This window comes from Oncorhynchus mykiss, chromosome 6, assembly GCF_013265735.2.
Source record: "Oncorhynchus mykiss isolate Arlee chromosome 6, USDA_OmykA_1.1, whole genome shotgun sequence".
NCBI classification, from domain to species: domain Eukaryota; kingdom Metazoa; phylum Chordata; class Actinopteri; order Salmoniformes; family Salmonidae; genus Oncorhynchus; species Oncorhynchus mykiss.
The window spans coordinates 24,034,004-24,178,182 of NC_048570.1; the positions used below are offsets into that span (position 1 = coordinate 24,034,004).

General features: G+C 43.3%; 6 protein-coding genes and 1 pseudogene across 10 annotated transcripts in view; 3 read left to right on the forward strand and 4 right to left on the reverse strand.

The window, feature by feature from the left end:
* The window catches only part of LOC110525567 (splicing factor 3A subunit 1), a 9,852-nt gene extending 1,935 nt beyond the window's left edge, over window positions 1-7,917 (reverse strand). The window contains exons 1-9 of one of the 2 annotated variants that reach the window (XM_021605784.2): window positions 7,676-7,917; window positions 2,575-2,684; window positions 2,270-2,477; window positions 1,874-2,125; window positions 1,439-1,513; window positions 1,181-1,331; window positions 850-1,049; window positions 568-682; window positions 121-428 (exon numbers count right to left, since the gene is read on the reverse strand). In XM_021605784.2, the coding sequence (XP_021461459.1) occupies window positions 121-428; window positions 568-682; window positions 850-1,049; window positions 1,181-1,331; window positions 1,439-1,513; window positions 1,874-2,125; window positions 2,270-2,477; window positions 2,575-2,684; window positions 7,676-7,723 (1,467 nt within the window). In that variant the 5' untranslated portion in view covers window positions 7,724-7,917. Of the gene's footprint in view, window positions 1-120; window positions 429-567; window positions 683-849; window positions 1,050-1,180; window positions 1,332-1,438; window positions 1,514-1,873; window positions 2,132-2,269; window positions 2,478-2,574; window positions 2,685-7,675 lie in introns of both variants that reach the window. The other variant, XM_021605783.2, reaches the window with a different exon arrangement.
* A 108-nt stretch (window positions 7,918-8,025) lies between these two features.
* LOC110525570 (coiled-coil domain-containing protein 157) lies at window positions 8,026-8,356 on the forward strand. The gene has a single exon (XM_021605787.2). The coding sequence runs from the start codon at window positions 8,105-8,107 to the stop codon at window positions 8,354-8,356; it is 252 nt and encodes an 83-aa protein (XP_021461462.1). The 5' UTR covers window positions 8,026-8,104.
* A 160-nt stretch (window positions 8,357-8,516) lies between these two features.
* Window positions 8,517-12,199, forward strand: LOC110525569 (coiled-coil domain-containing protein 157). Its single transcript, XM_021605786.2, has 10 exons — window positions 8,517-8,610; window positions 8,701-8,743; window positions 8,919-9,448; window positions 9,588-9,665; window positions 9,781-9,950; window positions 10,100-10,276; window positions 10,451-10,619; window positions 10,845-10,996; window positions 11,190-11,287; window positions 11,458-12,199. Exons 3-10 carry the CDS (start codon window positions 9,196-9,198, stop codon window positions 11,711-11,713), a joined length of 1,353 nt encoding a protein of 450 aa, XP_021461461.1. The 5' UTR covers window positions 8,517-8,610; window positions 8,701-8,743; window positions 8,919-9,195; the 3' UTR covers window positions 11,714-12,199.
* A 13,708-nt stretch (window positions 12,200-25,907) lies between these two features.
* On the reverse strand, window positions 25,908-37,702 carry LOC110525572 (cationic amino acid transporter 4). The gene is made up of 5 exons (XM_021605788.2): window positions 37,583-37,702; window positions 35,355-36,411; window positions 34,440-35,158; window positions 30,743-30,851; window positions 25,908-28,781 (listed from the first exon to the last, which is right to left on the reverse strand). Exons 2-5 carry the CDS (start codon window positions 36,334-36,336, stop codon window positions 28,564-28,566), a joined length of 2,028 nt encoding a protein of 675 aa, XP_021461463.1. The 5' UTR covers window positions 36,337-36,411; window positions 37,583-37,702; the 3' UTR covers window positions 25,908-28,563.
* Window positions 37,703-38,610: 908 nt separating this feature from the next.
* On the reverse strand, window positions 38,611-45,045 carry LOC110525317 (annotated as a pseudogene).
* Window positions 45,046-46,287: 1,242 nt separating this feature from the next.
* On the forward strand, window positions 46,288-88,596 carry LOC110525573 (rasGAP-activating-like protein 1). The gene is made up of 21 exons (XM_021605789.2): window positions 46,288-46,403; window positions 46,716-46,772; window positions 48,661-48,774; window positions 49,228-49,289; window positions 55,544-55,673; window positions 57,426-57,507; window positions 57,631-57,771; window positions 57,949-58,040; window positions 58,732-58,849; window positions 59,284-59,437; window positions 62,061-62,125; window positions 62,379-62,491; window positions 66,779-66,971; window positions 67,136-67,273; window positions 67,792-67,930; window positions 77,267-77,442; window positions 81,445-81,582; window positions 81,747-81,882; window positions 87,110-87,230; window positions 87,560-87,633; window positions 87,777-88,596. The coding sequence occupies exons 1-21, from the start codon at window positions 46,294-46,296 to the stop codon at window positions 87,923-87,925; spliced, it is 2,502 nt and encodes an 833-aa protein (XP_021461464.2). The 5' UTR covers window positions 46,288-46,293; the 3' UTR covers window positions 87,926-88,596.
* Window positions 88,597-95,396: 6,800 nt separating this feature from the next.
* Window positions 95,397-144,179, reverse strand: part of dtx1 (deltex 1, E3 ubiquitin ligase) — a 54,970-nt gene continuing 6,187 nt past the window's right edge. For all 4 annotated transcript variants that reach the window (XM_021605794.2, XM_021605792.2, XM_021605790.2 and 1 more), the window contains 8 exons: window positions 113,118-113,898; window positions 106,279-106,340; window positions 105,942-106,103; window positions 101,816-101,877; window positions 101,516-101,665; window positions 101,035-101,196; window positions 99,489-99,578; window positions 95,397-99,054 (listed from right to left, as the gene is read on the reverse strand). In XM_021605794.2, the coding sequence (XP_021461469.2) occupies window positions 98,830-99,054; window positions 99,489-99,578; window positions 101,035-101,196; window positions 101,516-101,665; window positions 101,816-101,877; window positions 105,942-106,103; window positions 106,279-106,340; window positions 113,118-113,898 (1,694 nt within the window). In that variant the 3' untranslated portion in view covers window positions 95,397-98,829. The remainder of the gene's footprint in view (window positions 99,055-99,488; window positions 99,579-101,034; window positions 101,197-101,515; window positions 101,666-101,815; window positions 101,878-105,941; window positions 106,104-106,278; window positions 106,341-113,117; window positions 113,899-144,179) is intronic.

The following is a 144,179-nucleotide window of genomic DNA, read 5'->3' on the forward strand; positions in this document are numbered from 1 at the left end:
CATAATGACAACTAAATTAAGTTAGAGATTATAACCTAATGACTAGTAATCGATTCCTCTTAGACATTTATTTTACACAAAAAGAAAACAAATGGCTATTCCCTCTCCACTTGCACTCACCTTCTCCTCAGGCTTCTGGATCTCCTCTTCTCCAATCTTCTTACCGATGGCTGTCTCCTCCACGCCAAAGATATCAGTACGCCTCTCAGCCAACTGTTTCAGGCTGCTCTCAATGTCCATGCCAGGGGCGTAAACCTCGTCCTCGATTTGCCTCTCTCTGATGCCCCGGTCCCTCTGCTCCAGCCAGCGGGGATCCAGTAGCCCAATGCGCATGTGCTCCTGCATCTTACTGGCTTGGATCCTCTCACCCGTGATGGGAGAGATGAGGTACTCATCCAGAGTCTTGGCTGGAGGCTGTGGCTTGGAGGCTACAGGGCAAGAAAAATGTATCAAATGTAAGGGCAAATGAAGAACATGCATGTATTTTCCTGACCTTTATTGTCATACATGATATTAAAACATCTAGCATAAGGGGTGTTTAGGTCCTGATGATGGAATCTCTCTCACCTTTGGGGTCATAGTCCTTGCGGATAATGACCTGGTCTGGAGTAGGGGGCAGTGGGGGTGGCATGGGGTTGTCTGGGGGCAATGGTGCCTTGCCATCTTCCTCATCATCAGAACCCTGGGCAGAAGGCATCAAAGACTCATGTGACTCTACATTGATTACACTATTTCCTAATAATAGTAATATTACATTCATGTTCAATCAGTAACTCTGTTAAGGAGTAATAAGCTGTTAATGACTTCCTACTGTTGTGTGTGTATACTGAAACAGGTCTGTCTACTAACCTCATCCATGTCTTGCAGCTGTGTGTCCTGATCAGGCTGTGTGGGACGCCCATCATCCCGCTCCTCCCGCTCATCGTCCTCCTCATCCTCACTTTCAACCTCCATCTCCACCTCCTCACTCTCTCCAAACTTGTCATAACGCTCCTGGGTCAGGATGCGAGCTCCCAGCTCCTCAGGTGTGGTGGGTGGGGGGAAGTGGCCTGTTGGAATACAAGTCATAACACCATCATTACAAAACTAGTGACACAGGCGGTGGAAAACAATCTCTCAGGAACCGAAAATGAACTATCTATTCATATTAATTTGTCTGGCTGACAGTTCATTTCTCTACCTTGTTCATTAGGCTGAAAGTCCACGGTCTCCACCACTACAAAGTCATGCCAGTCAATTTGGGCGTAGGACACACGTTCTTTCTCCCGCTCCTCCTCCTCCTTCTTCCTTTCACGTTCCTGGAACTTCGCCCATTCAACACGGTACCTCACCTGTTGGTAAAGCCAGGCGATAAACTGTTAATGCATGGAATTATAGACTATGGCCATTTTAAGAGCTTATGGTCTGTAAACCCTACATCAAAGCTTCAGGGACATACCTGGTCCAGCACCTCCCTGGGGTTCTCAGACTCTCTTTTCAGCTTTATCAGAAGTCCCTTGGGAGGGATCAGAATCTAGGTGGGAAAAGACCCAAGACGGGTGGGCATCACAACACAACCAGCTGAAGACATGTTATCCTACAAACAAGCCAAATTATTATATGATGGGCGGCAGGTAGCCTAGTGGTTAGAGCGTTGGACTTGTATCCGAAAGGGTGCAAGATCGAATCCCCAAGCTGACAAGGTAAAAATCTGTCGTTCTGCCCCTGAACAAGGCAGTTAACCCACTGTTTCCTAGGCCGTCATTGAAAATAGGAATTTGTTCTTAACTGACTTGCCAAGTTAAATAAAGGTAAAAAAAATAAAAATAAAATGTAATGATATATTTCAACAAGGTATATGCCACAATCAATAATAATTGGTATGACGCTGTACCTTAGTGTACTGCTCCACCAGCTTGGTGAAGTAGTTGAAGAGGCTGTGTTGAGGTCGCAGGAAGTCAAACTGGTAGTTTCGCTGTTCTTTCTGCATGAGCTGTGTGAGGAACTGGCGCCCGTTGCGAGCAACAAACTGGGCGGTCAGCTTGACAACATCCAGGTCGAATGCTGAGATTGAAGGAGGGTCAGCAATGAACTCAAACTCAGGTGGAGGCTCCTTTGGCACCACTGTCTCATGAATCACTTGAGCCTGCACCTACCGGTAAAGGAAACCATAACTTAGAATAGCTCTTTTTAGGCATCAATCATGTCTTACACTTTACAGTGAACAAATGACAATCAGTGATTTATAAATCGATAGATAAAAAACCAGCGAATGCCTAGGAAGGCACACCTTTTGAGGAAGCTGCTGTGAGTTCTGCAGGGCCTGCTGCTGCATGACCTTTGGTACGGCCGCAGACGGCTCCTGGCCCTTGCCCTCCTTGAATTCATTGACTTTGTGGCGGTAGTAAGCATGGTATGGGTCGTTAGGGTTCAGGAAGTTAAACTTTGGGTTGTTGATCTCATTCTGACGGATCCTTGCCTCGAACTCTGGTCCATTCCTGAGAATTAATGGAAGGAAAAGGATGCATGACCATTGCAATACGAGGTCGTACAATTTTATAAAAACCCGACTGAGAATGAGACTGAAAAACCAACCTGGCTACAAAACTGGCAGTCTTGTCGACGATGTTTCGGACCTCAGGAGGTGGATAGATGATCCCAACTATGGGTTTTGTTGCTGGGGTTTCCTCTGTTGACTCATCTGCCTGTTGAAACAATATATAATGCAGAAATTACCTGTCTCGTGAGGCTTTACAAACATTGTCATGTTGAGGCTTCCTAGGCTACCTGGCTTATTAGAGAGATGTATTTATAATGAGATGATCATGTCTCCAATCTAAACATGAGTCATTGTCCCAAAGGCGGGCAACAAACTTAGGTCCAAAATAAGCCCATAGAAAACACATTAGGCTTATTTTAGACAGATTTTGGCGAGAGGTTCACCCCTTCCTTTCTGCTGCCTTGCACAGGTCGGCTGATCCAGCAGCAGGAAAGGTAAGTGATTTTATCACAGCATATGCAGTGATGTAAAGTACTTAAGTAAAAATAATTTAAGTACTACTTAAGTAGTTTTTTGGGGTATATGTACTTTACCATTTATATTTGACAACTTCTACTTTTACTCCACTACATTCCTAAAGAAAATTATGTACTTTTTACTCCATACATTTTCCCTGACACCAAAATGTACTCGTTACATTTTGAATGCTAAAGCAGGACAGAATTATGGCTCCTGTCATATAATGCGTTGTCATCCCTACTGCCTCTGATCTTGCGGACTCACGAAACACAAATACTGTGTTAGCAAATGATGTCTGATTGTTGGAGTGTTCCGACAGAGATGGCCGCCTCACTTCACGTTCCTAGGAAACTTTTTTTTAAGTGTTATTTCTTACATTGGTACCCCATGTAATCTTAGGTTTCATTACATAGTCAGGAGGAACTACTGAATATAAGAGCATTCTTTAACTCACCATCATTACGACCAGGAATACGACTTTCCCGAAGCGAATCCTCTGTTTTGCCCACCACCTAGGACAACGGATCGGATCCCAGCCGGTGAACCAAAACAATGTCGCCGTAAAAGGGACAAACGAAGCGGTCTTCTGGTCAGGCTCCGGAGACGGGCACATCGCGCACCACTCCCTAGCATACTACTCGCCAATGCCCAGTCTCTTGACAACAAGGTTGATGAAATCCGAGCAAGGGTAGCATTCCAGAGAGACATCAGAGACTGTAACATTCTTTGCTTCAAGGAAACATGGCTCACTCAAGACACGCTATCGGAGTCGGTACAGCCAACTGGTTTCTTCACGCATCGCGCCGACACTCAAGACACGCTATCGGAGTCGGTACAGCCAACTGGTTTCTTCACGCATCGCGCCGACAGAAACAAGCATCTTTCTGGTAAGAAGAAGGGCGGAGGGGGGGGGGTATGCCTTATGATTAAAGAGACATGGTGTGATCATAACAACATACAGGAACTCAAATCCTTCTGTTCACCTGACTTAGAATTCCTTACAATCAAATGTCGACCGCATTTTCTACCAAGAGAATTCTCTTCGATAATAATCACAGCCTCATATATTCCCCCCCAAGCAGACACATCGATGGCCCTGAACTAACTTTATTTGACTCTATGTAAACTGGAAATCACATATCCTGAGGCTGCATTCATTGTATTAGGGATTTTAACAAGGCTAATCTGAAAACAAGACTCGCTAAATTCTATCAGCATATCGATTGTGCTACCAGGGCTGGTAAAACCCTGGATCATTGTTATTCAAACTTCCGCGGCGCATATAAGGCCCTCCCCCGCATTCCTTTCGGAAAAGCGGCCCACAACTCCATTTCGTTGCTCCCAGCCTATAGACAGAGACTAAAACGGAAGCTCCCGCTCTCAGGTCTGTTCAACGCTGGTCCGAACAATCTGATTCCACGCTTCAAGATTGCTTCGATCACGTGGATTGGGATAAGTTCTGCATTGCGTCCAACAACAACATTGACGAATACGCTGATTCGGTGAGCGAGTTCATTAGCAAGTGCATTGGCGATGTCGTACCCACAGCAACTATTAAAACATTCCCAAACCAGAAACCGTGGATTGATGGCAGCATTCGCACAAAACTGAAAGCGCGAACAACTGGTTTTAACCAGGGCAAGGTGACCGGAAACATGACATAATACAAACAGTGCAGCTATTCCCTCCGCAAGGCAATCAAACAAGCTAAGCGTCAGTATAGAGACAAAGTAGAGTCGCAACTCAACGGCTCAGACACAGGAGGTATGTGGCAGGGTCTACAGTCAATCACGGATTACAAAAAGAAAACCAGCCCCGTCGCGGACCACGATGTCTTGCTCCCAGACAGACTAAACAACTTCTTTGCTCGCTTTGAGGACAATACAGTGCCACTGACACGGCCCGCTACCAAAACCTGCGGACTCTCCTTCACTGCAGCCGACGTGAATAAAACATTTAAACGTGTTAACCCTCGCAAGGCAGCAGGCCCAGACAGCATCCCCAGCTGCGTCCTCAGAGCATGCGCAGACCAGCTGGCTGGTGTGTTTACGGACATATTCAATCAATCCTTATCCAGGTCTGCTGTTCCCACATGCTTCAAGAGGGCCACCATTGTTCCTGTTCCCAAGAAAGCTAAGGTAACTGAGCTAAACGACTACCGCCCCGTAGCACTCACTTCCGTCATCATGAAGTGCTTTGAGAGACTAGTCAAGGACCATATCACCTCCACCCTACCTGACACACTAGACCCACTCCAATTTGCTTACCGCCCCAATAGGTACACAGACGACGCATTCGCAACCACACTGCACACTGCCCTAACCCATCTGGACAAGAGGAAGACCTATGTGAGAATGCTGTTCATCGACTACAGTTCAGCATTTAACACCATAGTACCCTCCAAACTCGTCATGAAGCTCGAGGCCCTGGGTCTCGACCCCGCCCTATGCAACTGGGTACTGGACTTCCTGACGGGCCGCCCCCAGGTGGTGAGGGTAGGTAACAACATCTCCACCCCGCTGATCCTCAACACTGGGGCCCCACAAGGGTGCGTTCTGAGCCCTCTTCTGTACTCCCTGTTCACCCACGACTGCGTGGCCATGCACGCCTCCAACTCAATCATCAAGTTTGCGGACGACACTACAGTGGTAGGCTTGATTACCAACAATGACGAGACGGCCAACAGGGAGGAGGTGAGGGCCCTCCCTCAGAGTGTGATGTCAGGAAAATAACCTCACACTCAACGTCAACAAAACAAAGGAGATGATCGTGGACTTCAGGAAACAGCAGAGGGAGCAGCCCCCTATCCACATCGACGGGACAGTAGTGGAGAGGGTAGAAAGTTTTAAGTTCCTCGGCGTACACATCACGGACAAACTGAATTGGTCCACCCACACAGACAGCGTGGTGAAGAAGGCGCAGCAGTGCCTATTCAACCTCAGGAGGCTGAAGAAATTTGGCTTGTCACCAAAAGCACTCAAACTTTTTACAGATAAACAATTGAAAGCATCCTGTCGGGCTGTATCACCGCCCGGTATGGCAACTGTTCCACCCACAACCGTAAGGCTCTCCAGAGGGTAGTGAGGTCTGCACAACGCATCACCGAGGGCAAACTACCTGCCCTCCAGGACACCTACACCACCGATGTCACAGGAAGGCCATAAAAATCATCAAGGACAACAACCACCCGAGCCCCTGCCTGTTCACCCCGCTATCACCCAGAAGGCGATGTCAGTACAGGTGCATCAAAGCAGGGACCGAGAGACTGAAAAACAGCTTCTATCTCAAGGCCATCAGACTGTTAAACAGCCACCACTAACATTGAGTGGCTGCTGACAACATACTGACTCAACTCCAGCCACTTTAATAATGGAAAATGTATGTAAAAAATGTATCACTAGTCACTTTAAACAATGCCACTTAATATAATGTTTACATACCCTACATTACTCATCTCATGCCTATGCCGTTCTGTACCATCACTCATTCATATATCTTTATGTACATATTCTTTATCCCTTTACACTTGTGTGTATAAAGTAGTTGTAGTGGAACCATGTGTATGTGACAAATACAATTTGATTTGCCTCTGTCTGTAATAAAAAAAAATAACATGCAAATGGTGCCGTCTGGTTTGCTTAATATAAGGAATTTCATGTATAGCATTTACTTTTACTGAAGTATGACAATTGAGAACTGTGTCTACCACTGTACTTGAGTACATTTAAAACCAGATACTTTTAGACTTTTACTCCAAGCAGTATTTTACTGGGTAACTTTCACTTGAGTCATTTTCTGTTAAGGTACCTTTACTTTTACTCAAGTATGACAATTGAGTACTTTTTCCACTACTGAGCATATGAACATCATATCAATCTGTTGTTTCACTAGCTCTACACAGAATGCAATAATATTTAATGTAAGTAGATTAACTAGACAATACAGTGTTTTTTACAGTGATTGTAATATTTCTACAAAAGCCTTCGTGTATTTTAATTACATTTATAATATCGCAGGAGGTGCATTAGAGGTGCATGCGCACTTGCTAAAAAAAACAATACTTTAGATAAACAATAGATTATTTCCAGACAAGGCAACCGAAAAAATGCCTTGTCTGGAAATAATCTATTGTATATATATATATATATATATATATATATATATATATATATATATATATATATATATGTTTTACTTTTTGGAAGTACCAGCCGGGACGTCAGTAGTTGCTCAGCAAAACTCTTTGTAAGTACCGAACGTATTTTTATATTATTAAGCTTGAAAAGCTGGTGAATGGCAAGTTGAATGACTGCTTGCTGGGATTGGAGAACGTCTCCTGTTAAACTCATCTACTGCTGTTCAGTTGCCATGTTCATACCAGTACCATTCTTAGTACAATTTGTGCAAACTCATCCGGTGTACATGCTTATTGATTCCATTCGGATTACTGTTAGTGCTATTTGGGTTGTTGATTAGCTAACGTAGCTAGATTAGTGCAGACGTTTCTTGATCTTTATTTATTTACTATTATTTTTGTGTACTCGATTGACATTGTAATGCATTGTTAGGAGCAGTAACATAAGCATTACGCGGTTCCCGCTATAACATCTGCTAAATTGTGTATGCAACCAATACACTTTGATTTGATAAAGATAGATTGAATGTACCAGATCTTACCCTGTTGTTGGGCTCCAGTTGAACCATTTGTACAGGCCCAGGCGGCATGGCTGCGCTAATTCCTTGCTTGGCTTATCTGTTAAAACGTAAAAAGTGAGGTTCGTTCTCTTCACAATTACACTACTAAGTAACAAGTCTTGTTGTGGTACTATAGCTTTGTCTAGAAACTGATTTAATTGCACAAAACTATTTCCAAATAGGACCGTTGTTCGTCAGTTGACCTGCCTGGAATGGAGGTATTTTACTTCCGGAAACACATCTAAGCATTATGGGATTTGCAGTTTTACTACCAGGTCGCTATGGAAATAAAGTGACAACATCCAACTCAGCACTGCTCTCTGTCACAGCATCTTCCTGAAGGCACAACAACAACAAGTGCCTTGAGACAATCCATGAGAGAAAGAGTGCAAGATACTAAGGTTTGTCAATATGACACATCTCTTAGGACGTCAGGACTGCGTTGAAAGTCTCCGGAGAGATTTAATAGATCTTCAAGGTGCTGTTCTCGATGTCTTCTCTCGGACAGGCCCAGTTCGATTCCCCTCCTGGAAGTTCCCAGATAAGCTTTCATGCAATCTGGACCTGGTGTCGCTATTAGAACAATACGACTTTGTTGATGGGGAAGAGGAATTCAATCAGCATTCACATATTGTTTTGCTGGAGTTGGTGATTGACAGGTAAGTTATTGTACGTTATGGCTTATTGTAAAGATCTGATGTGGCTATAGGGAATAGTTGGAAATGATTATACATGACTGTAATCCATTTATTTCCCCTAGATTGCTGCTCCTGCTGCAAAGTTTCAATGCCCATGCAGAGCAGTTGAAGTTAGGACAGAAGAGAGAACACATTCAGCAAAAAGGTCCATGTGTATCAATTGGCCTTGTAGTCAGACACTATTGGAATAACTTGATCCAGGTTGGCAACCTGAGGGCGGTGAGTTTTAAAGCACACCTGGTGTTTATTTTTCACATACAATAGCTAAATGCATATCTTATGACCATGTTGTTTCCCTCTCCTATTCAGTGCATGAAGCAAGATATTCAAGAAGTGATCAAAGCTCCAAAATGTGAGGAAAATACAACTTTTTCTTCAGAATCCTCACTGCTGAACACAAAAAGTGATCTTTGTTCACAGTCTCCATCAATAGTGTCTCAGCACTGTACCTCAAGAACAGCAGCAAGCACTCCATTGTGTCCTCCACAGAAAATATTAAATGGCTCCCTCTCCTGTCCCACTCACAGAACTTCAAGCAGCATCCCCTCCTGCCTTCCCCTTATATCCACGGACACTCGTAATGTAAGTTGCCAGACAGTAGTGTCATCCCTTGTCCCCTGTGATGCATGTGCTCAGGTCCAGTCCAGTTTGAGGGAGACTGGTGATGCTCTTGTGGAGCTGTGTCTGAGTGAGGGCCTTCCCTCCTCTCTGCAGCGCCTTCTGGTGGCTGTGGATGACACCCTGGAACAGGGCCGTCTGAATGCAGGAGATGTGTCCCAGTGGTCCATAGAGCAGCGCAGGGACATGGGCCGGGTGGGTAAGCATCTGCTGGAGGTGCGGTCCACAGTGCAGCCTCTCAGAAACAGCCTTCAGGCAGCGGAAAGGGAACGGGAGGAGTTCAGGGCTCAGCTCGGTAGAGCACAAGAGGAACTGAAGCGTGAAAGGGCAACACACCAAGCCAGCAAAAAACAGCTGGAGCAAAAACTGCAGGAGGCCCAGGTATCCAGGGAGGAGACAGAGAGGAGACTGCAGGAAGAACATGAGGAGCTAAGGAGAGGTACAGTAGTACTCAACAAGTGAGGACAGAGAGGAAACCTTGCTGACAACAAGATATTTGAAGGGAGACAAAAATAATAGGACATTTCAAGAGTAAAGGTGCTTTCATCATATTCACAATATAAATGTGTCCCTTTTAGGCACCGTGTCCCTGGAGGATAGCAACTCCAAACTGAAGGCAGGGATTAGTTTGCAAAAAGAAAGGTTACACAAACTTGGTAAGGACATACACCCCCACACCATGTCTGATGTTTTAGGAGCAGAAGGAGAGAGCCCAAGTTATCTAATTGTTGTGAACAGAAAAACTGCGAAACATTGTCCTTTCTTTGTCAGAGTGTGAGAGAGATGAGCTACATCAGGAAGTGAAGACCATGCAGGTAGAGGAAGAGGCACGGAGTAAATTAGAGGAGAAGACACAAGTGCTGGAGGCTCAACTGTCCACTACTCAGCTCTTACTTGACAAGGAGAAATCCAAGTACCAGAATGCTTGTCGCCAACAGGAGGTCAGTATAACAATCATGTATGGAGTTGGGTACTCATGGGGGCAGTCTTGAAAACCAGACCTGGGGCAGTACTAGTAAATGTTCTAAAGACACTGATTTGTGTCTTTTAAGTGAGTTGTTACTGCACAGTCTCACTCTGTCTTCAACAGTCACTGCAGGCCAAGCAGAGGTCTCTGCTGGAGCGAGTGGATGCTCTGGACCAGGAGTGTGAGGAGCTTCAGGAACAGTTGGGGAAGAGTGAGGACCGACAGACAGACCTACAGGAACGACTGACACACATCTCAGAGGAGAAGGACCAACTTGAAACCCAGCTCACCCAAGAACAGGTATATTACTACCTGACAGCCCGCAATGCAATGTTTCATATAGTTCATTTTATAGTGCTGCTTGCATACATTGGGCAGATACATATTTCAGCATAGCATATATATTACCTTATTTCATTTCCAAAGAACAATCATTTGTGTATAACTAACTGCCTTGCCTCTGCATTCCCTGAGGCCTTGTGTTCTGAGCTTCAGCAGGAGAAGCAGAGACTGGAGAGTCACGTGAGTGAGCTGAAAGACAGTGTGAATCAGTTGAGAGGAGAGGTGCAGGAGTTAGCCCAGAGGCAGAGGCTGCTGGTGGCGTTCCCGGAGCTCAACCCCCTGCCTCAGGGATCTCCACAGAGTATGTTCATTTCCCTAAATAACCCAGTGTTTTCCGTGTTGACCCACCATGTTGACTTTGTTGACTTCTGTATTGTTTGCCAGTGTGGGTTTACTTACATTTGGTTTTGAATAGTTACCACACAGACCTGGTTACAATTACAGTATGTTGACTATGCTATCACCATGTCAAGCTGCCTGTCACAGCTCTGTGCATATTCTAATCTAAGACTTGACTCTGTCTCAGGCACAGGGGATGTGTTGGGGGATATGGAGCAACAGTTACAGGCTAACTATGTTCGGATTAGGGTTCTGGAGCAGGAGAATAGCACCCTGCACAGTAGCCTGGTGAAACTGAGGGATAGAGCCCAACTAGGGGCCTCCATGGTGGAGTCCAAGGTAGGAGTCCAGGGGACAGTTCTACTCCTTTAGTGTAAAGTGTGTTGACCGTGGAAACTGATGAAAGGGGCTAAGGGGCTAATACTTCAAAACTGCTGCTGGAGAACTACTGCATGTTGTGATCCATTGAATACACCTGATTTGAACAATGATAAGGGCAGTTGTAAACATTAAACACATTGCATCTCTACAGATTACCTGTCCCAGCAGCTGTGGATTCACCCAGTCTCTGCCTGACACACCCAGCGAGAGCCAGCTAAAACCCACCCCCTATGTACAACACAGCCCTTTGTAAGTCAACACCACATAAATAACATATCCATTTATGTTTGCAGATAATACAGGGACAACAAAAATGGAATCCTACCTTAGCATGTAGGTTGTATTATTAATTCTAGTAGTGTTTTCATAAATACATCCTGACATACTCTTTATCTGTTCTCTCATTCTGTCCATCCCAGTCAGACCTCCAGTGCAGGATTGTTGAAACATGGAGTGAGGAAGAAGGGAGCAGATGAAGGGGCCGTCCCTATGGAGATGAGGCCTCGGGATCACTTGTCCACCGCTACCTCGCCACTCTCTGCCACCTCCACTACATCTCTGGTGCACCAGCAGACCCTCCGGCTCTCCCCAGACACCAGTGCAGCCAGAACCTACACAAGGATACGCCAGGCATCCAGAACCCGCTCTGTTTGCATGCACCAGAGGAAGAAGTGAATCCAGCACTTGGTGATCAACATCATGGTGACAGTTTTTTGAGCATAACAATGCTCAAAGAGGCGGGGGCTGAAAGAGGCTGTTGTTTAAAGTGTATGTCAGGCATCTCCATAAGTAGACTGTGATAAGACACAGATGATTTGGGTAGAGAAACAATACAGCTAAGCTGTAGAGTTCAGGATCTTTGTCAACATTGATCTGGCTTGAAGTCACTATTCACTTGAAAATTAATTTGCATTCATACACAATACAACTGTGGTGTCATGTTTTTTATTTCTTGAACTGTTGTGTTAATCATTTTTTCTGCACTGAATCCAGTGTTGGGGAGTAGTGCATTTTGTAGTAGCTTGGTGGTAGTTGAACTAAATTCTAATCTTGGTAGTGTTTTAAGTAGTATTTAACTTTTCCCCCCATGTAGCGGTGTAGCTAACTACTGGAACTACCCACAACTTTTTTGCAAAAATAAACTATGGGTGAAGTAGACAATTTTCTACTTTTTCGGCATCAGACCTTCCTAATTCTCACTTGAAACACAGTTTGTGTTTAATTGGCTAAATTACAAATTCTGTTAACATCTGACTAGAGTGATCTGTTCTTGCAATTTGTCGTCTTATGACATTTCAAATTTAGATATGATAATTTATCACAAAGTAGTTTGGATGTAGTTAACTTGTAAGTGAGGACTTGGTGGACTGTATATTCTTTAGGTTAGGTTTTACTTTATGTGTTCGCTACCGTGTGAAGGTAAGGGCACAGATGACAGACAGGTAGGATTCCAGTTGAGGTGGTTAAATAACACTGACGATGCACAGGCACGAAACTGCACCGCACAGTGTATGTAGTATAGATGGGCTAAGGCACTTAGTGATCTGGCAACTTGCTTCAACCAAAGTGTGTGTGTGTGTGTGTGTGGTATGTCAACAAGGACACACACTGGCCTTGGCTAACACATTGAAAGCTAACTGGTGGGAAGAGACAAGGATGGCTGGAACTTTCTCTCACTTGACTACTCTCGAGCTGATCTCTGAGCTGGAGATCACCCAGCATGCTCTGCTCCACTTCACCGGTGGGCGGAGCTACAGCTCTGATATGACTAACTAACATTACTGATGTGATTAACTAAAATAATTCACAGCCTTTTGAACATAACTAAAGCTACTTTGAAAAAATAGTTAAGTAAACTATATTTTTCTAAAGGGTAGCTTTAGTGTAGATTAACTTATACCATTGTGAAGTAATTGGTAGCTTGGTAAACGATATTTTCAGAGTAGTTTCCCCAACACTGTTTGAATCACAAATTTGTATATGCTGACTTCTCCCAAAAGCACTTAGCACAATTATCCACAAGGAGGTAGTGAAACAGTTATCTGGTTTGGAAGGTAAAGCAATAATAAACTGAGCATAACAAGCCCATTAAAGCCCATCAATTATTTAAACTCATCAATAAAGAATGTGCTCAAGCACAACCTGCAAAAATAATTTTAAATACCTTAAAATTGTCAGTCTAAAACAGGGAGAGGCCTCCTAGGTAAAAGACAAGTCATGGTGACAACCTGGTGTGGCTCTGTGTGTTTACCTGACTGGGAACTCTGATTGGGAAAAATACGTGCTCCGTCTGGGATATATTTTTGAACGGTCATCCAACTCGGAATTCCAAGTCGGAAACTCATTTTTGGTTGGAGGTTGGAGCTCCGACATTCCAACCTGAAAATCACTGACGTCATGATTCGATTTAGTTTTTTGATTTCCCAGTTGTCTTGAAAGCACCATAAGGCCTTCTAAAGCCGGTATCACTTTTTTACAAAACATTTGAGTGTGCTGTCACTGACCAACTGTCTCGCTATCTCTCTTAGAACGATCTTCTTGACCCTAACCCGTCAGGCTTCAAGACAGGTCACTCAACCTAGACAGCTCTTCTCGTTGTCACGGAGGTTTTCCGCCCTGCCAATGCTGGCTCTCTTCTGTTCTCATCCTAGATCTATCTGCTGCCTTCGACACTATCAACCATCTGATCCTCCTCTCCACCCTCTCAGGGCTGGGCATCTCAGGCTCTGCACACTCTTGGATTGCATCCTACCTGCAGGCTGCTCATAGCAGTTGATGTGCAGAGGATCTGTGTCTGCACCACGTCTTCTCACTACTGGTGTCCCAGAGGACTTGCCTCTAGGCCCTCTTCTCTCTATACACCAAGTCACTTGGCTCCATCATATCCTCAGATGGAGAATGAAAGTATGCAGTTGAAAGTATGATGTTGACATGATCAGTTCAATCAAAGTTACTGTAGATATAACGTGATTTGATGTAATTTTATCTGTGGCCAATGACCTTGAGCCTTCTTGGATGGGAACTTCTAATGTAACGCTATGGCAGCACCCAAGGGGCTTGAATTGTCGAGCTCTCCCAGTAGATTTTCGGGTGACGTAGTTTCCCCATGAGTAACAGAACTCTGAGCCAATCACGGCGCAACTAGATAACGCTGGCTGCCCTACCACCACAGAAAGCGCTGAGCTAGGCTGAAACCTACATTTTGGAGCTGCCTTACTCAAGAAAGCAAAAAAGAGAACATGTTTGTATTCGGCTTTATTAACTCAATGTTATCGTTTTTTAAAATTGTTTGCTCACTGATATGTGACACGTATTAATGCCAAAATAACTTGCAAAACAGGCAACTAAAAAAAAGCTCTGCCTCACATGCCATGAATGACAGGTCGCCACTGGCTGTGAGTCTTTATGGGTAAGTCTCTAAGAGCTGTCCGCACCTGAATTGTGGAACATTTGCCCATTCTTTAAGCTCTGTCAAATTGGTTGTTGATCTTTACTAGATAACCATTTTCAGGTCATGCTATAGATTTTCAAGTAGATTTAAGTCACAACTGTAACTCGGCCACTCAAGAACATTCACTTCCTTGTTATGCAACTCCAGTGTAGATTTGATCTTGTGTTTTAGGTTATTGTCCTGCGGTGTGAATACTTTCTGAAGGAACTCTGTGTTTGTGTTGCAGCATGTGTGGTGCATACAGTGCATTCGGAAAGTATTCAGACCCCTTGGGTAGTTTCCACATTTTGTTGTGTTATAGCCTTATTCTAAAATTGATTAAATGAATATAAATTATCATCAATCTACACACATTACCCCATAATGACAAAGCAAAATCAGGTTTAGAATTTTTTTCAAATAATACAAAATAAAAAACATATACCTTATAAGTATTCAGACCCTTTACAATAAGATTCGAAATTGAGCTCAGGTGCATCCTGTTTCCATTGATCATCCTTGAGATGTTTCTACAACTCACACACCTGTCTACATATATATTTTTTACATTTCACCTTTATTTAACCAGGTAAGCCAGTTGAGAACAAGTTCTCATTCACAACTGCGACCTGGCCAAGATAAAGCTAAGCAGTGTGACACAAACAACAACACAGAGTTACACATGGAATAAACAAACGTACGGTCAAGATACAATAGAAAAAAATCTATATACGGTGTGTGCAAATGAGGTAAGATTAGGGAGGTAAGGCAATAAATAGGCCAAAGTGGCAAAGTAATTACAAATTAGCAATTAAACACTGGAGTGATAGATGTGCAGAAGATTAATGTGCAGGTAGAGATACTGGGGTGCAAAGGAGCAAAATAATAAACAACAATATGGGGATGAGGTAGTTGGATGGGCTATTTACCAGATTAACTATGTACAGGTGCAATGATCTGTGAGCTGCTTTGACAGCTGATACTTAAAGTTAGTGAGGGAGATATGAGTCTCCAGCTCAGTGATTTTTGCAATTCGTTCCAGTCATTGGCTGCACAGAACTGGAAGGAAAGGCGGCCAAAGGAGGAATAGGCTTTGGGGGTGACCAGTGAAATATACCTGCTGGAGCGCGTGCTACGGGTGGGTGCTGCTATGGTGACCAGTGAGCTGAGATAAGGCAGGGCTTTACCTAGAAAAGACTTATAGATGACCTGGAACCAGTGGGTTTGGCGACGAATATGAAGTGACGGCCAGCCAACAAGAGCACACAGGTCGCAGCAGTGGGTAGTATATGGGGCTTTGGTGACAAAACGGATGGCACTGTGATGTCAGAGCAAAAACCAAGCCACAAGATAAAAGGAATTGTCTGTAGAGCTCCGAGACAGAACTGTGTCGAGGCACAGATCTGGGGAAGGGTACCAAAACAATACTGCAGCATTGAACGTCCCCAAGAACACAGTGGCCGCCATCATTCTTAAATGGAAGAAGTTTGGAACCACCAAGACCTTTCCTAGAGCTGGCTGCCCGGCCAAACTGAGCAATCGGGGGTGAAGGGCCTTGGTCAGGGAGTTGACCAAGAACCCGATGGTCACTCTGACAGAGCTCCAGACTTCCTCTGTGGAGATGGGAGAACCTTCCAGAAGGACAACCATCTCTGCAGCACTCCACCAATCAGGCATTTATGGTCAATCAAATCAAATTTTAATTTGTCACATGCGTCGAATGCATGTGAAATGCTTACTTACAAGCCCTTAACCAACAATAGAGTTTTAAGAAAAAATACCTAAAAAAATAAGAAATAAAGTAACAAATAATTAAAGAGCAGCAGTAAAATAACAATAGCGAGGCTATATACAGGGGGTACCGGTACAGAGTGCAATGTGCAAAGGCACCGGTTAGTTGAGGTAATTGAGGTAATATATACATGTGGGTAGAGTTGACTTATGCATAGATAATAACAGAGAGTAGCAGCAGCATAAAAGGTAGAGGGGGTAATGCAAGTAGTCTGGGCAGCCATTTGATTAGATGTTCAGTAGTATTATGGCCTGGGGGTAAAAGCTGTTTAGAAGCCACTTGGAACTAGACTTGGCATTCTGGTACCGCTTGCCGTGCAGTAGCAAAGGGAACAGTCTATGGCTAGGGTGGCTGGAGTCTTTGACAATTTTTAGGGCCTTCCTCTGACACAGCCTGGTATAGAGGTCCTTGATGGCAGGAAGCTTGGCCCAGTGATGTACTGGGCCGTTCGCACTGCCCTCTGTAGTGCCTTGCAGTCGGAGGCTGAGCAGTTGCCATACCAGGCAGAGATACAAACAGTCAGGATGCTCTCGATGGTGCAGCTGTAGAACCTTTTGAGGATCTGAGGACCCATGCCAAATCTTTTCAGTCTCCTGAGGGGGAATAGGTTTTGTTGTGCCCTCTTCACGACTGTCTTGGTGTGCTTGGACCATGTTAGTTTGTTGGTGATGTGGACACCAAGGAATTTGAAGCTCTCAACCTGCTCCACTACAGCCCCATCGATGAGAATGGGTGTGTGCTCGGTCCTCCTTTTCCTGTAGTCCACAATCATCTCCTTTGTCTTGATCACGTTGAGGGAAACGTTGTTGTCCTGGCACCACACGGCCAGGTCTCTGACCTCCTCCCTATATGCTGTCTCATCATTGTTGGTGATCAGGCCTACCACTGTTGTGTCATCGGCAAATGTAATGATGGTGTTGGAGTCATGGCTGACCATGCAGTCATGAGTACAGGAGGGGACTGAGCACACAACGAGGGACCCCCGCGTTAAGGATCAGCGTGGCAGATGTGTTGTTAACTACCCTTACCACCTGGGGTCGGCCCATCAGGAAGTCCACGATCCAGTTGCAGAGGGAGGTGTTTATTCCCAGGGTCCTTATCTTAGTGATGAGCTTTGAGGGCACTATGGTGTTGAACACTGAGCTGTAGTCAATGAACAGCATTCTCACATAGGTGTTTCTTTTGACCAGGTATGAAAGGGCAGTTTGGAGTGCAATAGAGATTGCATCATCTCTGGATCTGTTGGGGTGGTATTCAAATTGGAGTGGGACTAGGGTTTCTGGGATAATGGTGTTGATGTGAGCCATGACCAGCCTTTCGAAGCACTTCATGGCTACAGACGTGAGTATTACGGGTCGGTAGTCATTTAGGCAGGTTACCATAGTGGTCTTGGGCACAGGGACTACGTTAGTCTGCTTGAAACAGTTTGGTATTACAGACTCAGACAGGGAAAGGTTTAAAATGTCAGTGAAGACACTTGCCAGTTGGTCAGCGCATGCTCGCAGTACACATCCTGGTAATCCGTCTGGCCCTGCGGCCTTGTGAATGTTGACCTGTTTAAAGGTCTTACTTACATCGGCTGCGGAGAGTGTGATCACACAGTTGTCCGGAACAGCTGGTGCTCTCATGCATGTTTCAGTGTTACTTGTCTCAAAGCAAGCATATAAGTAATTTAGCTTGTCTGGTAGGCTCGTGTCACTGGGCAGCTCTCGTCTGTGCTTCCCTTTGTCGTCTGTAATAGTTTGTAAGCCCTGCCACATCTGACGAGCATCAGAGCCGGTGTAGTATGATTCAATATTTGTCCTGTATTGATGCTTTGCCTGTTAAATGGTTTGTCAGAGGGCATAGGGGGATTTCTTACAAGCTTCCGGGTTAGAGTCCCGCTCCTTGAAAGCGGCAGCTCTGTCCTTTAGTTCAGTGCGGATGTCGCCACCTCTGGATGAGCGCTTTCCTGTTTGCTTATGACGGTATACAGCTCATTGAGTGCTGTCTTGGTGGTATGTAGACTGCTATGAAAAATACAGATGAAAACTCTCTAGGTAGATAATGTGGTCTATAGTTTATCATGAGATACTCCACCTCAGGCGAGCAATAGCTCAAGACTTCCTTAGATATCGTGCACCAGCTGTTGTTTATAAATATACAGTGCCTTGTGAAAGTATTCAGCCCCCTTGAACTTTGCGACCTTTTGCCACATTTTAGGCTTCAAACATAAAGATCTAAAACTGTATTTTTTTGTGAAGAATCAACAACAAGTGGGACACAATCATGAAGTGGAACGACATTTATTGGATATTTCAAACTTTTTTAACAAATCAAAAACTGAAAAATTGGGCGTGCAAAATTATTCAGCCCCCTTAAGTTAATACTTTGTAGCGCCACCTTTTGCTGCGATTACAGCTGTAAGTCGCTTGGGGTATGTCTCTATCACTTTTGCACATCGAGAGACTGACATTTTTTCCCATTCCTCCTTGCAAAACAGCTCGAGCTCAGTGAGGTTGGATGGAGAGCATTTGTGAACAGCAGTTTTCAGTTCTTTCCACAGATTCTCGATTGGATTCAGGTCTGGACTTTGACTTGGCCATTCTAACACCTGGATATGTTTATTTTTGAACCATTCCATTGTAGATTTTGCTTCATGTTTTGGATCATTGTCTTGTTGGAAAACAAATCTCCGTCCCAGTCTCAGGTCTTTTGCAGACTCCATCAGATTTTCTTCCAGAATGGTCCTGTATTTGGCTCCATCCATCTTCCCATCAATTTTAACCATCTTCCCTGTCCCTGCTGAAGAAAAGCAGGCCCAAACCATGATGCTGCCACCACCATGTTTGACAGTGGGGATGGTGTGTTCAGGGTGTTGCTTTTACGCCAAACATAACGTTTTGCATTGTTGCCAAAAAGTTCAATTTTGGTTTCATCTGACCAGAGCACCTTCTTCCACATGTTTGGTGTGTCTCCCAGGTGGCTTGTGGCAAACTTTAAACGACACTTTTTATGGATATCTTTAAGAAATGGCTTTCTTCTTGCCACTCTTCCATAAAGACCAGATTTGTGCAATATACGACTGATTGTTGTCCTATGGACAGAGTCTCCCACCTCAGCTGTAGATCTCTGCAGTTCATCCAGAGTGATCATGGGCCTCTTGGCTGCATCTCTGATCAGTCTTCTCCTTGTATGAGCTGAAAGTTTAGAGGAACGGCCAGGTCTTGGTAGATTTGCAGTGGTCTGATACTCCTTCCATTTCAATATTATCGCTTGCACAGTGCTCCTTGGGATGTTTAAAGCTTGGGAAATATTTTTGTATCCAAATCCGGCTTTAAACTTCTTCACAACAGTATCTCGGACCTGCCTGGTGTGTTCCTTGTTCTTCATGATGCTCTCTGCGCTTTTAACGGACCTCTGAGACTATCACAGTGCAGGTGCATTTATACGGAGACTTGATTACACACAGGTGGATTGTATTTATCATCATTAGTCATTTAGGTCAACATTGGATCATTCAGAGATCCTCACTGAACTTCTGGAGAGAGTTTGCTGCACTGAAAGTAAAGGGGCTGAATAATTTTGCACGCCCAATTTTTCAGTTTTTGATTTGTTAAAAAAGTTTGAAATATCCAATAAATGTCGTTCCACTTCATGATTGTGTCCCACTTGTTGTTGATTCTTCACAAAAAAATACAGTTTTATATCTTTATGTTTGAAGCCTGAAATGTGGCAAAAGGTCGCAAAGATGTCCTAACAACCCCTCCCCCCTTTGAAAGGACTGATGATAACTCATTTACACCCCTGAACGTCTCCGGACCTCTTCATAATCTGATCTCTCAGGGGGGTTAGACTTTTGAATGACTTTTGAATGACTATGATTCAATTCAATGAACTTTATTTGATAAAATATGCAATATGCAATATGTGACATTCTTGAAACATTTGACGTGAGCATACGCCTTGATTACAGGGTCTTAAAGGACACATACTTGAACACTTTTGATACTTTCTAACAAAACAAGCTACAACGCTATCATTACTTCTTAAATCATCATTATAAAGAGACATAACATCTTCAAAAGAAACTCCACAGGCTCCTTGGCATGGGTAGAATACACAGCGTTGACCACATGTAGTGGAAAGGTTATCTTGTACTTGTTTGATGCTATAGTAGATCTTTGAACCATTTTTGGTCAAAAACTGTTTAATAGATGTGGGGAAATGTGAAAATCTGGGGGGAAAGCCGTAGGAATAAAAAAAAGTTTATATTTTTCTTCCTCCTTCGTCTTCTAATGTCACAGCTTGCCAATGTTCACCTGGCATGTGTTTAGGATGGGTATTGACAATACACATGGCCATTTCTCAATAGGTAATTCATCACAAGCCCACACTCCACAAAATTGTTTTCCAATCAAGCGGCTCATGAGCCCTTCTAGCTCTTGGGTATTCATGTCTTTGCTCAATATTCCTTAATAATAATCCACTAAGACTTGTCTTCGGGCATTCACTTCCAAGATTGAATCAGAGCATGCATAAACAATCATGCTAACTGTGCAGGCTAAAGGTGTACGGAAACACATTTCCAGCCTGAGGTTACCTTGGGACACCACAGAGATATCCTGAGGTGTCATCATCAGGTGATAAATTGAAAGCATACAATGTGTAACCCTCTGCAAAATCATTTCTGTCAATAGGTAAAGAGAGATCTTTTAGATGCCTCCCGGTAGCCAGGAATAGATTGTAAAATTCTCGCACAGATATGTTGTTATTAAATTGTGGTTGGAAAGCCTTAGCAGGGGACTGACGTCCGTCCTGACAGAGAGCTACATACTCTGCATTGAAATGTTGAAAATGTAAGTTTTTTTTTAATGTAAGCTGCCCGTATTAGAGGTGTGATCAACCAAGCCTATAACCATGTAGCGGGGTAAAGGGCCTAGAAAAAGGTTTTCTTGACTACAGATTCTACTGCCCACCGGTATGCTAAAGGTTTCCATGGTAATTCTTTGTAGAGGGTAAAGGGCATTTCCTTTCATCAAAGCCTGTGAATGACCCAGACGAACGGCCGGAGATACAGATACTTTTTTAAATATAAAAAGCGTTGCCCTCAACACTTTTAAACTAAAGTCACCGCCTAGCAGATGAATCTCTCGAGATTCGGCACAGTAGCGAGCACGTGCCTCCAGTCCTTTGTTTGCACCGGTGGAAGGGTCTATCGATTCTATAGAGACTCCTGCCGTATCCTTGCTAAACAGCCCGGCGTTGAATTGTGTCTTGAGAGTGTTTCGGAGTAGTTTGGTAAACATTCCAGGATAGCCCTATAAGGGTAGGTGGCACTGTTTTGACTGATAAGGCGTTCACCCAAAGTCACATCCACTTGGGAGAAGATGGTCGCCAAGGGGTAATTAATGAGACTCACTTTGGCATCGTTTGCAATATTAGTACCATCTCTTTTGGTCACTTTGAGACGTAAATGCACCAAGGTGTTGTTGAGGTCCATATAGTTGTCACCGTGGCCTGGTATGAAAAATTCTATAGGACCGTTGTCTGTAATGGCGGAGAGTGGGGCTATCTCCACATAACTGGACCTCTCTATTGAATGTTGGGTTAAGGAGAAACCCTCTATAGGACCGTTGTCTGTAATGGCGGAGAGTGGGGCTATCTCCACATAACTTGACCTCTCTATTGAATGTTGGGTTAAGGGAGCCGTGAAAAGATCGAGCTCTGTCTTTATAGCTTCAGAGGACATGCGGTGTAAAAGAGCCATGTTGCTTGTTCTTTTAGAAAATACTTCAGAGTATTCTTTTAGACATTTTTGGTCCAAACCTCCACACTTTACCTCGTCTTTGACTTACTGAGTTTCTTTTAATAATTAACCTCCGCTTTTTAGGGGCTGGCCTGCGACTTATAGCTGGAGTTCTCTTTTCTGGTCTTCGAGACAACAGCATAAGCCCCGAGCCTTCTTGATGCTCGGCATCTGATGATGCCCTTCTGGTCATAGCATTGGCTACAACCTCACTTACAACATTTTTAGCCACTGATTTTAAATGTGGTTTGGCTATGCTGAGGCCTCTCTTCATAAACGGTAAAACCCTCCTAAAGAGGTTACGAAATATAGCGCCTATCCCCGAACCGTACATGGTCGGGGATCCATAATAGCCGGGTAATCCATTACCCACTTGATCAACATAGTATGAGACATAACGGTTAGGGTCAAGATGGTGGTTGTGTTCCATAACCATTTTAATTTATTAGTATTATGTTTATAAAAATATTTATATAATACTAATAATTTATTAGATATGTAGAGAGGTTTTGGTGTGTCTAAAGTGGAGTTTTACAATCGTTTTACCATAAGTAAATTCTATGTTTTCGTTCTGATCCGTTTGAAGCTCAACCAGAATGTTTTCAATATATTTCTTGCTTACAGGTACATAGTGTGGCTTGTCATAGTTAACAGTGACTACATCACCATCCTTTCCCTCTATATGAACTGTTCTCAGGAGGGGCACATAACTGTCTCCTACCCTTTGATAGGATATGATGTCGGTATACAGAAATATGTTGTAAAACATGTATATCTGCAGGGAATGGGAATAATTTATCTTTCACATACGTCCATTTTTTGGCACCCATCCCAAACATGTAGGCTAAATTTCCGCTGGTCTTTATACCCCCATCAGCAGACCCTGAGATTTGTACACATTTATGAATAGGGTTATAGATCAAGAGTATTTCCATATTGTTCAGGGTTAGGAGTTCGTTCAACTCCTGTCGAGACATACCCCAAGCGACTTACAGCTGTAATCGCAGCAAAAGGTGACGCTACAAAGTATTAACTTAAGGGGGCTGAATAATTTTGCACGCCCAATTTTTAAGTTTTTGATTTGTTAAAAAAGTTTGAAATATCCAATAAATGTCGTTCCACTTCATGATTGTGTCCCACTTGTTGTTGATTCTTCACAAAAACATACAGTTTTATATCTTTATGTTTGAAGCCTGAAATGTGGCAAAAGGTCGCAAAGTTCAAGGGGGCCGAATACTTTTGCAAGGCACTGTATCTATGTGTGTTGTAAGCCGTAAAGTATTTCCACATCCTCTCCTTCAACGTTATATTAAAGCGTTCAACAACTGAAGCTTTCAAATCCGAGCCTGTAGCAAAATGTACGATATTGTGCTTCTTCATGAGTTTCTGAAAAGTATTATAAAAACATTATTTTCCACCATCAGTCTGCACTTTCTTGGGTGCTCCTCCTTCCTTCAAGATAGAGTCAAAGAGCCCCACAGATACTTTTTTTATATAAAAAGCATTGCCCTCAACACTTTTAAACTAAAGTCACCGTCTTGGGCAGACATCCGACAAAACTCATCCTTGGCCCTGGTTAATTTTAATCTTAAATCAACCGAATTTAAGAGTAAACGTGGGGGGCTTAAGTTGCAAACTTCCCTTGCGAGAGTGTTTCTTTTAAGTGTTGGATAGCCCGCTAATATGATCCATAGTTGGGAGGAACATTTCTTGAGTGCTATTCTATCTATAGTACATTTACACCATGATTTGAAACTTCTGACCAACTAGTGGGTCAGGCGGCGCCCCTCTGTCTGATTCATATCGCTTGATTTCTGATGATAGTTGTCGATTATATCGACTGATTGCAATTGTATCGGGTGCCTATTCAGAGGACCCCACCTTTTGTTAGTGTCTTATTGGTCAAGGTCACGCCAAACACTTATCACCACACCCTATTCAGCCTATCAGCAGCCTTGATTCCCGGGACTTCAGTTTCAGTTGGTATAGCTCTTAGAAAACTGTTGGGGGAAAATTGTGTTTGACAAAACAAACAAATTAACAACAGACTTTCAGCATTCTTATAGAGAAGGGCACTCAACATGTACTGCACTGACACAAATTACTGATAATTGGTTGAAAGAAATTGATAATAAGAAGTTTGTGGGAGCTGTACTGTTAGATTTCAGTGCAGCCTTTTATATTATTGACCATAACCTGATGTTGAGAACTTAAGTGCTATGGCTTTTCAACCTCTGCTATATCGGGGATTCAGAGCTATCTATCTAATAGAACTCAAAGGGTTTTCTTTAATGGAAGCGTCTCTAATGTCAAACATGTAAAATGTGGTGTACCGCAGGGCAGCTCTCTAGTCCCTATACTCTTTTCTATTTTTTTTTTACCAATGATCTGCCACTGGCTTTAAACAAAGCATGTGTGTCCATGTATGCTGATGATTCAACCATATACGCATCAGCAACCACAGCTAATGAAGTCACTGAAACCCTTAACAAAGAGTTGCAGTCTGTTTTGGAATGGGTGGCCAGTAGTAAACTGGTTCTGAACATCTCTAAAACTAAGAGCATTGTATTTGGTACATATCATTCCTTAAGTGCTTGACCTCAGCTGAATCTGGTAATGAATAGTGTGGCGGTTGAACAAGTTGAGGAGACTAAATTACTTGGCGTTACCTTAGATTGTAAATGGTCATGGTCAAAACATATAGATCGAATGGTTGCAAAGATGGGGAGAGGTCTAGCCGTAATAAAGAGATGCTCTCACACTTCAAAAAGCAAGTTCTGCAGGCTCTAGTTTTGTCTAATCTTGATTATTGTCCAGTCGTGTGGTCCAGTGCTGCAAGGAAACACCTAGTTAAGCTGCAGCTGGCCAATAACAGAGCGGCATGTTTTGCTCTTAATTGTATTCAGAGGGCTGATATAAATACTATGCATGCCAGTCTCTCTTGGCTAAGAGAGACTGACTGATTCACTTCTTATTTTTTAAGAAACATCAATGTGTTGAAAATCCCAAATTATTTGCATAGTCAACTTACACACAGCTCTGACACACTACTTATCCCACCAGACATGCCACCAGGGGTCTTTTCATAGCCCCCAAATCCAGAACAAATTCAAGAAAAAGTACAGTATTATATAGAACCCTTATTGCATGGAACTTCCTTCCATCTCATATTGCTCAAATAAACAGCAAACCTGGTTTCAAAAAACAGATAGAGCAACACCTCACGGCACAGCACCTCTCCCCTATTTGACCTAGATAGTTTGTGTGTATGCATTGATATGTAGGCTACGTGTGCCTTTTTAAAAATGTATGTAGTTCTATGCTTGAGCTGTTCTTGTCTAATGATGTTCTCTATTATGTTATTCTGTATTACGTTTCATGTTTTGTGTGGACTCCAGGAAGAGTAGCTGCTGCCTTTGCAACAACTAATGGAGATCCTAATAAAATACCAAATACCAAATAACATGGCACAAGTAGGTGGGTGGCCTCTGTTGTGCTCTATTGGGGGGGGGGGGGGGGGGGGGGGGGGATGATATTAGAGAGCACCCATCAGGCCAACTCCTTCAATTGCCTCACAATTGTGTCTAGAAAAACACAATTGTTTACCCTTAAGTGTGTGTAATTTACTCTATTTATACTTGTAATATAATTTTTCAATGGAAAAAGTAAAATAAATACTGTAGCTGGAGTGTGTCTTTAATGTTGCCTGTGGTATGCTTGTCTCTTGCTTGACAGACTGATTTAGCCTAATTGTTAACACACAGTACTTATCTCGAAAAGCTAAATGGACAGTGTATAATCCATTTTGTTACGTTAATAGTATGGGCAAGAAACCCTGTAATAATAACAATATTCAGAATGCTGCTTCAAAACATTTATTTGTCACGAAATAACACAGCTTCTTTTAGACTTTATACAACAAAAAATACTTAGAATTTGAATGTGTAAGTACAGAGTACATAGGTACAGTCAGAGCCCATAGCGCATTGTGCTTACTGCCACACAAGACAGAGAGCGTAACTCATCGAGGTGAGGAAATGTTCAGCTTGCCAAAAGCACCATAGTGTCAACACCTGTCACTTGCCCACGCAGGAAAAACAGAGACACACTGGTAGAGAGACACATACAGTCGTTTGCAGTTAAAATCTTAAACTATGTGCAAAGTTGTACAAAAATCAATTTAATATTTTGTTATCCCCACATTAACCAACATTTGATTACTTCAAAGGCTGTATCTGTTGTTGAAATCAATTGAATGGAATATAGTAGTTTACAATATAATATCCTATGAATAAATACTGAGATTATAACAGGGTAAACTACTTGGATAGAGGTGAAAAGCTACCTGAACAACAAGTTGTTTAGATTTCACGTAAGCTTTGGGAATCATTCTGTACTCATGAAAACATCTTTAAGGCCATTGGTTGCTTGTGTCATATATTTACATATACAAATGTATGTTTACAATAACTAATAAATAGTGATAAATAAGAGACTTTTAAAACAAACATCTTTTTGAGTACAACACTAAGGTGAGCTACAGACACGTGTGAGGTTGGTAGCCGGTAGTGAGGGACTCATGCTTATTTGTCATCATTCTAAGGACTGTGATATATAGAAAACGCTAATAACATCAAGGCAATGCTGTAGTTACATTATTATTATACAGATAAATCGTAGACGTTTTACCGCAATCTCCAAACGTGACAAACAAATATACACCTTATAGGTAACAAAATAATCCGTTCTCAGGACTTGACTGAAAACTTTAGCTATGGGAATGTTATGATTATCACGTTGAGACAACGTTACATTGTCATGACATCTTACTGCCCTCTCGAACACTGTGCTATCAGACAGGGTAGTGAGTAACTGGGTGTGAGAGTGCAATCCCTCTCTGAGGAGGTCAGTGTAATCCAGCACTGCGAGTGAGAGTGATCTGTGCGTGTATGTAATCTAGATCAAGCTATTGGTCAACCGCAGGGACTGCTGCAAATCTGTCGGATTACAGAGGTCTCATGAGGATAAAAGATGTCCTATGGCTGGCATAGTCTGACAAAACGCTCAATCCCTGTTTGTTAATATGCTTCTAAACAGCAGCACCAAATACCCTGTTCAGGTACATCATGAACTGGGTTTGTGCTTGCCTTACAAAAAGCATATATTAAAACACAAGTTTATAACTCTCGTCTCGCATTATCACTGTTGTGTATGAGGAGAAATGAGAACAAAACCATAGCTAAAATAATCCAGGTGCTTTTATATTAGATGGTTGTATAAACTAATCTCATGCTAGCACACAGAAGGGGAATGGGTCGCTGTCTAGTTCTTGTGCATTGGGGGAATAACCATTCTTAGTAGATATTAGGCTGATTGCAAAATCTGGGACACATAAGAGTGAGTGAGGTCATTGGATGGGAGTCAGTGGATTAAGTGAGAGGTTGAAAGGCCAACTCCGCCTTAGAAGAAGAGAGTGACAATCTCATGTGATGGAGACAGAGAACATTAACAAGTGGAGTCGGGTCATTATGATACGAAGCGAGGTACAAAAACATCCCAAAACAGAACATAATATGTGTGTGATATGCCATCAGTGAAATGCAAAATTAAAATGATAAAATAGACTGTTTCACAGCTCAGAAACTACATGAAACAAGTCCGAAATAATCATTAAAATAGAAAATGTATGTAAATGATTTGCGTTTGGCTGAGCAGCCACTAGTGCGGGGGAATGAGGGGGATCTTGAGGTGGTCCCAGGGGTTGTAAGTGGACCCACATGACCCACTGACAGAACCTAGTCTCTCCTCAGGCAAGAATAATGCTTGTGTGTGTGTGTGTGTGTGTGTGTGTGTGTGTGTGTGTGTGTGTGTGTGTGTGTGTGTGTGTGTGTGTGTGTGTGTGTGTGTGTGTGTGTGTGTGTGTGTGTGTGTGTGCGTGCGAGAGAAAGCAAATGTGAATATGTGTTTGTACATGGGTGTGTGTAAACAAAGGTCCATTCATTCCAGTGCTTACAAAATGAAAAATGCAGCTTATCAACATGACTCAATGTATGCTATGACCTAAAGCACCATCCTACTTCCAAACACATTCAATTGTGAGTGACTGAGAGACATTAAAAAGCAGATCAATTGAGGAGTTGAGAGAAATGCTAACAAGGAAATAACACCTGTGCTGGTTTATCTACCATTTTTTTTGTAAATACAGTGATTATAACCAATAGCAATATCCTAAACAATGCTAGATAGCTTTATTACTATGTTCCCATATTAAGAGATACAATATGTAAAAATAAATATAAATATGTTTCATAATGAGAGAGCGTAAATCTCATTTGTGTGATGTGTACTTACTAACGCAGAGAAACACAGCCTTGTGGCAGTACACACTGATTGTATGAGGCCAGTCACGAGAGGGAAGTCAGAGGAGAAGAGAGTGAGGTAATGTATGAGTAGGAGCAGATAGATGATAAACGGCCCACTGAAATAAAGATGGCTCCCTTCCTAGTTCCCACACATCATCTCTTTGCCTGCTGCTCTTCAGCAGACTGGGCGGGGGAGGGGGTGGTGTGGAGGGCGCTGGCGTCCCCGTGTCCGTTCGGCTGCACTGACTGGACTGTCTCTACCAGGCTGCCACTAGGGAGCACCACGTACCTGGCAGCCATGTCCTTGGGCTGCAGCTCCCTCAGGCCCTCCTTACTGTGCCATATCCCATAGCCAAAATACACCAGTAGACCTAGAGAGGTGCAACATATACTGTTAGGACCAAAACACATGCTTACAGAATCACACAAATATGTTGTTGTTATTGTTATACTATCATACTGTATGTGCTTATCCATTGAGAAGACACAGCTATAGCGGGAATATGGTGCTAGGAATTGATTACTTAGACATGGTCCAGCCCCTTTCATGTTCAATATTCCCTGTGAAGCCTCTGTAGGCAGACAGGCAGGGTTGGGTAGGTTACTTTCTAAACGTAATCTAAATCTAAACGTAATCAGTTATTAGTTAGGCCTACCTGAACAAAATTGCAATCAGTAACGTAATGTCTGGATTTCCCAAACTCAGTAATGTAATCAGATTACTTTGTTACTTTTAGATTACTTTCCCCTTAAGAGGCACAGGTTAGTAGCTGGCACAAAGTCATAAAATGAGATTTAAAACCTAAACTTAACCACATTGATAACCCTAATGCCTAGCCCTAACCTTAAATGAAGACCAAAATGCAAGATTTTTACAATATAGCCAATTTTGAATTTGCAGCTTGACCCATCTAGGAGAAATTGCTCCGTTTTGCCTCAAGAACAAGACTCGTCCCAATAAATATCAACCTGTTTAAGAAGCATTAGAAAAAGACAAAAATGAATGACCTTTATTGCAGGATAAATCAATGTTAGAGTTTACATAGCTGGCCATAAATGGATGTTGCAGTTTTCTTTATGGGTTGGTTATGTACAGTAGGCTTCTTCTAACCCATTGCTTTCTACTACAGATAATACGATTAGGTTATATCTTTACATTTAAAAAAAATCTAACTGGGTCTGCCAGATTTCCAGTTATTTCAATGAATTTAATACCCATTGATCTTCAAGAATATGAATTGAAAAGATGAAAATATAGATCAGCCAAATTGTTTTATCTGAGCATAACCCCAAAACTAAGGACTAATCAGCCTAATCTGTTGTTTTTGATTTTGTTGTCATGGAGGTCTGATAAGGCCCATTGCTTTGAACTGCAACAAAATGCAGCCCTCGGAATAGCGTGCTTTGAGCACTAAGTGCTTATTTGCATGTGAAAAACTAGATGGTAATTTTCCATGAAGAGAATAAAAGTCCCACTAGTGGTCTTCTTAAATTAAACTTGTTTTTACAATAATGGAGCACGATACCACGGGGCAGTTTAGAAGGGATGAACTCAAACTTTTATTCCATAGGCTAGGATCTGCACTGCAGCTGTTGCAAGAGTGCTTTTTTCACTGGCTGTCCACTGGGGCATATTCATTACTCCGATTCTGTTGCAAAACGTTTCTTAAACAGAAGCAAACGGAACAAAACGGGGCGGGACCTACCTGACTTTGTCCAACAGAAACTCTAGTTTTGCTCTGTTTGCTTCCATTTGGTTCTTAAACAGTAAATGGTTTCCGTAATGAATACACTCCTGACCGCAAAAACAATGATTGATAAGCAGTTTAAACTTCTTCAATTGAACCATTATTGGGTTAAAATACACAGTATATACATTTGTGAACAGCCATCCACAACAACCACAATATGTAAGGCGCAAATAAATTAGAGAGCAGCAGTGTGATTCACATCAATGCACTATGTAGCCTAAATATCTTCTAACTGCAACAGGCGCAGGCTAGGAAAGGGTTAACTCACTCCAGTTGACTTACTTGGTAGGTTTACTCTCTGTAAACACAAAGTAACCTGCATATGTTTTAATACAAACATGTGCTATGTACTAATAATTTAATAAAACCCTGTTTCATATCCTGTTGTCTATGATCAACCAGTAATAAGTATCCATACTATTTGTCCATCATTTAGGTTAAGAGGCACAGTATTTCAACCACTGAAGGCAACAGTTCCAGTTCTGTCTGACATGATGTTTGGTTTACAGGACGTGTCTGCGCTACATAGCACATGGTCCTCACACAACACACATTTGTGCCATTAGTGGAAGTAATCTTACCTGCAGCCACCCATACGGTAAAGCGGATCCAGGTCATTGGGCTGAGCTTCAGCATTAGGAACACATTCATGAGGATGCTTGCACCAGGGATGAATGGGACCAAGGGTACCTAGGAAAAATTACAACAGCAAACAACCATCATTCTGATATGTATTAAAATGTGTCAAATAATCAATGCCTTCCTTAATTCAATCAGTGTTTGTCGTGGAAGAAAAGGAGGTTGGAGAGCCTAAAAGACCACTAGTCTTGACTAAGATATTAAAAGTCCCAATAGGAGTACTTAATATAATTCAAAAGAATGATCAGGTCTTCATGACAAGATTTTATATTAGGTTGGTTCCAGAGGGAACGTGGGCCCTGCTTCAGCTCACAGAAACAGCTTTTATTTTGTATGAAGAGCAGATCAACCACACGGCAGAGAGTGAGTGTCTGCTGTGACTCAGCTTCAGAGCTGGGTGAAAATGTCACATTAAATGTTGCAGTTCCTATCTACTGGGCTCGAGTCAGACGGAGTAGAATTTAGCATATCTAAAGGTGGAGAGACAGCTACAAAAAAGTCTTAAAACACACAGAGTATTCTTAGTTTATCATAACTACATAAAGACTTAGGGAAATATAACAGGCTCAAATAAAATGCTATTTGTCACATGCTTCGTAAACTTCAGGAGTAAACTAACAGTGAAGTGCTTACTTACGGGCCCTTCCCAACAATGCAGAGAGAAAGAGAATAGATAAATAATAGAAAAGTAACAGTAAATATGCAATGAGTAACGTTAACTTGGCTATATACACTGAGTATACCAAACATTAGGAACAACTTCAGGGCATGAACTCTACAAGGTGTTGAACGCGTTCCACAGGGATGCTGGCCCATGTTGACTACAATGCTTCCCACAGTTGTGTCAAGTTGGCTGGATGTCCTTTGGGTGGTGGAACATTGTTGATACACATGGGAAAATGTTGAGTGTGAAAAACCCAGCAGCGTTGCAGTTCTTGACAAACTGGTGCGCCTGGCATCTACTACCATAAAGGCACTTACATTTTTTTGTCTTGCCCATTCACACTCTGAATGGCACACATACACAATCCATGTCTCGATTGTATATAGGCTTAAAAATGCTTCTTTAACCTGTATCCTCCGCTTCATCTACACTGACTGAAGTGGATTTAACAAGTGACATCAATAATGGATCATAGCTTTCATCTGGATTCACCTGGTCAGTCTGTATCATGGAAAGAGCAGGTGCTCTGAATGTTTTGTATAGTCAGTGTACACAGGGTACCAGTACTGAGCTGATGTGCAGGGGTACAAGGTATTTGAGGTAGATATGTACATATAACTGGGAATAAAGTGACAGATATTAAACAGTAGTAACAGCGTATGTGTAAAAAAAGTAAATTAAAAAAGGGTCAATGCAGATAGTTACCGTTCAGGAAGGAGACGCGTTCTTTCTCCTAGAGATAAACGTACTTTGGTGCGAAAAGTGCAAATCAATCCCAGAACAACAGCAAAGGACCTTGTGAAGATGCTGTTCCGAATGGCCGATTAATTAGGGCCGATTTCAAGTTTTCATAACAATCGGAAATCGGTATTTTTGGGCGCCGATTTGCCGATTTTATAAATATATACAGTGGGGCAAAAAAGTATTTAGTCAGCCACCAATTGTGCAAGTTCTCCCACTTAAAAAGATGAGAGAGGACTGTCATCATAGGTACACTTCAACTATGACAGACAAAATGAGAGAAAAAAAATACAGAAAATCACATTGTAGGATTTTTTATACATTTATTTGCAAATTATGGTGGAAAATAAGTTTTTGGTCACCTACAAACAAGCAAGATTTCTGGCTCTCACAGACCTGTAACACATTCTTATTTTCAATGACGGCCTAGGAACGGTGGGTTAACTGCCTCGTTCAGGGGCAGAAAGACAGATTTTCACCTTGTCAGCTCGGGGGAACCAATCTTGCAACCTTACAGTTAACTAGTCCAATGCAATAACGACCTGCCTCTCTCTCATTGCACTCCACAAGGAGATTTCCTGTTACGCAAATGCAGTAAACCAAGGTAAGTTGCTAGCTAGCATTAAACGTATCTTATAAAAAACAATCAATCATAATCACTAGTTAACTACACATGGTTGTTGATATTACTAGATATTATCTAGCGTGTCCTGTGTTGCATATAATCTGACTGAGTATACAAGTATCTAAGTATCTGACTGAGCGGTGGTAGGCAGAAGCAGGAGTGTAAACATTCATTCAAACAGCACTTTCTGTGTGTTTTGCCAGCAGCTCTTCCTTGTGCGTCAAGCATTGCGCTGTTTATGACTTCAAACCTATCAACTCCCGGGCTGGTGTGACCGAAGTGAAATGGCTGGCTAGTTAGTGCGCACTAATAGCGTTTCAAAGTTCACTTGCTCTGAGCCTTGGGGTGCTTGTTTCCCTTGCTTTGCATGGGTAACGCTTCGATGTGGTGGCTGTTGTCGTTGTGTTGCTGGTTCGAGCCCAGGGAGAAGCGAGGGGAGGGACGGAAGCTATACTGTTACACTGGCAATACTAAAGTGCCTATAAGAACATCCAATAGTCAAAGGTTAATGAAATACAAATGATATAGAGGGAAATAGTCCTATAATAACTACAACCTAAAACTTCTTACCTGGGAATATTGAAGACTCATGTTAAAAGGAACCACCAGCTTTCATATGTTCTCATGTTCTGAGCAAGGAACTGAAACATTAGCTTTCTTACATAGCACATATTGCACTTTTACATTCTTCTCCAACACTTTGTTTTTGCCCTTATTTAAACCAAATTGAACATGTTTCATTATCTACTTGAGGCTAAATTGATTTTATTGATGTATTATATTAAGTTAAAATAAGTTAATTCAGTATTGTTGTAATTGTCATTATTACAAATACATATTTTTTTTTAAATCGTCCGATTAATCGGTATCTGCTTTTTTGGTCCTCCAATTATCGGTTGAGAAATCATAATCGGTCGACCTCTAGTAGAGATAGTCTGAATGATCGGCTATGAAAAGCTAACTGACATTTACTCCTGAGGTGCGGACCTTTCGCACCCTCTACAAACACTGTGATTATTTTTTGACCCAGCTGGTCATCTATGAACATTTGAACATCTTGCCCATGTTCTGTTATAATCTCCCCCCGGCACAGCCAGAAGAGGACTGGCCACCCCTCATAGCCTGGTTCCTCTCTAGGTTTCTTCCTAGGTTCTGGCCTTTCTAGGGAGTTTTTCCTAGCCACCGTGCTTCTACACCTGCATTGCTTGCTGTTTGGGGTTTTAGGCTGGGTTTCTTTACAGAACTTTGTGACATCAGCTGATGTAAGAAAGGCTTTACAAATACATTTGATTGATTGATTTGATGATGGTATTGATGTGAGTCATGACCAGCCTTTCAAAGCATTTCATGGCTACAGATGTGAGTGCTATGGGGCGATAGTCATTTAGACAGGTTACCTTGGCATTCTTGAGCATAGGGACTATGGTGGTCTGCTTGAAACTCTGCAGGCAGACAACGTTATACAACTAATAATTCTAAGGCGAGGGTTTAGTTCTGCTTCCCTAACTTTATGTGTAGGCATATACAATAAAGTAAAAGTCAACAAAGTTGCTGCTTTGCATTTACACATTGGGCATAAAATGAAAAACTGAGAATTTGTTTGGCTCACCTGGAAGGTTTTGGTGTTGATATGTGGTTCATGGGCATATATGACGAGCAGGCTGAGGAGGAAGGTTGAGCCAAACACGACTATTAGCACGGCGAAGCTCCACGTAGGCAGCTGCAGCTGGTTACTCCCAAACACAAAAACGGCACAGAGGGACACAGAGCTCACCATCACAGCCAGCACAGAGAAGGCCACCACCTCCCCCGGCTCAAAGTCCCCTAGCAACCTGCCCAGGTAGGGCTCCCAGCGAGCCTTCAACACCCCTGGGGCGCTGCGTTCCCTGGTCTTCTGCATCTCCACCAGCTGTAGCTTGTCTGAGAAGGACTCATACTCCTTCAGCTCCCCGCTGTCCTGAGCTATGATCTGGGACTCGGAGGCTTCGGGTGAGGGCTCTGGGTTGTAGTTGGTGTTAGGGGAGGTAGTGGAGTTAGCCTTGGAACTGGTCTTCTCCTTCTCAGGCTGGAAGCGCAGCACAATGACACTGGCTGCCACAAAGGTGTAGGCCAGGAGGGTGCCGATGGACAGGAACTGGACCAGGGCCTCCAGGTCAAAGATGAGGGCCATGACGGCCATGAGGAGGCCAAACACCAAGATGGCATTCACAGGGACCTTGGTGACAGGGTTGACCTTGGCAAAGAAGGCGAAGAAGAGGCCATCCTCCGCCATAGCGTAAACAATCCGAGGGAGGGAGAAGAGGTTGCTGAGGAGCACTGTGTTCATGGCTGGAAGAGGGGATGGACAGAGAGTCACATGATCATCAATGCAATCAAAACAGAGAGCTACTGTATGAAGTCAAGCTAAATAAAAGTCATACACATTTGCCCTTCAATCAATTATATCATCAACTGACCCAAAGAAACTCAATGACATGATACATTGGTGTTGTTACAGTGGTTAAGTATTTCAAGAGACACTTACCACAGATGGACCCTACTGCCACGATGTAGCCAGCCCAGCTGTAGCCTCGGCGGAAGAAGGCGTCAGACAGAGCTGAGTTTGGATCGAGGGAGTGCCAGGGCACCATGAGAGTGAGGACAGTGGAGACCAGGATGTAGGCTGTGGCTGCCATGCACAAGGAGATGGCTGTGGCCATAGGAATGGCTCGCTGGGGGTTCTTAGCCTCCTCGCTGGAGGCTGCAATCACATCGAAGCCAACAAATGCGTAAAAGCAGGTGGCTGTGCCTGCCATAACCCCAGACACACCGAATGGTGCAAAACCTCCTTCTTTCTGGCTCCAGTTGACTGGATCTGCCAGCACGAAGCCAAACACCAAGATGAAGAGTATGACAACCAGACTAACAGCGGAGAAGATGTGGTTGAGCCAAGAAGAGACTCGCACTCCGAAGGTTATGAAGATGGTGGCAACCACTAGAATCCCGGCGGCCAGCAGGTCAGGGTAGTGGGCGATATAGGGAACATTCCACTTCATTATGTGGTTCTCTGTGTAGTTCTGGATAGTGTGGTTAAACATGGAGTCCAGGTAACCACTCCACGCCCGCGCCACCGCGGCCCCACCAATCATGTACTCCAACACTACGTTCCAGCCAATGAGAAAGGCCCATATTTCTCCACAAGAAACATAGGTGAACATGTAGGCTGAGCCCGTTCTGGGCACGCGAGCTCCGAACTCAGCATAGCAGAGCGCGGCCATCAGGGAGGCGATGCCTGCTATGAGGAAGGAGAGGACCACGGCAGGTCCTGCGGTGTCCTTGGCCACAGTGCCTGTCAGGACGTAGAGACCAGAGCCCACCATGCCCCCAACACCCAGCAGGGCCAGGTCCACCATGGTCAGGCAGCGCTTCATTGATGTCACCATCAAATCATCATCCAGGGTCTTCAGTCGGTTCAGCCTTTGGCAGAAACGCACTGCCGGGACGCAACCACGCCCACAGGTCGCCATGGTTACAGGATCACACTCGGCAACTTATCAGTCAAGATGCTCAAACTGGATCCATTCTCCTCCTGATCAATTGACCTGAGAGACAAAAATACAAATACATACCATCATACAGGGAGGGACAAAGCCTGTGACCGCAGAGCAGGTAGACAAAAGCAACTCATCCTAATGAGGGCTTCATCTAACCTTTATCTGAATGACTCCATCCCCTCACCACTGCTGCCTATCTCTGAGCATGCTGTATTACACCTCTGCCCTTACTAAGTGTAAGGTGGAAACTATTGCTTTTCTATTTTTAGAATTGAAGACTAATATTCTTCAACTTGGCTTATTAGGATAGCTTGATACATTTCAGTTAGGACTATCTGAGTAATGTAAAATCTATAAATAGGCATATCTATAAATTCTGCAATTTAATACATGTTTTGAAAGATATCATTTTGTCTATTACTGGTTAATAACTGCCCATGAAAAAGAGATCTGTTTGATCTGCTCTGACTGTTTGACACGTCTTCTTTTCACTTGAAGACTAATGTTGAAGGTAATATCCTATTGTAGCCTATGTAAGGCTATATTCCGCTTTCATCCTGCGAAGACTAAAAGTGTCCGATATCTCAGCAAATAAAAGTACCCCACCGAACACACAACTATTTGGGTAGGTTAAACGCTGTGGAGCCAAAATCAATCATCAAAGGCTACGCTTTATGCGATAGAATGGGACCAGCCCGGGATCCGACTCTTTTTGATGTGCCGTTTCCAATTACTGCGTACGGCAGGCATATGGCGAGTTCTGCCGCCCTTAATGCAAGAAATACATTACGTAAAGCTTTTATTCCCTACTGAAATAAACACTGATACAAAGTGAAACGACCATACATCCGTTCTCCATAATAACTGTGATTCGTGTAATAATTGTGGAGTCATGGCGAGAATGAATCGCTTTAAGTGCGTCGTTTTTACAAAAGCCAGCCATATTAATAATTTATAACAAAATGGAAACTCATACAAATGTTATTAATGAGAGGCTATTTCAATAAAGCGATGGCGATGGCTGATTATTCTATGAAATTGTACTTGTCTGCGTTTTATATATTTTTTTTATTATGGCACGAACAAGGTGTTGTAATAGGTAGATTATGGCAAAAGCCAGGGGAGAAACTCTACCATTACTGCTATTCTGCATATATAGTCTAATTTATTTGATTTAAAAAACGTTCTAATATGGTAACAAATAAAAACATTTGTTTACCTTAAATGCTGAATATCGCTTATGAGTAGCCTATCTCAGGCCCGGTTGATATCCTTTGAAACCCTCAACGACAGACAGGGAGAAAGGTGGAGATGGAGAACGAGAGGATAGAAAGCTGAGCTCTCGATTCTTAAAGGCACAGTACGAGTTTATTGTTCATCTGATGACGACGGGATCAGCCATCAGATAAGGTCACCCACAAGGCCAGCGTTTAAAGGTCCAATGCAGACGTTTTTATCTTAATTTCAAATAATTTCTGGGTAACAATGAAGTACCTTACTGTGATTGTTTTCAATAGCTTTTTAGCAAAGAGCAATTTCCCAAGCAAGAATTTAGCTAAGACTGTCTGGTAGTGGTCTGAGTGGGAGGGCAAGCCTGATGGCCAAAACTCCATCCCACAAATCAGGCTGAAATTGCAAACAGCTCTTATGCTAAACGAGCATTATCATTATCACAATTTCACAGTATTATTTTAGAGTGGAAATATATAAAACACAGGACAATCACGTTTTTGACTGCACGGTAACATATGCCTAAAGTAAAGTTGTCAAAAGGGTTGGTTTTCATCTACCATAATAACAATAACTGGATGCTACAGTATTAGCATACAAATGACATTCAAATCATCTATGATTGTATAGTACTAGTACATTTAAATACCCTTTACCCAATGTTTTGCCTATTGTCACTCAACTAGACTAATAATGAAACAATGAGTCACAATCAAATAAATATCTTTTACTTCATGATCACATTTTACAGAGGGCAAAATCATGGTAAACATGAATAACATCTTTGTAAAAAAAAATATCACAAACATGATAAGTTGGATGGATAAGATTACTTATTTCCATTTAGCATCTGTGTGACTGAGTGGCAACACAAATGCAAAAGTATCTACAGCCTTCAGTGATTCTTCAAATTCCTGCACTCTCTTCACAGCCCCATTGTCATCCATAACCAGTCATTTCTACATAGATTCCAGTGCTTTCACACAATCAGACCCTGTCTATCTGTCTGTCTATCTCTCAGGACAGGCCTCCTTACTGGGACTCTTTCTGTAGAAGTTTAAGTATCCCTTTGAGCCGGTTCATCTGCATTGTCAACTCCTCAAATGACAAGAAGGGAACATGAAACCTCCGAGCCATTATTGTCAACGAGCAGCGCAGTTCTGCAAGAAGAAGAATTCTACACATGGCGCACGCCCAAAAACACTGAAAAGTGGCTTGCACTCTACTGCCTCTAGGATATGCTTCCAGTGAAACAGCTTAAACCCTACAATAATGGTATTCTTTGGCTAATCCTGTAGTGTAGCAAGGCTATTTCAATTGTGGAGACAGAGAGACTCTACCACCATCTATTGGACATTTTCCTACACTGCAATCTGTGTTTCACCCCTTGACCCCGCTGGCAGTGCACTTAGCTTACAACACTTTAAACTACAAATCCTTTCTCTTTAGGACTCAAGGCACATATTTCACTAAAAAAATCAAGATTACTTCAACATTAGAATGATAACAAACTACATCTATCATGTTTGGTAGAATAGACATCTGGTTATGAGTATGAGCTTATGTAGGAAATGTACCAGTCAAAAGTTTGGACACAACTCATTCACTGGTTTTTCTTCATTTTTAATATTTTATACATTGTAGGGTAATAGTGAAAACACCAAAACTATGAAATAACACATATGGAATCATGTATTAACCAAACAAGTGTTAAACAAATCAAAATATATTTTATATTTATCCAGCCTTTGCCAGGATGACAGATTTGCACACTCTTGGCAGTCTCTCAACCAGCTTCACCTGGAATGCTTTTCCAACCGTCTTGAAGAAGTTCCCACATATTCTGAGCACTTATTGGATGCTTTTTTCTTCACTCTGCAGTCCAACTTATCCAAAACCATCTCAATTGGGTTGAGATCAGGTGATTGTGGAGGCCAGGTCATTTGATCACTCTCCTTCTTGACGGGATGGCATATCGCTGCAAAATGTTGTGGTAGCCATGCTGGTTAAGTGTGCATTGAATTCTAAATAAATCATTGCAGTGTCACCAGCAAAGCACCCCCACATTATCACACCTCTTCCATACTTCATCGTGGGAACCACACATGCGGAGATCATCCGTTCACCTACTATGCGTCTCACAAAACATTGCAGCAATTCGACCATGAAGGCCTGATTCACGTAGTCTCCTCTGAACAGTCGATGTTGAGATGTGTCTGTTACTTGAACTCTGTGAAGCATTTATTTGGGCTGGTAATGAACTAATCCTTTGCAGAAAAACCCTTGAATGAGTAGATGTGTCCAAACTTGTGACTGGTACTCTATATGCATACTGAAAAAAATATAAACACAACATGCAACAATTTCAAAGATTTTACTGAGTTTCAGTTTATTTAAATACATTCAGTCAATTTAAATACATTCATTAGGCCCTAATCTATGGATTTCACAAGACTGGACAAGATTTCACAAGACTGGAAGTACAGATATGCATCTGTTGGTCACAAATACCTTTAACTAAAGGTGGGGGCGGTGGATCAGAAAAACAGTCAGTGTTTGGTGTGACCACCATTTGCCTCATGCAGCGCAACACGTCTCCTTCACATAGAGTTGATCAGGCTGTTGATTGTGGCCTGTAAAATGTTGTCCCGCTCCTCTATAATGGCTGTGTGAAGTTGCTGGATATTGGCGAGAGTAGAATAGAATAGAATAAAACTTCATTGTCCATCTAGGATGGACATTTGTTTGGCATCACCTCCATTAAAATAATCACATATACATACATTCTAACATCATACACATTTAAACCAGTCAGTCCATCATGTTGCATACACTAACAACATAGAGGACATTAATTGATTCACTCACAAACAACCACTGTCCCAACTGCACTAGATAGATAAGTACATATACCGATACAATTTACTTTGCATTTAGTAGTCCAACAGCACAAGGAATGAATGAATGTTGTACACATCGATCCAGAGCATCCAAAACATGTTTAATGGGTGACATGTCTGGTGAGTACACGTGCCATGGAAGAACTGAGACATTTTCTCCTTCCAGGAATTGTGTACAGATCCTTGCGACATGGGGCCGTGCAATATCATGCTGAAACATGAGGGGATGGCGGCTGATTAACGGCACGACAATGGGCCTCAGGGTCTCGTCACGGTATCTCTGTGCATTCAAAATGACATCAATAAAATGTAAATGTGTTCATTGTCTGTAACATGGGGCTCATTGTTCACAACTTTGACATCAGCAAGCTGTTCGCCCACACGACGCCATTCATGTGGTCTGCGGTTGTGAAGGTCGGTTGGACATACTGCCAAATTCTCAAAAATGACATTGGAGGCGGATTATGGTAGAGAAATTAACATTAAATTCTCTGTCAACAGCTCTAGTGGACATTCTTGTAGTCAGCATGCTAATTGCATGCTCCTACAAAACTTGAGACATCTATGGCATTGTGTTGTGTGACAAAATGGCACATTTTAGAGAGGCCTTTTATTGGCCCCAGCACAAGGTGCACCTGTGTAATGATCATGCCGTTTAATCAGCTTTTTGATATGACACACCTGTTAGGTGGATGGATTTTCTTGTTGAAGGATAAAATGTTCACTGACAGGGATGTAAACACATTTCTGACGAGGAGGAGTAGTAGGAAGGATCGGAGGACCAAAGCGCAGCGTGTTAAGTGTCCATATTGATTTAATAGAACAATCGAACACTGAAACAAAACAATAAAGTGACAACGAACGAAACGAACCAGTCTTGTACGGTGAATACACAGAACAGAAAATAATCACCCACAACTCAAGGGTGAAAACAGGCTACCTAAGTATGGTTCTCAATCAGGGACAACGATTGACAGCTGCCTCTGATTGAGAACCATACCAGGCCAAACACAGAAATCCCAAATCATAGAAAAAAGAACATAGACTGCCCACCCCAACTCACGCCCTGACCATACTAAAACAAAGACAAAACAAAGGAACTAAGGTCAGAACGTGACAGATGTGCCTTTGTATGTTGTTGTGTAAGAGCGAGTTAGCTAGCATGCTTGAGATGTAACGTCGCATTAGCCCCTGCTAATTCAGTTATTTCCATGCTAACAGGCGAATCACGAATCTACAGCCATCAACATAGTGTTGTCCTGCACATCTAATGTATTTGTATTTATTATGGATCCCCATTAGTTGCTGCCAGCAGCTAACCTTTTCCTGGGGTCCAGGAAAGTTCATACAGCTTTAAAAACATAACAATACATTCACAGATTTCACAACACACTGTGTGCCATCAGGCCCCTACTCCACCATTACCACATATCTACAGTACAATCTAGTGCGCATGTTATCGTGTGTGTGTGTGTGTATGCATGTGTCTGTGCCTGTTTGTGTTGCTTCACAGTCCCCGCTGTTCCATAAGGTATTTTACTTTATGGAATGCAAAATTACAATGCTTGTCTTTCATAATTTGGTCAGATACTGTATACTTGGATGTGTAGTGTCAGCATTTGTTGCTGGCATGGCATCGCTAAGTTTGATGGAGCTGAGTTTGCTTTTTTCCACAAAATTTAATTTAAGGTGCTCCAAAGCTTTTTTTCTATCATTCTTTATGTCATTTATCTTTGTTTCATAGTGTAGTTTCTTCTTCTTTTAATTCAGTTTAGTCACATGATTTCTCAATTTGCAATACATTTGCCAATCGGTTGTGCAGCCAGACTTATTTGCCATTCCTTTTGCCTCATCCCTCTCAACCATACAATTTTATATATCCTCATCAATCCACAGGGATTTAACAGTTTTTACAGTCATTCTCTTAATGTGTGCATGCTTATTAGTAACTGGAATAAGCAATTTCATAAATGTGTCAAGTGCAGTGTCTGTTTGCTACTCTTTACACACCACAGACTAACAAATATTCTTTACATAAACAATATAGGAATCACTACAAAACTTGTGTCTACCGACCTCTTGTACACAATATTAGGCCCAGCCTCTGGAACATTGGTTTTCCTAGATATGGCTACTATATTGTGATCACTACATCCAATGGATTTGGTTACTGCTTTCAAACAAATCTCTGCAGCATTAGTAAAGATGTGATCAATACATGTTGATGATTTAATTCCTGTACTGTTTGTAACTACTCTGGTAGGTTGATTGATAACCTGAACCAGGATGTAGGCACTAGTTACAGTTTGAAGCTTTCTCTTGAGTGGGCAGCCTGGTGAAAGCTAGTCAATATTTAAATCACCCAGAAAGTTAAGCTCTTTATTGACATCACATACATTATCAGGCATTGCACACATGTTATCCAGATACTGACTGTTAGCACTTGATGGTCTGTAGCACCTTCGCACCAGAATGGGCTTTAGGTGATGCAGATGAACCTGCTGCCATATTACTTCATTGGTATTTGACATGAGATCCTCTCTAATTGTTACAGGAATGTGGTTCTGAATATATACAGCAACACCTCCACCATTGGCATTTCTATATTTTCTGTAAATGTTATAACCTTGTATTGCTACCGCTGTGTCATCAAAGGTATTATCTAAATGAGTTTCAGAGATAGTCAGAATATGAATGTCATCTGTTACTAGCAACTTATTGAGCTTAAGCTACATTTGTTAACATGGGCTATTTTGAGCACTTTTCTTATGGGATGCTTACTTGTTTTTATTGCTTTACTCGGAAGCTTAGCAGCAGTAGATGTGCTCATGTTCTTCATGCTAGTGCAGGGTGAGCTGCACACAGTGGATTTCCTCTTAGGGCACACCGGCTCAGTGCTAACAGTATAAATAGGGTTCGTAGGCACATGATTACTGCATACAGTAGCTGTAGGATCAGCAGAGGCACTCAGAACAGTTAGAGGAACATACATGATGTTACTTACATTGTGTCTACCGACACCTCTGGTGTAATGTACATTTGCAGAAGCATTATGACCACACTGCGTCACAATGTTAGGGATTATCTGAGCTGGGCTTGGGTCATTGATAAATCATTGTCTTGTGTCTATTGTCAGAATAAACAACAATCACCTGGGATCACTGGCTGGACAGTCCATTCTTTAAAAACACAGCGCATGACAGTTACGAAGTACGATCACATCTGTTACACTGATGCAGAGACCAGTCTTCTTGTCTTTGCTGGGTATCTGTTACAGAGGCACACAAGGACATTGCATCATTGTGTTCATGTATCTGCCATATGCACTAGAATGTACATTTACAAAGTGTTGATTCAACTGGGGATTGGTGGTTACTTAGAACCCTGGTGTTCTGCTGGTTTATAACCTTTTGGTCCATCTCCACCAAAATCTTGTCATCCATCATCTGTTCCTCTCTCACTTGAATCTCCAGAGCCTGATAGAGACAATGATGTCCTCAGACATGAACAATATAAATCAGTTCTGTGGCTGTGATATAGAAGGATGTTTGGGATCATTTAACAGCACATCAATAACATGTGTTTGCAGTCAGTCCACAAACTGAATTTTAATAATGGTATGATGCTTTGTCAATTCCATACTCCTGTTTCTCCTTGTCTATTTGTTTTCATAACTACAATGTGACTTGCAAACCTGCAGGGTTTCTTTATGCTTACGAATCAAATCCTGCTTGAGTACTGGGCATGAGGAAGATAATATTGAGACATTGTAATGGTGAAATCCCTCAGATCCCTTGTATAATGCCACACTAACATACACTCAAGTGTTTTATGATAAGACAGAGAACATGTGAAACCTAAAGACAGAGAGACCTTGATGCTCACAGTGCAAATTTTGTCTCTGGTTGTACAGATTCAGGTGCTGGACATCCAGGAGTCCCTAAACTATATCATACACTGTTCCATCTATGAGTCTCAGAGCCAGGTCACTCAGTGTGGTGTAGGATAGGCGCTGCTGGAAGGAGCTGGACATGGGGGTAAAAACAATAAACAGAGATTACTTCCTGGACCTGGAAACAGAGGTCAAGTCACGTTTCTGTAACTCCCTATTCACTAGGAACCAAAACGACCGAAATGGCGTGGTTCTACCTAAACTTGTCCAATAAAAAAATTCTGACATGCTTCTGACATCTAACAACTGTAAATAGTTAGGAACCATGAACGCACGTAAGACACAGGGAGAATCTCAATTGAATTTTCTTGATTCCTCGTGCCCTCTCTCCTCACCTTCTCAAAGCAAAAAGTCTATGGGAAGGGACATCTGACCTTCTCATCCAATGGGTTTTAAAATGTGGAGGCGGCGAGGAGAGAGGAAGCGAGAAATGAAGGAAATGCAATTGAGATTCTCCAATGATGCTGGGTTGGGATGGTTACCTGGGCAAATCTTTGATAAGTGTTTGTAGTTCTGATGTATGGGAGTTTAGTTTTCTCAGCTAGATCCGTGCTAGCAATCAAACATGCTTGCTAGCTAGCTAGCTTTACTCTCAGCCATAGCATAGGTTATTAGCATTTAGCAAACCCTTTACTGTAAAAGCTTTGAGGAACCACATAGGTACCTAGCTACAGTTATCTTTAGAAGTTCATCAAAATGCAGTATACACAAAATAGTGTGCATTCCTGCTGTAGTTGGAGGCTAGCGACTGATGCTCGGGTGCTCTGCCTGTGAAAGGACAAAAAAGTCTAAACCAAATCCTTGGAACCACAGAAGACTGCTGAGACTATGACGGTTCATAATAATGGCTGGAACAGAGCAAATGGAATGGCATCAAACACATGGAAACTATGTTCATCTCACTAATTCTGCTCCAGCTATTACCACAAACAAGCCTGTCCTCCCCAATGAAGGTGCCACCAACCTCCTGTGCTTGGGAGGTCTCAACTCTGACATAACCCCGTTGAAGTTGACATTTAAAATGGTTAATGTTAGGGTAAGGGTAGCGGTTAGGGTTATGGTTTAGAGTAGGGCCAAGGATTCATATTAGCACTACCCATGGAAGGGTTTGTTATCTATAAGATACCTGCTTGTAATTAATATTTTAGACTTTATTTATTACTTTTATTTAATTGCAGTTTTGTCATCATTCGTGGTATTTATCATATTAGCAAAGATACGTTAAATGGAAATATGCGACAAAAGCAAGTGTAGGGGTCGCGAGAACTAGCAGGAGCTAAATTCGTCCGCCAGATGGCGCGCGCTGTACACTGTCAATCGAGCGAAGATTCCACAGTTTCCACAGGTTGATCGTGTCGTGTCATTTCGGCAAATCGTGTGTAGATTGATGAGAAGGCAATGACGCCTAAAGATGTAATGTTTTTAAAAGTAGCCACTGCATTTTTTGTTGTAAAATAGTAGTATGATATAGGCTACAAATGCCAATTTCATCTGGAAATGAAAAAAGAACGCATGGGATGATTATTTTCTTCAAATGACCCAAATTAGGAAAGTAAATGGCAGTAATTAGTAATTGGCACTATACTTTACATATTTTGTTTTTCCTTGGGTTGTTTCCACCCAAACATTTTATAACATTGTTTGCTTACTTTACTTACCGTACTCTTATAAATTTGCAACGTTGCTGTTAATTCTGTATCAAATAAGCCTACTGTACATTGAAAAAGATAGATCATTGATTATAACATAGGCACGATACGCCGTCATGCGCAAAAGGTGCCAGAAATGAAGAGGACCCAGTTGCGGAGGAGGCGAGCACCATAGGGAGCACCGTTGAAAGGATCACGGATGTGCAGATTAAATAAGTGGCAAAACCATTCTCATTTGTCAAAAATGGCCAAAAACACATCCCTATATTTCCGTATTGTAGAGGGCAGGAGCCTACCAGTCAAAGACGTGTAAGTATGTCTTCATTGTACTTATTCCACAGGCAGCAATTACTCCTATTTGCTTATTTATGTTTCTCGTTATGTGAAGTACTCGTATACTAGGATGTACACTTGTTTGGAAGTTTAGAATACCTTTGTTTTACAGCACTTATTGAGATATTGGTGGTAAAATGTGACTCCAAGTAGCCTAGACTTGACAGGTGTTTAAGATATTTCTATCAATAATGTATTTCGCAAATGATAAGGGAATAGCATATCTGTAGGATTCCTCTGCTACCTTCATTCCATCTTTAAACATATATATATTTTTTATCTGTCAAGCTCTGGGACCAGTGACCCATACTGCATTGTAAAAGTTGACAATGAAGTTGTGGCCAGGTGAGTCCATCATATCAGTCATATGCATTCTTGTTTTGTTTGCTGCTTAATTTGACTGTTTTTCAAATGTGATTGATAAATGGGCTAAATGTTTACTTCAGAATTGTATGTGACAGCAAGTGGCATGCGGCTGCCAAAAACGTTAAAACTGATAGGGCCCTACTGTTAATACAATGGCAAAACATATTTATCAGTTCATAGGAAACAGTGTTGTATCCTATCATGTTGTCTTTACTCTATGCCAAACCTCTGATTGCTCTCACACATGTTGAATTCAGAACAGGATAGGAACAGGATGTATAATGAAGGAGTCGGTTGCTGGACTTTGGGTACCCCGCTATGTTTTATACAGGCTAGCATGGCAGGAGTGTGGTATAGTAGGCTAGGTGTGTGATCACTGATAAGGACTGTGGTGTTCTTAGGTTAAGCCCCCCAAGTGCAATTGAACCTGATCCAGGGCTGGCCTTTAAGACACCAGTAGGTAACCATGGAGAGGGGGCATGAATTATTGCAGGGAGCTCCCATTCCCATTCCCGGCTCCAGGCAGGGGCATGGAAGGCTGATGGTTCATGCCGTGCATTGCCCTGGGTTTGGCTGTGTGTGTGTTCACACAAGTATACTCTGTATATAAATGTCCCATATGTTTCATTTGTTGTCTTTTGGGAACTATGTTCCCTGGTTCATTACCTGTCGCATTGTCCTCATGTGGAATGACTAACGAGTTAATCAAAGCTCCCGGCTAAGGCCTCCCGGGTGGCGCAGTGATCTAGCTGTGCCACCAGAGACTGTGGGTTCGAGCCCAGGCTCTGTCGCAGCCGCCCACGACCGGGAGGTCCATGGGGCGACGCACAATTGGCCTAGCGTCGTCCGGGTTAGGGAGGGTTTGGCCGGTAGGGATATCCTTGTCTCATCGCGCGCTAGCGACTCCTGTGGCGGTCCGGGCGCAGTGCACACTAACCAGTTCGCTAGGTGTACGGTGTTTCCTCCGACACATTGGTGCGGCTGGCTTCCGGGTTGGATGCGCGCTGTGTTAAGAAGCAGTGCGGCTTGGTTTGGTTGTGTTTCGGAGGACGCATGACTCTCGACCTTCGTCTCTCCAGAGCCCGTACGGGAGTTGTAGCGACGAGACAAGACAGTAACTATTAACAATTGGATACCATGAAAAGGGGGGTAAAAAAATAAATAAAAAGAACCCCCGGCTAATCAAGACTCCCAACATCTATTTTCTGACAAACTGATGTTTCAGCGGTTTATAAAATGCATTTGTTTTGTCTTTTCATTTAGTTGTTTCCTCTCCCACAATGAGAGGAGTTGGAGGGTTGACTGACTGCAGAGATCTGCATTAGTCTCTGGCTGGCTCATTATCAGCTCACTGACTCATTGACTGTGTGCTTTCTGGACACCTTGGTGCTTTGACCCTGCTGTGGGGTAATGGTGTCTGGAAAAACAGAGTTTCATTGTAATAAAGGGATGCACATTACTGATGAAAATAGACCTTCCTGCTACCCATTGGCATAGAGGACATGATGTTGAAGTCATTCCTCAATTTCATGTCTAGACAGCAGGTTTGCAATCTCCAGTTTATGGTTAGAGCATTTGCAGTAGTTAATGTTTCATAATGAAAAGGCAGATTTAAAAATGATTGCATATAGACTTGTATTTTGTTATTCCACACACTGCCTTTTGAAGTTATTGCATTGTTATTCTGTCACCGTATCATTACTTTCAACACTTCACAATATTCCGCACACAGCCTTCATTGTAGATTGTTGTCTTTCATTGTTACTGACATTCACAATGAAAGGGATTATGGTTATGAATAAGAAATAAGGGTCATGTAGTACTTGCTGTGGTTACGGTCCCTATTATTTGCAATGTTATCTTGCAGGACAGCCACAGTGTGGAAGAACCTCAACCCTTTCTGGGGAGAAGAATACACCCTGCACCTCCCGACGGGGTTCCACTCGCTCTCCTTCTATGTCATGGATGAGGACACCATTGGGTAAGATGGTCTTCAACAGCTGTCAGAGAGAATTATTGTAGTGTTTGTGTCGACAAGTTCGTTGATAATTGTGTATAAACAGGGTATAACCGGTAGAGTTATCATAGTTTTGTAATTGAACAGTGTTGGCTTGTTTACCAGAGGCTGTGATTTTAGAGTTTTGTATCCAGACTGACTGGGTGAAGAATCATGGATGTGTGTTTTGGAAAAACCTGAAAGCTTTCAATAAACAAACATCAACATACAGATGGTACCACAGATTGAGAAATGAAATACTATCTCAGTCTCCTGATCAACAACCTCCTCAGTCTATGCATATATTCTTACTGTATTATGAGGTCACTTTATAGGATGTTAAGTCCTTTTTTGAGAAATACCTTATGTGAACACCCTTATTTTCAATTAGACATTTTTGTTAATTGTGACATATGTTCTCCCTTTTTTTTGCCCTAGCCATGATGACATCATTGGAAAGATATCGCTGAGCAAAGACACCATCGGGGCCAAGGTTAAAGGTAAACCTGATCACTATATGTCACAATACTGTTTGTGGCTTTAAATGAGTGGGTGGCACTGAGATGATGGGAAAAACTACCAGCACAGAAACACATCTAAATGCTTATTGATTTATAGAATTGTCACGCTACGGTTGTGGGTCTACTTCTCTGTCTGTGCCATGCTAGAGAGGGTAAACCAAAAGAGCAAAGGGTCATCAGAGAGGGGTTATTCCCATGACTCCGAGTAAGGCTCTGCCATGTAGGTCACTGTGATTGAAGAGCTGGGTCTTTTTTAGATCCTGTTGCTGGGAAAGGTTGCCAGTGTGTTCTCACAAATCCATAGGTTAATTTAGAGATTCATTTTCTGACTGCTATGCTTGTTAGTTTGATATACACATACTATTACATACTATATACACATACTATCACATACTCTTCCCTACTGATTCGTCCCTATGAGCCAAACAGCTTCCTTCTCATTGGACAGCGTACAAACAGGGAGAGAATGGCCTGTACATGGTTACATTTGTTTGCAGGATTGCTTCTTGAGTCAGGGTTTGCATCAACTCCAGGATCATGCATTGTACAGTGCAGCTGTCCTTTTGTTTAAAACACCACTGTAGTCTGTAAGAAGCAACCGAAAGCTTTTCAAACAGCCAGCCTGCGCCTTCCTTCACCACAGCACACCTGACTCTCCTACAGTAACTTTTAATGTGGGAATTAGTTCGAATATATAGCAATCATGTCTTTGCTGTGCTTTTCCTTATCCATGGCAACCGGGAATAAGAATGATATTGTTACTTTGAATGTGTTTTGACACTACACAAAAGCAAATGTGACACTTTCTCTGTTAGTTAGTGTCTTATACCAATGTCTCGCTCCAGGGAACATTCTGCATTCAGTCCTGATTCACTGCAACATGTTGCCACTGAGTCAACAACTCCTTCACAGGATCTTAGGAATTCTCTCCTCTTTTGGCTGTGAAACTGAAGTTACTGCCCTCACCACCTTGTATCTCAACCAGAAATGTCAGCACCAGTCCTCATATTATCACACACAAACAATCCTCTTGTCTTTTGATACTATATATACAAAAGTATGTGGACACACCTTAAAATTAGTGGATTCGGCTATTTCAGCCACACCCGTTGCTGACAGGTTTATACAATCCAGCACACATCCATGCAATCTCCATAGACAACATTGGCAGTGGAATGGCCTTTCTGAAGAGCTCAGTGACTTTCAATGTTGCACCGTCAAAGGATGACACCTTTCAAATTTCTGCCCTGCTTGAGCTGTCCCAGTCAACTGTAAGTGCTGTTATTGTGAAGTGGAAACATCTAGGAGCAACAACGGCTCAGAGGTGAAGTGGTAGGCCACACAAGCTCACAGAATGGGACCGCTGTGTGCTGAAGCACATAGCGTGTAAAAATCTTCTGTCCTCGGGTGCACCACTCACTAACGAGTTCTAAACTGCCTCTGGAAGTAATGTCAGCACAATAACTGTTCGCCGGGACCTTCATGAAATGGGTTTCCATTTCATGCCAAGCGTCAGCTAGAGTGGTGTAAAGCTCACCGCCATTGGACTCTGGAGCCGTGGCACTGCGTTCTCTGGAGTGATGAATCACGTTTCACCATCTGGCAGTCCGACGGACGAATCTGGGTTTGGCGGATGCCAGGAGAACGCTACCTGCCCAATGCATAGTGCCAATTGTAAAGTTTGGTGGATGATGAATAATGGTCTGGGGCTGTTTGTCATGGTTTGGGCTAGGCCCCTTAGTTCCAGTGAAGGGAAATCTTAACGCTACAGCATACAATAACATTCTACAAGATTTTGTGCTTCCAACTTTGTGGCAACAATTTGGGGAAGGCCCTTTCCTGTTTCAGTATGACAATGCGCCAAAGCACAAAGTGAGATCCATACAGAAATGGTTTGTCGAGATCGGTGTGGAAGAACTTGACTGGCCTGCACAGAGCCCTGACCTCACTAATGCTCTTGTGGCTGAATGGAAGTAAGTTCCTGAAGCAATGTTCCAGCATCTAGTGGAATGCCTTCCCAGAAAAGTGGAGGCTGTTACAACAGCCAAGGGGGGACCAACTCCATATTAATGCCCATGATTTTGGAATGAGATATTCGATGAGTAGGTGTCCACATACCTTTGATCATGTTGTATATGTACCAGACATTTATCCAGGGGAGGACTTATCAGTGGGAATGTGTTTAAGGTTTGAGTAAATGTTCACAATAACAGAGCCATGCATGGCACTGCCCGTTAGAGACACTAGGCATTATTGGTATAGTACTAGGCTGTCTGTTTTCAACAATTTCCCTGATAGGCTTTATTAAATGCCACATACAGTGCCTTCAGAAAGAATTCACACCCATTGACTTTTTCCACATTTTGTTGTTACAAAGTTGTTGTTACAAAATATATATATATTTTTTTGATGTCAAACACTAATTATATCTTGATTACATAAGTATTCAACCCCCTGAGTCAATACATGTTAGAATCACCTTTGGCAGTAACTACAGCTGTGAGTCTTTCTGGTTAAATCTGTAAGAGCTTTGCACACTTGGATTGTACAATATTTGCACATTATTCTTTCAACATTCTGTTTGCAATATTTTTTATTCTGTACAGGCTTCCTTCTTTTCACGCTGTCGATTAGGTTAGTATTGTGGAATAACTACAATGTTGTTGATCCATCCTCAGTTTTCTCCTATCACAGCCATTAAACTCCGTAACTGTTTTAAAGTCCCCATTAGCCTCATGGTAACATCCCTGAGCGGTTTCCTTCCTCTCCAGCAACTGAGTTAGGAAAGACAATCTGTATCTTTGTAGTGGCTGGGTGTATTGATACACCATCCGAAGTGTAAATAATAACTTCACCATGCTCAAAGGGATATTCAATTTCTGCTTTTTAAATGTTTACCCATCTACCAATAGGTGCCCTTCTTTGCGAGGCACTGGAAAACCTCCCTGGTCTTTGTGGTTGAATATGTGTTTGAAATTCACTGCTCGACTAAGGGGCCGGACAGATAATTATAAACTCAGCAAAAAAAGAAACGTCCCCTCACTGTCAACTGCGTTTATTTTCAGCAAATTTAACGTGTAAATATTTATATGAACATAACAAGATTCAACAACTGAGACATAAACTGAACATGTTCCACAGACATGTAACTAACAGAAATGGAATAATGTGTCCCTGAACAAAGGGGGGTCAAAATCAAAAGTAACAGTCAATAACTGGTGTGGCCACAAGCAGCATTAAGTACTGCAGTGCATCTCCTCCTCATGGACTGCACCAGATTTACCAGTTCTTGCTGTGAGATGTTACCCCACTCTTCCACCAAGGCACCTGCAAGTTCAAGGACATTTCTGGGGGGAATGGCCCTGGCCCTCACCCTCCGATCCAACAGGTCCCAGACGTGCTCAATGGGATTGAGATCCGGGCTCTTCGCTCTTTGCAGGAAATCACGCACAGAACGAGCAGTATGGCTGGTGGCATTGTCATGCTGGTGTGTCATGTCAGGAAAAACCTGCAGGAAGGGTACCACATCAGGGAGGAGGACGCGAATACGACCATCAACCCTGGTGAGACAAAACCATGACTCGTCAGTGAAGAGCACTTTTTGCCGGTCCTGTCTGGTCCAGCGATGGTTGGTTTGTGCCCATAGGCAACGTTGTTGCCGGTGATGTCTGGTGAGGACCTGCCTTACAACAGGCCTACAAGCCCTCAGTCCAGCCTCTCTCAGCCTATTTCGGACAGTCTGAGCGCTGATGGAGGGATTGTGCATTCCTTGTGCAACTCGGGCAGTTGTTGCCATCCTGTACCTGTCCCGCAGGTGTGATGTTCGGATGTACCGATCCTGTGCAGTTGTTGTTAAACGTGGTCTGCCACTGCGAGGATAATCAGCTGTCCGTCTTGTCTCCCTGTAGCGCTGTCTTAGGCGTCTCACAGTACGGACATTGCAATTTATTGCCCTGGCCACATCTGCAGTCCTCATGCCTCCTTGCAGCATGCCTAAGGCACGTTCACGCAGATGAGCAGGGACCCTGGGCATCTTTCTTTTGTGTTTTTCAGAGTCTGTAGAAAGGCCTCTTTAGTGTCATAAGTTTTAACTGTGACCTTAATTGCCTACCGTCTGTAAGATGTTAGTGTCTTAATGATTGTTCCACAGGTGCATGTCCATTAATTGTTTATGGTTCATTGAACAAGCATGGTGTGTTTAAAAACAGGATCGATATGATAACAGCCAGTGAAAGTGCAGGGCACCAAATTCAAACAACAGAAATCTCATAATTAAAATTCCTCATACATACAAGTATTTTACACAATTTTAAAGGTAAACTTGTTGTTAATCCCACCACAGTGTCCGATTTCAAAAAGGCTTTACGACGAAAGCACACTAAACGATTATGTTAGGTCAGTACCTAGTCACAGAAAAACACAGCCATTTTTCCAGCCAAAGAGAGGAGCCACAAAAAGCAGAAATAGAGATAAAATGAATCACTAACCTTTGATGATCTTCATCAGATGACACTCATAGGACTTCATGTTACACAATACATTTATGTTTTGTTCGATATAGTTCATATTTATATCCAAAAATCTCAGTTTACATTGGCGCTTTACGTTCAGTAATGTTTTGCTTCCAAAACATCCGGTGATTTTGCAGAGAGCCACATCAATTTACAGAAATACTCATCATAAATGTGATGAAAATACAAGTGTTATGCATGGAACTTTAGATAAACTTCTCCTTAATGCAACTGCTGTGTCAGATTTCAAAAAAGCTTTACCGAAAAAGCACACCATGCAATAATCTGACTACGGCTCTCAGACACAAAAACAAGCCATACAGATATCCGCCATGTTGTGGAGTCAACAGAAGTCAGAAATAGCATTATAAATATTCACTTATCTTTGATGATCTTCATCAGAAGGTACTCCCAGGAATCCCAATTCCACAATAAATGTTTGTTTTGTTTGATAAAATCCATAATTTATGTCCAAATACCTCCTTTTTGTTCGCGCCTTGAGTTCACAAATCCAAATTCACAAACTCGCAGGCCAGACGAAAAGTCAAACAATTCCATTACAGTTCGTAGAAACATGTCAAACGATGTATAGAATCAATCTTTAGAATGTTTTTAACATAAATCTTCAATAATGTTTCAACCAGAGAATTCCTTTGTCTTTAGAAATGCAGGCGCGCTCTCACGCTCTCACGGGAGCGCGCCTAAATGAGCTCATGGCACTCTGGCAGACCTCTTACTCAATCAGCTCTCATTTTCTCCTCCTTCACAGTAGAAGCCTAAAAAAGGTTCTAAAGACTGTTGAAATCTACTGGAAGCCTTAGGAAGTGCAATCGGACCAAATTTAAACTGTATCTTGGATAGGCAAAGAGTTGAAAAACTACAAACCTCAGATTTCCCACTTCCTGGTTGGAATTCTTCTCAGGTTTTTGCCTGCCATATGAGTTCTGTTATACTCACAGACATCATTCAAACAGTTTTCGAAACTTCAGAGTGTTTTCTATCCAAATCGAATAATATGCATATCTTAGCTTCTGGGCCTTGGTTGCAGGCAGTTTACTCTGGGCACCTTATTCACCCAAGCTACTCAATACTGCCCTCAAGCCATAATAAGTTAATTAAACCCTTTACAATGAAGATCTGTGAAGTTATTTGGATTTTTATGAATTATCTTTGAAAGACAGGGTCCTGAAAAAGGGGACGTTTCTTTTTTTTTGCTGAGTTTATGTGTTGTGTACAGAGATGAGGTAGTTAGCCTAGTGGTAAGAGTGGCAGTTAGCCTAGTGGTTAGAGTGTTGGGCCAGTAACCGAAAGATTGGTGGATCAAAGTTAATCCACTCTTCCAAGGCTGTCATTGTAAATAAGAATTTGTTCTCAACTGACTTGCCTAGTTAAATAAAAAGTTATTCAAAAATCATGTTAAACATTGTTATTGCACAAAGTGAGTCTATGTGACTTGTTAAGCACATTTTACTCCTGAACTATTTAGGCTTGGGGTTGAAAGGGGTTGAATACTTATTGACCCAAGACATTTCAGCTTTTCATTTTTTATTAATTTGAATAGTTTTTTTCTAAAAATATAATTCCATTTTGACTTTATGGGGTATTGTGTGTAGGCAAGTGACAAAAAAAATCTCAATTTAACACAACAGAATGTGGAAAGAGTCAAAGGGTGTGAACACTTTCTGAAGGCACTGTATGTGTTGTAATGTCCCCTGTGTCCAGGGCTGGATAACTGGCTGAATCTGACCCGGGTGGACCCGGATGAGGAGGTGCAGGGGGAGATCCACTTTGGTCTGGAGCTTCTCAGAGATGCCAAAGGTATAGGACTACGATGCCATTTCATAGAGGCCAGGTAAGACACATACTTTATTGGTTAATTGATGCGACTTTAAGCTGTTATGGTCTCTTGTTGAAATGTATAACTGCTTCTTCAATCTCAAAAGATTGGCAAAATGCTCATCCTCTTTGACAGATCATCATACAGTGACTAATGTGTTGTGGATGAATTCACAATATCTGCAATGCTCAGCAATCAATGTTATTGTTGTCGCCTTTATTCTTAAAGTAAATACAAGCCCTAGAGGATATTGTGTTTACCTGCCTGTTGAAGTGTCAGCAGCCACCAAAGCCAAAGAGTTACAGAAAGCAGATTTTGAGGAGGATAAGCTAATTTCATTTAGCAAAAGGAACGTGCCACAGAGACATCCATAAGAAATAAGAGGCAGAGAGGTCCCTGAGAGGGCTTCAGTAAGAGGATGGAGACTGAGCACTGTGAGCATGGCCGCCATCCATCTTGGCTGTTTCTGAAGGCTTTATGCAATCATTGGTAACATTCTCAATACCCTCTGAAGGAGGGCTTCCAACTAGATCTGGCCTTCTCTCAGCACTGCCATACGTTTAAAATTAGGGGGTTCAGTTTATTTATTTTCTACTAAGAAATCCTAACATTTTTCCACTGAAGTCTTCCAGCTAACCTCTGCACAGAGGGTGACAACCAAGAACAATGAGCATAGTGTTCCAGAGAATTGAGATTAGGGGTTGAAGCAACTTTGTTTTCTCTCTTGGAAGCAGAGCACCGCATGGAAAACATAGCATCAAACAGCAGATTTTAGAATGTCTGGTGCTCCTTTGCCTTTGTGTCCTGTAGACAAGCCCCCCCCCCCCCCCCCCCACACACTCACTTTCTCACTACACTTACTATCTCGCTACACTCACTAGCTCACTACACTTACTTCACTGACTGTCTCACCATCTCACTACACTTATTGTCACTACAATTACTATCTCACTCACTACACTCACTATCTCAGTCTCACTAAATATATAATCTCACTACGCTTACTATCTCACTATCCCACTATACTCACTATTTCACTACACTCACTCTCACTACACTCACTATCTCACCACACCAACTTTCTCACTACACTTACTATTTCACTACACGTACTATCTCTTTATCTCACTAGTCATTATCTCACTACACTCTCTCACTAATCTCACTGTCTCACTACACTTACTATCTCACTACACTTTATCTCCCTATCTCAGTCTCAACACATACTTTTTCACTATCTCACTACACTTACGATCTCACCGCACTTTCTATCTTACTACATTTAATATCTCACTACCCTTACTATCTCACTCTCTACAGTTCTCACAATCCTTACTACTTTTCTGACGCTACACTTAATATCTCACTACCACGTTATACTTACTATCTCACTACACTGTCTCTACACAACTCACTACACTTACTATCTCACCACACTTACTATCTCATTATCTCACTACACTTACTATCTCACTATCCTTACTATCTCACTACACTTACTATCTCACTGTCCTTACTATCTCACTGTCTCACTACACTTACTATCTCACTTTCTGACTACATTTACTATCTCACTACACTTACCATCTCACTATTACTACTATACAGCCCCTCAAAGATCTTTCATCTTTAGATTTGGCAGACTAATGTAAAATGTAGGAGAATGATATATGCATATATCACCCCACTCATTTAATAATTCTAGCACCCTGTAAAAGGTCAGGGGTTGCTCATGCACTGATGTGTTTCTGTTTGTTGACCTCTTAGAGACTTGGCACCAAGAGACATTTCTGGAACCTCTGATCCCTTTGCCAGAATCCTCTTCAATAACCACAGTGCAGAGACTTCGGTGAGGAGGGAGATGAGCTGAATAACGTGTACATGTCTGAATGAATCATCAACTTTAGCGGAGACAAAGACTGATTATGTTAAATAGTATATTACATGTTTTTCTTCTGTGTTTGTCTGTCAGATCATTAAAAAGACTCGTTACCCACACTGGGGTGAGACCCTGGAGTTGGAGCTTGAGACAGAGGAGCTGTCTGAGGGAGGGACAGTCACAGTGGAGGTCTGGGACTGGGACATGGTGGGCAAAAATGACTTCCTGGGAAAGGTGAAGTGGTTATGTTCCTAAAGTCCAATCCCTCATACTGTTGTTAATCTGTCAGGACACGGTATACTTATTTCTACTATATAGAATCATTCATACTTTTACAAATACAAATATTTGGTGGTATAATACCTTTTCAGTTTAGTGTATGATGTATTGGTTATCTGTTTTCATGTTCAGGTGGAAATCCCTTTTGCTTGCCTGCACAAGACACCTCTGGTACAGGGTTGGTTTCGTCTGATGCCCCTGGGAAACAATGAGGATGATGCTGGGTAAGGAGTGTGTGGGTGTTAGTGTAGTTGTGTGGATGTGTATCGGTTTGTGTGTGTAAGAGAGAGAGGGAGGGGGTGTTTTTTAATGTATATTTCTTCATCTGAAACGTCGCTTGTGACTTTAAGTATGACTTGAGGACATATTGGTCCCCCTCTAATGCCAGAGGCCACGATTGACGTCAGTTGTTTGTCTGGTGTCCTGTCCGAGATGTATTTTTATTTATGTTTTCTTTACTATTTCCCTTTTCAACGTGCGTGCACACACACGCACAAACGCACACGCACGCACACACACACACACACACACACACACACACACACACACACACACACACACACACACACACACACACACACACACACACACACACACACACACACACACACACACACACACACACAGAGTGGGGGAGTGCTTGTTTGGGAAGGAATGAAAAGGTACTATCAGAAGAGAGGCCTGTCATTCCCAATATGTTAGGGGACAGGAAACTATAAAAAAATAACCATTACAGGGTGGTTGTCGCACATCAAGCCACCAAACCTAATATAGTGTGGGCACATTCCCTTGGTAATGCTCAGCACTACCTGTGCTATAACATTCTTGTGCTAAGCGGACTTCTTGTGAGTATTGTTTAATTAAGAGTGTCATGACTGTAGTGTCTCTGAGGCCTCTTGCTCTCGCTGTCCACAGAGGTAAGCTGGGTGCGCTGCGACTGAAGGTGCGTCTGGTGGAGGACCATATTCTTCCCTCCATGTACTACCAGCCTCTCATTGACCTGCTGGTGCAGTCAGTCATCTCTCCTGCTGAGGTCAACATCACACTGCTGTCACATACACAACCCATTGTTATTAACTAATTCTACAGGATATTTTTCTGATTTGTTGAACAACTAATGTATTACATTTTCCATGCCATTTTTAATGTTACATTTAATCTTTATTTAACTCGGCAAGTTAGTTAAGAACAAATTCTTATTTACAATGATAGCCTACCGGGGAACAGTGAGTTAACTGCATTGTTCAGTGGCAGAACGACAGATGCCATGGTGCGTGATTCCTTTCTATGAAAATATATTTACTTCTTTAGATGTCTTACAATAAACCACATCCTTTCACCACAGAGTTTATACAGTATATAGAGCCTACTGTGCCTCATGGCTGACAGACACATAGCCAGCTTCCTCTCATAAATTAACACCTGGCTAATAGACCCTGACTGTCTCCACCCTCTGACCCACCCCAGGTGGAGGACGGCAGCCCCCTGACCATGTTGGAGGAGGTGACCACAGTGGAGAGCCGGCAGGACGTGGCCATGACCCTGGTCAAGATCTACCTGGGGCGGGGCCTGGTGGTGCCCTTTCTGGACTACCTAAACACCCGCGAGGTCAACCACACCTGTAAGATGTACTGGCTGTCTGGGGAATTTAACATAGGACAGGAAAGTCATATTCCTGAGCATAATGCTTTTCTAGATGCTCTTGTCAAAAATCATGGTTATATGACCACTGAGTCTCTTGGATGTAGTGAAAAAAATCCATGTGTAGCTGTGAACAACCAGACACTGTGTAGGTTAAGGTAATGGGCAGTTTTGGAAGGAGCTTGTGGCTGTGAACAACCAGACAGTGTGTAGGTTAAGGTAGTGTACAGTGTTGGAAGGATCTTGCAGCTGTGAACAACCAGACAGTGTGTAGGTTAAGGTAGTGTACAGTGTTGGAAGGATCTTGCAGCTGTGAACAACCAGACAGTGTGTAGGTTAAGGTAGTGGACAGTGTTGGAAGGAACTTTGAGTGTATATGTGCTAGGCAGATTAAAAAAGAGCCCAGTTGATCACCTGCTCTTGTTCCTGCGTATCCTGCAGAGGCTCTAAGCAATGCTGGTATTTAACTCTGATTTGACGCTCTCTCTCTAATCGCAGCAGTAGCCACGGTCAGTCTGTCTGTGTGGGCGGGCTGTGCAGCATTATATTAATCAGACCTCCAGCAATTATTCATCCTTACAGTTGTTTGACAAATTCTGGGTGTTCATTAATTATGTTCCTGTCTCCACTCGGGTCCCCAGGCTAAGTCATAAGGAGTTTAGTTGTGCTCTTCTTTTTGTTTCACTTTCTGTTAGTGTGGCTTGTGATAACAAGCAAAGTTTCCATAGCAACTCCACACGATCTAAAAATGGAGCTCGCTGATCATAAGATCAAAATAGATATTGGGGAGTAGAAAAATGTGACAGAAAAATATGTAAGAAAAAAAACTAGAAATGAATTTATGCTGAAGTGTGGTGGAACAAACTTTTAACATCCTTTTTAATATCATAAAAGAGCAGGCAGCTCTTCTCTTCTCACAAATGAGCTTCTGGCCTACAACTACACTGATCAAAAATATTTACACAATATGCAACAATTTCAAAGATTTTACTATTGTTACAGTTCATGTAAGAATATCAGACAATTTAAATAAATTCATTAGGCCCTAATCAATGGATTTCACATGACAGGGAATACAGATATTCATCTGTTGGTCACAAATAGCTTAAAAGGGTAGGGGCATGGATCAGAAAACCAGTCAGTATCTGGTGTGACCACCATTTGCCTCATGCAGCACGACACATCTCCTTTGCATAGAGTTGATCATGCTGTTGATTGTGGCCTGTGGAATGCTGTCCCACTCCTCTACAATGGCTGTGTGAAGTATCTGGATATTGGCGGGAACTGGAACACACTGTCGTACACATTGATCCAGAGCATCCCAAACAGGCTCAATGGGTGACATGTCTGGTGAGTATGCAGACCATGGAAGAACTGGGACATATTCAGCTTCCAGGAATTGTGTACAGATCCTTGCGACATGGGGGATGTGCATTACTATGCTGAAACATGAGGTGATGGTGGCGGATGAATGGCACGACAATGGGGCTCAGGATTTGGAATCTCTGTCTATTCAAATTGCCATCGATAAAATGCAATTATGTTCATTGTTCGTAGCTTATGCCTGCCGATACCATACCCCTACCGCCATCATGGGGCGCTCTGTTCACAACGTTGACATCAGCAAACTACCCAACGCCATATATGCTGTCTGCCATCTGCCCAGTACAGTTGAAACCAGGATTAATCCGTGAAGAGCACACTTCTCCTGTGTGCCAGTGGCCATCGAAGGTGAGCATTTCCCCACTGAAGTCAGTTACGACGCCAAACTGCAGTCAGGTCAAGACCCTGGTGAGAACAACAAGCATGCAGATGAGCTGACAGTTTGTGCAGAAATTATTTGGTTGTGCATACCACACTTTCATCAGCAGTCCAGGTGAATGGTCTCAGACAATCCCGCAGGTGAAGAACCGGATGTGGAGTGCCTGGGCTGACGTGGTTACATGTGATCGTAAGCGTTGTGAGGTCGGTTGGACGTACTTCCAAATTCTCTAAAATGATGTTGAAGGCGACTTATGGTAGAGAAATTAACAATCAATTATCTGGCAACAACTCTGCTGGACATTCCTGCAGTCAGCATGCCAATTGCATGCTCCCTCAAAACAGTGGCCTTTTATTGTCCCCTTCACAAGGTACACCTGTGTAATGATCATGCTGTTTATTCAGCTTCTTGATATGCCACACCTGACAGGTGGATGGATTATCTTGGCAAAGGAGAAATGCTCACTAACAAATGTGTAAACAAATGTGTGCACAACATCTGAGAGAAATAAGCTTTTTGTGCTTATGGACATTTTCTGGGATCTTTACATTGCGTTTATATTTTTGTTCAGTATAAAACATTTTGCCCGGCAATAGGTCATATCACTATGACTACATCATTGTTCCTCCCTCCAAGGATAAAGGTAACTTCGGTTGCAAATGGGGTCAATGAAAGTCCTCTTTGAAATTAGATTAGCGCTAGTATTGAAGTAGCCCTAGTTGACCAAGATCAGTATTTGGTTTATTACTCCTCTTGGCCCCATACACAGTGGTTTAGAAATATGATGTCCCTGAAATGTATAGCCTACATTCCTCTACTCTTTAATGTATCTCTCTGACAGTGGATCCAAACACCCTGTTCCGGTCCAACTCTCTAGCTTCTAAGGCCATGGAACAGTTCATGAAGGTGAGTAGGAATTCTAATCATATTGTCTGGGCATGCTCCCTCTGTCAATCCAACGTGTTAGCTGGATTCTCACTTTGCTCTTCCCGGTCTCACAGTAAAGCACTATAGCCTAGTCCTAAAGACATGGGAATGACTTAAATCTAAGAACCATTGTTGTTCTGAATAACTGGCATTAGCTGTGTAAACTGACTGGATATATATAAAATAGCTTTGAATGGATGTTTTCTAAATGTGAGGTATTGTGCACTGGCAGGCTGTGGGGATGCTGTACCTTCATGAGGTCCTGAAGCCCATCATTAACCGCATCTTTGAGGAGAAGAAGTACATTGAGCTGGACCCGTGTAAAATTGACCTGAACAGAACCAGGTAAACAGAAAATACTGGTGTCGAAATACAGGTGTGATGATTGTTTACACCCTCAGAGATACACTAGTTTCCTGGATAACAACCCATAACATCTACAGTATATGAGACTTGCATCATAGCATAATCCCCACCTCCTCCACAGTGTGACTGGAGACGACAACATCAAGACATGAAAAAGGAATATAAAAATGGGGGAAGTTTGTTGCCTGGCAACCAGAGAGAACCCCCTGAGATGCCTATCTCTGACACCCACCCATATCCAGTATATATCATCCCTATATCTGCCCAGACCAGACCTGATCATTTACACAGACTGATCCTACATCTCATTAGACTTAACCTGCTATCTACTGTACCACATTAGTGCTCAAGTTTCCACAGACGTAATAACACTGAGGGATCTATTGAGACATGATATGTATAAGATGGCACCTGATTGACAAGATGGCGCCTGATTGACAAGATGGCGCCGATAGAGATGGCAGCTTCGCTTCTAGTCCTTAGGAAACTATGAAGTATTTTTTTGTATGTGTTATTTACATTTACTTACATTATTAGCCCAGAAAACCTTGTGTTATTACATACAGCTGGGAAGAACGATCGGATATCAGAGACACTGTCCCGGTTGTGTGGAGAGACGGATCAACGCGCAGCGTAATTAAAGTTCCACATATTTATTCAAGCGAAACTTCCAAACCAAAAAAGAAACAAACAACGAACCGTAACATCAGAGGTGCTACATGCACTAACTCAAAACACGATCCCACAAAAACCCAGTGGGAAAATGGCTGCCTAAATATGATCCCCAATCAGAGACAACGCTAAACAGCTGCCTCTGATTGGGAACCATACCAGGCCAACATAGAAATAAAACAACCTAGATTACCCACCCTAGTCACAGTCCGACCTAACCAAAATAGACAATAAAAAGGTTCTCTATGGTCAAGGCGTGACAGAGACGTCAACTTACCAGCACAACCAGCACTACGACCAGGAATACGACATTCCCAAAGCGGATCCTTTGTCTGCACCTCCCCAGGGCATTTGAACTGATTCCAGAGGCTGACCCAAAACGGAGGAGAGGGTGCCAGAGCGGTCTTTTAGTGAGGCTTCGGATGCGAGCACACCACCCACCGCTTCCGAGTATATTACTCGCTGATGTCCAGTCCCTAGTTAACAAAATCTACAAAATCAGAGCAAGAGTTGCTTTCCAAAGACATATCCGGGATTGGAACATACTCTGTTTCACGGAGATATGGCTAGCTGGGGACATGCTGTCGGAGTCTGTACAGCCAACGGGATTTTCAGTGCATCGTGCTGACAGGAACAAACATCTCTCCGGTAAGAAGAAGGGCGGGGTGTATGTTTCATGATTAACGTCTCATGGTGTAATTGTAACAACATACAAGAACTCAAGTCTTTTTGTTCACCTGACGTAGAATCCCTCACAATCAAATGCTGACAGTATTATCTCCCAAGAGAACTCTCCCTCAGTTATCGTCACAGCGTGTATATCCCCCTGAAATTGGATACCAAGACGGCCATCAAGGAACTTCACTGGACTTTATGCAAACTGGAAACCATATATCCTGAGGCTGCATTTTTTGTAGCTGGGGATTTTAGCAAAGCTAATTTGAGAACAAGGATACCTAAATTCTATCTGCATATCGATTGCATTACACGAGCGAGTAACACGCTCGACCGTTGCTACTCTAACTTCTGCGATGCATACAAGGCCCTCCCCCGCCCCTTCTTTGGCAAATCTGACTGTGACTCCATCTTGTTGCTCCCCTCCTATAGGCAGGAAGCGCCCGTGCTTAGGTCTATCCAACGCTGGTCTGACCAATCAGATTCCACGCTCAAGATTGCTTTGATTATGTGGACTGGGATATGTTCCGGGTAGCCTCAGAAAATAACATTGACGTATACTCTGACTCGGTGAGCAAGTTTATAAGGAAGTGTATAGAAGATGTTGTACTTTCCCTAACCAGAAACTTCCCTAACCTTCCCTAATCAGAAACCGTGGATTCATGGCAGCGTTTGTGCAAAACTGAAAGCACGTACCACCGCATTTAATCATGGCAAGGCGACTGGAAATATGGCCCAATACAAACAGTGTAGTTATTCCCTCCATAAGGCAATCAAACAAGCAAAGTGTCAGTATAGAGACAAAGAGTCGCAATTCAACGGCTCAAACACGAGACGTATGTGGCAGGGTCTACAGACAATCACAGATTACAAAAAGAAAACCAGCCCCGTCGTGGACATCGACGTCTTGCTTCCAGACAAATTAAACAACTTCTTTGCGCGCTTTGAGGACAATACAGTGCCACCGATGCGGCCTGCTACCAAAAACTGTGGGCTCTCCTCCATGGCCAACGTGAGTAAAACATTTAAACGTGTTAACCCTTGCATGACTGCCGGCCCAGACGGCATCCCTAGCTGCGTTCTCAGAGCATGCGCAGACCAGCTGGCTGGTGTGTTTACGGACATGTTCAATCCATCCCTATCCCAGTCTGCTGTCCCCACATGCTTAAAGATAGCCACCATTGCTCCTGTTCCCAAGAAAGCTAAGGTAACTTAAATAAATTACTGTCGCCCCGTAGCACTCACTTCTGTCATCTTAAAGTGATTTGAGAGACTAGTCAAGGATCATATCAACTCCACCCTACCTGCCACCCTAGACTTAGTCCAATTTGCTTACCGCCCCCAATCGGTCCACAGACGATGCAATCACCATCACACTGCACACTGCCCTATCCCATCTGGACAAGAGGAATACCTATGTAAGCATGCTGTTCATTGACTACAGCTCAGCATTCAACACTACAGTACCCTCCAAACTCTTCATTAAGCTCGAGACCCTGGGTCTCGACCCCGCCCTGTGCAACTGGGTCCTAGACTTCCTGACGGGCCGTCCCCAGGTGGTGAAAGTAGGAAACAACATCTCCACTCCGCTGATCCTCAACACTGGGGCCCCACAAGGGTGCGTTCTCAGCCCCCTCCTGTATTCCCTGTTCACTCACGACTGTGTGGCCATGCACGCCTCCAACTCAATCATCAAGTTTGCAGACGACACAACAGTGGTAGGCATGATGACCATTACGACGAGACAGCCTACAGGGAGGAGGTGAGGGCCCACGGAGTGTGGTGTCAAGGAAATAACCTCTCACTCAATGTCAGCAATACAAAAGAGATGATCGTGGACTTCAGGAAACATCAAAGGTAGCACTCCTCTAGCCACATTTATGGGACAGCAGTGGAGAAGGTGGAAAGTTTTAAGTTCCTCGATATACATATCACCGACAAACTGAAATGGTCAACGCACACAGACAGTGTTTTGCGAAGAATGCGCAACTTCAGGAGGCTGAAAAAATGTGGCTTGTCACCGAAAACCCTCACTAACTTTTGCAGGTGCACAATTGAGAGCATCCTGTCGGGCTGTATCACCGCCTGGTACAGCAACTGCACCGCCCACAACCGCAGCGCTCTCCAGAGTGTGGTGCGGTCTGCACAACGCATCACCAGGGGAAAACTACCTGCCCTCCAGGACACCTACAACACCCGATGTCACAGGAAGGAAAAAAAGATCAAGGACAATAACCATCCGAGCCACTGCATGTTCACCCAGCTTCCATCCAGAAGGCGAGGTCAGTAGAGGTGCATCAAAGCTGGGACAGAGAGATTGAAAAACAGCTTCTATCTCAAGGACATCAGATTGTTAAACAGCTAACAGCACAGAGAGGCGGCTGCCTTCCTACAGACTGATATCATTGGCCACTTAAAAAAATGGAACACTAGTCCCTTTAATAATGCCATTTTAAGAATGTTTACATATCTCACATTACTCATCTCATATGTATATACTGTATACTGTATCCTTCACTATCTATTCTTACTATCTATTGCATTTTAGCTGCTCTGTCACTGCTCATCCATATATTTTATACTTATATAATCTTATCCCATTCCTTTACAAGATTGTGTGTTTTAGGTTTTGTTGTGGAATTATTAGATATTGCCTGTTAGTTACTGCTGCACTGTCGGATCTAGAAGCACAAGCATTTCGCTACACTCGCAATAACATCTGCTAACCATGTGTATGTGATCAATAACATGTTATTTGATTTGATAGATGTTGATGTATTGATTTGGCCAGTGCACAGACTTCATAATTAGTGACAATGTTCACAGTATGGTTCCCGCAGGCCTTTGTGTTTCAGAGCTCTTTTGAATTGTCAGTATACATTTAAGTTCAATGTAACACTGACCCCTCTCTCTCTGGAGGCGTATCTCATTTAAAGGTGCGGTGTCTGAGGCTGAGGTGAGGGAGAGCAGTGTGGAGATGCTGCAGGGCTATCTGTCTAACATCGTGGAGTCCATCATTGGGTCAGTTACCCAGTGTCCACCTGTCATGAGGGTGGCCTTCAAACAGCTGCACAAGAGGGTGGAGGAGCAGTTCCCTGAGTCAGAAAATGAGGTCTGTTTCAAACCCAGAGGTCAAGGGTCAAATTCAGCTACAAAGGTCACCTAGATGAAGACGTGTTTTCATTGCTGGATAGTGAATAGACATGGGGATGTTGTCAGTGCATTTATTTTATTCATCTCTGTTGCACACCTTCCCTCCTGGCCCTCTCCCCTTAGGATGTGAAGTATCTGGCCATCAGTGGGTTTTTCTTCCTGCGTTTCCTTGCCCCTGCTATCCTCACACCCAAGCTCTTTCACCTGAGGGACCAGCATGCAGATACACGCACCAGCAGGACACTGTTACTACTGGCCAAGGTACTGTGCCCTTGCACGCACACACTCATACGGACACACACACACGCATACGCACACACATGCACAAACAGTTTTTATCCTACAACAGTGCCACACAGTCCCGCACAGTGAAACAGCTGTGGAGAATAGAGTTGCTGTCCGTGGTGCTGAAGTCCTGTTGCTATGGGTCCTCTACAGAGAATGGTCTATTTTTACATCTGTGTGCGGCCAGGCTTGGGTTCAAAGCAGAGCTTCAGAGAGGGGTCCTTCAGAGAGGTTCCCATGCCAGGTGTGGGCAGGACAAAGAGGGCCTCACAGCAAGCCTGCTCACTGGGATGTTTGATGTTACTCAGAGACACATAGAGAGAGAGAGGTGTAGTAGTCTGTTACAGGAACCATAAGCACATCCTGATGATACTGTGCTGCTCATTTAATATCAGAATTGATAACGGCACTCCCTGCCCATTTGACACAGATGGTAAGTTATGGTTACAGTAGAGAGTGGTGGGTGAACATGGCTGTGTTTCTCTATGCGCCAGGCAGTGCAGAGTGTGGGGAACCTGGGTTTGCAGCTGGGCCACGGTAAGGAGCTGTGGATGGAGCCCTTGCATCCCATCATCCTTTATAGCGTGGCCTCTGTTAAAGACTTCCTGGACAAGCTCATCGACATTGATAGCGGTAAGAAGCACCAGCAGGACACTGTTTATTCAGCCTTTATTTAACTAGGCAAGTCAATTAAGAACAAATTCTTATTTACAATGACGGCCTAGGAACAGTGGGTTAACTGCCTTGTTCAGGGGCAGCATGACAGATTTTTACCTTGTCAGCTCGGGGATTTGATTTATCGACATTTCGATTACTGGCCCAATGCTCTAACCACTAGACTACCTGCGTCCCCATAAGACCTGGAGTTTTTCCTCACCATGTCACCTTACCAGGGGGAAACTCTAGGCCCTAGTAGTAATGTATCAGTAGCCTGCTGAAGAGCAAGCAGATAACCGTAGAGATCAGCGATAAGGTAGAGCCACTGGGGGGAGGGGGGGAGCAGAGTTTGGCTGGGCTCCTATCCTGGCAGGCTAACCTGCCAGGTGCCAATATGGCAAGGCCAGTTATTGCTGGTATCAATAGATACAATAAACCCAGTGGTGAAATATTCATAGGCAGCTGGGAGCTGATACTGGGACTAAAATGGAGAGCGGTGGGCTGCGCGTTGAACTGTGGAGCCCTCGCCACCCCTACACACCACACTGTACACATAGCACACCTATGCCCTTTTCTCATCGTCGCTTGTCAGCGAGTCTGTTGTTGTGATCCATCTTATCCCTCTGGAATATCATATTCCAATCTCCATGTCATCTCAGCCACTGGGCTCTCCCTAAAAGGCCACTTTGACATTTAATACACTTGATGTGAATGTGTTATGCAGGAGTGGATTTGTATCGTTCCATCTGTCTGAGGGTGTGCCCGTGTTCATTTTGGCACTCTGTTTTAGATTTAGTCTAGTCTTAGTCATTTTGACTAAAATATCATTAAGTCACATTTTTGTAATTTGAATAATTGTTATTGTTAGTTATTAGTTATTGTTAAAATGACTAAAATAGTCGGCCATTTTATTCAACAAAATGCCCTTTAATTTTAGTCACAACACATTTGCCTCAACCTATAGTGGCAAAAACATACATAGCCTTGTCCTACCAACATGTTTTTTTCTGCATAACTTCCTATTCTCTTCCCAACAGCAGAAATACTGTATGAAATAATTCATAGTAAATAGATATTGCACATTACATACAAAACAAACAGACACAAGCAAGTGCAGAAAAAGAGCTGCACAATCACCAGATGGTTCCGCAAAGTATTGCCGAAGGATTGCACCTTCGTCCGGATGGGTTGCACCTCCGTCATTCAGTCACGTCATTGCCATTGTTATCAAGGTTCCACAGACACTGCAGCCACATTGGTGTCCACAAGTAAAATGGGAGATAATGACTGTTTTGCCCAGTGATGTAGTAGTCACTGAACCTCAAGTCCGAATCAAGTCTCAAGACGCCTGTGCTCCCGAAGTCCCTAAATCCCTAAGTCCAAGTCCCAGTGCTCGAGTCCTGGTCCAAGTGTTCAGGTTTGAGTCACTGGGTTAACATTAAATCTAAATAAAGTTATTTACCCAGTCAGATATAGTGTAGTGGCAAGAGGAATTTAGTCAATCAATTGTTTGCTATCCCTTTTCTTTCTGTGCCTCCAAATGTTTACATATAGGCTACTAGTAATGTTACAGGGCCAGATAAAACCCATGAATAGAGTTATTCCATATTCAACATATTAGAGGCATGTTTGTTCTATATAGAGATACGATATCTGAACGTTCCAAAAGGTTGAGTCCTGCTGAACGTGTCCCAGGTTGGCCATAGCTAGCTAATGAGGTAACATGACTGAACAAGGTGTAGCCTAAACAAATTATTAACAGTCCGGTCCGGAAGTAGCCTCGTTTAGAACAGCCTGCAATGTGCTTAATGGATGTAAAATACGGCTCTCCAATGCACGATAGAAAGAAAAAAATCATAGCGTTGATATTATGGGTCATATCGTTTGAATGGTAAGGGCTAGAATCAAGCCGTTTTCTCTGAGGAAAAGAGGGAGACTTTGCTACGTTGGTTACAGAACCTGGCTATGAAATGCAGTGGGGAAAGTGGGATACTCAAGGGATAGAAAAACATAGACTGTTGTTTTACTATTAAACCCAGTGTGGTTTTTAATTTCTTAAATGTAAAGGGTTGCGTCAATCTAATCTGGTATCGGGATAAAGTGTAATTCAGAGTCATCAATTTTCCTTCAAGTATTTATTTAACTCAAGCAATAAATGGTAAATGCGGATTTCGTATATACGGGCTCTCTGTCACACCTCGCAGGGCAAACAGAGAACTGGACAACACCCTAACGGTATCTTCTTTAATACTTTGACAGAAGTAGTTCCTGCTTCCGAGCTGGCCTGTCAGAGTAGAGACCAAGTGTGGTTTAAACTTACTCAGCCTATCGTTGGCACACAGGCTGGTCCCAGTGTCATGTACTGTCATGTTGTCTTGTCTCTGTCCTTTCCCTTCACCCTGTCTCCCTCTGCTGGTCGTGTTAGGTTACCTTTTCTCCCCCGCTTTCCCCCAGCTGTCCCTTGTCTCCTCTAACTACCCATTCACCCCGTTCCCCACCTGTTCCCTTTTTCCCTCTGATTAGGTCCCTATATCTCTCTCTGTTTCTGCTCCTGTCCTTGTCGGATTCTTGTTTGTTTGTGTCATTCATGCCTGAACCAGACTGCCGTCATGTTTGCTGTAACCTTGTCCTGTCCTGTCGGAATCTGCCGGTCCATCTGAGCCTACCTATGTTTGGTAATTAAAGAAGCTCTGTTTAAGTTGATTCGCTTTTGGGTCCTCATTCACGCACCGTAACAGAAGAATCCGACCAAGAATGGACCCAGCGACTTCGGATCCTCTCCACTCAGCCGTCGAGATCCAGGGAGCGATGCTAGGCAGACACAAGCAGGAATTGTCTGCTGCTCGACATGCCGTTGAGACCCTGGCCACCCAAGTCTCCAACCTCACAGAACAGGTTCACCATCTCCGCCTCGATCCACCGGCCACTTCCAGGGCTTTCGAATCTCCGGAGCCCAGAATCAATAACCCGCCGTGTTACTCTGGGGAGCCCACTGAATGCCGCTCGTTCCTCACCCAGTGTGATATTGTGTTTTCTCTCCAGCCCAACACTTACTCCAGGAGCACTGCTCGTGTCGCCTACGTCATATCTCTCCTTATTGGACGGGCTCGTGAGTGGGGCACGGCAATCTGGGAGGCAAGGGCTGAGTGTACTAACCAGTATCAAGACTTTAAGGAGGAGATGATACGGGTTTTTGATCGATCTGTTTTTGGGGAGGAGGCTTCCAGGGCCCTGTCTTCCCTATGTCAAGGCAATCGATCCATAACAGACTACTCTATTGAGTTTCGCACTCTTGCTGTCTCCAGTGGCTGGAACGAGCCGGCCTTGCTCGCTCGTCTTCTGGAGGGTTTCCGCGCAGAGGTAAAGGATGAGATTCTCTCCCGGGAGGTTCCTTCCAGCGTGGATTCCTTGATTGAACTCGCTATTCGCATTGAGCGACGGGTTGATCTTCGTCACCGAGCTCGTGGAAAGGAGCTCGCGCTCTCCGTCGCCTCCCTCTCCGCATCACTACCATCTTCCTCTGCCGGCTCGGGTGCTGAGCCCATGCAGCTGGGAGGTATCCGCATCTCGACTAAGGAGAGGGAACGGAGAATCACCAACCGCCTCTGTCTCTATTGCGGTTCCGCTGGTCATTTTGTCACTTCATGTCCAGTAAAAGGCCAGAGCTCGTCAGTAAGCGGAGGGCTACTGGTGAGCGCTACTACTCCTGTCTCTCCTTCAAGATCCTGCACTACCTTGTCGGTCCATCTACGCTGGACCGGTTCGTCAGCTTCCTGCAGTGCCTTAATAGACTCTGGGGCGGAGGGCTGTTTTATGGACGAGACCTGGGCTCGGGAACATGACATTCCTCTCAGACAGTTAAAGGAGCCCACGGCCTTGTTCGCCCTGGATGGTAGTCCTCTCCCCAGGATTCAGCGTGAGACGCTACCTTTAACCCTCACTGTTTCTGGTAATCATAGTGAAACCATTTCTTTTTTAATTTTTCGTTCACCTTTTACACCTGTTGTTTTGGGCCATCCCTGGCTAGTTTGTCATAATCCTTCCATTAATTGGTCTAGTAATTCTATCCTCTCCTGGAACGTCTCTTGTCATGTGAAATGTTTAATGTCTGCTATCCCTCCTGTTTCCTCTGTCTCTTCTTCACAGGAGGAGCCTGGTGATTTGACAGGGGTGCCGGAGGAATATCACGATCTGCGCACGGTGTTCAGTCGGTCCAGGGCCACCTCTCTTCCTCCACACCGGTCGTATGATTGTAGTATTGATCTCCTTCCGGGAACCACCCCCCCCCGGGGTAGACTATACTCTCTGTCGGCTCCCGAACGTAAGGCTCTCGAAGATTATTTGTCTGTAGCTCTTGACGCCGGTACCATAGTCCCCTCCTCCTCTCCCGCCGGAGCGGGGTTTTTTTTTGTCAAGAAGAAGGACGGGTCTCTGCGCCCCTGCATAGATTATCGAGGGCTGAATGACATAACAGTGAAGAATCGTTATCCGCTTCCTCTTATGTCTTCAGCCTTCGAGATCCTGCAGGGAGCCAGGTTTTTCACTAAGTTGGACCTTCGTAACGCTTACCATCTCGTGCGCATCAGGGAGGGGGACGAGTGGAAGACGGCGTTTAACACTCCGTTAGGGCACTTTGAATACCGGGTTCTTCCTTTCGGCCTCGCTAACGCTCCAGCTGTCTTTCAGGCATTAGTCAATGATGTCCTGAGAGACATGCTGAACATCTTTGTTTTCGTTTACCTTGACGATATCCTGATTTTTTCACCGTCACTCCAGATTCATGTTCAGCACGTTCGACGTGTCCTCCAGCGCCTTTTAGAGAATTGTCTTTTTGTGAAGGCTGAGAAGTGCACTTTTCATGCCTCCTCCGTCACATTTCTCGGTTCTGTTATTTCCGCTGAAGGCATTAAGATGGATCCCGCTAAGGTCCAAGCTGTCATTGATTGGCCCGTCCCTAAGTCACGCGTCGAGCTGCAGCGCTTTCTCGGCTTCGCGAACTTCTATCGTCGTTTCATCCGTAATTTCGGTCAGGTGGCAGCTCCTCTCACAGCCCTTACTTCTGTCAAGACGTGCTTTAAGTGGTCCGTTTCCGCCCAGGGAGCTTTTGATCTCCTCAAGAATCGTTTTACATCCGCTCCTATCCTTGTTACACCTGACGTCTCTAGACAGTTCGTTGTCGAGGTTGACGCGTCAGAGGTGGGAGTGGGAGCCATCCTTTCTCAGCGCTCCCTCTCTGACGACAAGGTCCACCCATGCGCGTATTTTTCTCATCGCCTGTCGCCGTCGGAACGTAACTATGATGTGGGTAACCGCGAACTGCTCGCCATCCGGTTAGCCCTAGGCGAATGGCGACAGTGGTTGGAGGGGGCGACCGTTCCTTTTGTCGTTTGGACTGACCATAGGAACCTTGAGTACATCCGTTCTGCCAAACGACTTAATGCGCGTCAGGCGCGTTGGGCGCTGTTTTTCGCTCGTTTCGAGTTCGTGATTTCTTATCGTCCGGGCTCTAAGAACACCAAGCCTGATGCTTTGTCTCGTCTCTTCAGTTCTTCAGTAGCCTCCACTGACCCCGAGGGGATTCTCCCTGAGGGGCGTGTTGTCGGGTTGACTGTCTGGGGAATTGAGAGGCAGGTAAAGCAAGCACTCACTCAAACTCCGTCGCCGCGCGCTTGTCCTAGGAACCTTCTTTTCGTTCCCGTTCCTACTCGTCTGGCCGTTCTTCAGTGGGCTCACTCTGCCAAGTTAGCCGGCCACCCTGGCGTTCGGGGTACGCTTGCTTCCATTCGCCAGCGTTTCTGGTGGCCCACCCGGGAGCATGACACGCGTCGTTTCGTGGCTGCTTGTTCGGTCTGCGCGCAGACTAAGTCCGGTAACTCTCCTCCTGCCGGCCGTCTCAGGCCGCTTTCTATTCCCTCTCGACCGTGGTCTCACATCGCCTTAGATTTTGTCACCGGACTGCCTTCGTCAGCGGGGAAGACTGTTATTCTTACGGTTGTCGATAGGTTCTCTAAGGCGGCTCATTTCATTCCCCTTGCTAAGCTTCCTTCTGCTAAAGAGACGGCACAAATCATCATCGAGAATGTTTTCAGAATTCATGGCCTTCCGTCAGACGTCGTTTCGGACAGAGGTCCGCAATTCACGTCTCAATTTTGGAGGGAGTTTTGCCGTTTGATTGGGGCTTCCGTCAGTCTCTCTTCCGGCTTTCACCCCCAGTCTAACGGTCAAGCAGAACGGGCCAATCAGACTATTGGTCGCATCTTACGCAGTCTTTCTTTTCGCAACCCTGCGTCTTGGTCAGAACAGCTCCCCTGGGCAGAATACGCCCACAACTCGCTTCCTTCGTCTGCGACCGGGCTATCTCCTTTTCAGAGTAGCCTCGGGTACCAGCCTCCGTTGTTCTCATCTCAGTTCGCCGAGTCCAGCGTCCCCTCCGCTCAGGCTTTTGTCCAACGTTGCGAGCGCACCTGGAAGAGGGTCAGGTCTGCACTTTGCCGTTATAGGGCGCAGACTGTGAGAGCTGCTAATAAGCGTAGAACGAAGAGCCCTAGATATTGTCGCGGTCAGAGAGTTTGGCTCTCCACTCAGAACCTTCCCCTTAAGACGGCTTCTCGCAAGTTGACCCCGCGGTTCATTGGTCCATTCCGTATCTCTCAGGTCATTAATCCTGTCGCAGTGCGACTTCTTCTTCCGCGATATCTTCGTCGCGTCCACCCGGTCTTCCATGTCTCCTGTGTTAAGCCCGTTCTTCGCGCCCCCGCTCGTCTTCCCCCCCCCCCCCCCCCATCCTTGTCGAGGGCGCACCTATCTACAGGGTCCGTAAAATCTTGGACATGCGTCCTCGGGGCCGTGGTCATCAGTACCTAGTTGACTGGGAGGGGTACGGTCCTGAGGAGAGGAGTTGGGTTCCCTCTCGGGACGTGCTGGACCGTGCGCTGATTGATGATTTCCTCCGTTGCCGCCAGGTTTCCTCCTCGAGTGCGCCAGGAGGCGCTCGGTGAGTGGGGGGGTACTGTCATGTACTGTCATGTTGTCTTGTCTCTGTCCTTTCCCTTCACCCTGTCTCCCTCTGCTGGTCGTGTTAGGTTACCTTTTCTCCCCCGCTTTCCCCCAGCTGTCCCTTGTCTCCTCTAACTACCCATTCACCCCGTTCCCCACCTGTTCCCTTTTTCCCTCTGATTAGGTCCCTATATCTCTCTCTGTTTCTGCTCCTGTCCTTGTCGGATTCTTGTTTGTTTGTGTCATTCATGCCTGAACCAGACTGCCGTCATGTTTGCTGTAACCTTGTCCTGTCCTGTCGGAATCTGCCGGTCCATCTGAGCCTACCTATGTTTGGTAATTAAAGAAGCTCTGTTTAAGTTGATTCGCTTTTGGGTCCTCATTCACGCACCGTAACACCCAGCCTCTTGACGCTCCAATTGATAGATGTAACTGTTGCTGTGTAGAATATCTATGTACTCGTACCCTAGATACCGTTATCACACATCTGGTTCCTATTATTGCTAAGTTTGAGTTCCAACAAAGACAGTCTGTTTTGCTACACCACGTTCTATATGTGTCCCCCACAACTCATGATAACTGCCTATACCCAAGGTTAGCCATAGCCTTTCCGCTAATGTTACTTCTAACACACACAGACACCCTCATGATAGGCCAAGCATATGTTCAACCCTCACTTAAAGCAGCTTTTCCCAACCAGGCAATGGGTAGCTGACTAGAAGGCTGGTGGTGACTAGTTATCTATAGGGAAGCAAGAGAGTCGCCTGCGCGATGTGTATAATCGGAGCAGGAGCAGAGCCTGTCTGCCTGTCTTCCCACACATCGCTTGCTCCTAAGCAGCTGATGTGTGCGGTCCTCCCATTGTTGAACAGAACTGCGCGGCGCATCTGTGCTGCTAATATTCCTTGTGCTTATCACTGAAAAGCTCTCAATTTCTCCAAAGATTATTGTCCAGTCCACTTAGGAGTCTGATTTTAGTCACAGAGATATTTTTTGTCTCGTCTCATTTTAGTCAACTGAAGATTTTTTTTTTTTATAGTTTATTCTGTGTATATTTAGTCAGTAATAGTCTTTGTTCCAAGTGTATTAGTCTATAAATAAACATCTTTGCCAAAATTCGTCATCTATCCCATGTCTTATTCAACTTGTTGTTCTGAAATGTTTATTGCTTGCCTACATTTCATTAGGCAAGAAAATGGCCTTGCCGAACCCTAACCTTTCTAATTTCCTTAATTAACTTTCTGACAAGAATCAAATACTTTCTGTGGCACACATCAGAGTCAAATACTTTCTGTGGCACACATCAGAGTCAAATACTTTCTGTGGCACACATCAGAGTCAAATACTTTCTGTGGCACACATCAGAGTCAAATACTTTCTACAGAACCAACTTCACGTCAGGATAGGCAACCGGAATTAATAATGAATGTGTGTGTGTTATATTAAACATAGAGGAGGGAGTAAAATGTAGGCAAGCATTAAACATTTCAGAACAACTACTAGTCGAATAAGACATGGGAGAGATGACGAATTTTGGCAAAGATATTTATTGATAGACTAATGCATTTGAAACAAATAGCCAACCTGAAAACTGCAGACATTACTGTTGCCTACCCCGCGATCAAACCGCCCAAAAAATAAATAATGAAATGCAGACTAACGTGATCATTGATGGCTGCCTTGAAGGACACAAATAAAAAATGCTATGTGTTACTAAGATCAGTGAAATGTAGGCTAAACTGACAACGGGGTGAAGAGCAGAAATCTCAACTAGCAAGTCGCAGCAATGAAGAATTGAGTGTGTGCGTGTTCACGCAAAGGGGGGATCTGGCACCTGCACCTCAAATGTTCTACTGCGCGAGCTCCTGTTTCACCTAATATAATATTAGCTCAATAGTATTGTGGAGCTCCTGCACCTAAATATGAACAGTACCGGTACCCAACATGAGTACCAGCACCTGTTTCAGTCCAAGCATTTTTATCACTATTTTTGACAAAATGAACACGGGTGTGCTGAACACAAGGGTGACAAGGGAGGCAAGATGACACAAACAATGATGTACAACGAGATAATGCATCATGTGCTGTAATGTAATTCAACAATATGTACACATTAACCATAACTGTACTGCTACAGCTCTACCTTGTGGACATATCGATAAAACGTAGAACTTCTGTTTCTGTGCTCCCCTTTTCACCCATCTTATTTCTCTCTTCCTTTCTCTCACTCTCTTCCCCTCCATCACTGTTCCTGTTCCATATTTTTCTTCCTCTCCTTCCCCTCTCTTTTCTCTTTCTCCCTCTGTCTGTCTGCAGTGTCAGAGGTGCCCCAGAGGGCTGTGTTCCTTCCCTCAGTGACAGTGAAGGAGGGCTATCTCCAGAAGCACAAGGCCGAAAGCCCCCAGCTCCTGTCCCGCTTTTCCTTCAAGAAGCGATACTTCTGGCTGAGCAGTGAGACACTGTCCTATGCCAAGACCCCGGATCCCTGGCAGGTCTGACCATACATACACAATCCTACCCATAACCAGCTCTATTGGCAATTCCTCCATTCTTTTACATCAGATAAAGACAAACAAGAAAACATTAAGTCCTCTGAAAGTAACTCATTATAACAAGGTAACACCATTTCCTCTGGTGATGAATTGGCTCCTGTACCCTTCAAAGGGTGTTTGATCGTCATCCTGCCTCATGAAAAAAAGCCTTTGAATCACTCGTCTGCCTTATTTGTGTTTCTCTCTGTATGAGAACATCATTAGTAGGGAGGCTATTATCATGTGATGCCCAGTCTTTTGATAATGAGCTTCTCTCATTTGCCTAGCCAGTCCAGGACAGGAGTGGGGATTAGGGAGAGAGAATGATAGGGGGTAGAAGGGGAAGGAAGAGAGAGGGGCAGAGAGCGAGCGAGAAAGAGAACGAGAGAGGGGGGGGGGCACGAAAGAGAGGGATAGAAATAGGGGGGGGGGGTCAGAGGAAGAGAGATGTGGAGAAAAGGCCAGTGAAAGAGGGTTCTCTTTGAGCGGACTTCTTCCTTTGTGTGGCTGGAATAAATGCTAGGTTCATTGAAGGCTGTGGATATTCATACTAACATTGCAAATCCAACTGTGGACCATATCCCCTCCCACTGTGCTCTAGCCTGAGTGAGGCAGGCTTCCCATGGAAGCGGCTGATTTATACCTGTACGTTAAAGCAGCCTTTCTGACATTTTTCTCCTGCCCTGCTTTCTCCCACTTTCTTCTCCATCTCTCCACCACTCTTTTCTCTTCAGTCCTTTTTCTTTGTGAAATGGTCTTGAATTGCTTAATGCTCAATAAAAAGTAGAGGAAGGATGAAAGCAGACATACTCTATCTACTGTACCCATAAGGGTGGCACTTGAAGCCGGGCCTAAACTCCCCTGAGGAATAGCTGATAACTGAATGATTCCTTTGATGTGTATTTGCCTGCATCAGAAAATTGCCTACAAAGAGTAATACAGGAGTGCAACATCACAGACAAACTGAATTGGTCCACTCACACAGACAGCATCGTGAAGAAGGCGCAGCAGCGCCTCTTCAACCTCAGGAGGCTGAAGAAATTCGGCTTGTCACCAAAAGCACTCACAAACTTCTACAGATGCACAATCGAGAGCATCCTGGCGGGCTGTATCACCGCCTGGTATGGCAACTGCACCGCCCTCAACCGTAAGGCTCTCCAGAGGGTAGTGAGGTCTGCACAACGCATCACCGGGGGCAAACTACCTGCCCTCCAGGACACCTACACCACCCGATGTCACAGGAAGGCCATAAAGATCATCAAGGACATCAACCACCCGAGCCACTGCCTGTTCACCCCGCTATCATCCAGAAGGCGAGGTCAGTACAGGTGCATCAAAGCTGGGACCGAGAGACTGAAAAACAGCTTATATCTCAAGGCCATCAGACTGTTAAACAGCCACCACTAACACTGAGTGGCTGCTGCCAACACACTGACACTGACTCAACTCCAGCCACTTTAATAATGGGAATTGATGGGAAATGATGTAAATATATCACTAGCCACTTTAAACAATGCTACCTTATATAATGTTACTTACCCTACATTATTCATCTCATATGCATACGTATATACTGTACTCTATATCATCGACTGTATCCTTATGTAATACATGTATCACTAGCCACTTTAAACTATGCCACTTTGTTTACATACTCATCTCATTTGTACATACTGTACTCGATACCATCTACTGTATCTTGCCTATGCTGCTCTGTACCATCACTCATTCATATATCCTTATGTACATATTCTTTATCCCCTTACACTGTGTACAAGACAGTAGTTTTGGAATTGTTAGTTAGATTACTTGTTATTACTGCATTGTCGGAACTAGAAGCACAAGCATTTCGCTACACTCGCATTAACATCTGCTAACCATGTGTATGTGACAAATAAAATTTGATTTGATTTGATTTGGAGCTGTGTGCTTTAGAGTTAGACCGATTATGATTTTTCGACACAGATTATTGGAGGACCAAAAAAGCCGATACCGATTAATCAGCCAATTTCTTTTCTTTTTTTGTAATAATGACAATTACAACAATACTGAATGAACACTTATAACTTAATATAATACTTCAATAAAATCAATTTAGCCTCAAATAAATAATGAAACATGTTCAATTTGGTTTAAATAATGCAAAAGCAAAGTGTTGGAGAAGGAAGTAAAAGTGCAATTTGTTGCCATGTAAGAAAGCTAACGTTTAAGTTCCTTGCTCAGAACATGAGAACATATGAAAGCTGGTGGTTCCTTTTAACATGAGTCTTCAATATTCCCAGGTAAGAAGTTTTAGGTTGTAGTTATTATAGGAATTATAGGACCATTTCTCTCTATACAATTTGTATTTCATATACCTTTGACTATTGGATGTTCTTATAGGCACTTAAGTATTGCCAGTGTAACAGTATAGCTTCCATCCCTCTCCTTGCCGCTACCTGGGCTCGAACCAGGAACACATTGACAAGAGCCACCCTCGAAGCAGCGTTACCCATGCAGAGCAAGGGAAACAACTACTCCAAGTCTCAGAGGGTGTGACGTTTGAAACGCTATTAGCGCACTCCCTGCTAACTAGCTAGCCATTTCACATCGGTTACACCAGCCTAATCTCGGGAGTTGATAGGCTTGAAGTCATAAACAGCGCAATGCTTGAAGCATTGCGAAGAGCTGCTGGCAAAACGCACAAAAGTGCTGTTTGAAGGAATGCTTACCGGCCTGCTGGTGTCTACCATCGCTCAGTCAGACTGCTCTATCAAATCATAGACTTAGTTATAACATGATAACACACAGAAATACGAGCCTGCTGGTGCCTACCATCGCTCAGTCAGACTGCTCTATCAAATCATAGACTTAGTTATAACATAATAACACACAGAAATACGAGCCTGCTGGTGCCTACCATCGCTCAGTCAGACTGCTCTATCAAATCATAGACTTAATTATTACATAATAACACACAGAAATACGAGCCTGCTGGTGCCTACCATCGCTCAGTCAGACTGCTCTATCAAATCATAGACTTAGTTATAACATAATAACACACAGGTCATTAACATGGTCGAATCCGGAAACTATAATTTCGAAAACAAGTTTATTATTTCAGTGAAATACGGAACCGTTCCGTATTTTATCTAACGGGTGGCATCCATAAGTCTAAATATTGCTGTTACATTGCACAACCTTCAATGTTATGTCATAATTCAAAAATTCTGGCAAATTAGTTCGCAAAGAGCCAGGTGGCCCAAACTGTTGCATATACCCTGACTCTGTATGCAATAAACGCAAGAGAAGTGACACAATTTCACCTGGTCAATATTGCCTGCTAACCTTGATTTCTTTTAGCTAAATATGCAGGTTTAAAAATATTTACTTCTGTGTATTGATTTTAAGAAAGGCATTGATGTTTATGGTTAGGTACACGTTGGAGCAACGACAGCCCTTTTTCACGAATGCGCACCGCATCAATTATATGCAACATAGGACACGCTAGATAAACTAGTAATATCATCAACCATGTAACTAGTGATTATGATTGATTGTTTTTTATAAGATAAGTTTAATGCTAGCTAGCAACTTACCTTGGCTTCTTACTGCATTCGCGTAACAGGCAGGCTCCTCGTGAGGCAGGTGGTTAGAGCGTTGGACTAGTTAACCGTAAGGTTGCAAGATTGAATCCCTTAGCTGACAGGGTAAAAATCTGTCATTCTGCCCCTGAACAAGGCAGTTAACCCACCGTTCCTAGGCCGTCATTGAAAATAAGAATGTGTTCTTAACTGACTTGCCTAGTTAAATAAAGGTGTAAAAAAATCTGTATATTTTTTTAATCGGCAAAATCGGCCTCCATAAATAACGATTTCCAATTGTTCTGAAAACTTGAAATCGGCCCTAATTAATCGGCCATTCCGATTAATTGGTCGACCTCTAGTGTGCATACTGATACTGTGTTATCTGTGCATCCTGCAGGTGCGCTCCTCCATCCCCATCCAGTGTGTGTGTGCTGTGGAGAGAGTGGATGAGAATGCCTTCCAACAGCAGCATGTGTTGCAGGTCGTCACCCAGGACAACGATGGACAGATGCACACCATCTATACCCAGTGCAAGGTATTGACAGACCTCCAGTCACTGACCACACTATTACTGACCACAGCACTACTGACCCTTGACTGGGTTGACTTTGTGGTGCTTTCTTTTCATCACTGTTCTCTGTGGTTTGTGCGTATGCTGGGACTGACCTGAGTGTTGTGTCTCTCTGTCTGTGTCTGCAGAATGTGAATGAGTTGAACCAGTGGCTGTCAGCCATCAGGAAGGCCAGTATCTACAACAGGCGCATGCTGCCCTCCTTCCACCCAGGGGTGTACCGAAGTGGCAAGTGGACCTGCTGCCTACAGGCTGATCGCGCAAGTAATTAAAACATTGACTTATGTAGGAATCTTTGTTGAAGTACCACACTTAACATGTTAGTGCTTCCTTAACACTTCATAATTATCTTTTTATCTCACATTTATGTGCACTATTAACACCAGCACATATTTATTTGCTCACTGAGACTTAGAATCTCACAGACAGATTACCATACCCTTGTCTGTACATTATGCCTTGAATCTATTCTTCCGAGCCCAGAAATCTTCTACTTTTACTCTCTGTTCTGAACGCACTAGACGACCAGTTCTTATAGTCTCTACCGTACTCTTATCCTACTCCTCCTCTGTTCCTCTGGTGATGTAGAGGTTAACCCTGCAGCCCCCAGCACCACTCCCATTCCCCAGGCGCTCTCATTTGTTGACTTCTGTAACCGTAAAAGCCTTGGTTTCAGGCATGTTAACATTAGAAGCCTCCTCCCTAAGTTTGTTTTATTCACTGCTTTAGCACACTCCACCAACCCTGATTTCCTAGTCATGTCTGAATCCTGGCTTAGGAAGGCCACCAAAAATCCTGAAATTTCCATCCCTAACTATAACATCTTCCGACAAGATAGAACTGCCAAACGGGGCGGAGTTGCAATCTACTGCAGAGATAGCCTGCAGAGTTCTGTCATGCTATCCGGGTCTGTGCCCAAACAGTTTTGTCTTCTACTTTTAAAATCCACCTTTCCAGAAACAAGTCTCTCACCATTGCCACTTGTTATAGACCCCCTTCAGCCCCCAGCTGTGCCCTGGACACCATATGTGTTTTAATTGCCCCCGGTCTATCTTCAGAGTTCGTACTGTTAGGTGACCTAAACTGGGATATGCTTAACACCCCGGCCATCCTACAATCTAAACTAGATGCCCCCAATCTCACACAAATTATTAAGGAACCTACCAGGTACAACCCTAAATCCGTAACCATGGGCACCCTCTTAGATATCATCCTGACCAACTTGTCCTCTAAATACAACTCTGCTGTCTTCAACCAGGATCTCAGCGATCACTGCCTCATTGCCTGCATGTGTAATGGGTCCGCGGTCAAACGACTACCCCTCATCACTGTCAAATGCTCCCTAAAACACTTCAGCAAGCAGGCCTTTCTAATCGACCTGGCCCGGGTATCCTGGAAGGATATTGACCTCATCCCATCAGTAGAGGACATCAGTAGAGGATGCCTGGTTGCTCTTTAAAAGTGCTTTCCTCACCATCTTAAATAAGCATGCCCCATTCAAAAAATGGAGAACTAAGAACATATATAGCCCTTGGTTCACCTCAGACTTGACTGCCTTTGACCAGCACAAAAACATCCTGTGGCATTCTGCATTAGCATTGAATAGCCCCCGCGATATGCAACTTTTCAGGGAAGTCAGGAACCAATATACAGTGCCTTGCGAAAGTATTCGGCCCCCTTGATCTTTGCGACCTTTTGCCACATTTCAGGCTTCAAACATAAAGATATAAAACTGTATTTTTTTGTGAAGAATCAACAACAAGTGGGACACAATCATGAAGTGGAACGACATTTATTGGATATTTCAAACTTTTTTAACAAATCAAAAACTGAAAAATTGGGCGTGCAAAATTATTCAGCCCCTTTACTTTCAGTGCAGCAAACTCTCTCCAGAAGTTCAGTGAGGATCTCTGAATGATCCAATGTTGACCTAAATGACTAATGATGATAAATACAATCCACCTGTGTGTAATCAAGTCTCCGTATAAATGCACCTGCACTGTGATAGACTCAGAGGTCCGTTAAAAGCGCAGAGAGCATCATGAAGAACAAGGAACACACCAGGCAGGTCCGATATACTGTTGTGAAGAAGTTTAAAGCCGGATTTGGATACAAAAATATTTCCCAAGCTTTAAACATCCCAAGGAGCACTGTGCAAGCGATAATATTGAAATGGAAGGAGTATCAGACCACTGCAAATCTACCAAGACCTGGCCGTCCCTCTAAACTTTCAGCTCATACAAGGAGAAGACTGATCAGAGATGCAGCCAAGAGGCCCATGATCACTCTGGATGAACTGCAGAGATCTACAGCTGAGGTGGGAGACTCTGTCCATAGGACAACAATCAGTCGTATATTGCACAAATCTGGTCTTTATGGAAGAGTGGCAAGAAGAAAGCCATTTCTTAAAGATATCCATAAAAAGTGTCGTTTAAAGTTTGCCACAAGCCACCTCGGAGACACACCAAACATGTGGAAGAAGGTGCTCTGGTCAGATGAAACAAAAATTGAACTTTTTTGGCAACAATGCAAAACGTTATGTTTGGCGTAAAAGCAACACAGCTCATCACACTGAACACACCATCCCCACTGTCAAACATGGTGGTGGCAGCATCATGGTTTGGGCCTGCTTTTCTTCAGCAGGGACAGGGAAGATGGTTAAAATTGATGGGAAGATGGATGGAGCCAAATACAGGACCATTCTGGAAGAAAACCTGATGGAGTCTGCAAAAGACCTGAGACTGGGACGGAGATTTGTCTTCCAACAAGACAATGATCCAAAACATAAAGCAAAATCTACAATGGAATGGTTCAAAAATAAACATATCCAGGTGTTAGAATGGCCAAGTCAAAGTCCAGACCTGAATCCAATCGAGAATCTGTGGAAAGAACTGAAAACTGCTGTTCACAAATGCTCTCCATCCAACCTCACTGAGCTCGAGCTGTTTTGCAATGAGGAATGGGAAAAAATGTCAGTCTCTCGATGTGCAAAACTGATAGAGACATACCCCAAGCGACTTACAGCTGTAATCGCAGCAAAAGGTGGCGCTACAAAGTATTAACTTAAGGGGACTGATTAATTTTGCACGCCCAATATTTCAGTTTTTGATTTGTTAAAAAAGTTTGAAATATCCAATAAATGTCGTTCCACTTCATGATTGTGTCCCACTTGTCAAATTCTTCGCAAAAAAATACAGTTTTATATCTTTATGTTTGAAGCCTGAAATGTGGCAAAAGGTCGCAAAGTTCAAGGGGGCCGAATACTTTCGCAAGGCACTGTACTCAGTCAGCTAAGGCTAGCTTTTTCAAACAGAAATTTGCATCCTGTAGCACTAATTCCCAAAAGTTTTGGGACACTGTAAAGTCCATGGAGAATATGAGCACCTCCTGTCACCACCGATAGGATGCACTGTCACCACCGATAAATGTACAATAATCAATCATGTCATTGAGCATTTTTCTTCGGCTGGCCATGCTTTCCACCTGGCTTCCCCTACCCCGGCCAACAGCTCAGCACCCCCTGCAGCAATTGCCCAAGAACCCCCCCCCCGCTTCTCCTTCACCCAAATCCAGACAGCTGATATTCTGAAAGAATCAGCTAGCGTAGACAATATGGACCCTCTCTTTCTAAAATTATCCCCTGGAATTGTTGCAACCCCAATTACTAGCCCGTTCAACCTCTTTTTCGTATCGTCTGAGATCCCCAAAGATCAGAAAGATGCCGCGGTAATCCCCATCTTCAAAGGGGGTGACACTCTAGAACCAAACTGTTATAGACCAATATCCATCCTGCCCTGCCTTTCTAAAATCTTTGAAAGCCAAGTTAATAAACAGATCACCAACCATTTAGAATCCCACCGTACCATCTCCACTATCCAATCTGGTTTCTGAGCTGGTCATGGGTGCACCTCAGCCACGCTCAAGGTCCTAAACGATATCATAACCGGCATTGATAAAAGACAGTACTGTGCAGCCGTTTTCATCGACCTGGCCAAGGCTTTCGACTCTTGTCAATCACCGCATTCTTATCGGCAGACTCAATATCCTTGGTTTCTCAAATGACTGCCTCGCCTGGTTCATCAACTACTTCTCAGATAGAGTTCAGTGTGTCAAATCGGAGGGCCTGTTGTCCGGACCTCTGGAAGTCTCTGTGGGGGTGCCACAGGGTTCAATTCTCGGGCCGATACTTTTCTCTGTATATATCAATAATGTCGCTCTTGCTGCTGGTGATTGTCTGATCCACCTCTACGCAGACGACACCATTCTGTTTACATCTGGCCCTTCTTTGGACACTGTGTTAACAAACCTCCAAACGATCCATATGCCATACAACACTCCTTTCGTGGCTTCCAACTGCTTTTAAATGCTCGTAAAACTAAATGCATATTCTTCAACCAATTGTTGCCCGCAGCCGCCCGCCCAACTAGCATCACTACTCTGGACGGTTCTGACTTAGAATATGTGAACAACTACAAATACCTAGGTGTCTGGTTAGATGGTAAACTCTCCTTCCAGACTCACATTAAGCATTCCAATCCAAAATTAAATCTAGAATCGGCTTTCTATTTCGCAACAAAGCCTCCTTCACTCATGCTTCCAAACATACCCTCGTAAAACTGACTATCTTACTGATCCTTGACTTCGGCGATGTCATTTACAAAATAGCCTTCAACACTCTACTCAGCAAACTGGACGCAGTCTATCACAGTTCCATCAGTTTTGTCACCAAAGCCCCATATACTACCCACCACTGTGACCTGTACGCTGTCGTTGGCTGGCCCTCACTACATATTCATCGCCAAACCCACTGGCACCAGGTCATCTATAAGTCTTTGCTAGGTAAAGCCCCGCCTTATCTCAGCTCACTGGTCACCATAGCAGCACCCACCCATAGGACGCGCTCCAGCAGGTATATTTCACTGGTCATCCTCAAAGCCAACACTTCCTTTCCTTCCAGTTCTCTGCTGTCAATGACTTGAATGAATTGCAAAAATCACTGAAGCTGGAGAGTCTTATATCTCCCTCTCTAACTTTAAGCATCAGCTGTCAGAGCAGCTTACCGATCACTGTACCTGTACACAGCCAATTTGTAAATAGCACACCGAACTATCTCATTCCCATATTGTTACTTATCCTCTTGCTCTTTTGCACCCTCTACTTGAACATCATCATCTGCACATCTATCACTCCAGTGTTAATGCTAAATTGTAATTATTTCACCTCCATGGCCTATTTATTGCCTTACCTGCCTACTATTCTAAATTTGCACACACTGTACATATATTCTTCTGTTGTGTTATTGACTGTACGTTTGTTTATGTGTAACTCTGTGTTGTTGTTTTTGTCACACTGCTTTGCTTTATCTTGGCCAGGTCGCAGTTGTAAATGAGAACTTGTTCTCAACTGATCTACCTGGTTAAATAAAGGTGAAACATTTTATATATGAAATTAGAAAAGTGAATACACTGTATGGCCCTTCTCTTTTGTTCAGCTTCAGGTTGCAGTCGCACTCACTCTGCAGTGACTCTGGGCGACTGGAGTGACCCATTAGATCCAGACGCAGAGACCCAGACCATCTACAAACAGCTTCTTCAGGGAAGAGACAAGCTCAGGTCAGTGGAATACACTTTGACATGAGACATTTGGAGGCTATGATAAACCTTCTCAGACAGACAGACAGACAGACAGACAGACAGACAGACAGACAGACAGACAGACAGACAGGGTGCAGTTCATTTACTTGTCATAAGGGGTCTACATTGTAACACTAGGACTACTCTTATTCATTAGAATATAGCCTGTCACTCAGGAACACATCAGTGTGGATTATGTTCTGCCTCTCTCACACAATGCTTTCATACTTTGTTAAACATGTTGATCAGTGTGTTAATGTGAGTGTGCTGTGCTGTGCCCTGTGCTGTCCTGTGCTGTGTGCTAACAGGAAACAGTATGTGGAGGTGGAGGCTGAGATGACCACAGAGGAAGAGAATAGAGTGAACTCTGGGCTGCTCCCTGGTGAGAGACTGTCAAAGCAGTGCCTTTTTAATATGCAGTTCGATCAGTTTTAACACCTTAGCTGTCAGAGAGGTTGGTTCCCTAGACATTTGTACTGTCATTTAAAGCATTCACGTTGCTTCAAATCTCTCTCTCTCCCCCAGATGGAGCAGACTGTAGCGTGGAGCTCCTGAAGCACAGGCAAGCTGCAGCGGTTCGGCTACTTGGAGTGGTTCTGGATCTGGAGCAGGCCCATGCCACCTTCCAGCGGCAGGAAAGAGTGGAGGCTGGTAGCCTCATCCTGACCCCCTAGATTGGGCCTTCCCTGGGGCCTGAGCCCGGGTCTGAAGGGGAGAGCAGCGTCCTGTATCAGACTCAATGGAGTAGGAAAACTAAGCGACCACAGAAGGAAGGCAGCCTCTCCCTGCTCCCTGTCATGTTGTCTGTTACATGTGATGTCTAGAGGAACTCTCTTCTCATCCAGATCACTTCTTCATAAGCCAGAATGAAGAGGATACCCATTCTGTAACATCCTTTTCCTGGGATGTTTGATATCACACACACTGGTTTTCAGCTGTGGCGGAGAAGTTATCTAGTGAAATAACTGATTGCCACAGGTCTTGCATTCAGATGAACTGCCACATAAACTTCTGCTACTCTCCCAAAGCTTGGGTTCTTATTGATTGAGCAGGAAACAAACTGTTATGTGGAACTGAGCTGAAGCAGGGGCACGCATGGAGTGTGTCATTCCGTGGTACTGCATTATTGTATGGCTATCAAGGAATGCAGTGCATGCCCTGCATCCAGCGTCTGTTAAATGTGAATAATTTTGTTTATATTCAAATCATTATATGGGTCGTTCCAGCAATTCGGTGCCTTTTAAGAAGTGTAACTTGGTAAAAAAAAAAAAAAAACTTTGGATTTCACCTCATTTTAGCATTCTGTCATAAAGAGCACACGTTTTCCCATCTCAAGAGGTTCAATTAAAACAATTACTATAGTAAGTGCCTTTTAAATGTCAAATAAAGTAACAGGGTTGCGAATTTCATCTTAAAATCAGCCATAAATCCCCTTTTGACAGGGGGAATGGAACAGGGAGTGGCAATTGAATGCAGGCTTCCCATTTGTATGTATTTGTTGTTACAACATTTCTAGCCTATCTATGGGTAACACTAATAAATAATCATCTTCAGAAATGACATTTTCAGAGCAACAATAACTAGGGCTTTACAATGATGGTGAATATGTGGAGAAATGTTGGGGTTAAGTGGGTAAAAAACTTCCTCGAAGTCACAGAGGGTGCACGGAGGGACCTCCATAGAAGTCACAGAGGGTGCACGGAGGGACCTCCATAGGATTTACAGAGGGTGCACGGAGGGACCTCCATAGAAGTCACAGAGGGTGCACGGAGGGACCTCCATAGAAGTCACAGAGGGTGCACGGAGGGACCTCCATAGAAGTCACAGAGGGTGCACGGAGGGACCTCCATAGAAGTCACAGAGGGTGCACGGAGGGACCTCCATAGAAGTCACAGAGGGTGCACGGAGGGACCTCCATAGAAGTCACACAGGGTGCACGGAGGGACCTCCATAGAAGTCACAGAGGGTGCACGGAGGGACCTCCATAGAAGTCACAGAGGGTGCACGGAGGGACATGCCAAAGTGCTGAATTTTGGCACTTTAGCAAGTATTTATTCATATAAAACAAATAGGATTTATTGAATTATCCATGTGGTCTATATTAAATGGTACTTCATTTAATATAATAGGCTTTTAAATTCAATATTGGTGCACAATTTCTAATTAGAATATCAAGGGGATCCAAAAGGCACTGTTTTCATGTAACGACCCATACCTTGGAGGACGATTATGCAATCTACTCTAGTTTTAGATGGATCTACCTGAATGTATGCTATTTTGATATTGCTTTTATTTATGGGTTTTTTACTCTCTAATTTATATATTTCAATTGATAACATCCACAATGTTGTAGTAAGATTGTGCTGGTGTTCATATTAATGAGGGTAATGCCCTGTGAGATTTCTAAGTAAGTGGTTTTTATTAATACAATGACACACACGCCATAATTGCTTGAACAGTCACTTGTTTGCTATTAGTATATTGTTTTCACTGTTGCCATAGTGAAGCTTGTGTTTGGTGCTGTTGCTCCGTGGATTTATGGGAAGTAACTCAAACTCAAATTTGTGGCTTTGATATGAAAAACATATTTTACATGGTCCACAGTTGATTAGTTAATTGGTAAAAACATGTATTTGAAGCAGTACTACTGACAATATTAAACAGTAGATCAAGTGGCATGTTTACTGTTCTCAGGTCATTGTATTTGAAGTCATTTTAAGACAGCTGATTTTGAGTGATGTGTCATACAGTAACTGTCATTCTTTTGTAATTAATGGAATTGAACATGTGTAGATCATTTCTGTTCTACTCTAGTTAGGGTCCCATCACCCTCTGTAGAGAGCTAATGATGTCGACTCAGCCGTTTGAGCATATCCTGTCTTAGCCATACCTTATATTTTGTATACATGTATGTATTTCCTACAATTTTGACCAAATTCAGTTTGCTGGTTTTGAGCTAAGCTCAGAGGAGTAGAGATGTGTGTTCTTGCACATTGCTGAGTTGTCAAACTCCAAGTGTGTGAGTTGAGTTGCGTGGAATGGAGTGCACCATTGAAAATGTGTGGGAGATGTTTCAAATGCTAAACTGCATTTGTTGCCATGGTAAGTTGTGTACTGTCTTTAATTTAGTAGTACTTTCTTTAAATTAGTGACAAGGAAGTTTTTTTTGTTTTTTTGATCAGTCTTGTCGATTCAAGAAAGAAAAGCCAAGCGTATTGGATTGTTACAATTACACTGTTATCAAATTATATGTTACTGATATCCGAGTAGATTATTGACCTATTATTGTAATCTGTTTAGTAAATTGTATTTAACTTGGCTGGCTATCTTTAGAAGGTTATTATAGACCACTGTTGAATTCCGCTGAATTTCATTAAGCAGCCTCTCAAGTTCAAATCCAGACAAATATTGATTGTTGCTCGTTGACTTGTTATTTGCTGAATGAGGGCTGCAAATTTAGAAAATGAGCTTACATTTTATATTGCTGACACAAAATGATTGCATGCACAAGGCGGATGGTTACAGATTGGTGGTGACATCAGCTGTATTACTGTGAACTGTATTGGAAATATTGAGTCAAATGTAATGTTACCGCTACGACTTAGTTTGAATCTGTGTTCATGCATACACTGAAAAACCTTTTGAATTTACAATCAGTCGTGTTTTTATAAGAGGTTTTGGAGGGTCTGGAGATACTCAGTGCTTGACTTGGACTGAAATAGGTGCCGGTACTCATTTTGGGTGCCAGTACTGTTTATATTTAGGTGCAGAGCTCCACAATACTTTTTAGCTAATATTCTATGGACCTGATTCCGATTTAGGAAATTACGCCTTTCCTTCACACACACTTCTCAGTAGTTGGTATTCAGGCTTACGTTTTGATGATGCTTTGCAGGCACTGTTCCCTTGTTCACGCTGAATAAATGTAATTCACCTGCTGAAAATCTTCCCAGCAGATTAGTTTTAATTCAATAGGGTTTTCTGTAAATGTATCTTAAGCCATCCCTTTAAATATGGTGTACCTCTTAGATAGAATTTTGTCGACAGACTCAAAAGAATACTGTATACGCTTATTCGTCTCCGTTTCAGCACCAATTGGGATATATAAAAAATCCTCTGATATTATTTAGGGTTAGGAAAGTACTTATGAATCATAAGAAAAACAGGTTTGGAAAAACTTTACAGAGAAAGAAAGAAAACTGTGGTTTGATTCATTCTGATAATTCCCACATTGTTCTTTAACCCATGGTAATGTTGGAAGATTAGTGTACATATAATTATAATAGGGAGAATGGTGTACAAAAGTAGGCTATAGTAGACTATACCCTGCACTAACCATGGAACTGTGTGATGACGCAGTCAAGTATTGCACCATGAATCGGGTTCAGACTGTTACAACTTGGTCTGCGCTCCCCTCTCCATAACGATTGAATTAGCCTCAGTGCAACCCGTCATTCAGGGCAGGCCCACCTGTTTTGAGCCCTACCTGTTTAGCAAAAAATGACAGCTTGATGACAGGTTTTCACACTCTTGGCATTCTCTCAACCAGATTCACCTTGAATTCTTTTCCAACAGTCTTGAAGGTGTTCCCACATATGATGAGCACTTGTTGGCTGCTTTTCCTTCACATTGTTGTCCAACTCGTCCCATCTCAATTAGGATGAGGTCGGGTGATTGTGGAGGCCAGGTCATCTGATGCAGCACTCCATCACTCTCCTTCTTGATCAAATAGCCCTTACACAGCCTGGAGGTGTGTTGGGTCATTGTCCTGTTGAAAAACAATGATAGTCCCACTAAGCGCAAACCAGATGGGATGTGTATCGCTGCAGAATGATGTGGTAGCCATGCTGTTTAAGTGTTAAGTGTGCCTTGAATTCTAAATAAATCACTGACAGTGTCACCAGCAAAGCACCCCCACACTATCACACCTCCTCCTCCATGCTTCATGGTAGGAACCACACGTGCGGAGATAATCCGTTCGCCTACTCTGCGTCTCACAAAGACAAGGCGGTTGGAACCAAAAATCTCAAATTTGGATTTATCAGACCAAAGGACAGATTTCCACCGATCTAATTTCCAAAGCTTATGTTTCTTTGCCCAAACAAGTCTCTTCTTATTATTGGTGTTCCACTAATGTGGCTTCTTTGCAGCAATTCTTTGCAGCAATTCAACCATGAAGGCTTGATTCACGCAGCCTCCTCTGAACAGTTAATGTTGAGATGTCTGTTACTTGAACTCTGTGAAGCATTTATTTGGGCTGCAATTTCTAAGGCTGATAACACTAATGAACTTATCCTCTGCAGCAAAGGTAAGGAAATTTTCCGGATTGACTGACCTTAATGTCCAAAAGTAAGGATGGACTGTCATTTCTCTTTGCTTATTTGAGCTGTTCTTGCCATAATATGAACTTGGTCTTTTACAAAATAGGGCTATCTTCTGTATACCACCCCTACCTTGCCACAACACAACTGATTGGCTCAAAAGCATTAAGAAGGAAATACATGTCACATATTACCTTTTAACTTCTCTAGGATAGGGGGCAGCATTCGGAATTTTGGATGAAATGCATGCCCAAATTCAACTGCCTGCTACTCATCCCCAGAAGATAAGATATGCATAGTATTAGTAGATCTGGATAGGAAACACTAAAACTGTAAACACTGAAACCCAGAGGACAAACCATTCAGATTTTGTTTTTTGAGGTCACTCATTTCAATGGGTTTTCATTGGGAATCCAGATTTCTAAGGGACCTTCTTGCAGTTCCTATCGCTTCCACTGGATGTCAACAGTCTTTATAAATTGGTTGAGGTTTTTCCTTTGTGTAATGAAGAAGTACGGCCATCTTGAACGAGGGTAACTTGAAGTGTACTGTTAGATAGAGGCGCGTGACCAGAAAGCTAGCTACAGTTTGTTTTCCTCCTGTATTGAACACAGATCATCCCATCTTCAATTTTATTGATTATTTACATTAAAAAATACCTAAAGTTGTAATAAAAAAGTAGTTTGAAATGTTTTGGCAAAGTTTACAGGTAACTTTTGAGATATTTTGTAGTCACGTTGCGCAAGTTGGAACTGGTGTTTTTCTGGATCAAACGCGCCAAATAAATGGACATTTTGGATATATATTGACGGGATTAATCGAACAAAAGGACCATTTGTGTTGGCACTATTCACAACAAGTGTTGCTTTAATTTGCTATCTTGCATGGGTGATTTCATGAAAGTTTGATTTGTATAGTAATTTATTGAATTTGGCGCTCTGCATTTTCACTGGCTTTTGGCCAGGTGGGACGCTAGCGTCACATATCCCAGAGGCACACCTTTAATTGAAGTGCATTCCAGGTGACTACCTCATGAAGCTGGTTGGGAGAATGCCAAGAGTGTGCAAAGCTCTCATCAAGGCAAAGGGAGGCCACTTTGAAGAATCTCAAATATAAAACATATTTTGATTTGTTTAACACTTTTTTGGTAACTACATGAGTTATACATATGTGTTATTTCATAGTTTTGATGTCTTCACTATGTACAATGTAGAAAAGAGTAAAACATGTGTCCAAACTTTTGGCTTGGTACTGTGTATATACAGTTGAAGTCAGATGTTTACAACCACTCCACAAATTTCTTGTTAACAAACTATAGTTTTGGCAAGTCGGCTAGGACATCTACTTTGTGCATTAAGTCATTTTTCCAACAATTGTTTACAGACTATTTCACTTATCATTCACTGTATCACAATTCCAGTGGGTCAGAAGTTTACATACACTAAGTTGACTGTGCCTTTAAACAGCTTGGAAAATTCCAGAACATTATGTAATGACTTTATAGAAGCTTCTGATAGGCTAATTGACATCATTTGAGTCAATTGGAGGTGTACCTGTGGATGTATTTCAAGGCCTACCTTCAAACTCATTGCCTCTTTGCTTGACATCATGGGAAAATCAAAAGAAATCAGCCAAGACCTCAGAAGAAAATTGAAGACCTCCCCAATCTGGTTCATCCTTGGGAGCAATTTCCAAACGCCTTAAGGTACCACGTTCATCTTTGCAAACAATAGTACACAAGTATAAACACCATGGGACCACGCAGCCGTCATATCGCTCAGGAAGGAGATGTGTTCTGTCTCCTAGAGATTAATGTACTTTGGTGCGAAAGTGTGAATCAATCCCAGAACAACAGCAAAGGACCTTGTGAAGATGCTGAAGGAAACAGATACAAAATGATCTATATCCACAGTAAAACCATATATCGACATAACCTGAGAGGCAGCTCAGCAAGGAAGAAGCCACTGCTCCAAAACCGTCATAAAAAAGTCTGACTACGGTTTGCAACTGCACATGGGGACAAACTTTTTGGAGAAATGTTCTCTGGTCTGATGAAACAAAAACTGTTTGGCCATAATGACCATCGTTATGTTTGGAGGAAAGAGGGGGAGGCTTGCAAGCCGAAGAACTCCATCCCAACCGTGAAGCACAGGGGGTGGCAGCACCCCCACAACCCCCTGTACTCAGCACTAATGCAACTGTTTATGTCCAAAAAATGTGTGTTGTATTTTTGCTCTGGTTGTCCTGAAAAGAAAATAGTAAAACACTTCATTGTGAAGCTAAATGTAAGGGCAGATAAATGAAAATCAGATAAATGAAAAACCGTTTTTTGCTGAGGTCTCAGGACTGACAGGGTTAACACCTTCCTTGGTGATGGAGATGAGTGATGAGAGGAATGGGCCTCAGCTGGGAGGGAGGGGGTCTGGGGTGTCAGACCATCTGAGCTGCTGTGTCACGGCTAGGACTGGGAAAGGGGAGATGCGCCCCGTGACAGACACCATAGGTTGTCCTCGGGATTAATCAGGGAGACCTCCCATGACAGCTCCACAAGCTGTTCCTCCAGGTCTGGAGGGGAAGCAGGAGGACTGGGGTGTATCTGTTTTAGTATTCACCCCAGTGCCTGCATGCATGCATACCCAACCCCCATCTTTCTCACACATCACCAATATTTATCAGCCAGTGACAGAAAATGACCATAAAGCAAAATTTACTGCATAACAATGCTCAGAGCACAGGGCAGCCCGGAGAAGAGGGGAACAGAAGAGCGAAAGGACGAGGACATGGTGGTAACGATAGACAGTAAAGAACGAGAGGAGAGAGAAGGTCAAACAAACTACCCCGTTGAGGGCACATTTATTTTCCACATGAAACAAACAAACATGCAACAAAATCATCCCAATCCAATAGAGACTGGTTCAGATTCAGAGCCCTTTAATCAATGTCTCTAATCTTGCCTTTATTTTTTTTCATTCATTTAATTTTACACTTCAAATCTCCATTTCTCTTTGTGTGTTTAATTGAATGTTTTATATGTAATATGTTGCTTCTGATGAGAAATTAAATGTGAATGTTAAACTATAACCACATTGTTCTCTGACATTTTATCTGTATAAAATAGGCATTGAAAATGCAGATGATGACCTGATGACCTTTTATGTGAAACAGAGAGAGGAGTAGCAAAGTGCTATTTCATGCTCTCTCCATCAAACCCTCTTCAGAGATCAAAACACACAGATAAACAGTGGAGTATGGAGCAGTCCACCATGCCAGTCCACACAGGACACAGCTCGATGACATTTCTAATGACTTCATAACATTTTTCACCTAGAACATTTTTGCCTTGTCAGCAGACTTGTTGACGTCTTGAGTAACATGCACTTCTATGACATTTTTTTTTTATTTCAGCCCCCAAATGTCTACTGTTTGAATATTTTAGAAGCTTAAACCAAGCATTTTCACACACACACACACACACACACACACACACACACACACACACACACACCAATTTGTTGCAGGCATATCTGTGCACACAGATAAGTGCAATACGCTGTTGGATGTTTTCAATATGATTGTGACACCTCATGAGAAAGGATCCCACACCTAATCAATATATGCTATGGAGAACCGTATGGAATGTGTCTTTAATTACTGTAATATAACAATGTTGCACACTATGAATGCTCAATTTAAACCAATCAATCTTTTAAAGAATACATCAAAAATATATGTGTTGTCCTATATGGAGCATTTGAGCTATACCTTTGGATCACTGTCTCCTTTGGTCACAAATGGACACGCCTTACAGAATGTTGAACATCCATTCTTCTGTCCCCAACACCTCCTGATCCCTCCTGCTACACTTAAGGTACAAATTGGTCGCATATATAATTGCATAAACTCTATTCCTCTGTCCAAAACTAGACCATAAAATGTCTGCTCACAATAAAGCTCCCCATGTACAGACCACTGAAAGTATACGGACTGTATGTGCACACCTGAAAAGCGGAGGAGTCCTAGACAATGAAATATTTGATTCATATTACAGGTACATATGTAAAGCATTTGGAGACTGGAAATCTGAGCATGATCTGGTCTTGAAATATTAACTGAAAACATTTTCCCTGTACAACTCAATGAGTCTCACTTAAAATGGAAAATTCCCTGATAAGACTGAAATCATTTCTTTCATGTTTTTCCCTATTACGAGGGTGACAAAAACCTTAACGTGTCAACTTGCAAAATAAATGAAAAGAAATGAAAAGACCAAATGGCTCTTGTTTTTCATTCTCACCTGTTTGAGGTACTGACAGTATCCTCCTAGTGGTTCTCTTAGGTTATACAAGGTAAATAACAGAATTAGAATTAGAATTCTATGGTCAATGACCCATCGGGGGTATAGGGTCGACGTCATGCTGCTAAACTCCCCCCAGCCAATAATAAAGAGGAACTGCTGTACTTACTGAATCCCTCAGGGGCTCCACTTCAGAGAATCTACATTAACAACAGCAGCAAACGCTAAGACTACTGCTAATACAGTATAAGACGCTCATAACCTAGCATACACATTTCAACAGTCCCTGACATACTGGCAAATCACATATGCCAGATGTGATCTACTCATTTTACATATTTCTGTGTGTATATAGATATGTGGGCGGGTAGATGTGACTGTTTATTTTCTTATATAGAAGAGTATAAAAATAAATTAAACTTATACCATATGACTCAAATTGAGCATACGTGTACATTTAAAAGGTAGATCACATTTGCAAATGTATAGATATATACTGTATATATATATATTTGAAGCAATACAAGACACGTTTATAAACATGAAAATAAAAAAACAGCAGCTATAGTAGCCAATACATTTCAAGACATCTTCCAAAAACGAAAGGATTAATTAAAGAAAAGTGCTACGGAAGACTATGATTCAGTCCAAGATATTCAAAAGCATTTCAAGGATCAAAACCCTGTGAAATGGGTGGCGCACCATAAAAACCTCAACAAGAATCTCTTCTGGATTATACCAACATCTCCACTCATTACTATGGATCAGTTAATATCAACAAGGAGCACACCATTTTAACAAACATCTACCTGGTCGGTTAGACGCTTATGTATGAACCTATATCAGGTTTCACTTCCAAAGGCATCCGCTCTGGTTGGCACACCATTAGAATAGACATTTACTGTGAGACGGCTGGGTCCTCAGATCCTCTGACTGGCTCTCTGTCAGGTGGTGCATTTGAACAATCAATAGACTCATTGGCCAATGGTGCAAAGCCCTGTGAAACAGCCCTGTGTAGCCAATCAGACATGTCCTCTCTCCTTTCTGAGAATCACATAGCCGTGACCGTCCACCTCAGATCTACAGACATCTTTGGTGTGGAAAACCACCAAGATAAAACTAGCAATAGGCCTCACTTTTAAAAGACTCTCACTAGCAACCACATCTGCATGTCATAAGTTCAACTGTGTAGATTTGGTGCGAATTAGACTAATGCAATTCTGATCTGTAATTGCAACCATGCTTTTCAAATTATATAAGTAAATTCTGCATATTAAAATTCTCCTGAAGATTTCCACACAAACACCAACTACAACTTGATAAATCACTTCCCTATTCTTTCAAAAATGCACATCTGAAAAAAGTGGAATAAATGTGGCCAGACATGTAGAGCCTTTGGAGCCCTAGCCAACTGTTTAGCAAAAGTCGCAGTTATGCGGTCAACATTCAATGCAAACTCTGGGCCATATGTTTCGGTGGTGAACATTAACAGACATCTCCTCCAATGCTATGATGTTAGTACAGAAGAGGAGGTTCAATATCCTGTCTCAGAGGAATCAATGACTGTTGATGTGCATCAATGTCTAAACCCCACAATAGCCAGTACACAATGAGATCAGTTTTAAATCCTGTCTTTACATTCCTTTAACCTATCAGGCTGAAATTTTGGCAAAAACACACCTGCTCAAGGCATGGACAAAGAGACATCAGTCGGAAAAGTTTTACACTTATGTTTAGGTAAATGCAAATAACAGTATAACACAATCATGACGTTATCGTGTCATTATTATGTCATTTGCTATATATTAGTTTGCCCACATACAGAACATGAGGGTCTGTAGGTCTGTTCTGGGTGTGGGGAGCAAAAGACGGCTATCTGGTCTGCATGTTGCCTCCTCATTCAGAGGCCCTGTCAGATATGGATATGGGAGGTGGTCCTCTGGGGCCTCTCTGTCCCCCCCTCTCAGTCCTTCAGGTTGTCCTGTCCCACCCCTTGGGCTGACAGCTCTGTCAGAACGTTGTCCAGGTAGTTGGGGTCTGGGTAGCCGTGCCCCGTCAGGTTGGAGCCAAACTCTGTCTTGTGGTGGATCTCATTCCACACCACTGTGTCTGACTCTCCCGTGGTGCTGGACATGCCGATGGTGAAGATGAGGCGGCGGTCCCACGCCATGATCAGGAGCTTCAGGACCTGGGGACAGACAGATGAGAGCCCAGGTAGATGACATACAGCAGCTCAGAGTGCACTGTAATCACCATCTCTCTTTCTAGTTCATTCAAGGGGGGTGTGGAAGGGAATTGGGATACAGTACCTAGTCAGTTCCACAACTAAATGCATTCAACCGAAATGTGTCTTCCGCATTTAACCCAATCCCTCTGAATCAGAGAGGTGCCGGGGGCTGCATTAATGGACGTCCACATCATCGGCGGTCGGGGAGTAGTTGTTGTTGCCTCATTCAAAGGCAGAACTGCAGATTTTTACACCTTGTCGGCTCGGGGATTCAAACCAGCGACCTTTCGGTTACTGGCCCAATGCTCTTAACCGCCAGGCTACCTGCATACCACATCATGTATTTTGAAGAACTGTTCTTCCCATATACAGATAGATAATACTGTAAGTCTTACCCTCCTGCCTTTGTTATTGTCTGGGAGGTAGCAGTGCCGAGGGAACCCCCTAGCGCTGAACTTCTTCCCTGGGTTGGGATGCTCTGTGGTCTGGTGAAAAGGACAGAAACAGTCACAACCACTCTCTTTCTCTTTCAATTAACATTCAGTCCAGAGGGAAATGTCAAATGTGCCCCCGGGACGAGCTTGTATATTCGTAGTCTGACTACTCTGGTGGCTTTATTTGCACTCTTTTAAAGCATTCGTTTTTGGGGAAATGGCTGCCCCTCCCAAATGAACCCTTTCCCCCTTTCATCAAGAAACATGTTCTTTATAAAAGCTGTAAAACAACCAATTAACTGTCATGCTGTGTGATGCAGGTCTTATGTGTTGACATGCCACACCATACTCATTGTACTCCACTCTACTTCAGAATGTACTGTATCATTACTATATCATGACTTTCTTAGACAGAATACAGCTGTCAGTGTAGATGTGTTAAAAGGGGGGAGTGAGGAGTGTGAGTGGTGTGCAGGGGCATGTTGTTCTGCTGCAGTGTAGATGTGTTAAAAGGGGGGAGTGAGGAGTGTGAGTGGTGTGCAGGGGCATGTTGTTCTGCTGCAGTGTAGATGTGTTAAAAGGGGGGAGTGAGGAGTGTGAGTGGTGTGCAGGGGCATGTTGTTCTGCTACAGTGTAGATGTGTTAAAAGGGGGGAGTGAGGAGTGTGAGTGGTGTGCAGGGGCATGTTGTTCTGCTGCAGTGTAGATGTGTTAAAAGGGGGGAGTGAGGAGTGTGAGTGGTGTGCAGGGGCATGTTGTTCTGCTGCAGTGTAGATGTGTTAAAAGGGGGGAGTGAGGAGTGTGAGTGGTGTGCAGGGGCATGTTGTTCTGCTGCAGTGTAGATGTGTTAAAAGGGGGGAGTGAGGAGTGTGAGTGGTGTGCAGGGGCATGTTGTTCTGCTGCAGTGTAGATGTGTTAAAAGGGGGGAGTGAGGAGTGTGAGTGGTGTGCAGGGGCATGTTGTTCTGCTGCAGTGTAGATGTGTTAAAAGGGGGGAGTGAGGAGTGTGAGTGGTGTGCAGGGGCATGTTGTTCTGCTGCAGTGTAGATGTGTTAAAAGGGGGGAGTGAGGAGTGTGAGTGGTGTGCAGGGGCACTGTGAGTGGGCCGTGGCATGTTGTTCTGATGCAGTGTGGATGACAGGGGACAGACAGCCCCAGCCTCTCTCTCCCCTGCACAGGGATGCTCAGCCTGCTCTTCTGGTAGAAAGGTCACTTTATTGACTCTTAAAGCTCAGCTCTGCAGAAAGGATGAAATATGCAGCCCTCTCCTCTCCCTGCAAAGAGAGGAGGTGAATCGTTCTCTCTTTCTCTTTATGAGGATGCAGTCACACGGCTTAGGGACACTTCAACCCCCTGAGCAACACGAAACACGTTATCAAACACCCTCTGAAGCCTCCTCATGTCAGCCACAGCAGTGTTATAGCACAGTAGATGGAAGAGAATAGACTTAAGAAGGAAAGCCAGTGGATGAGTGGACTGTGTGAGTGTGGAGGATATGAGGGTGGTGACCTGTAGGCCAGCAGGAATGTCATAGACGATGCGGATGGTCTTGGCCTCTGGGTAGCCGGGCAGGCAGTGGGGGATGACATGGTACTCCATCTTCCCAGGGGGCTGTGTGCCTGTCTTCTCCCCATAGATAGCCTTACAAGTGGGGCACTGCAGACTGCCATCCTGGATAGGGACAGATTCAATGTTCAATATTCATAACTAATCTAATCAAACAAATGTAATCTAATCTAGAGTTGGTTTCATGACAGCGATCCTTCTTCTGTCCTTAATTGACTTTTAAAATGACCATGAACTGTGTCTAGCAGAGTAAGACCTGCTTCCGATTAGTTTGATATCAATCTAATCTAATTGTTATCATAGCATACCCCATCACATCAAATGGGGGGTGTAATTTCACCCACTACTTTACAATTTCACCCACTACTATACAATATAATATTATGATACCATAACAAGCGCTGGCACGTATGCGCCTTCTCACCTTGTTGCCATTGTTGTACATGGCAACCAGGCACAGCAGATGGTACATGTGCCCACATTTGCCAAGTTTGCCCACCACCTCTGGCTTTATGCCCTTGACACCCTCGTAGCCTGATGACATCACCAGCCTCTCCCTGCAGATGGTGCAGTCCTGGGAAGGGAAGGTGAGTGGGCACCAGTTAGATCATAAGAGCTACTGCATGTTACTGTAGGGTTGGGATGCATAGCAATAATACACTGTATAATGATTACAAACTGTATTAAAACTGTGTAAGTGTGTGTCATCCAGGACTCTCCTTACCTCATCAGGGGCTACTTTCACTTTCTCTGTGTATCGCCGCACCACATCCTCTGGGTTTTTCCCTTGCAATCAAACACAACATTGAAGGCATGTGGTTAAAAGGAACAAAAAACACTTACTCACACACAATCATTACTCGCAGACAGATGTCCTTTGTCCTTTGAAGACCCAAAGATGACTAGATGGATCTGCATAAGGAGACCTCTATTTGAGCAATAGGTAAACCCAGTGACTGGTCTGGGTCTAAAGTACCATAGCCCTGCTTGATTGTGATGAGACCAGTCCAAGAAGAGAGTGTGGGTGAATAAATACAGTGTGTGATGTTGAAGAGGAGGTCACCTTCAAAGTGACACAGAACAATGAGCCATCACCCACACACTAGGCTAATCTCAGAGTGAAACCAAGCTAGCATAGCTGACAGGAAGAGATAGAAAGAGACAGAAAAACGAGAGCGACAATGTGAGAAATCGAGGGAGAGGGTGAGAGAGAGAGAGAGAGATTGGAGAAGGTTTGAGTTAGGGGAGAGTGGGGTAAGTTGAGACATCTTTTACATTCAGTATCACTACGTCAAGGAAAATATAGTATTCTTTCAGGATGTTGTGTATCTCTGGAAGTAATCAGAATTCATGTAAACAACAATTTTGCAAACATAGCTTGGCACAATTTACCCTAAGTACGGAGTAAGTTCAGCATAGGTTCGGTAAGTGGGTGATGATGTCCTATGACAGTGGGTGATGGTGCTGGTAGGTCAAAGTTGAATTCATGGAATGGGGGTGTGGTATATTGTATATCTTAAATGTATACCCACATTATTTTCAGATATAGATCTATCTGTTCAATATCACTTCCTGTTCCATTTCTTGACCAGTTGTTGTTTCAATGTGACCATCCGTAGGCAAGTTCTCTGTATTTGAGGCTACTATAAGCCTATGAAACGGTCTGTGAAATTCTTGATATGTTTAGCATCTCAGACTCAATGTGATCAGATGAGACCTTGTGTTCCTCTGCTACTCTATCATAGCCTCACTTTCACACAGGTACATTCTCATTTTCTTTTTTTCCTTCAGTGTCATTCAGTCTATTTTAACATCCCTTGCTGCAGCTCGAATTGGACTTCTTCCCTTCTCTCACTTCCTTGGCTGCTCTCTCAAGAACCTCAAGGGGGGCCATACTCCTACTTTATGTTTGTATACACGGGGAATGATGATGTCAGCTTTGTAACAATAACAATGCACTATCTTGAGTTCATATGCATGACACATATCAAAAATACTATGCATATTATGCATAAAATTGACTAAATGTGATCATTATTTGTATGGGGTATCATAGCCATTGGCTCAACTTACCCCAAGGCAGTGGTGGAAAAAGTACCCAATTGTCATACTTGACTAAAAGTAAAAGATACCTTAATATAAAATGACTCAAGTAAAAGTGAAATCACCCAGTAAAATCGTACTTGAGTAAAAGTCTAAAAGTATATCGTTTTAAATATACTTAAGTATCAAAAGTAAATGTAATTACTAAAATATACTTAAGTATCAAAAGTAAAAGTATAAATCATTTAAAATTCCTTATATTAAGCAAACCAGATGGCACAATTTTCTTATTTTTAAAAAAGTTACAGGTAGGCAGGGGCATGCTCCAACACCGCGACATAATTTACAAAGGAAGCATGTGTTTAGTGAGTCCACCAGATCAGAGGCAGTAGGGATGGCCAGGAATGTTCTCTTGATAAGTGTGTGAATTAGACCATTTTCCTGTCCTGCTGAGCATTCAAAATGTAACGAGTACTTTTGGGTGTCAGGGTAAAAGTATGGTGTAGAAAGTACATAATTTTCGACTCTGTCAATCACCGTATTCTTATTGGCAGACTCAATAGCCTTGGTTTTTCTAATGACTGCCTCGCCTGGTTCACCAACTACTTTGCAGACAGAGTTCAGTGTGTCAAATCGGAGGGCATGTTGTCCGGACCTCTGGCAGTCTCTATGGGGGTACCACAGGGTTCAATTCTCGGGCCGACTCTTTTCTCTGTATATATCAATGATGTCGCTCTTGCTGCGGGCGATTCCCTGATCCACCTCTACGCAGACGACACCATTCTGTATACTTCTGGCCCTTCCTTGGACACTGTGCTATCTAACCTCCAAACGAGCTTCAATGCCATACAACGCTCCTTCCGTGGCCTCCAACTGCTCTTAAACGCTACTAAAACCAAATGCATGCTTTTCAACTGTTCGCTGCCTGCACCCGCACGCACGACTAGCATCACCACCCTGGATGGTTCCGACCTAGAATATGTGGACATCTAAAAGTACCCAGGTGTCTTGCTAGACTGTAAACTCTCCTTCCAGACTCATATCAAACATCTCCAATCTAAAATCAAATCTAGTCGGCTTTCTATTCCGCAACAAAGCCTCCTTCACTCACGCCGCCAAACTTACCCTAGTAAAACTGACTATCCTACCGATCCTCAACTTCGGCGATGTCATCTACAAAATAGCTTCCATTACTTTACTCAGCAAACTGGATGCAGTCTATCACAGTGCCTCCGTTTTGTTACCAAATCACCTTATACCACCCACCACTGCGACCTGTATGCTCTAGTCGGCTGGCCCTCGCTACATATTCGTCGCCAGACCCACTGGCTCCAGGTCATCTATAAGTCTGTGCTAGGTAAACCTCCGCCTTATCTCAGTTCACTGGTCACTGTAACAACACCCACCTGTAGTACACATTCCAGCAGGTATATCTCACTGATCATCCCCAAAGCCAACACCTAATTTGGCCGCCTTTCCTTCCAGTTATCTGCTGCCAGTGACTGGAACGAATTGCAAAAATCGCTGAAGTTGGAGACTTTGATTTCCCTCACCAACTTTAAACATCAGCTATCTGAGCAGCTAACCGATCGCTGCAGCTGTACATAGTCCATCTGTAAATAGCCCACCCAATCTACCTACCTCATCCCCATACTGTTATATCTTATTTACTTTGCTGCTCTTTTGCACACCAGTATCTCTACTTGTACATAATCATCTGCTCATGTATCACTCCAGTGTTAATCTGCTAAATTGTAATTATTCTCATTCTCATTCGCATGTTGTTCTGCATCTAGGACCTGTTGGATCGGAGGGTGAGGGCTAGGGCCATTCCCCCCAGAAATGTCCGGGAACTTGCAGGTGCCTTGGTGGAAGAGTGGGGTAACATCTCACAGCAAGAACTGGCAAATCTGGAGCAGTCCATGAGGAGGAGATGCACTGCAGTACTTAATGCAACTGGTACTGAGAGTTACACCAGATACTGACTGTTACTTTTGATTTTGACCCCCTTTGTTCAGGGACACATTATTCCATTTCTGTTAGTCACATGTCTGTGGAACATGTTCAGTTTATGTCTCAGTTGTTGAATCTTGTTATGTTCATACAAATGTTTACACATGTTAAGTTTGCTGAAAATAAACGCAGTTGACAGTGAGAGGAAGTTCCTCTTTTTGCTGAGTTTAGTACTTTCAATTATTTTTACTTAAGTACTTTACACCACTGCCCCAAGGTAAACATTTTGACTATATTAGCCCACACAGCTACAAGGATGCCTTGCTCCATGTGGGCTATGCTGCACCAACGCAGGAACAATTGGCTGCGACCCATTAATCAATCTTTGTTGTCATCCCATCCCAATTACACCGCCTGGGTCTAAGGCCGGGGATGGAAGGATAGAGGGAAGAGAGGAATGGAATAGAGGTGGGGTCTGGGTAAACAAAGTCATGCAGGGCTGGAAAACCCACAGCCTCACTGACCAATTAGGACAAATACTCGCCCGGGGTCGCCTGGAATTTCCACAGCGTCAAATAGACTTTGGCCTAGCGCCAAAGCTAAAGCCACACATCTCACCACTAGATCATCATCAACCCATCTCACTACAATCGCTTCCTCTTAATTATAGTTGTGGACAAAGCTCTGTTCATTTCAATGTGGTGGGTGTGACTGTTAGCCCTCCCTTTCCCTTCTTATCCACAGAAGATATTTACTTTACATCTCAATGTCTCAATAGCATCTGTCTCACGCTCCATGACAGACCCTTCTCCCCTCCAGTGGTCCTAAGAGTCCTCCCTGTCATACATACAGACCTCTCCTGAGGTGCTTCTTCTTGGTCTTCCGGCGGATGCCGTTGACCCCAGGCACAGGCTTCATGTCACTCTTGCTTATGGGCGGCGGGTGCAGAATGGGTTTAGGGGCCCTGGTCAGACACACAGGCAGGCCAGCCGCACACATCAGGATACCGGTAATACCTGGCATAGACACACATGCATACAATAAAGAAAAGAGTCATGTTGGTTTACTATTATGAGTAAGAATGTAAGAATGGATGTAAGTAAGAATGGATGCGAAAGTTAAAGCACTCAATTAAATGCAGCCTCCGGAAAAAAATGGTTATTTCTAATTGCAAAAGAGGAGAACAATTACCTGCAATTGCTGGGTGAACTGGTCCAGAGACAGTAAGGTTCTTAACAGGGAGGGGAGGGACCCTACAGAGAGAAAAACATCCAATATGAAATCAAGTTTTCAAAAGAGTAAAAATAATGACACTACAGTTAGTTCACACTTTTTAAGAACCGCACATTCTCAGTTAGAACGGCCACACTTACACAGATGTGGAATATGATGCCATTGTGTGAATAGTCCATGGTCACGTGTACTACACTAGCTATACCACAAACACAGTCGGAACAGCTTGACTTATCTACTGACTGTTGAACCAGGGCATGATTCAGAACACACACTCCACACAGAGGACGAAGACGGTTGTTTACTCTCAGAGACATCTAAAATAGAAAGCGATAGAAAGCTGTGCACAAAGCATGTGGGTCATGAGGAGCCTGTGTGAGTGTGTGTTGGTAAGTCCCTTTTGAGAAAACATGACCTCAGCTCCAGTCTGGTAATAGAGGGCACTCCCACACAGGGCAGACCAGGCTGCAGAGAAAGGTCACCTGCCAGAGGAGAGAGGGTAAGAGACCGCAGACTGAGCTTCTGTTGCTGCTGCTTCTGCTTCTGCTACTCTATGTGAAGAAAAAGAACAACTGATCTGCAGTGATGGAGAGGACCACATAGAAGAAAAGGCAGCCATTTTGATGTCAACACAGCCAAAACAGTTGAGTGCTTAGACAACGGTAGCAAAGAAAAGACAGCAACTTTGTATGACTGAATTATTACACTGTATTAACTTACATAGTATTTCAATACATGCAAGAAGCATGTCACTTAATTACAGTAGAAAGATTTCCCAAAGGTGTAATGTAACATTAATACCATTGATCTAGGAGATCCCTTCCCCCATCTCTCTCTCTCTCTCCAGCACCTCCCTTATAAAATCCCTAACGAGATGCTGCTTTGATATGAGTAGAGTCCTGTGATCCTTTGCAAGGGGATCCTTTCAATGAACTCTGGAGAAATAAAAGGCCCACGTGACCTGGACACTCTGGGTCTGACCTGCCTTATCTCCACTCACTCTCAGGGGAACTATTGTAGTGCTACGCAGGGCCAAGCCACAGAGTAGTAGATTAGAGATTTGAAGCATGAAGGCCAGGGTAATGACCTAAACTAAAGCATTGATGTATACTACCATTCAAAAGTTTGGGGTCACTTAGAAATGTCCTTGTTTTTGAAAGAAAAGCTCATTTTTTGTAAAATGTGATCAGAAATACAGTGTAGCCATTGTTAATGTTGTAAATGACAATTGTAGCTGGAAAACGACCCATTATCAGCAACCATCACTCCTGTGTTCCAATGGCACGTTGTGTTAGATAATCCAAGTTTATCATTTTAAAGGCTAATTGATCATTAGAAAACCCTTTTGCAATTATGTTAGCACAGCTGAAAACTGTTGTTCTGATTAAAGAAGCAATGCAGCTGGCCTTCTTTAGACTAGTTGAGTATCAGGAGCATCAGCATTTGTGGGTTCGATTACAGGCTCAAAATGGCCAGAAACAAAGCACTTTCTTCTGAAACCTGTCAGTCTATTCTTGTTCAGAGAAATTAAGGCTTTTCCATGCGAGAAATTGCCAAGAAACTGAAGATCTTGTACAATGCTGTGTACTACTCCCTTCACAGAACAGCGCAAACTGACTCTAACCAGAATAGGAAAAGGAGTGGGAGGCCCCGGTGCACAACTGACCAAGAGGACAAGTATGTTAGAGTGTCTTGTTTGAGAAACAGATGCCTCACAAGTCCTCAACTGGCAGCTTCATTAAATAGTACCTGCAAAACACCAGTCTCAACGTCAACAGTGAAGAGGCGACTACGGGATGCTGGCCTTCTAGGCAGAGTTCCTCTGTTCAGTGTCTGTGTTCTTTTGCCTATCTTAATCTTTTATTTTTATTGGCCAGGCTGAGATATGGCTTTTTCTTTGCAACTCTGCCTAGAAGACCAGCATCCCGGAGTCACCTCTTCATTGGTGACATTGAGACTGGTGTTTTGCGGGTGCTATTTAAGGAAGCTGCCAGTTGAGGACTTGTCCTCTTGCTCAGTTGTGCACCGGGGCCTCCCACTCCACTTTCTATTCTGATTAGAGCCTGTTTGCACTGTTCTGTGAAGGGAGTAGTACACAGCATTGTACAATATCTTCAGTTTCTTGGCAGTTTCTCTCATGGAATAGCCTTCATTTCTCTGAACAAGAATAGACAGACAAGTTTCAGAAGAAAGTGCTTTGTTTCTGGCCATTTTGAGCCTGTAATCGAACCCACAAATGCTGAAGCTCCAGATACTCAACTAGTCTAAAGAAGGCCAGTTGCATTGCTTCTTTAATCAGAACAACAGTTTTCAGCTGTGCTAACATAATTGCAAAAGGGTTTTCTGATGATAAATTAGCCTTTAAAATGATAAACTTGGATTAGCTAACACAACATGCCATTGGAACACAGGAGTGATGGTTGCTGATAATGGGTCTCTGTACGCCTATGTAGATATTCCATTAAAAATCTTCTGTTTCCAGCTACAATAGTCATTTAAAACATTAACAATGTCTACACTGTATTTCTGATCAATTTGATGTTATTTTAACGGACAATAAATTAGCTTTTCTTTAAAAAAACAAGGATATTTCTAAATAACCCCAAACTTTTGAACAGTAGTGTATGTCAGACAGCTGTGTGCATGTGTGTCCCATGTATGCTTGAAATACATATATAATTCAGGCGTTTCATGGAGGACGTTGTTTGTGATTAAACAACTCATTCCCACCAGAAGAGAGCAACATCCAACAAGAGCCCTTAGCGCTCTCACACGCACGTGGAAGTGCTACAGCATTTGTAAACATGACATGTTAACACCATGAGATCATTCAACCATATAACCTCTTGCTGAGCAAAAACACCCAACAGCATTCCTTTCTACATTTTATTTCAAAATATGGGAAGCTAGTAACTCCAACTTTAAGCTTTTAACAAGACCCTTGAGTTCTTCTGGGGCCAGTGACCTGGTCCTTCCTGCAGCTGCAGCTGGGGCTCATGCGTTTGGGCCACTGCTGACCTACATCCTCCCTCCACCCCTTCACCAGGGCCATGGTCACAAGTCTACAGCTGCTAACCTAAAGGCCTCACACTTGCTCCTAAGATCTACTGAACATTTAGTTGGATTTACATCTATTACTAAGGCTGCTGGTCAGATTTTACCAGGAGGAAGTACCTTACAAATGTACAGTAAAGGTACACATATTCACTGAACACATATGCGTGTAGGCTACAGTATTGTAGGAGTGTTGTCGTATTCCATGAGTTAGTAAGGACCCATTAACCTTTTTATCGCCTTGGTTCCGTCAACCCTTGGCACTCTCTTCATTCTCTGCTCTCTCTTGTCCTCACCTCTCTCCCAGACTGACTTTCCAGCCTGACTTGAGCAGGACTTAATTAAACTGAGAGCAATGTGATTTCCTCCCGATAGAGAACAAAATTAGGCCCCATTAGAGAAATGCTGACGGAGCCCTTATATCTCCTCATCTGTTTATCATGCACCAGGAAGACAGGGGGAGAAGAGGAGAAAACTACAAAAATGCTTCATTTTATATTGATGTGATGGAGGACTGGGAGAGGCAGGCAGGCCCTGCCCAGGGAAAGAGAACAGCAGGAGTAATGCACCTCACAAAGCACCCAAAACAGACAAATAAGCAATAACGACACAGAGCATCTATACAATTTCATCGGTTTGGTCTGGATGGGCCTTCATCATTTATTCCGTTATTTATCCTTTAACTCTATCTAATGGAGACAGGGCTGAGGGCTCCAGTGGAGAGCAAAGCAGTGCAGTGGTAGGGCTGTGTAATCCCTGCTGCTTCCCCTGGCCTGTTCTCACCAGATAGCTAGCTCTCCAGTCTGAATAGTCCAACACCGTTAATCAATTAACAGAAGGAGACATGAGCACCAAAACAAATCCTACTCACTCAGCCAAGGGCACAGAGCTGGGCAGCATAGTACCATTAACTGCTTCATAATTAAATGAGCTAGAAGTGCAAGTATAAAGGATCTCTCTTACCATGCCTCCTCCTTTGGTGTCTTCATCTTCAGAACACACAGAAAGAAATAAAAACAATTCTATCTTTTAGACAGCACAAACAATCTCTGGGTTTATCTGTGTTCTCAAATGGGGAAGTGAATGGAGGAAGTTGAGATGAGGAAGTGGCTTGCTGATGTTGAAATGACAAAAATCACCTGCTAACTGTCTCTTTGTCAAATTCGCATCACAGAGGACTGGAGCAAACTCTGCAAGTGTCTCTGCAACTCTGTGCTCTGTACACTGCAGATAGACAGAGAACCAGAGGCCTTGTTCATTAGGAACTATCCCTCAAACACTTAATAAGGTGATATGCTCCTTATTATACTAACCACTAGGCTACCTGGGGTGGCAGATAGCCTAGCGGTTAGAGCGCCTACATAGGCATAGAGGCCCAGATCAAATCCCGGAGCCGACAAGGTAAAAATCTATTGATCTACCTCTAAACAAGGCAGTTAACCCACTGTTCCTAGGCTGTCATTGAAAATAATAATTTGTTCTTAACTGACTTGCCTAGTTAAATAAAGGTAAAATTGTAAAAATTCCACTCTAGTTTCTTCCTATTTGGAAGAATAAGTTACTAGTTGTAGGGTTGTTTTTATGCGTTGCTTTTATACATGTCATGACATTTCTTATTTAGGTGCAGAAGATCAAGCGTAAAGGCCAATTGGAAAGCGAATTGCAGGTGGCATCCATTGGAAACTCAATATGAAAAGCAAATGTCAAATGTCAAGACAGACCAGTAGGGGGTGCTCTTTACTCCCCCTCTGATATTCACGATGAAGTCACAACAACCACAATGTTCGAGGAGAGTGAAACTAAGCCTGAAATGATCTGGTAGTAAACGAGTTAATTAGACTACCTTATGATCATTTACATGTTATCACAAGGTTACTATTTCAACTGCATTCTTTGTCATTGGCGACAGAGGTATTGTGTCCAATATGCGTGGGTTTTACTGTTATCTGTCCATAAATGCACTAGCTGAAATGTGTGAGGGTATTCACGAGTCTGTCTGTGACGGTATTCACGTGTCTGTGTGTGAGGGCATTCAAGTGTCTGTGTGTGAGGGTATTCACGCGTCTGTGTGCGACAGTATTCACGTGTCTGTGTGTGAGGGTAATCACGTGTCTGTGTGTGAGGGTCTTCAAGTGTCTGTGTGTGAGGGTATTCACGTGTCTGTGTGTGAGGGTATTCATGTGTCTGTGTGTGAGGGTATTCACGTGTCTGTGTGTGAGGGTCTTCACGTGTCTGTGTGTGTTGTTGTTAACCACACTCTTCCTTTGTGTGTAGAGCTACTTGCCTGGGAAACGTTGTTCTCCACCTCACCCCTTTCTCTCTATCTGTCTTCCCCCACAGCCCCTCACAGTTCCCTCCTGCCTACTGCACAGAGAGGTGAGAAACAAGCACTCCATCCACTCCAGACCTCTGATTTGATAGGGCCCTTATAAATCACCACAGGACTTCTCAGCTGTTACACACACACACACACACACACAATAGTACACTATAGCCTGTTTCACACACTCAGGTGAGCTAAGGGCAATATCAATCTGCCACCTGTCCCCTCAGTGATGTGCTTCCATGAGCTGCTAACACCACACATTCCCTTACACAGAACTAGGCCTTGTGAAGTCAGTGTGTCTGCCTGAAAGACAGTATCATTTCAACGTATACTGTCTAACTTTTTCTCTCCCCATCAGCCGTGAGAGGGAAATGGAATGAAATGAGTTAACCAGCGGGTATATTTTAGTAAAGAAAACAGGATAGGGACTGAGGTATCGGTTACAGCTCTAGATACTACTTTCCTTCAGTACTCTTCACTGAATCGCTCTCGGGTCAGACCGCTCTGCTCAAGCTCCCATTTTTCCCTGATCTATTATTCATCTCTCCCCAGTGTATCTCTGCCTCCATGGCAAATGGGTTTCCACAGCTACACGGGAGAACAGCTTTACACATGGACACACACAGGCGTACACTTCCACAAGAACACACACACACACACACACACACACACACACACACACACACACACACACACACACACACACACACACACACACACACACACACACACACACACACACACACACACACACACACACACACACACACACACACACACACACACAGAACAGAAAAACCACCCAGTGCTTATCATTGAATAACACCACTGTGTGGTAGAAATGAACTGGGTAAATTAGAGGCACAGAGCAGATAAAAGCTATTCCGAGTCTATTGAGGCAAGCGTAAGCTTATTATTCAGGACAACCATGCTAAGATTCAAATGTGGAGCAGAAGGAAACAGTTCCCCACACTCCCCAGTGCAGGAAGAGATGAGAGACGAGAAAGTACAGAGAGGAGAGGACAGAGAATATATGGGATAAAGAGGAGAGATGAGAGAGAGGCAGCTGAGGCAGTATAGCTGTCAATGACCTGGAGCTCCCTCTGCAGAGCCATTGATCCCCCAGTTAACAAGAGGTGCAGTAAATCAGTAGACACACAACAGAGAGATGGGGGGGGAGAGAGAGAAAGAGTGACACAACACAATGCACCAGACACATACACTATATGCCAGCAGAGGTATTGTAAAGCTGTACAGCAGACAGGTAGACAGACAGAGCAAGATTATGTTATTTTTCCTTTTATACCTTTAATTGCTTTCATCTATTGTCATCGAATTTAAAATGCATTCCTAGTGCATTTGTGTTTTGTTTTGCAAATCTGTAGTGGAATGTAATCCAAATTAATGTCATGGTTACCCTGGTGGGATGGCTCCTCTGGCAGTGCCCATGGAAATGCGCTGGGTGCCCGGCCGGTTCAGGTTGTTCTGCCCATTGATGATGGCATGGTGACCGTGGGAGTGTGCGTGGGCGTGGGAGTGGCCATGTGCAGGCGGAAGGGACGGCAGCGCCGGGGAACATGGAAAGTTGGCACTAGACAGGAGAGACTGCACCTGTTCAGCTTTGGCTTGGCCTCCTCCTGCGCTTATGTTGTTATGTTGTATATTATTGGTCCCAGCACTAGAGGTGGGGGACCAGAGGGTGGTTCCAGCGAAGGTGTTACTCTGCCGTACCACGGTGAGCGTGCCTGTAGCCCCCGAAGGCCCGGTAGCCCCCCCATACAGCTTACGGTGCTGAGAGGCCAGGATGGCATTTGAGGCAGCCCGCGTGCTGTTGACCAGGATGCACTGCTGGCAGGAGCAGGGCTGGCCGGAGCTGGCTCCCACGGGCCAAGACTGGGACTTGGGGATGGAGCCCATGATGAGAGGGTAGGCTAGGTCCATGCGTCGGCGCAGGCGGCGTTTCCTCTGGCTCTGCCGGTTGGTCTGGACCATGCTGTTGAAGTCAATGAGGTAGCAGAAGCCCAGAGAGGTCAGGTCCAGCCAGGGGTGCTGCTTCTCATAGGCGTTCTGGATGGTCACACAGATCTCCATGTCGTAGGGCGTCCAGGAGCCGCTGTCGTTCTCCCACTCCCACACCACACCCTTCCCCGGGGCCGACGACGGCTCATAGAAGTTCCTGTGGACCGGCCTCATGGTGCCTGGAGGAAGAGAGGGAGGATAGGAGGTCAGAGGAAAGGGAATAACTATACGCATCCATCATAGATTATTCACATACCAAGATATCAAACCACTTTTCGTTTAAATCATCATGCATTTAAATGTATAATTCATTGAATAAATTGGCCACGGAAGCTTCAAAATGAAAAAGCAACCCAGATACTAATATGTGAAAATGACAGACTGTCATGATTTTCTACAGGTCTCCTTGTTGAGGAAGGGGAAGGGGAGGGAGAGACGGAGGTGTACCTCTGCCCCTCTGCTGATGGGCCCTCAGCCCCCACCTCCATTATAACACAATTATTGTGGTCACATGGGAAATCAGGACACCTCTCCCCATCCATCTCCTGGCTCTCCGGCGAGGAACAACAGAACCCTTCCCCCATTTCATTTAACGGCTAAATGCACACTCCCCTGCAGGGTAGCACCGGGGTGATAATGGAAGGATGAAGGTGTGTGTAGTGGGGCTGGTGGGATGGGTGGGGGTCAGTGTTGGTAACCCCCCAGTCATACAGTCCAGCACCACTGGCTCCAGAGAATAAAACGCATCAGCAGAATCAGCAGCGCTGACCTTGAATTCCTGCCGCAAACTGTGGTCAAGGACTTGGCTTGGTGGCTGATTTCATTTGGAAGGCTGCTGAAAACCTCTGCACACAGACATCGACACACACACACACACACACACACACACAAAAACACACGAGAAATAAAAATAAGAAAAGCACGAACATGAGCCTAAGAGGGATACATTAACATGCAGATTTACACTCTCTAAAAAGAGTGTGTTCTCAGGTCTCTGACCCAATAACTGGACGTGCAGCAGCTTCACACTCTCTTGCTAAATGGTAAGTTAACACTAGCCTTAGAAATATTGGATTATGTGGAGACTTTATTAGCTGGGCATCACTTTAGCTTCACCAACTAATGGTGAGTAAAAACAAACAGTCCCTCCCTTTAAGAGACATGTCACACCCTGACCATAGAGAGCCCTTTGTTCTCTAATTGGGGATCATACTTAAGGGTTCCCTGTTCCCACCTGCTTTGTGGGATATTGTTTTGTGCACCATGTAGTCACGGTTCGGTTATTGATTTATTGTGTTTTGCTTAAAGTTTCACTTTGAAATAAGTATGTGGAACTCAACATCCTTTGCGCCTTGGTCGCGTTCTTACGACAACCGTGACAAGATAATTAGCTATGCATAGGCTGTAACAGAAGCTAATGTAAAGACAAAGCTGCAAAGAAATATACTTAACAAAAATATAAATTCAACATGCAACAACTTCAAGTTGAAGCTACAGTTCATATAAGGAAATCAGTCAATTGAAAAAAAATTCATTAGGCCTTAAGCCCTAATCTATGAATTTCACATGACCAGGAAGATATGCATTTGTTGGTCACAGATACCTTAAAAAAAGGTAGGGGCGTGGATCAGAAAACTAGTCAGTATCTGGTGTGGCCATAATTTGCCTCGTGCAGTGCAACATATCTCTTTCGCATAGAGTCGATCAGGCTGTTGATTGTGGCCTGTGGAATGTTGTCCCACTCCTCTACAATGGCTGTGTGAAGTATCTGGATATTGGCGGGAACTGGAACACACTGTCGTACACATTGATCCAGAGCATCCCAAACATGCTCAATGGGTGACATGTCTGGTGAGTATGCAGACCATGGAACAACTGGGACATATTCAGCTTCCAGGAATTGTGTACAGATCCTTGCGACATGGGGCCGTGCATTGTCATGCTGAAACATGAGGTGATGGCAGCGGATGAATGGCACAACAATGGGCCTCAGGATCTCGTTACGGTATCTCTAGCCATTCAAATAAAATACAGTTGACATCAATAAAATACAACTGTATTCCTTGTCCGTAGCTTATGTCTGCCCATAGCATAACCCCACCGCCACCATGGGGCACTCTGCTCACAACGATGACATCAGCAAACCCCTTGCCCACACAACGCCATACAAGTGCTCTGCGTTTGTGAGGCCGGTTGGACGTAATGCCAAATTTTCTCTAAAACAATGTTGGAGGCGACTTATGGTAGAGAAATTAACAGTAAATTATCTGGCAACAGCTCTGGTGGACATTCCTGCAGTCAGCATGCCAATTGGGCACACCCTCAAAACTGCCCAAAAATAAAAGGCCACTCTAAAATGTGCCGTTTTGCCACAACACAATCCCACAGATGTCACAAGGTGCACCTGTGGAATGACCATGCTGTTTGATCAGCTTCTTGATATGCCACACCAGTCAGATGGATGGATTATATTGGCAAAAGAGAAATGCTCACTACCAAGGATGTGCACAAGTTTGTTCACAACATTTTTGAGAAATGTGTTTTTTGTGCATATGGACAATTTCTGGGATCTTTTATTTCAGCTCTTGAAACATGGGACCGACACTTTACATGTTGTGTTTATATTTTTGTTCAGCGTATATAAATAGTGACAAGCCCAAATGGAGGGTTGATTGTAAATCATGTTTCCTTGGTTATTAAAGCTAAATACCATCAGAATATGATGAGGGTAGGGTCATGACACTCCCATGAGAAATAACCCCTCACTAGGGTCAACTTGTGAATACATTACCCTATCCTATTACAGACTATAAATCATATACATCACATGTAAACCCCAGGATATAACTTGTCAAAAGAAGAAACATGGGAATGTCCAACAGCCAAGAGCCAACCCTCTAATTAAATGACTGATTCTGGTCTAGTGTTTGTTTTTCTATGCTGTGGTAATTGACTGGGGTTAGCTAGGGCCTTAAGGAGAAAGTGAAGGTCACATGAAACCAAAACAGGAAGCTCCACTCACAAACAGCACCAACAACCTCCTCACAGTACCTCATATGGCTACCTGACCAATGTACTAATTCACTGTTGTATGTATAATGGCTCGAGCCCAAAGCTGAGGCAGAGTTGTTGATCCTCTCCGTGCGACCCAGCCAACCCTGCATGCTCTTCCTGACAGGAAACGGAGAGAGAGTGGTCACTTCCTGTCTGACTCTATGTGCTTTTGGCAGCAGTATCTCCCTTCCTGGAGTCTCTCCTCCTTCTCTCCCCTCTCCTCCTCCCCCTCCTCGTGACATCCTCCAGCTGTCCTTGCCCAACACGACAACGGTCCCATTGGGTGAGGAGCAGTGGCTGTGTGATGTATCACTGTGTCAAGCCTCACTGTGGGACTCTAACCCTAGCTCAAACATGGGGTGAGTTGATGGTGAACTAAACTGTTAAGACTCATTCCACAAGTTCTGGAAAACTTAGTGGCTTCCTGATGATCTGTTCCCTCCCTGACAGAGTCTATCATTCATCTCTCTGTTTAATGGGGTTGTTTTTGCCTTGAGTTGAAGACAGGTCAGTCTGATTCCCTCCCTTTGTCTTTCCTCAGGTAGGACATGTAACAAGACTGTCACTACATCCTTCATTAGATAGCCCCCCAGATAATACAACAGGCCTCCTAAAGGAAGTAAAAGCAGATGCAATGTCACTGGTTCTGATATTATGTGAGCTCGTGTCTTACCGCAGACTGGCTGTCATACGTGTTTGCTGATTCCACAAAACAGAGGACCAGTTACATCATCTGCAGGGCAGTTAAATCATCATAAAAGCTTAACTCTTGGGATACACAGCAGCCATACTTTACAAACACTGAACAGAATCAATAGCATCAAAAAATATTTATACAGTGCTGTGAAAAATAATTTTCCCCCTTTCTGATTTTCTCTATTTTGGATACTGAACGTTATCAGATCTTCAACCAAAACCTAATATTAGATAAAGGGAACCTGAGTTTACAAATAACCCAAAAAATTGATACTTAGTTTATTTATTTTATTCACAAAGTTATGCAACACCCAATTCCCCTGTGTGAAAAAGTAATTTCCCCCTTACACTGGGGTGTAGCCTAGTGGTTAGAGCTGTTGGACTAGTAACTGAAAGGTTGAAAGATCAAATCCCCAAGCTGACAAGGTACAAATCTGTCATTCTACCCCTCAACAAGGCAGTTAACCCACTGTTCCTAGGCCGTCATTGAAAATAAGAGTTTGTTCTTAACTGACTTGCCTGGTTAAATAAAGATTTAAAAAATGAAACACTCAATAACTATTTGTGCCACTTATGACTGCAACCAAATGCTTCCTGTAGTTGTTGATCAGTCTCTCACATCACTGGTGCATGCAGAACTGCTTTAACTCAAAGACATTTGTGGGTTTTCAAGCATTAACTGCATCTCAATTAGACAGAGATTAGGTCTGGACCTCAAATTTGTTTATTTTTATCCATCTTCATGTAGACTTGATTGTGTTTTGGATCATTGTCTTGCTGCATGACCCAGCTGCGCTTCAGCTTCAGCTCACAGATGGATAGCATGACATTCTCCTGTAGAATTATCTGCTGCTGAACAATTCATAACCCCCCCCACATGTACACACCTAGCCTGTACCCCTGCACACTGACTCGGTACCCGTGCCCCCTGTATATGGCATCGTTATTGTTATTCTTTTTCTGTTACTTTTTATTATTTATTTTATTTTAGCCTACTTGGTAAATATTTTCTTCTTCTTGAACTGCACTGTTGGTTAAGGGCTTAAAAAAAAGTAACAGACTCGGTCAGGGAGAGGTTAAAAATGTCAGTGAAGACACTTGACAGTTGGTCCACGCATGCTTTGTGTACATGTCCTGGTAATCCGTGGCCCAGTGGATTTGTGAATGTTGACCTGTTTAAAGGTTTTGTTCACATCGGCTACTGAGAATGTTATCACACAGTCATCCAGAGCAGCTGGTGCTCTCATGCATGCTTCAGTGTTGCTTGCCTCAAAGCGAGCATAAAATGCATTTGGCTTGTCTGGTAGGCTCGCGTCACTGGGCAGCTCGCTTTTGGGTTTCCCTTTCTAGTCCTTACTAGTTTTCAAGCCCTGCCACATCCGACGAGCGTCAGAGCCAGTGTAGTAGAATTCAATCTTAATCCTGTATTGATGCTTTGCTTGTTTGATGTATACTGGTAAGATTTTCAGATATTACACGTTTCTAATTTAGACAGAAAGTGGTTTCATTTCAAGTGCACTGTTAGCTAGCTAATGTTGCTAGCTAACATTATGTGTATGATCTTATTCTTCTCAGACACATTTGCTTGACTGGTGAAACCACAGATACGGCAAGTAATGTTCAGTGAGCTGTTCTCTCTCTCTTTGATGTCTGGAAGTAGCTGGCAAGTTAGTACAGAACGGTTGGATCAACCGTTAAAGAGTTGGGTGGGGCTAAGGCTTAAGAGCAGTGGTTGCCAACCGGTCGATCTGGTCGATCTTCAAGGCATTCTTAGTCGATAACCAAATATTTCTTTAGAAAAGCCAACAAGCTATAAAGGCTTGCGCCTGTTTTTAAAAATCGTGTTGAGCTGTTGCCGGTAGGTACACTTGATTCAAAAGTCCTACGCACCTGGTAAGCAAAGTGTTTTCCATGAGACAAACTGGCGGACCGCCAAATTTGTTACTAAATCTAGAGCACCTACTGTGCTGCCCAATCGGATAGCTCAAATCACTATGGTTACAGAGCTTCCATGACCCTGGCCACAGCCACGTTTAATAGGCTACTAGCCTACGCAAGATTTAATAACTTTTAAAACCATGACCACAGAGAGACTGTCAACGGATACAGCAAAGAGCTGCTGTTTTTAGGAGTGAGTTATTACTATTAACACTATTACAAAACACACTTCTCCGTACAATGTGAATTTGTGCATGATGCAGATGCGGTGCGACTCGAGTTGCGCCATCAGGTGGAAGACGCTGTCCCCTCTCTCTGGTCAGTCTCACTGGAGGAAAGGAAGGAGAGAGCAGGTGGAAGACGGTGTCCCCTCTCTCTGGTCAGTCTCACTGGAGGAAAGGAAGGAGAGAGCAGGGACTGTGAGAGGCGGCTGGGAAAAATAGTTTTGAACTGACATCCAACTCAGAATTCCAAGTAGGAAACTCGGGCATCTTTCTAGAGCTCCGACATTTTGACCTGGAGATCACTGACGTGGTGATTTGACCTCGTTGACCATCAGATGCAGGTACCATCAGTCCAGTAAAATAAAAAAGCTAATGATTTCAATTCATGCTCAACATGTGCTAAACCAACTGATCTATTTTGTTATCAAAGCTCGAGTTTTGAAATATAATATGGTCTGATTAACAATATTGGCAGGCCAATCATATAGCCAATATGCTGTGATAATGTATTAGGCCTAGTGCCCAGACCTCATTCCTATTAAACTGTCTGTGTGAGGTTAATGTAACATAAAAAATCTGAGCAGTAGATCTCAGCTTGCTTTTTGACTGCGAAAGTGATCTTGACTCAGAAAAGTTTGGTGACCACTGCTTAAGAGGGTGTGAACAATGCTGAATGGGTGTAGACAAAGAAGGGCTCTCCAATAGTAGTACCAAAACATTGAAAGACGGTTTTCTCAAAAGTGAGTTTACAAGTTGATTAACTTTCAAAGGAGAATTACTTTCCCATTGTTTCCTCAAATTTTGTGTATGATTTACCATCTTGTAGCTCTGAGTCTCTACTTTCATCCAATGTAAAAAACAGAAATTAAAATGCTGCTACATAAGACCGAATCCCGGTGGTGAGTCACACATACACAACAGATAGGTGCAGTGAAATGTGTTGTTTTACAGGGGCAGCCGTGGTAGTATGGCGCCCCTGAAGCAGATTAGGGTTAAGTGCCTTGCTCAAGGGCACAGACAGATTTTCACCATGTCGGCTCAGGTATTCGAACCAGCAAACTTTTGTTTACTGGCCCAAGGCTCTAACCGCTATACAACCTGCTGCATTAGCACACTGCACACCTTGCACACAGGCAAAATCCCAAGCTAAGGATTACCTTAAGGTAGTTTCAAGACTGACTAACCCCTTTATACTCATATGGTCATAGTAAATCCTATCCAAATCTGTCCATTTGGCTTATCGATGTGTCCCTCCTGACTCTGTGATGTTTCAGTGGCCTCCCAGGGGGATCCTACAACACCCTGAATGGAATTTTCACAAATCATTTAATAGCACAAGTAAAACCTGACTTCATCAAAAACCTGCTGAAAAATTCATGAGATTCAGGCTTTGTTGTCAGAGAAACGCGGAGGTAGGATTTGTTGTCATAGTCATGGAAGCCTCCAAGGGTTTGTCCACAGCTGTGTGCTCCCAGTAACCGTCTCCTCTCCTCACGGAACAAAGTACCAGTGGGGTGGACAGCCCCCTGTCCTCTCTTCCACTCTCTCATCTCTTCTCCTGCTGACGCCAGCCTTCTCTTTCCCCTCCTGTCACTCCTGGCTAGTCACCAACACTCACTGACCCATTGTTCACATTTTCCAACCTGCCACTCATTGGCCACCATCCTGATCTTAGACAACACTCTTGTTGTCCACCTAGGCGATGGACAGATCTAGAGCTGGGAGAATCTGTTATAGTCAATTAAGGTCCACATTACCCAGCACTCATGGACACTCTTACTGACACTTGTTGGCTGCTTCGCGTGATGTATTGTTGTCTCTACCTTTTTGCCCTTTGTGCTGTTGTCTGTGTCTAACCATGTTTCCACCATGTCTGTGCTGCTACCATGTTGTGTTGCTACCATGTTGTGTTGCTACCGTGTTGTGTTGTTGTCATGTTGTGTTGCTACCATGTTGTGTTGCTACCGTGTTGTGTTGTTGTCATGTTGTGTTGCTACCGTGTTGTGTTGTTGTCATGTTGTGTTGCTACCATGTTGTGTTGCTACCATGTTGTGTTGCTACCGTGTTGTGTTGCTACCGTGTTGTGTTGTTGTCATGTTGTGTTGCTAACATGTTGTGTTGTTGTCTTAGGTCTCACTTTATGTAGTGTCGTCACTCTTGTCGTGATTTGTATTTTGTCCTACATTTTTATTTTAATCCCTCGTCACCGCAGGAGGCCTTCTGCCTCTTGGTAGGCCGTCATTGTAAATAAGGATTTGTTCTTAATTGACTTGCCTAGTTAAATAAAGGTTCAATAAAAACATAATGTGGTGCGATAAGCAGGCTGATGAGAAACCCCCTCGTGCCTCCAGCTACAGGCCTATTATGTATCCTAATAATTGACAAGCTTCTCCAATTCCCCATGGGCCACGCTGAGCTTATTAAAAATAGCTCCATGATTTCCTGTAACGACAGAGGGAGAGAGACCAGTAACAGGTAGCCCACACTGAGGCTGCTGAATGCTGGCTGAGGGGTATTTAACAGGAAGAGGGAAATACATTTTTTTATTACAGCAGCCAAACTGACTCGCCAGCAGCGTACACTGTGGCGCTTGGTCAGGGGCAGTCTTTTTCTCACTAATATATCAGAACATAACATGCATTATAGCTGTACCTTTATTAAATCAGGGTTTGGCATATACAAGCTTTTATACTTCACTTCTGTAGGATATATAGCAACAGTATTTCGTACAGTTCATCAACCTAATTTCTTACAAAAAGTTAATTGAGCTGTACATTACTTTGCACTTAGAAGCATTCATTCTGTTGTTTATTATCTTGAACATATTCTCTGTGACAATATTGTATATCAGTGAACGCAGTTAATAAACAATAAGTATTCCATTACGTTCAACTGTATACAGGCAATAAAGTAATTGAGGTATGTTTGATGTTTTCCATAAACCCCACTAGCGCAGCCTGGAATGAAATTTCACTTTCATCTCCTCAAAACGACCTTCACAAACAATTAACTGATACAGTTATGAGAGAACACACAGAACCAGTTCTTAGAGAACACACAGAACCAGTTCTTAGTGAAAACACAGAACCAGCTCTTAGTGAACACAAAGAACCAGTGGAGAACACACAGAACCAGCTCTTAGAGAACACACAGAACCAGTTGAAAGAACACACAGAACCAGTTAGGGAACACACAGAACCAGATTTTAGAGAACACACATAACCAGTTGAGAGAACACACAGTAGCAGCTCTTAGAGAACAAACAGAACCAGTGGAAAACACACAGAACCAGCTCTTAGTGACACACAGAACCAGCTCTTAGAGAACACACAGAACCAGTTGAAAACACACAGAACCAGCTCTTAGTGACACACAGAACCAGCTCTTAGAGAACACACAGAACCAATTGAAAGAACACACAGAACCAGTTAGGGAACACACAGAACCAGTTGAGAGAACACACAGAACCAGCTCTTAGTGACACACAGAACCAGCTCTTAGAGAACACACAGAACCAGTTGAAAGAACACACAGAACCAGTTAGGGAATACACAGAACCAGCTTTTAGAAAACACACAGAACCAGTTGAGAGAACACACAGTAGCAGCTCTTAGAGAACACACAGAACCAGCTCTTAGAGAACACACAGAACCAGTGGAAAACACACAGAACCAGCTCTTAGAGAACACACAGAACCAGTTGAAAGAATACACAGAACCAGTTAAGGAACACACAGTAGCAGCTCTTAGAGAACACACAGTAGCAGCTCTTAGAGAGCACACAGTAGCAGCTCTTAGAAAAAACACACAGTAGCAGTTCTTAGAGAACACACAGTAGCAGCTCCTAGAGAACACACAGTAGCAGCTCTTACAGAACACACAGTAGCAGTTCTTAGTGAAAACACAGAACCAGTTGAGAGAACACACAGTAGCAGCTCTTAGAGAACACACAGAACCAGCTCTTAGAGAACACACAGAACCAGTGGAAAACACACAGAACCAGCTCTTAGAGAACACACAGAACCAGTTGAAAGAATACACAGAACCAGTTAGGGAACACACAGTAGCAGCTCCTAGAGAACACACAGTAGCAGCTCCTAGTGAACACACAGTAGCAGCTCCTAGAGAACACACAGTAGCAGCTCCTAGAAAACACACAGTAGCAGCTCTTACAGAACACACAGTAGCAGCTCTTACAGAACACACAGAACCAGTTGAGAACACACAGAACCAGCTCGTAGAGAACACACAGAACCAGCTCTTAGAGAACACACAGAACCAGTTAGGGAACACACAGAACCAGTTAGGGAACACACAGAACCAGCTCTGAGAGAACACACAGTAGAAGCTCTGAGAGAACACACCATGAGGGTGTGGAGGAGAACAGATTAAACTGCATTATCATTATGAGATAAAACATCTAGGTCAAAGATCTCTTGAATGTGATAAATAGTAGGGAAAATGCAATCTCTAGGTGGGTGCTTCTCATGAAACCAGTTTTAATTAAACATGTCTGTAGCAAATTGAGTTACAAAAGCATGATGCATCTGTAAAAATAAACTATCATTCTGAGGACTAAGATGTCTAGGTTTGTCCTTTTTTTTGTCAAATTATAATTTCGCCAGAATGTTTTACATTTTCACTCCAAATTCTCATTATCGAAAGCATCCGAATTAAATTCTCAGGTCACTTTATACAATTTTACTTTGGAAAAACCTAACTAATTTGTATGAAACACAACATATGTTGCTGTAGTTTTGCCAATAAATCATAGAAATTGCATACTAGTTTAAGTTTACATTAAACTATAATATGTATTATGTACAAACACAGTATCTGTGGACATGTCTCATTACCGTAACACTTTTTCAAGTTCTTGTAAAAACTTTGGAGCACCCGAGTGGCGCAGTGGTCTAAGGCACTGCATCGCAGAAGTGTCACTACAGACCCTGGTTCCAGGCCCAGATCCCAGGCTGTATCACAACTGGCTGTGATTAGGAGTCCCCTAGGGAAGGGGAGGGTTTGGCCGGGGGGGATTTACTTGGCTCACAGCGCTCTAGCAACTCCTTGTGCGGGCCGGGCGCCTGCAGGCTGACCTCGGTCGTCAGGTGAATGGTGTTTCCTCCGACACATTGGTGCGGCTGGCTTCCGGGTTAAGCGGGTCCGCAATTTGGCGGATCATGTTTTGGAGGACGCATGACTCAACCTTCGCCTCTTGAGCCCGTTGGGAGGTTAAGGTTGCTGCCCCTATTACCCCTATTATCTCCAACCTTTTTAACCTCTCTCTCCTTTCTGGGGAGGTTCCTAGTGCTTGGAAGGCAGCCACGGTTTGTCCTATATTTTTAAAGGGGGAGATCAAGCTGATCCTAACTGTTATAGGCCTATTTCGATTTGCCCTGTTTATCAAAAGTGTTGGAAAAACTTGTCAATAATCAACTGACTGGCTTTCTTGATGTCTATAGTACTCCCTCTGGTATGCAATCTGGTTTCCGCTCAGGTTATGGATGTGTTAATGCAACCTTAAAGGTCCTCAATGATGTCGCCATTGCCCTTTATTCTAAGCAATGTTGTGCTGCTATTTTTATTGACTTGGCCAAAGCTTTTGATACGGTACACCATTCCATTCTTGTGGGCTGGCTAAGGAGTATTGGGGTCTCTGAGGGGTCTTTGGCCTGGTTTGCTAACTACCTCTCTCAAAGAGTGAAGTGTATAAAGTCAGAAAATCTGCTGTCTCAGCCACTGCCTGTCACCAAGGGAGTACCCCAAGGCTCAATCCTAGGTCCCAAGCTCTTCTCAATTTACATCAACAATATAGCTCAGGCAGTAGGAAGCTCTCTCATTTATTTATATGCAGATGATACAGTCTTATACTCAGCTGGCCCCTCCCCGGATTTTGTGTTAAATGCTCTACAACAAAGCTTTCGTAGTATCCGACAAGCTTTCTCTAATGTTAACCTTGTTCTAAACACCTCCAATAAAAAGGTCAAGTGGTTTGGTAAGAAGAATGCCCCTCTCCCCACAGGTGTGATTACAACCTCTGAGGGTTTAGAGCTTGAGGTAGTCACCTCATACAAGTACTTGGGAGTATGGCTAGACGGTACACTGTACTTCTCTCGGCACATATCAAAGTTGCAGGCTAAAGTTAAATCTAGACTTGGTTTCCTCTATCATAATCACTCCTCTTTCACCCCAGCAGCCAAACTAACCTTGATTCAGAAGACCATCCTACCCATGCTAGATTACAGAGACATAATTTATAGATTGGCAGGTAAGGGTGCTCTCAAGCGGCTAGATGCTCTTTACCATTCGGCCATCAGATTTGCCACCAATGCTCCTTACAGGACACATCACTTTACTCTATACTCCTCTGTAAAACTAGTCATCTCTGTATATCCGTCGCAAGACCCACTGGTTGATGCTTATTTATAAAACATTCTTAGGCTTCACTCCCCCCTATCTGAAATATCTACTGCAGCCCTCATCCTCCACATACAAGACCCATTCTGCCAGTCACATTCTGTTGAAGGTCTCCAAAGCACACACATCCCTGGGTCGCTCCTCTTTTCAGTTCGCTGCAGCTAGCAACTGGAACGAGCTGCAACAAACTCTCAAACTTGACAGTTTTATCTCAATCTCTTCATTCAAAGACTGCGTGATGTATTGTTGTCTCTACCTTCTTGCCCTTTGTGCTGTTGTCTGTGCCCAACAATGTTTGTACCATGTTTTGTGCTACTACCATGTTGTGTTGCTAACATGTTGTCATGTTGTGTTGCTACCCTGCTGTGTTGTCATGTGTTGCTACCTTGCTATGTTGTCTTAGGTCTCTCCTTATGTAGTGTGGTCTCTCTCTTGCCGTGATGTGTGTTTTGTCCTATATTTATATATTTAATGTTTTTATCCCAACCCCCATCCCCGCAGGAGGCCTTTTGGTAGACCGTCATTGTAAATAAGAATTTGTTCTTAACTGACTTGCCTAGTTAAATAAAGGTTAAATAAAACAAAGTGCCAGCGATGAGACAAGATCAAAAGAGTGCAAAATACAAAGGAGTAGTCCTTAAAAGTTGAGTTATTTGCTTATATGATACAGAATGAGGTTCTTATTCTCAAACACCTTTACCCCACTTGGCCTTCTCATTACCGAAACGGCTAAAAAGCTGAAATTGGGAAAATGTTTTTAAAATACTTTTATTTTCAGTGTTATGTTTAACTCAGGCCTTTTCATTAGGGAAACAGTGTTAAAAATGTTAAATGAACATTTTGTGGAAATTGCGGTCAAATGCATAATATCTCATGAAAAACCATAATAAAAAGAATAATTATGAAAGAGATAAGTACAGATCCTAATCTCAGTGACCCAAGAACAAAATTGTGAATGACCCAGGTATGTTCCAGTTAGCATTAGGACTCCTGAAACACATGGATGGCATGGAAACAGTATCAGCATACATGTTCACAATGTAATAAAATATACATCATAGGTATTGTGAGATACTGTACGAGCGCTATACCAGCACGTCCCGAACTCATCTGATTTCACAGCGCTATAGTATGTAATGATAACCGTGTGGTATCAGTAACTGACTTGAGAATGTTACTGGCTAGTGGCTACAACATACTGGTTGTCACTGGTTGCCACAGCCGCAAGTCAGAAGGCCTGCCTACTCGACCAATCAGATGAGGGAGTGTGATGACGAGCATTGCGACCGGCTTGCAGGAGCAGACAAAAGACATACATTTATTTTATCAAAAATAAAAAAGGAATGTAGACATACACTATTTCACAAAAATGTTCTAATAACTGTATATTATTCATACACTTGACATACGTGGTACACAGTATTACATGATAGGAATACAGTTTGCTATACACAAGTGGTGAAAACAGGACAACTTTAAGCACCCTCCACGGGATCTTTAGTGACCACAGAGTTGGGACACCTGTTTAAAGTCCCATCTTCTTCAATTTGATTGAGGAACATTCCATTGTTAGTTAGTACAACATTATTCAAATTCAATGAATGTTGTTAAAGTGTATGGTATAAATGACAGTGACCCATCTTTGAACTTACTGCCTTCCTGTTCATTTCAGCAGCATATTTCTCTTTGGCTTTTGTTTGTGTGTCTTTCCCCTGGTGTCATTCATACGCCTTTGTGCCCACAACTTGAAACAGAACACCATGGAATGGGAAGCTTTTACTCTCCCAACTGAGTTTTTTTCCTGCCAAAGGCTGTGTATCTGTTGAAAGTCAAGAATATGATATATTACTATTAGAATGAAAGGTTGTAGGGAAACTAACAATGTTGCTCTGTCAAATAGAACATCTCCTCAGTGATTGTAATGGAATCCCTTATGCTAGCTAACTCAATTTAGATGAGAGTAGCTAAAGTTATCTAGTAGTTACGTAAAAAAGAGACGACAACTTGCCCTTTTGCCCAAAACAATGTTATGAATTTTAGTGACGTTGCCAATTCTTGTTCCCGAATGTATTTAGTTATTTGGTACTCAAACTGGAGATATGCTATTTCGAAAATGAGGCTATTCCAGCGAAAGGAATTTACATCACACTCCCTCATCTGACTGGTTGAGTTGGCGAGTCTTCTGACTTTGTGGCTGTGGTAACTACTCCCCAATCTAGAATCCCTACAGAAGCAGCAGCAAGCTCCTCTGTCTAGCCGACGTGATGGATGAACAAAGGATGAAAAGGTACAGGTGGTTGGGATGAGAGGAAGAGGCTTGCGGGAGAGGGTTGGTGATGTGCAGAGAGCTACTCTGCCACGGAGGAATAAAATAATGTCTCCCTCTCTCTCAACCAGGCAAGCTTACAATGTGAATACTGCAGCAGAGCAGATCAGCCCCCTCTGACTCAGTCCTCCTCAGTCAGGCTGCCAAACAAGAAAATCTAGGGGGGGGGGGGGGGGGGGGGGTGTAGCAGATCCCCACCCAGTTACAAAGCACTTGTGCAGAGTATGGTTGTAACAAATAGAGACAAACCCCCCAAAAAAACTTTCTAAAATTGAGTTTGGCTTACCACATGAAGACTGATATTGTACTGCAGCAATGCAACAGACCCTTAAACAACCCTCCTCACTTTGCCCTAGATGAGGGCGTCTTAATGACAATAAAACAATTAAAAATAAGAGACACTGTCCAGGCCTGCCACAGCGGATACAGTAAGCAGCGTTCTTGTTGGCAGAGCAGGCACTATGCAGTACTGTAATGTGTTGGGGCGGGAGGTGGGTGGTGGCAGGCGGGGGGCCTGTGCGGTGAGTGCAGGTGTCTATCTGTCTGAGCCATCTGGAGACAGTGCAGTGCTGGAGCTCAGAGGCCTCTCCATCTCTGACAGGTGACCTTGCATGTGGGTAAACAGCATCTCTCTCTAACTCCACTCACTACAAGAGAGAGTGACAAGCACACGCAATCCCACCATCAACCCACGCCTGCTCTAAGCAGTCTTTATCTACTTGACAGGACGATAATTCATGTTAGCCTTCAGCCAGTGAAAAAGCGTGCAGTGCAGTGCACTCCTCCTGACCCTGGACACATTATGTGAATTTAATCAAGCCCCAGGAAGGTGATTTTGCTATGTACTGCATAACAAATACTACAACTAATGGGGTATCATTCTCACACTCTACTCTTGGCAAATGTAGAGAGAAAAGCGTAGCTGGTGTGTACACACTAAAAACAAATGGTTCTATATGGTGCCAAATAAGGGTTATTTGGCTTGTAACCATAGTGGAACCCTTTTTGGTGCTATAAAGAACCATGCTCTTAAGGTTCTAAATGGAACCTGTATGGTGTTTTATAAAAAACTATTTCCTAAGCTTCTATCAAAAAAAATAATAATTAAAAAAAGTTTCAAATATACAGTAGCACCCAAAGAGGGTTCCGCTATGGTTACAACCCTTTTTGGGGATATATTTTGTTTGGTTCTTTATGGCGAATGACAAAGGTTCTTTATAGAACCAATCTCAAATGTTATTTGTAGGACAATACAGGTTTTTTAAATTCTGGTTTAAAAGCAATATTATATTGTTACACTTCTTTGTTTTATTATTGTGTTAATTAAGAAGTTGAATCAGGTGTGCTAACTCTGGAACAGCTGGGGTTCCCTGAGGAGAGAATTAAGAACTGACTTAGTCAATCGTTCTCAAATGACATAAGGACATACGTCAGTCTTTCACAAAACACTGTCACTAGCCACAGTCATGTAATTTCATAACACAACCGATTAGATCAACTGGATTGACACTCACTCCAGGTTGCACAAAAAGAGCTGTGAACAAACCACGCACCCAAATATTCTAATGGGCCGTCGCCCCTACATTTTAATTATCACTAAAAGAGGAAATAACCTTTTTTTTTTTTTAACTGCAAAGAACCATTGAAGGGCTCAAGGGGTTCTTGGGGTCAATATGGTTCCACAAAGAACCATCACCCTTCCCAAAGAACCCTTGAGGAACCCTAATTTCTTTGTGTGTATTGTACCCTATAGCCTGCTTCCTGTAGGATGCTGTAGTTGAGTGGACAGGCTATTATTCGCTGTGCTGTTGATACAGGGCTTAACCCATACAGATCCTATTCAATTATTGATATTGTTTTATCTGGTGTATTTTACAATTATTTCATGTTGTTCCAAAAGTATTGGGACAAATTTACTTATATTCGTATTAAAGTAGTAACAAGTTTAGTATTTGGTCCCATATTCCTAGCACACGATGATTACATCAAGCATGTGACTCTACAAACTTGTTTGTTTTGGTTGTGTTTCAGATTTTTTTGTGCCCATGTACACCATGTATAGTGTAATTTTGGAATCACTTTAATTGTAAATTACAATAGAATGTTTCTAAACACTTCTATACTGAACAAAAATATAAACGCAACATGTAAAGCGTTGGTCCCATATTTCATGAGCTGAAATAAAAAAGATCCCAGAAATAAAATATTATTTCTCAAATGTGTTTACATCCCTGTTAGTGAGCATTTTATCCTTTGTCAAGATAATCCATCCATCTGACACGTGTGGCATATCAAGAAGCTGATTAAACGGCATTATCATTACACAGATGCACCTTGTGCTTGGGACAATAAAAGGACACTAAAAATGTGCAGCTGTGTCACAACACAATGCCACAAATGTCTCAAGTTTTGAGGGAGCATGCAATTGGCATGCTGACTGCATGGAATGTCCACCATAGCATTCTACTGGCAGCTGTCAAACCCAGATTCGTTTGCTGGACTGCCAGATGATGAAGTGTGATTCATTACTCCAGAGAAAGCGTTTCCACTGCTCCAGAGTCCAATGGCGGCGAGCTTTACACCACTCCAGCCAACGCTTGGCATTGCGCATGGGGATGTTAGGCTTGTGTGCAGCTGCTCGGCCATGGAAACCAATTTCATGAAGATTCTGATGAACAGTTCTTGTGCTGATGTTGTTTCCAGAGGTAGTTTGGAACTCGGTAGTGAGTGTTTACACGCTTTAGCACCCGGTTGTCCCATTCTGTGAGCTTGTGTGGCCTACCACTTCGCGAATGAGCCGTTGTTGCTCCTAGATGTTTCCACTTCACAATAACAGCACTTTCATTTGACTGGGGCATATAGTATATAAGTGAATTTGGCCCAATACTTTTGGTCCCCTTAAACAGAGGAATTATGTACAAAAAGTGCTGTAATTTCTAAACTCAAATTAAAGCTGACAGTCTAAACGTTAACCCAATAGTCATTGTATCATTTCAAATCCAAAGTGCTGGAGTACAGAACCTAAACAACAACAATGTTGTCACTGTCCCAATAGTTTTGGAGCTCACTGTATGATGAAATATGAATTACTAGTGCTATGGGAGACTCCTGAATTCGGGATAACTGTCTTCTATTGGAGTTATAGTCTTTAGCCTACACTGGTGCACACTGAGTATTGTATTTTCAGTACAGTACAATTATAATTACATGTAGCTAGTATACTATGAATAGATGGAGGGTGCTTATTATTCCTAAAATAAAGTAAACAAATCAACTTTAGATGCATAACTGTTCCAAGTGCAAAGAAATATATATTTTTCCAAGATCAACTATTGAGGGGAAAAAAGTCTCTAGGGCATTCTCAAGCAGATTATTGGAAGTTCTAGAGGCTATATTGATTTATATGTATTGACATTCTAGACAAAGTTCCCCAAGGGGACACAATGCAGTAAAACTACGTTAATGCGTTTCTATTCAAATATTTCAATCATTTTATTATTCATCAGATTAAAATCAACGTGGTAATATTCCATCTAACAGATTGCGCTGCAATGTGTGATCTTTGCTTCAGATCTATCGTCTGTTAGGCATCCATATTAACTGGGAAACCATCTGCAGTGAAAACCCACACACACATTTTCAACCAGAGAAAAGACATCTCTGGTGTGACTCCTACTCCCTTTCACATTGACTAATGTCTCTCAGACGGATAGACAAAACAGTATGTGAGAGTCAGAAAGGTATTGAGGGCTATTCCATTTCTTAGTCAGTTAAATTCACCTTGAGACAGTAGTAACAAACCCCGACGGTGTGTTTGCCTTCATTATTAATGAGACGTCTGGAAAGTGAAGCCGCTCGGTGCTCCCTTCAGGATGGACAGCTCAGAGTCAGGGGCAGGGCCGGCTGAGTCTGGGGGACCGCAATTCTGCCCATTTTGCCATGGGGTGGAGATAAATTGTTTCAGTTTTAAAGCAAATATACTGCAATTCTACACATTTGCCATGTTAATGATGTCTGAGAGTGACAAACAAAATCAATGAGGGCCCCCTGGAGGTCAGGCCCCCAGGGCACCTGCCCTGCGTGCCTGGTCGCTACTCAGTCATGATTACTACAAGTTTTGATAGCTGGCTGGACTAACTTACCAATCTAAAAAATTGTTAGCTGACATGGCTAATTGAGTGACTCAGGTGACTAACATAATAAAAATTGCTGATGCACTACCAAATTTCGAACTTGCACCTTGTGTATTCTACAATTCTAACTCTAATCAGTACTTTGAGACCCTGACTGAGATCCTAAAAATACAGACAGACATACATACATACATAGTACCAGTCAAAAGTTGAGACACCTACTCATTCAAGGGTTTTTCTTTATTTTTACTATTTTCTAGATTGCATTAAATATATTTTGATTTGTTTAACACTTTTTTGCTTACTACATGATTCCATATGTGTTATTTCATAGTTTTGATGTCTAGTGGTTAGAGCATTGGGCCAGTAACCGAAAGATTGGTGGATCGAATCCTTGAGCTGACAAGGTAAAAATCTGTTGTTCTGCCCCTGAACATGGCAGTTAACACACTGTTCCTAGGCCGTCATTGTAAATAACAACTGGTTCTTAACTGACTTGCCTAATTAAATAAAAGGTGAATAAAAAAAATGTTTAAAAAAATCTACAATGTAGAAAATAGTAGAATAAAGAAAAACCCTGGAATGATTGGTGCCCAAACTTTTGACTGGTACTGTATTTACATATGTATTTACATTGGGGCCCCAAGCAACCACTTGTGTCGCTTATGCCTGGAGCCGGTCCTGGTCAGGGGGGCTCTGCCAAGAACACCTGGTCAATATTATTCACCTCACAGGCTGCGGCAGGATGTTTCTCCTGCTGAACACTCACAGAACTTGGAGTGGGACCAAGAACAGCTTACAGGTGAAAGTGAGAAAGATGGAAAGAGAAAAGAAAAGCAGAGAGTGCAAGACAGACAGAGAAAGAGAGAGAGCGAGAGAGAGATTCACATTGATATTCTGCAGAGTGGCCATGCGGCAAACAATCAAAATAAGTGATTGTAGTACCGTGGGAGAAGTCTGTGTGTGTGTTGGACTGTGAACCCCCGGGTTGTCTTCCAGACGTGTCTTGTATCGTCCCTCCCCTGGCTTGTTGCAGTCATCCCCCTCTCATTTTCATTAGTACTTGGGAAAGCCTATAAGGGTTTGAGTAAAGTCTTCACAGTTCACATACCAAAGACCTGGGGACAGACAGTCTGCACAAGACTGCACAAATATTCTAACCTCTGGAGCTAGGACAGAAAACATGCAGAAATAAAAACCCCAAACACTCTCCTAAACTAGTTAATATGAAATTGCCAAACAACAATTTCTGTTTGTCTTTAGTTGAGAGCTGATGTAAACGTCTGGCAGCATCATCCACTTATTTCCACAATGATTCAAAACAGCACCAATGTAAACTTGAAGCCAGTATGTTCTTACATCTATTTAATCATTAAAGCCTCAAACTGAGCTCTACTTGTTCACTTCAATTGTTTTGAGGGCACACCGAGAGTCAACCCAGGTGGTCACAGCTTCTGACACCCAGAAGGTGGTGATAGATTAAACCAGGCAGCAGAGTGGGAGACCCTAATGGAGTTGTTTAGAGAGAGAGAGGAGAGACCGAGAGTCTGATCTGAGTGACCTCCCAGAGGGATTCACCGGCAGAGAGCAGTTTTAAAAGCTGTAGCCTCGATGAATGAGAAAGATATCCGCCTCAGAAGTTAAAAGTAGTGACTCATTGAATTAGAGGTTGAGAGGAGGGAGAGATGCCCTGGGTGTCTGACTGCGCTGTTGCGAGTGCCAGGTTGCCAACCCAGAGCAGCTGGCTTACCATAATCAGGGAGGGAGAGGCCACATCTCAGACTCTGTCTCCTCCTCACAGGACCAAGTCCAGAACTACACACACTACAGCCCCATGGTCCAGGAAATAACAGAGACAAAGGGTCACTTTCACCCCAGGAGCTGGAGCAGGACCTCGTCTGGACAACGAGCAGTTGGCTACTACCCCTCCAAGCTGCTAGAGAGTGGAACAGTACCACAGAGCTACATTCCCATTCCAGAACCATGAAATGGTGATGAAGTCCAGTGAGGGGAATGGAGATCAGGAGTGTATGACTGTGTGTACTTGGTTGATACTGAAATAATCAGTCTTTATAAACAGTATTTATTATCCATATGCATAAATGCTGTATAGCCCCCTCAAGTTAGAATGTGATCCTGCAAACCAATGATTCTCAAACAGTCGGTCGCTGCCCATATTTGGGTCGCATGAGGTTTCGAGTGGGTCACAGGCATCTGAGTAAATTTTTACAACTTTCTTAATTGAAAATGACTCCAGTCTGAACTTAGATGACTTCAAATCAAATCAAAGTCACGTGCGCCGTATACAACAGGTAGACCTTACAGTGAAATGCTTACTTACAGGCTCTAACCAATGGTGTGAAAAGGTATATGTGTATATGTGTGTGTAGGTAAGTAAAGAAATAAAACAGTAAAAGGACATAAAAAAAGAGTAGCAAGGCTGTATACAGACACCTGTTAGTCAGGCTTATTGAGGTAGTATGCACATATAGATATCGTTAAAGTGACTATGCATATATGATGAACAGAGTAGCAGAAGCGTAAAAAGAAGGGTTGGCGGGTGGTGGGACACAATGCAGATAGCCCAGTTAGCCAATGTGCGGGGGCACTAGTTGGTTGGGCCAATTTAGGTAGTATGTACATGAATGTATAGTTAAAGTGACTATGCATATAAGATAAACAGAGAGTAGCAGCAGCATAAAAGAGGGGTTGGGGGGAGGCACACAATGCAAATAGTCCGGGTAACCATCTGGTTACCTGTTCAGGAGTCTTATGGCTTGGAGGTAAAAACTGTTGAGAAGCCTTTTTGTCCTAGACTTGGCACTACGGTACCGCTTGCCATGTGGTAGTAGAGAGAACAGTCTATGACTGGGGTGACTGGAGTCTGACCATTTTTAGGGCCTTCCTGATAGAGATCATGGATGGCAGGAAGCTTGGCCCCAGTGATGTACTGGGCCGTACGCACTACCCTCTGTTGTGCCTTGTGGTCGGAGGCCGAGTAGATGCCATACCAGGCAGTGTTGCAATGGTACAGCTGTAGAACCTTTTGAGGATTTGAGGACCCATGTCAAATCTCCTGATGGGGAATAGGCTTTGTTGTGCCCTCCTCACAACTGTCTTAGTGTGTTTGGACCATTCTAGTTTGTTGGTGATGTGGACACCAAGGAACTTGAAGCTCTCAATCTGCTCCACTACAGCCCTGTCGATGAGAATGGGTGTGTGCTCGGTCCTCCTTTTCCTGTAGTCCAATCTTCTCCTTTGTCTTGATCACCTTGAGGGAGAGGTTGTTGTCCTGGCAACACATGGCCAACTCTCTGACCTCCTCCATATAGGCTGTTTCATCGTTGTCGGTGATCAGGCCTACCACTGTTGTGTCATCGGCAAATTTGATGGTGTTGTGGTCATGCAGTCATGAGTGAAGAGAGAGTACAGGAGGGGATTGAGCACACATCCCTGAGGGGGCCCCGTGTTAAGGGTCAGCGTGGCGGATGTGTTGTTACCTACACTTACCACCTGGGGGACGGCCCGTCAGGAAGTCCAGGATCCAGTTGCAGAGGGAGGTGTTTAGTCCCAGGGTCCTTAGCTTAGTGATGAGCTTTGAGGGCACTATGGTGTTGAACGCTGAGCTGTAGTCAATGAACAGCATTCTCTCATAGGTGTTCCTTTTGTCCAGGTGGAAAAGGGCAGTGTTGAGTGCCCACACACACCCACACGCAGATTGTATTTTGGCAATGCCTTTTCACGATGCGAATATTGGATCGTGACTGAGACAACGTGGTTCAATATGGGTCCTGAGGCAAAACCAGTTGAGAACCACAGCTGTAAATTGTATTAAAACTGGCAGTACTTTCCATTGATGTGATCTACACAAGGCAATGTCAAAAGAACAAACTAAAGTTCTGAAGGAACTTTAGCTGACTTCTAGTCAGAGTGAACAGGGGAGGGTGGAAAAGGAAAAAAGAGAATAGGGATAAAGAGAGAAACAGAGAGCGAGAGGGCAGGTCTGAGCTGTGCACATGCACCTTTACTCTCAGGCTCTCCCTATGAGTCCTCAGCTCCTCCAAGCACCCTTCTTATAGCCTTTTGCTTTGTATGCTAAAAGATAATGGGTGTGCCTTAACTAAAACTGCTTTCAAATACGAGTAAAAGTGCTTTCGTGAGTTCATTTGGGAGCATACTGTAGCTTGTGATTCATTAAATCTACTCATCTCTGGATGTAATGACTGTAAATCATGACACCAGTGTTAAAATGAAGGTAGGGACATTCTCTCTCTCACTCAACAATCTTAACACTGACATGGTCTTATCTAACCAGTGTATAGAATATCTGCTCAAAATAACCCCACTGTGTCAATCAACAACACGCCTGCCTTGACAGGGAGGGCATCACACACACCAACCCCAGTAACGTTTTCATTTCACACAGTGATGCCTGACGGCCAACTCATACCTGGCCTGTAGCACGTACATAGCAGGAATCCTTCACAGAACTCCCGCCCACACATCACTGAAACGACCCCCCCCCCCCACACACACACACACGTAAAAAAAAAAAAAAACATTTCCCCCCCCCAACACACCTGCAGTACACACACTCAGCAAGATGCTGTCGACAGCAATAGAACCAAGACCGCAGTTACTGCCGGTTGTCATCTACACATGAAAATGGAAAGTGATGGCTTTCATTTTCTGTCTCTCTTTTTCCACCACAGGCAGTGTGGTAATCACCAACACGGTTTTAATTAGTCAACGAGGAGCGTGAGCACAGAGAAAGCAGGTCAGAGGAGAGCAGGTTCTCACGCCTACAATACCGAAACAAACAGGGAGTAGAAACAATGCACGACACTGGCCATAGCAATGGAATGAAGCCGCTCTGACTACACACTAGAATGTCAGACCAGCAACCCACAATGAAACCTACTGTAAATCTCACTCAGTAGCAGAAAAGTTATTAACTAAAGGCTACAGTGTTTCTGAAGAATATTGTGTTTATAAACAATTTATCTAAAAGGGTACATATACTCAGTGTACAAAATGTCACGCTGGTATAAAGGATTTGGAGACAGGCGCAGGAATACACCCAAAACAAACATGTATACAAAACACTGGGATGTACCCAAACAAAAGAGCAAGGGTAAACCTCGTAGAACACAGTAAAACACAATTCACAAAACATGCAGTACAGGCTGCGACAACACATAAGTACTCACACGACCAACGGACATGTGAACAATAATCGACAGCCCAACGGGGAAACAAAGGGCACATTTATACCCACACAATCAGTGAGGAATTGGAACCAGGTGTGCGTAATGACACAGTTCAGTGCAGCCTAGAAGGCCGGTGACGTTAACCTCCGGAACTGGTAAAGAGAATGAGCAGCAGTACCAGGGGGATCCGTGACACAAAACATTAGGAATAGCTCTCTAATATTGAATTAAACCCCCTTTTGCTCTCAGAACAACCTCGAATCTACGGGGCATGAATTCCACAATGTGACTAAAGAGTTCCACAGGAATGCTGGCCCATGTTGACTCCAACGCTTTCCACAGTTATGTCAAGTTGGCTGGATGTTTTTTGGGTGGTGGACCATTCTTGATACACATCGGAAAATGTTGAGCGTGAAAAACCCACCAGCGTTGCTGTTCTTGACACACTCAAACCGGTGCGCCTGGCACTTACCACCATACCCCCGTTCAAAGGCACTTAAATCGTCACTCTCTGAACGGCACACATACACAATCCATGTCTCAATTGTCTCAAGGCTTAAAAATCCTTCTTTAACCTGTCTCCTCCCCTTCATCTACACTGATTGAAGTGGATTTAACAAGTGACATCAATAAGGGATCATTGCTTTCACCTGGTCAGTCTATGTCATGGAAAGAGCAGGTGTTCCTAATGTTCTATACACTCAGTGGTACAGTATGCACATTCTATAATGTCTTTATAGTCATAGCATAACATGAAGTAGTCACAGGTTCAACATGTTGATTAGTCATAAGCTGCTGTGCAGTTTCACGCGTGTTGATTTCCATGCTATAATAGCATAGCACATTCATGTCTCATGGGATGAAATTACAAACAACAGTGTTTGTGTGTCTTCTGTCATGTTCTGCATATGTAACACTAATGTAGTGTTCCGTGACAGTGTGTGATGCATGTTACTGGCTTCTCTACATTGGCTTTCCATCATCAGGAGAAAGAGAGAAATGGTGGAGATGCAGCACTGAGGTTATGCATGGCAGTGTGAACCCTTTCAGACTGGCAAGTGTCAGGGAGAGTGTTAGGGTATGATAGCGTTGGCTGATAAGCTCCTGTGTTGTACTATGGGAGTTGGTGGAGTGAAAGGGGATCAGTCCACAGCAGTGTTTAGGGTTTCAAACACCCCTCTGGGAAGGTAAATGGATCGATCCACGTTGGATATGAACTAACCCATTTCCAGCTTCCAGACAGGTATTCTTCCACACACACACACACACACACACACACACACACACACACGGATGCACTTATGCAGGCACAAATTGGTAAATATTTTTTTTACACTTCACCACAGACTGGTATCTTCTCTTCACAAGCCAGCACGGAACTGAGATCTGTGTAACCCCTGTGTTTAAAATGGCAGTAGCATGTAGATGTGCCTGGCAGGCTCATAGAGAGAGGGGCCCTGCTGCACAGGCTGTGGTGTGTGCTGCTGCCGCCATGCTTCACTGATTACAGGGAGAAGAAGAGTTAAAATAGAGCTGCTGCTGTCTCATTAGGGTAGTATGGGCTATGGGTTTGGTGTGTGTAGGTCTATGGTCTGGATCCTACCCATTGGCGGTCTGGATTTGCCCAAAGCCACAGGAGACTGTCCAGATCCCGGACAGCGTGAAGAGAGAGAACACACACCACCCAAATGACAGAGCACTCACACTCAACCTGGTACACCATGGACACACAAGCATAACACGACACTGCTGTTTCCAGCCTCTAGCTCCATCCACAGCTGCAGTAGACAGAATCCCCACTGGCATATAAACCATGGTCTTCCCAAGGAAGAATATGAGGCCCTACAGCAGTCTGATTGATTGTGGTTTTGCACCTGTCCTTCACATAGCAAACATCCACTGTAAACAAATGTATTGAAAGCCATAAACAGAGCTGAGGCTACGGTTTCATGTAAATGGTGGCAGTGCATCAATATGGCATTGCCTCTCACCAGGGCCCTATATGAAGACAGATCAATAGGACAGCCATAGCTTGAGGAGCCTATCACAGTTTTTAGGAGGAGGAGAGGGTGTCCAGGATATCGTCCGTCTGCACCTTTTGTGACAGTTTTATCCCAGCCGAGGGGGAAGGTAACACGGAGAATGCCACAATGAGGAGCGATAAACGTCAGGCCCAGCGCCATGGTAATGGCTGACAAACGGTTGGCTGGCTCCTCTCTCTATCTCAGCCACCCAGTCCTAGACACGTGCAGCTCTCTGTTATACTCTATAAGAGGGCACAATGACAGGAAGAGCAAAAAAATAAAAAAATCGCCCACGGCACTTCTTTAGGCAGGTTTGACAGGCAGCCATGCTAAGTTACTGCCTCTGTCACATTCACACCAGCTAATATGATTTCAATCCACATAGCAAAACATTATTGTTAGCCAATCCCGTGTAACCTAAGTGAGGTGATATTTTATGAAAAAGGAATAGACTGCACTAGCTGGTATGGGACACAGTCTTTTCACACCATTTCAACTGGTGGGCGGTGCTATACGTCACAGTGGGCGGTGCTATACGTCACAGTGGGCGGTGCTATACGTCACAGTGGGCGGTGCTATACGTTACAGTGGGCGGTGCTATACGTCACAGTGGGCGGTGCTATACGTCACAGTGGGCGGTGCTATACGTCACAGTGGGCGGTGCTATACGTCACAGTGGGCGGTGCTATACGTTACAGTGGGCGGTGCTATACGTCACAGTGGGCGGTGCTATACGTCACAGTGGGCGGTGCTATACGTCACAGTGGGCGGTGCTATACGTCACAGTGGGCGGTGTTATACGTCACAGTGGGCGGTGCTATACGTCACAGTGGGTGTGGGTTTCAGAGTGCAACTTAAGGATTGTCTGATACGTGTCCACGTTCAACCGAGAACCCTCCTTCTAGGACCTCATTCAGAAATTAATGCTTTATACTTTACAATTGCACTTTCATTTTAATACAATTTTGCTTTATTTGAACTAACGATAGCTAGCTACTAAGTGACCAAAAGGCTGAGAAGCTTTTACCCCCAAGCCATAAGACTCCTGAACAGGTAATGAAATGGCTACCCAGACTATTTGCATTGTGTGTGTGTGTTCCCCGCCAACCTCTCTTTTACGCTGCTGCTACTCTCTGTTTATCATCTATGCATAGTCCCTTTAACTATACATTCATGTACATATTACCTCAATTAGATTGATTAACCGGTGCCCCCGCACATTGACTCTGTACCGGTACCACCTGTATATACTGTTATTTTCACTGTCATTTTAATGTTTATTTTTTTCTTTACTTACTGTATCTATTGTTTACCTAATACCTTTTTTTTACTTAAAAATTGCACTGTTGGTTAGGGCTTGCAAGTAAGCATTTCACTGTAAGGTCTACCTACACCTGTTGTATTCAGCATACGTGACAAATACACTTTGACTTGATTTAAAGTGGCTGGACCAGTTTTCCCAAAAGTGAACGATGTGTAACGTCATGTTTTGCTTGCTAGCCAACCAACAACGTCAATGCCGCTACCAAGACAATCTACTAAGATTACCTGAATAGAATATATGAAACTGATCATGACTAGACTTCATCTATACTGAACAATAATAGAAATGCAACATGTAAAGTGTTGGTCCCATGTTTCATGAGCTGAAATAAAATATCTCAGAAATGTTCAAAATGAACAAAAAGCTTTTTTCTCTCAAATCCCTGTTGGTGAGCATTTCTCCTTTGCCAAGATAATCTATCCACATGACAGGTGGGGCATATCAAGAAGCTGATTAAACAGCATGATCATTACACAGGTGCACCTTGTGTTGGGGACAATAAAAGGCCACTCTAAAAAACACAATGCCACTGACGTCTCAAGTTGAGGGAGCATGCAATTGGCATGCTGACTGCAGGAATGTTCACCAGAGCTGTTGCCAGAGAACTGAATGTTAATTTTGCTACCAACGTTGTTTTATAGAATTTGGCAATACTTGCAACCGGCCTCACAACCGCAGACCACGTGTAACCACGCCAGCCCAGGACCTCCAAATGTGGCTTCTTCACCTGCGGGGTCGTCTGAGACCAGCAACCCGGACAGCTGATGAAACTGTGGGTTTGCACAACCAAAGAACTTTGCTATCAGAAACCGTCTCAGGGAAGCTCATCTGCATGCTCGTTGTCCTCACCAGGGTCTTGACCTGAATGCAGTTTGGCATCGCAACAGACTTCAGTGGGTAAATGCGCTCCTTCGATGGCCAATGGCATGCTGGAGAAGTGTGCTCTTCACAGATGAATCCCTGTTTCAACTGTCCCGGTCAGATAGCAGACAGCGTATATGGCATTGTGTGGGCAAGCGGTTTGCTGATGTCAACGTTGCAGTACCCCATGGTGGTGGTGGGATTACTGTATGGGCAGGCATCAGCTACGGACAACGACCACAATTGCATTTTATCGATGACACTTTGAATGCCCAGAGATACTGTGATGAGATCCTGAGTCCCATTGTCATGCAATTAATCCGCTGCCATCACCTCATTTTTAAGCATGATAATGCACGGCCCCATGTTGCAAGGCTCTGTGAACAATTCCTAGAAGCTGAAAATGTCCCAGTTCTTCCATGGCCTGAAGACTCACCAGACGTCACCCACTGAGCATGTTTGCGATGCTCTGGATCAATGTGTACGACAGTGTGTTCCAGTTCCCGCCAATATCCAGCAACTTCGTACAGCCATTGTAGAGGAGTGGGACAACATTCCACAATCAACAGCCTGATAAACTCTATGCGAAGGAGATGTCGATCTGCATGAGGCAAATGGTGGTCTCAGACTGACTGGTTTTCTGATCTAAGCCCCTACTTTTTTTTTAAAGGTATCTGTGACCAACAGATGCATATCTGTATTCCCAGTCATGTGAAAGCCATAGATTAGAGCCTAATGAATGTATTTAAATTGACTGATTTTATTATATGAACTGTAACTCAGTAAAATCTTTGAAATGGTTGCATTATGCATTTATATTTTTGTTCAGTGCAATTCACTGTGATTGGTTAGTCAACATGCAATAATACCTGTATACTGTCACTCACTTGAGTTATTTGCATTGCTGGCTTCATTAAAAACTGTTAATCTGATGGATTTTGGATGTCCTTGGTTTTATTGATTTTTTCAAGGGCCTATACGTGAGGCCAACTGTACCATATTATCCTGGAGGCATACTTATACACCCAGTCTAATTACTTTGCGTGTATGATATCTCTTAACTTTAAACAATGCGAAATTTGGATACAATATAATTTGTTTCAATTCTGTGGCTGAATGAAATAGCAAACGTAATGTGAATTCAGTGATTACATTTGTTCACTTCATCTTTGTGGCTTCCTGATGAAACAGTAACACCCATTAGCCTGCTGTAGATCGGCTTAGCCAACCTGTACTCTATGGGTAGAATAGATTCCAAGATCCGGACAGCAGCTCGTTCTCGGCACTGTGACATCGCCCGCATGCATGCATACTCTCCCTCAACACACTGCGACGGCAGATACATCTAAAACTCAGATAAGAACGCTTTGATAATCTTAGACAAACACACTCATAACAGACGCAAACGTGTCCAATAAACAGATGCAACAGAGGTAGGCGTATGAACACCTCAGTGGAATACATTTGGAAGCTCAATGACCAAACAACCTAAAGGATGAATGAAAAGCCTAGTACGATACGGTTGATTTTTGCTGGGATTGTAACCTTAGGTTGATGTACTGAATATCTCTATCCTCTATTTCTAAGAATATCTCTATCCTCTATTTCTAATAATATCTCTATCTACTAACTAGGTGGAGTGAAATGTCGCTTTGCTCATCATAAATGATTGATAGGTTTGTCACCACTGTGAGTACAATAAGATGAACCATGAAAATACCACATCAAAACCAAACATGAAAATGATTTATTGTTCACAATTTTTATTTTTTTTACAGAAAATATAATTTGTCCTTTTTTTATGGCGATGGAGAGAGTGGCGATTACAGCAGTTGCTCACTTGACAAATGCTCCGCTGTCTCAGCAAGGTCATGATATTAAAACTGTAGCATAGAAGAGGAGGAAATAGAAGTGGAACTGACAGCGTTTTCGAAACATGAAATCGTATTAAAATCCATTCATATACACCCCCAGGAAGAACATGACACTTTTTAAAAACATTTTCTGACAAGCGAGCCCTTTTTCACAAACTCCTAGAATGTTTGGGAATAATGTAGATTAAGGCATTTGTGAAAATTCTATAGGGATATAGAGTTGGAAAATGGCTATGTGTTTGGACAATTTATAGACCCAGCAACAAATAAAACCTAAACATGTCTTGTCCAGGCCCGGAGTCTACACAGACCGGTGCGCCATAGCCAATCAGAGCTCAACAGACCTTTATGCAAATAACTATTTGCCAGACGGGCCTGCC

Bases quoted from the DNA above. Each gene is read 5' to 3' on its own strand.
- LOC110525570 (XM_021605787.2), top strand. From the start codon at position 8,105: ATGACACATCTCTTAGGACGTCAGGACTGCGTTGAAAGTCTCCGGAGA.
- LOC110525572 (XM_021605788.2), bottom strand. From the start codon at position 36,336: ATGGCGACCTGTGGGCGTGGTTGCGTCCCGGCAGTGCGTTTCTGCCAA. The intron at 35,159-35,354 runs GTAAGTGTCTCT...CCCCTCTTCCAG, and splicing joins GGCAGTAGGGTCCATCTGTG to CCATGAACACAGTGCTCCTC. The intron at 28,782-30,742 runs GTAAGATTACTT...GCACCTCTCTAG, and splicing joins TACCGTATGGGTGGCTGCAG to GTCTACTGGTGTATTTTGGC.
- LOC110525569 (XM_021605786.2), top strand. From the start codon at position 9,196: ATGGGCCGGGTGGGTAAGCATCTGCTGGAGGTGCGGTCCACAGTGCAG. The intron at 10,997-11,189 runs GTAGGAGTCCAG...GCATCTCTACAG, and splicing joins CCTCCATGGTGGAGTCCAAG to ATTACCTGTCCCAGCAGCTG. The intron at 11,288-11,457 runs GTAAGTCAACAC...TGTCCATCCCAG, and splicing joins TATGTACAACACAGCCCTTT to TCAGACCTCCAGTGCAGGAT.
- LOC110525573 (XM_021605789.2), top strand. From the start codon at position 46,294: ATGTGCAGATTAAATAAGTGGCAAAACCATTCTCATTTGTCAAAAATG. The intron at 55,674-57,425 runs GTAAGACACATA...TTGACCTCTTAG, and splicing joins TGCCATTTCATAGAGGCCAG to AGACTTGGCACCAAGAGACA. The intron at 58,850-59,283 runs GTCAACATCACA...GACCCACCCCAG, and splicing joins CAGTCATCTCTCCTGCTGAG to GTGGAGGACGGCAGCCCCCT.